A 122,201-nucleotide genomic window follows, 5' to 3' on the forward strand; every position below is an offset into this window, starting at 1 on the left:
CTGAGGAAAGAAAAATGACTAATCTAAGAAAAAGGCTGCTTAAGAGTGAAGCAATACAAAAGCTCATCAACAACAGAATTTAACAACAGAGCCCAGGGCAATTTCCAGGCTATTAGAACTGCCTGTGGAGACTGCCAAGCTGCAGTATCTAGAAAAATATTTTTCAGCTTGATGTGAAATCCTGTATTTTCCTGGCCTCCCTTCTTGCTTTAAGGACATATCATGTAGTTATTAAAAGGCAATAAACAGTACATTTAGCATGGATTTTAAAACTAAATACATATAGTAGCAACACTAACAATCAAATAGTAAATGCTACTAAAGTGAGTTTGTTTCTCAAAGTTCATTTTTAGTAGATATCTAACTTTTAAACTTAAATAGAATTAAGACTGAGCTGAAAAAGGCTAAGATGGAAAAAAATACTTGCATGTTAGGGTCTTATTAGGATTTGAAATTTTTACAGACTGAAACCATATTTAAGAACAAAAGTCCCCAAAAACTGAACATCCCTCCCCCAACTGAGCCACTAACCTGAGATTGCACAATGATGATAAGACAATAGTAAGACACTTCTACTTATAATGAAGAAAGACATTCTAATTCCTTTTATGAAAAGAAGCAAACTGAGATTCATTTTTTTCTCATGCATTCTTAAAAAAAATCAGTTATGTTTATGCATCCTAAACACCCAGAGTTTTTTGAGATTTTTGTTGATTTTTTTACCAGCACTCAAGAAAAGTAATCAGATTTGGAACATACTGTACTAAATAGGATACAGGTACAGAAAGAAAATACAGCCTATGCTTTGCCTTTAGTGAAATAATTCCAAGCTCATTTTAAGAAGACAGTAGAAGCCAGTTTGATATATTATAGAAGGGCATTAATTTGAGATGAAATCCACATTCAGTAATAGTGGCACACAGATTAGCTACATCATAACTGTGTTGAACAACAGACATCCTTTTCCAAGGTACAGAAAGATGCCCTGTGTTGCCAGTGGAATGTTTATCACTTTGAGAAGCATTTTCTAGGGATATACTTGGTTTTGTCTATTTACTCAATATAAAGGACTAACATTTAATGTGGTAATAATACCTGTTGTTTACCAAGTCTGGCAGATTGATGTGTAAAATTACTTCAGTAAACTCAGTGAAAGACATTCTCTGCAAGCATGGAAATTGAAGCTATACTCTGTTCAAATGTAGAAAAGAGAATTATGCATGTAGTTTCATATGTATGTCTCTGTCCAGAGATTACACAAAAGATTAGTCAAGGAGTTCTGGAGATGGTAAGTTTGAGGAGAATGATCCTGTCTTGCTGAAATTTTGTGTTTCTGAGAATCAAACCTCTGTGTGGTGTGAACCATCCCATTTACAATTTCTGTCTGACAGTGAGAGCACCTCTGGTCTGCACAGCATACCCTGACTATATTGATATCTCCCTGTTTGGAGCCCTGCTAGATCAGCCTGTTTTAATTGGCCTGATGGATCACTGAGTACCAGTGAACTGCAGTGAATTCTCACTCCTGTGCATGCTGGGTCTGGTCAAACCTTGAGAGAGCTTTTGTGAGGATACATGTTAGCAGCATCTGAACCCTCTAATGATCCCCGAACCTTTGAAATGTTTCTAAAGGTTGCTTAAAACTCAAGGGTAAAAATATATGCTATGTTTAAAGATTGGCAAGGTGAGACTGGATTTCATGGTGCTAAACTCTGTTGAAGGTCTGTAGTGGAAATGTGTAGCATTCATGTTACTGCTCAATTTGTAAATATAAAAAGCTTCAGGATTGTTGCAGCTTGTGTAGCAGGGTAACACTGATGGGAAAACTGTGTTTTATCTCTGTTGAATGGAATTATCAGCCTAGAGTATCCACAATCAGCAGAATTTAAAGGCAGCATTGCCTATCTAAATGAGGGCAAAAATGAAATACAGAATGCTCAACTGTATTTGTCTTACTGATTGATAGAGTTGTCATTTTTTCCATAAGCATGAATTACAGTGAGACCTTGCACAGAGGAGTCTCTATGAGACAGCAGTAGAGATCTCAGTGGGGAGGGTTTTCATTCTTGTTAGTTCTTAGATAGTTCTCAGAAAAAAACTGAAACAATTGAAATGCAAACTGTACTAACTGTATGTGCCAGTAAAACTCCTGGCTGTAAAACACAGCTGATAATTTGTTTATGACACTGTCTCATGTAGATGATCTGAACTGAAATGTTGCAGTGTGTGCACAGTGACAGCTCTCTGCTCATTTGTGCTCTGTAATTTTGCCTGAATGTCCCAAAAAATGCAGAACTCTACATGTTCTTCTGGCTTCTGCTTTGATTTTTCTTATCAGCTGAGTTCTGCTTTCAATTTCGTGAAAAACTGAGTTTTAAAATACCCTGCACCCTCAGAAACCTTCCATCTACAAGAAGGAAGAAGGTAGTCCTCTGTCACTGAGCAGAGTGACAATTTTATGTAGGTTTGGCATGTAGAGACTTAGGACAGCCTTACAACTTGCAGTTTTAACACATCTATCTTAGGATGCCTTCAAAAACCTGTTTGAGGGAGTAGCTACCAGCACTTGAATTGGTTCCCTTCAGGTTATCTCAGGTCAGTTGAAAACTCTGTCTGCACTTGCTACTTCTGTCTCCTTTGTCCCTATGTCCTCCCTGAAGCTTTTAGCATAGAAGAATGTTACTAATACCTTTTTTGTATTCATAATCTCCTGTCATGTTTCAGTACTCTTAATACACTAATAACAAAATAATGCAAGATCTTTTCCCTTGCAAAACCTTTCTTACATTATTTTGTGTCCTTTCATTAGTGCTGTTTTGGGAATATTGAAGTGTGACAAAACATACAAGAAAAAGAGTGAAAATGCTTTAATAGGTATTGTCAGAAGGGGACCGACACTTGAATACACTCTTCAAAAGAGGACCTGTGTTCTCTGGAGTGATGACTGAATGGGAGAAATGATCTTTGGATTTTCTAAATTCTTGCATTGCTGGGTGCTCTCTACCGTGTGCTACAGCAGAGAATTTCCAGCCACTTCAGTCTGCCATTCTAACCCGGCCTATTTCTGGATCTTTGTGGAAGGCTGCAGGACTCTGGGTGAACAGGCAGCAGTGCTGGACACCAACCTTTGTAATCACACTCTGCACGCATGGAGAGGCTTGACTACATCAGAAAAAATGGTTTAACCAGAGCCCTTTGTGCAAAAAGCAGACAATAATTGACAGTTTGCCATGCTGAATGTGCTTACTGTATAGGATACTTGGTTCCACTGTTCTCAGCTTCTGATAAGCCTTTACAAAAGAATTGAAGATTAAGGCTAAAAATCAAAAGGATGCACTTAGGGCATTTCTGTAGGTCAAACAAAAAGGACAATTCAAACCAATAAAAATATCTTGCAGGAATAGTACATTGACTTACTTAAACAGTTTAAACAACCCCAAACTGATATCTATGATAGCAACTGCAATTAACAGAAAAAGAAAAACAAGAGCTATTTTGACTAGAATAAAGATGATTTCAAACTGCTGCAAAAAAATCTCAGTGTGAGATGGAAGGCTCACATCCAATTCATGTGTATTATTAGCAGAAATGGTTCATTAGGCTGCCAGTGGGAATTGTATCAGAGAAAGTCGCTGGACTCTGTAAAATCTGTGGATAATGGGAAAGAACAGAATCAGATGGTAGAGTTTAAAAAAAATTATAGGAGAAGCAAACAATTTTATTACAGCTTTTACAATATGAACATTTATAAAGCACCTTCTTAAGTAATGTGTTTGAAAGGAAAATAAATTTCTTCAAGTTTGAAAGTCTTCCTGTTGCTTTCATAAGTAAGGAAAAATAAAGAAAAGCATTAGAGTCAGGATAGCAAGGATTTGATCATTTCACAGCAAAATCTACTACTCCACTTAGCTCTGTGTCTTGTACACAAATAACAGCAACATCAGTGAAAGCAGATTAGAGAAGCTGTTACAGACTGAGGTTACACAGAGTGATGGCTTCACTGAGACACCCTGTTAGAGGCTTTTAGACATTTTATGAAGATTAACTGAGTAAGAGCTTTTATAGGTGGTAATTTTTGTATTGTAATAGCAAACCTGATGTAAAAGGCTATAATTCATCTCATCTGCTTCAGGTATCCATAATGTAGATGTCTGCAGTTGCCAGTCCTGTTGCTACATCTCTTCCTTCCTTTCCTTTCGTTTCACGTGCCCCCTATGCATTTGTCAGGTTATATAGAATCATGGAGTAGTTTAGGGTTGGAAGGGACATTTAAAGCTCATCCAATCCACCTCTTCTGGAATGAGTAGGGACATCTTCAACTAGATCAGGTTGCTCAGAGCTGTACCCAACATGACCTTGAAAGGTTCATGGGATAGGGCATCTCCCACCTCTCTGGGCAACCTACGCCAGTATTTTACAACCCTCATCATAAAAAACCCCTTCCTTACATTTACTCTGAATTTACTCTCCTTTAGTTTGATACCATTGCCCCTTGTCCTGTTGCTACAGGCAGTGTTAAAATGTCTGTCTCCATCTTTCCTATAGGCCCCCTTCAAGTCCTGCAAGACTACAATAAAGTCTCCCTGGAGCCTTCTCTTCTCCAGGCCCCAATTTTCTCAACTCTTGCCTATAAGAGAGGTGTTCCATCCCTCTGAACTGTTTTTTTACCCTTCTGGACCAGTTCCAACAGGCCCATGACTTCCTTGTGCTGAGGAGCCAGGAGCTGGATGCAGTGCTCCAGGTGGTTTACAGGAGCTGCAATACAAAATACTTTGTAGAACAAGATGTGGTCGTTTTTGTGCTAATGTCAGCCAATATTAAGCATACTTTAGCACAATAACCACATAAAAGTGCCTTTGTGCTAGCTATTTCACAGGAACTTTTTTCAAATGTACCTATTCAAACTCAGAGTCCTTGCCTTTGCTAAATGCTGCTGTATGGTAAGTACTCCTTCCATTTTGTAGCACTTATTGACTGACTAACAAATTATAATAAATTATATGTGCTTACTTAGAATGATGAGTAGGTCTGCATACAGCACTGCATTGATATTCCATTTCCCCCCTTCTCTTCCTTGACAAAACAAAATGTCAATAGAAAGAAATGCAAAAGCCAAATTTTGTTCCACAGACAAGTAGTTATAGATCCATTTCCCCCTCTGCCTCCTCCTTTTCTATTTTTCTGAATTGAACTGGCAGGGCAGATTTTTTTTAGATTAAAAACTGATTTGTCATCTTGAAATGAACCTTCAAGCTAAAAGAAAATTGCTAAGGGATGATGTAAGAGACATCTGAAAAGATGAGAACAAACTAAACAAGATGGGTAGGAATTAGATGGTCAGTGATAATTGGGATGCCCAAAACCTTTGTGAGCCAAAGATGATGGGTTCTTTATAGCATAGGCAGTAAATCTCTGGAATTTACTGTCTGTGCTCGATGTTGTTCCAAAGGCAGACTGGACAAGTTCAAGAGGAAGAAATCTATACATTTCATAGGTTACTAAATACACAGAAACTAAAATTAGTTAAGGAATTGCTTAATATGGCCTTCAAACAGCTAAGCTCACTACCATAACCTGTGTCATTGATGGAATGCTAAAATATTTTTGATCTCATAAAGACTTGTGAGGAGGTTTTTTTTTGCCATGGGAGGTGCTTCTGCCTGTTTATTGAAACTGTAGGAATATCAGGTTCCAGGATTGTGTTGTGGCTCAACAGGAATCAGGTCAAGCTAGTGTACAAGCTCAAAGAAATGAGTTGTCAGTGAAGACAGATAGCTTAAGCTTTTGTTTAAACTGTTCTGGAATGATCAGTGGGCAGAACACACAGAGGTGATACAACTGGTAAATATTAGCTCTCATTAGAGTCCTTATTTTACCTTAGTGATCCAAGACAATTAGTTAGCTTGCCAAAAAAAAAAAGAACCAAAAAAACCAAACAAACCCCCCCACACACAAAAAAGGAAATGTTCTTTTTATTTAATGATTTATATTTCAAAACAGTTGGGCACTTGGACATTTGTACATCAGTTAATTTTTTTTTAGGGACAGTTCTTTTACTTTCTGAAAGACACTTGCACTTAGCAAAAAACAAAGGCCATGAAAAGTACTCAAAATCAAAAGAAACAAATGTGAAGCCATGCAGATTGGTCTTTTCTTGAGATGAGACTGACAGAACTAATGAGCTCAGTTCATTTCAACAGGTAATAAACATGAAGTTAAAATCAGTTTTTAATGTTAATATTACCTTTTTACTGATCTTCATAGTGAATTTGTCACACAAATCGCTCTCCCCTTGAAAACTCAAATGCTTTGTATTTACCTGTTACTCCCTCTCTTCTACGTGCACGCAATCTTCAGATGTATTGTTTGCTTTCTGTTCTATTTCTAAAGGGAAAGTGGTGTCTCTCTGATACTTACTTGCATACATTTTTTTGAAGAATTATTACTATTTTATGAAAATACATATGCATATTTTATACCACGGCATTCATAAGTGAAAGGAAAAGACCCCTATTTACCTCCTCTAGTCAAAGCATTGCCAACAGTATTGTTTTTACTTATTTTTCTTTTTTATTTAAGAGCAGCTTTTATGCCTTGTTCCAAAACAAGCTTTCCAACATGTGCATTAACTGCTGGTAGGGGATCATCCAACAAATAAATATCTCTATCTCTTTTGGCATAAACAACAAGCAGAAAGATGATTCCTTGTTGCTGATCACCAGACCTCTTTCATCTATCCAGGGGGAAGACTGAATGACACAAATTAGAAGACAGATACCTAGAAAAAACACTGTTACACCATAATTACAGCTGATCCATGATTATAAGGCTGTGTTCATAATCAGTCAAGGATTTACTAACGTGATATTGTTTTAGCATTCCACGGACCATAACCATTAAATCCCACACAAATTTTGTGAAGCTTTATTCTGTGCCTTTGTTTCTGTTTTTTGGGGTTTTTTTTTTGCCATTAGTGTTGAAGTTGCTGATTTTCATGTTTCACATCTTCATAAAAGAGCATTGGCACCTGACTCCTGATCTTTGCTGATTTTGCTAATATTGTAAGAAATTATTCCCTCACAGAGCTCGGCATAACCTCAAAGACATAATCCCAAAACTTAAGGAAATTTGCAGCAAATTTAGACTTCAATTTTATATCATTTGCTACTTCAGCTGTTCTATCTTCAGTCCAAGAGTCTCTAAAATTACAATTTTTAACAGAAAAAGACATATCAGTGCAGGGAATTCTGAAAAAAAAAAAGGGGGGGTGGAATGGGGCTGTTTAAAGCTGCTAAAGGGAAGGAAAAAGAAAAGGTAGCATTCAATCTTGTGGGCATTAGTAACTTGCATTCAAAATTACTTCAAAGCATTCAACAAAATGGCTATTGCTCAGGCAAAGTGCTGCATATTTACTAAAATTCTGCATATTGTTCTTTATCTGACTCAGATGAATCGCATGAGATTTCTTTTAGTTTTCAAAATGGTTAAGCCAATCAGTACTTTTCAGAGATGATCAGCAGGTAGTAAAAGGGGCAGATGGAAAATGGGTAGAAAAATCCTTTATGATTTCAGCTGCCCCCCAGATTTAACAATTTTTTTGGGCTACAGCACAGCATTTGATCCCAAATCTTTCTGAAGGCTGTAATCCCATCTTTCCCAAAAGCTGAAATAAAAGTTGCAGTTATCAGCTGTTTAGCAAGAATGTACACTTGGAGAAATCAATACATGAGCTTCAGTGTGAGTTGAGAGGGATATAAATATAGAAAACTTCTGTTTAAATGTATCCTTCTGACAGCTACTTCTCCAGCCAAGGAAAAGACCTTTCTCAGCACAGGTCAGGTCAGGGAATCACTGATCTATTATAAACTGGCATAGAGAGGTCTCCTCATGTGCAGTTTGGAAGTGGGTCATTCTCATGCCAAGATTTTTGCAAGAGAAGGATGAAATCTTAAGGGGAACAAAGTAGCTGTGTATCAGGCTGCTCTGATTGTATCACTTTTGTGACTGATCACATTAGCATTTGCTCTGATTATTAGGAGCAGCTATATAATTTGAAATGCATGCCTCTGGAGTAGCTGGATTAGTTTAATCAGTCATAGCATAATTTTTCATTTGCATTTTGAATCCCTTAATGCAGATCAGGGATTAGTCACTTAAAAAAAATATGCCTAATTTCAAAATATTTCAGAATGTTTGTTCTTAAATGCATGATCAGAGAAAAAACAGGGAAAATTCTGCACTTAATTCAGCATTTGGAAACTGACTGTAACATTCAGTAACAGATGCTTAGCAGCTATAATATAATAGAGCTTCATTCACTTCAGTCTACCCCAGCTGAGACACTGGCCCTTGTTAATGGACTATAAATGACTCTCAGGCAGTCACCATACTGAAATGGCAGAAGGGAACACAATCATTCTCCTGAGCCTGTTAATGAGAGTTTCTTTATGAAGATGCTCAGTGAACCTCTCTCTATTTCATTGCTTTACCAGCTTGATTGCTAAATCTGACAGGATGTGATGTAACTTTGTTAGCAGTAGAAGAAAAATATTAAAAGATGGTAAAACACAGAGCTATGTATAAGTAGTAGTACTTCTAAAAGGAGTACATACTGCACAGTTTATTTGAGGTTATTAGAGGCAAATCCACCAGTATAAGGAAAATATATCCCAAAGATGATTGTGCTTAGGAGAGCATGTGGATGCAACCAAGGGCAAGCTGGATTCTTAGGCCTCCAACCATGGCTGGAATCTGACAGGCTACAAACTCACATCTGAAACAGACTTGACTGCAACTAAACATGTGCTGCTCTGCAAAATTTTTGAGAAACATAAGTGTGTGAAAGAAATCCTGAGGCACAAAGTAGGTGGCTATATTTGAAGGCTTTTCTTCTTAGGGTTAATTTTATTAATAAATTTGCTACAATAAGATTGCTCCTACAACAGAGTTTTGGTTCTCTTCACTTAAAAAATTATAGGCAATTTCAAATCTAGTACTTCTCTTTTATTTTTTCACCCTTTTTCTTAAATAGTAGTATAATAGGATGCTTTTTAGTATGAATTGTAATATTTCAGTTGCAGCTCCATGAGGAACAATTTCCAGACCTAACTCCAGGTTGCATATAGCCCACATAATGGTATCTGAAAGACCAACTTCAGAATTTTTTTTTTTTCTCATCTGAATGAAATTTAGTGCATTTTTAATTGTAGTATGTGTGCTCTGAACCATACAGCTCCATGACTAAGATTCAGTCCTTCATCTTGCTGTTATGTGTTCTTTGTAAAATTGCAGCTGTTTCCTACTGTGAGACCTGTGGTATTCTCTTTAGTTCTAAAATTACAGATTGTATGAGAAGAGATAAATTGTTACACTTTCTAGCTTACATTTTGGACAAGCAGCATTCTTTGAAATTTTGAGCACTTAAAAACCAACAAGTTATTGACTTGACATAAGCTTTTACTTAGTATATACAATGTACGGGATTTTTTTTTTCCTGTAATAGGCCAGTTTGCCCTAACAGTGGGGTTACAGATTTATCAGGTGGATTATTTGCCTTTTTCATCCCATTTTCACAGACACTGTTACCCTTGATAGTTATCTTAAGCCAACATGGGCAAGGTTGCCAGTTCTATATGTCCCATAAGACTGTGTTTCTCCTTATCTATCTTTCTACCAGCATTTCAAGAATGATGCTTATTAGGGAAATTGGAATGAGTTTTAAAAGCTGCATGAAAAGTTACTTGGAGAATAAGGGAATAATTTATGAGAAAAGATTCAGTTAAATACATGTGACTTCAAGAAACATCTGAGTTTTTCATAAAGGTCTACATATCTTTAATAGCAAAGAGATTGTGAGTAGAATCATTAAGGCACTATCAGTCACTTGACTAGAATAAGGAAAAGAAGCAGGTTTGGGGTTTTTGTAAGTATCTGAAAATCAGAGAGAGAATAATGGTACAAATAATAAAGTCTTTACAGGCTTTAAGGGTCAGCACGTGTGACCTTTAGCATGCTCCAAGATCAGTTACAAAATTCAAAGTCTCTGAAGAACCATGTGATTTTGAGACTATTTATCATTTAATTGTCTGTCATGGCTGTTAAGACAGAGTCTGGATTTTTAAATGGTTGGAATTATGAATATAATGAGTTTAGGTGCTTGGAACATTTGAACTGGATGTGAATCAGGTACCAGATAACAGGGAAAGCTTGCGCTGAGAAAGCATTAGCAAATCTGAGATCGGTGTTTTGGCTTGGTTTTCTTTTTAGGTTTTGTGTGGTTTCATTTTGTTACAAAACTGTAACAGACTTTAAAAAGCCCCCAGTGATTTAGGAAAACTAAATTCAGAGGAATAGGCCTGTGAAAAGAAATCTAAATCTCCAGATCTGTTACAGAAGCCTTCTGTTCCACTGGGATGGAGCAAAAAAATACTGCTCTCTTGAGATTGTTTCTGATGTTTTGTTCTCTTTGTCTTTTATTAGGAGAGACATCTCAGAAGAGGAATATGTAAAGATCCTTCTTTATAAAGTGTTTCAGAAACTACATTAATTCATCTTGTTTCTGTGAACTGATATTGGAAAAACCCCACAATTACAGTTGTGTTCACTGTTTGAATCACAGTTTTTTTGTGCCGTAGGTGGTTGTTTCAAAAGCTGTTTCCCAATAGTACATCGTAATCAATTTAATGCATGTTAAAATCTCATTCTTTATTTGGGTACACTTAGCAGTTAATGAAATTGCCGCTCATTGAAATTCAGTTGTGAATTTAGCCATCTTCATCTGCAATCAAGCTGTTGAAATATTTGCTTTATACTAAAATACATGAGAAAAAAATTAACATAAAAAAGACTATTGGACATGAGTGTTACAAAATAGAAATGTTACAAACCTCATGACACACTTTTAAAAGTGATATTTGTGATATCTCCTTTTACTTGTATTTTTCCAAGCATATATGCTCATAATTTAACCACTGAATATTTGTTTGTTCCTGCGACTTCTATTACATTATATTTTTTCTTTCAGTACACTGTTGCTCACTAATAAATAGTCAAGTTTTCCTTTTTATTATCATTGCTGTATGCAAGTGAAGGAACATGGGGAAAAAACTTTAAGAATTAAAAAGTCTTGTTTAATGAAAGAGCTGCATGTTAACAACTGCTTGTATTTTTATATATTTATGAAATATATTACACATTCCTAAGATCTATAGAAGCAGAACTACTGAAGTATGAAGGGATTCTTTGCACAAAAAGTTCTGCTGTATGTTCTAGAATTTCCTTGGGATTTTATCCTACATCTTATGAGTTGTTAGAGACAGCAGTAATCCAGGCACTGGATGGTGTCTCCAGGACTCTCAGGTACATGGATGGCTGATTTCAGGTGCTCTGTGCCCTGCCTGGGGCAGAGCCAGGACAACAGCCATGGCCAGGCTGTGCCGTTGGGCTCCATGGCCAGGCTGTGCCGTTGGGTTCCACGGCCAGTGACATCACGGAGGCCAAGCCATGGAACGTTCCCCGGGAGCTCCAGGAGCAGCGGCCAGTAGCGCTGAGTGTCAGTGCGGCTCCAGGCAGCAGAGAGTGTGGCAGGCGGGAGGAAGGCTCTGCTGGACAAGGTTTGGGCCAGCAGGACTGGCTGCCATGGCGGCCTTTGGGGCTGGGGCGAGGGTGCGGGGGCCACCTTGGGCAGAGCGGGTGCCACCTGCAGTGGGGTTGCAGGGATGTGGCCTGAGCTTTCCCTTGAGCTACCTCTCCCATCCGTTCCCAGGGCCCTGCACGTCCTGCCCCACTACCCCAGGAGCCATCTCCCTCCCAGCCCTGCTGAGCCCCTTCTGTCCCTCTTCTCCAGACCATGGGTGGCACCTTCACCCAAATCGCGGTGATGCTGGGCGTCCTCCAGTATATGCTGCAGGTGAATGACCAGACCGTGAAGGTCACCGAGGAGCTCCTGCGCCGGCACGAGGAGCAGCGCCAGGAGATGGCCCTGCTGCTGGGGATGGAGCAGAGCGACCAGGAGGAGCCCGAAATCGCCCAGGGGAGCCTGTTGCTCTCGGTCTGCCAGCACTGGTGGTTCTGGGTCTCTGCAGAGATGTTCCTTGTGCTCTTTGGCTTCTACTGGCTGCCCAGGCAGGGCGGCTCTGGCTACGGCTGCGGAGAAACTCCAGCCGTGCCCAGAAGGAAGAGGAGGAGGAGGAGGAAGAAGAGGATGCATGCCACAGCAGACTACAGTGACAAGCTGGATGAAGTCAGGTCTCCAGATCTGCGTCTTGACTGGAAGGACATGCAGAATTCAGAGAAGGAGGGGATGAAAGAGATGATCAATGCATCTGCCAAGCCCTTCCGCAAGAAACTTTGCGACAGAACCGCATCCAGGGAATACACTGGTATTCATTCCCAGGCTGTGTGTTTTCACCTTACCAAAACCAGATTGTATTTTAGATTCTCAAGAATTTTTCGTTTTATGTCTAGAGAATAAGAATATTAGTAAAATTGTTGATAAATAAGAAGTAGTTCTATTAAAGCAGCAAATGAAATGCTAACTAAATATGCATAGGATTGAATCTAGGGAATAGAGTAGTATTCATTGTTAGTCTGTATATTTTTCCTTTCTAAATCCAGATTGTATTTTAGATGTTTAAGAAGTTTTCCTTTAAGTATAGAATATAAGACTATTGTAAAGAATATTGTTAAGAATATCTTAATAAAATAAGAATATTAGTTGTTCATAGATAACTATAAGAATAAAGTTGTTCATAGATAGGATGTAGAACTTAGAACTATTAAAGTAGAAAATGTAATGCTATCTAAATGTGCTATGATAGCCACTAAAAGTCTTGTTCTTTGTAATATCCATAGTACTTTACTCAATTAAAGCTTTGTTTTGATTCAATGTTTGCCGACTGTACTTTTTTTAAGATGCTAGAATCTGTAAATAAATAAATTTCCCTTGTTTCAAAAGTGACACACTTGATGGAATTTTTCCAATACCCAAATGGTATAAGACATTTTTGTAGGAAACAAATTCAGAAATAAAATTTATTTCTTGCACTGTCATCTGGTTTATTGGAAGATGTCTTCAGAAGTAACATACAGAGCACATTTTCACAGAGCCGGCGCTCAGGAAATGAAGTTTAATGCTCTTTAAGGCCCCATGCTGGGCCCTCCCACCTTTCCCTGGTGCCGGCAGAGCTGCGGCAGCTTGAGGCACACGCTTCTCTTGGCTTCTCCCTGGCAGGGGCTTGCTTTGGCCACGTTTTAGATGGAGCAGCAGCCACCCGAGAAGCCAAGGAGTTTCAGGGTGAATTTCACGAGGCCTGTGGGCAGTACGGGGCCCGAGCTGTTGGGCACTTCAGGAGCCGGGGCAGAGCGGTTCTCCCGCCGCAGCCCAACGGCTCCGGAACGGCCGCAGCGGCAGCGCTGGAGCCCGCGCGTGGCTGCCGAGGGCCGCGAGCGGCAGCACCGACCCCGCGCAGACACCGCCACGGCTCCGGGGGGCGCGGGGAGCCTCGCACCGAGGAGCCGCAGCTCCAGGCACTGCCGGAGATTCCCACATTCTGCTGCCAGAGCTGCTCCACAAGCTCCTGCCTTCCCGGTTTTGTGTTCTGGGAAAGGTTGAGCCCAGTGGGACTTGTCTGCCATCTTCCCTCGGCCTCCCCACACGCGGGCGCCATCTTGGGAGGGGCTTTGCCGCCGGGTTTGTTCGGCAGCTTTCAGCAGCTTTGGAGCTACTCATGATCAGTTGTGTTTCGCCTCTTGCGCTTTCGTTTTCTTTTATTTTCTTGTGAGTTAACTGTTATTTTTCTCTTATATCTACTCACATTCACCTCTTTATTGGTGAAAAAAAGAGTGGATAAAACTAAAATGGGAGCTAACCTATTTTGGAGTGTCCGGCTCATAAATTAAACCAAGACAGTAAATGAAATAATTTGGGTTTTTTTCCCCAAGTCCTGGAGTGAAGTCACAGAGTGCTAATATTGAAATGAATGTCTGTTTTTAGCATGAGAAACAGCTTTGGACTTGATACTATAAAATTCTGAGCATCTGACCTCACAGTGCAGTGAACATGAATTTAAGGTTATAAATAAATATTACAGTATTCCCAGGTACTCATGCCAATCATAACCAGGACTTTTGGATCAGATTCAGGTTGCACAGAAAACATTTGCAGCTTCTGCTGGATTTTGGTTAGGACCATATGCTGATTTGGCTGGCAGGACATGTAAATTTATGAATCTGGATAGGAATTTTTCATAGCTTTTTTTCATTATGGGTAGAAACTAGATCATCTTGTATAATGTTTGGGGAGGATTGAAGCAAACCTTTTTTACTTCTATGTCTTTTTCTCTTGTTTTTTCTGTACAATATAATGCACAACTTCTACTTATCCTTTATATTTTAAATGCATTATGTGCTTCCCAACTATTTTTTGATTTTTGGAGAATAAGTTAAACAATGGGGACAGCACAAAACTCTTGCAGCTAACAGCTATGACTATATCCTTTCATCATTAGGGGTGAAAGCCAATAATATGTAGCAGATGAGATTAATCCATTGGATTAACAGTCAGCTCAAGGGAAAACAGAAGATATTAAGTATTCACTGAGTTCCTTTTATGGTTGTCAGACTGACCTTAGAATTGTTAACTGCCAAAATGAATGTGTTCTGAAGCATATAAAGACCTTTTGACACTTCCAGACAGGGATCAGCACGCATTTTTTAGGAGCCTGAAAAACAGCTTGAAGACACCAGTGATGGTAAATGAAGGTCACATTCAGGGGCTATGAATGAAGCCCTTCCTTCCAGTGGATGCTTCCTCCCAGTGGCTGCTACTTCTAAGCCAGCAGAAACTCCCCTTTCTGAAGAAAACTGGCATTTGTTAGATAACCCGTGTCCTCCTCATCCTGCTACAGGGCATGCACGGAGCATTAGGACATCTACTCCTGGTACCTTTCAACAAGGCAGAAATGTCATATTCTCTGAGTTTAACTCAGCTCAGGTTGGGGCTAAACATTATCTTGGCAACACACTGACCCACTTAAAAAAAAGCAAGCTAAGACACTTCCATAATATTGTAGCTAATGACATTTCATCTGTTTGTTTCTGCATTTAATTTTTCCGTTACAGATGCAACTTAGTTTGCTGTGGTGGGGGTAGGAGTCATCATTTTTAAACTAGGTTCATATTTCTGAAGCACAGAGCTCTTGTCCATCTGCCTTACGTGGTGCTGAATTAGTCATTCTGTTAACATTCCATTTCCAGAGTTTCTTGTCTTGTTCAGATTATTCTTTGGAGCAAAAATTATAAGTAGCTTTTAAATTTTTTTAAGTGCCTATTTAAACCTGGTGACAAACTCCCTGGGATTTTTTTCCAGTCATGACAAAATGTTATCTTTGGAGATAAATACAGAAAATGTTCCAACAGAATATATACACGTGTGTGTACATACATAGCATCTTTGCATGTATCAGGGTATTAGAGGCCATGGTGAAGAGAATGTTTACAGAGTGCCAGTAAACAAGGCCAATTTCAAAGCAACAATTTATTGCATTCATATCCAGTAACAATACAACATGAGCAGTGGTTAGTTCTTAATTGCTGTCAGTCATTATCAACACATGTCCAGTGTCTGACTCCTTACCTTTCCCATAAAATACCAGTGGAAGAAAGCCCATGGCTCAGTCCCGTATGGTCAGCACTGACAATCCTTGATGGTCTCACTTGCAGAAATCAGGGGTGAAAGCTCTTCAGCAAGAAAAGCTGGAACTGAAGGAGGATATTTTTTTGCCCCCTGCACTTGTTCGTCTGCCCTTAATGCTTTCTTTTTCCCACAATGCCTTGTCATACTCGTTTATACTTTGTTGTCTTGGAATTCTGGTTTTGCCAGGCATATTTCTTCCTTACTCCGCAGGATCACTTTGGTTTGATGAGACACTTTTTCTGCAGGATAAATTTGGTTTCCCTGGACATCTTCCTGCCTGCTCTACATGCTTTGTCTTCTGTGCAGATTTTACTGCTTGTAGATGTTTTCCTCTACGCTATTTGTGCAGCTGTACCATAAATCTCTGTATGCCCATTTTGCAGTACATATGTACATACATACATACATACATAGATATATTTCAGCTGTAAATGGTTGCTTGTTTGGTATTGTTATTCCTATTGTTACTGTGTTACAAGATCCTTATTCACTCCCCGTGGTTAGGTTGTTTTAGTTTTCCAAGGTCTAGAAGAAAAACTAGATGAAGAAAAACTAATATTTATATTTTAGTTTGGTTTTGCTCTAGGGACTTGCTCTTCAGGTCTCTGCCTGAAGTCTGAAACTTCTGAAAAGTCTACTTACTGGACAAAAAAAAATTTACAACCTTTTTTGTCTTGCTGCTCAGTTAGGATGTCCTTATTTCCTGTCCCTCTTGCCTTTCAGTGTTTTGCTCCGTCCTCACTATGCCTAAAAACATCCCTTCAGTGTCTGGATTGTGTAGATTCTAGCTGGAATCAGTGAGATTTTTTTCCCCAGTTGTGCTTTGGAATTTAGCCCCCAGCCTTTTTATTTTACTTACATTACCTCATTTGTTTAGGCAGAATTCTCTGCTCAGGAGTCTTTAAACTGTAATTAAGGTCAACTTGTTCCGAAGCTGTGTTTTAACAATTAAATTGTGCATGCATACAGGTGTGTAGGTGTGTGTACAGGTATACAAACAGGGAGTTCATAGTGATCTAGACATACACACACCTATATTTACAAACACTGCAGAAATCCCACTGTTCCATAACTGGCTCCTCGTGCATCCCTGTCACCATAATTCAGTTCATCAAGTGCCGTATCCTTTTCCTCCACAGAGTTTTAGATCATGTGCATATTTGATCGAAGCACAATACAGTTCTTTCCAGTTCTCATAAATATTAATTATGTTAATTAAATATTAAATCAAATAGTAAATCATAATTAAAATGAAAATATTAAATATTTATTGAAGGAGATCTAGTGTTGGTGACTCTGAGAGCACATATCCAGACATTTCCTTCTAGTTAATGTTGTGCCATTTATAATTGTTATGGTAATGGTCCAGCAGCCAATTATGTGTTTCAGACTGCTAAATTCATGTTCAAGTCACATCATTCTTTCTCCTTGAAAGAGATTTGTTGGGCTATAAACCACTGAAAAGCCATAACAGTGAAATAACAGTGAAACCACTGATGACATTTCTGCAGCAAATTTCTGGTTTGGAGAACAATGATTATAGCACAAGACTGAGATTTATCCTGCTCAAAGCTGAGCTTACTCTGCAGTTCAGAGGCTGCTGGCCCTGGAACTTGGTCTTTGAGTGGTTTAGAACATAGAGAAGGAGTGTTATACTTTAACCTAATCATCACTGGGAAGGGAAAAACCCCCACCTGATTATACTTTCTACTCTTGGAATTTCATCCCACCTATGGCACTGGAGTTGGTATTTTTATTGCCAAACTGACATTAATTTACATTAGAACGTGTAAATTATAATAGGATGGGGAAAAGTCAGGTTATTAATGCTGTACTGTTTACTTTTTCTCTATTTATGCTGTTTATTTTGAAGTGTTACGATTTTCACATATTTAACTGATTTTCAAATATTCAACAAACCTGTCAGATTGTTTTCACTAAATCACCATTCTGAAGAAAAGTATAAAGAACTTACATAGTTCCAGCATTAGAATCATAGTGTTTGACAAGAAATCCTGCCTCTTGTCTTTTTTCTTCCAGGTTTTAAATGATAAAGTGCTCCTGAAACCTAGAAATCCAGCATGTCTGAAAGCATTTCTTTGTCATGGAGTAGACCAGACAATGAATATTTGAACAAAGCCCTTGATGCAACAGGTAGAATACTGACTATGCAATAAATAAATGTGAGGTTTTCTTTGGTGAAGCAGGTCTGAGACTTTCTGATACCAAAAGATATTTGAATATTCCACCCTCAATTTCCCAAATAAAATATTTCCTAGATGAAATAGGAAAAGACTGCTATCTTTCTTTCTTTTTTTTTTTTTTTTTTTTTTTTTTTTTTTTTTTTTTTTTTTTTTTCCTATTAGTGTTCATAGGACATGATTTTATTAGTTTTTTGTTTGTGGCCTCATTTTTTTTCCCATGGAAGATTCTATTCCACTTGAAATTGTGGAGGCTGAGATTATAATCATCAGCCTGGTGCAGCTACCTATTTGAAATAGCTGATCAAACCAAAAATGAGGCAAGAAAGAATCAAAACATGTCAGTTTGGTTAATTTTTAACTTACGCATTTGTAATGTATCTGCTGTCACCAGGTTTTGCCAGATAATTTTGTATAGCCTAATATTTCCTGAAAGGCTTGCTTGCTGTTTCTTGTGTTCTTCCTACATGTAGCAATTTAGAATTAAAAATAATTATCCCCTTAAATTATGTCAAGTATTTGCTTTGCACCAATTGTGCTGTAAATGTTTTAAAACCCATTGTGGGATTAAATGAGAAAGAAAGATGGTGAACTACTCACACTGCACATAATACATGTGCCACCTACTGTTGGACATTTTGATTCATATTATAATTATTTTATTAATCGAGTATAGGTATTATTTATAAATATTTATGTTGAAACAGATGAGGCTGAAGAGAATACTCCCTGCATTTGCAATAACACAGTCAGGCTTTTCATCTGTTTCTATGTGGAAACTGCTTTTTAAAAATTCAAATATAAATTCCAAACATTTTGTAAAAAAACTCCCAACCAATAAACAAGAGGTTGGTAGCAAAGAGAGATATTAATCTGTGTCTAACTTTTAAAAAGCTAGCCAGAAGTCCATTATTAGACATTTTTATTTAGCAACAGAGTCTTTGGTTATCAGTGGCAGCAGCAGAGCAGGCAGTGCTGGGTGAGAGTTCTCAGTGCTGTGCCTCTTGCACTCCTCTGGAATGTGCACGGCACAGCCATTCCATCTGCTCTGGACTGCACAGATGAGAACAAAGCCACTGCTGCCATTAATATTTGCATGCCACAATCGGACCTGCTGGGCTTTCTCCAGTGCAATTGACAGAAAATGTGCTCCTCCCTTCCTAAACAGCTTATAAATGAACACAAAAAGCCCAGCATTGCTATCTCTCCTCTTCTGCATTTCCATAATTCAGGGGGAAATTCCTTATGTGTAAAGGAACCTGCTTGACATGTTTTCACTCTATTAATATTAATGCTTTCCAGAGGTGACTAGATAAATCAACAGAGATTGTTTGTCTCTCTGGCAAAAAAGGCCATAAAAGCAAATGACTGTGAGGAGAACGAAGTGGAGTAAAATGTCAAGATCTATGCAGAGGTGTGGGGAAATCAAGGTTGTTTTTTCATCTCTTAATTTGTAGTCCATTTTGAAATGCATTCAGGATTGTGTTTTCTTCTTCCTATCCTGAAGAAATAATCCCAAAATAAAGAATTGAATTAGAGACAGAAGTCATTTTGGTAACATGTCTTGCTGTCTTGGATGGTACCAGAGGAACTGCTAATTAAATGGAAGACTCTTTACTGAGGTCAGTTCTGAAGTGTGCTTCATGCTTTGTCATGAAGCTACAATATCTGTCCAGCTTGAGCAAATTATGCACATCACAGTGACTTAGTAAATCTCATATTTGTAAATCACAAAACATTCTCAGCTATTTATCATAGACTTTATAAAGTCTATAAATTCTGAGATTGTCTAAGATTCTAAGTCTTTCTTTTATCTGTATTTTTATTTACAGCAGTTTTTGGCAAGACTCCCAGGATTCTTGGAACTGGTAAGGATTTTTAGTTTTTATAATATGTACTGAAAATAAGTTTGCACACATGAAAGTTTTACGAAGAGGCGATAGGTAAAAACAAATGTACCTTTATCTGCCATGTTTTGTATTTTCTCTATCATAATATTCTACAAGAGGGCCAACAGGGGAAAAATGTAGAACTGTAGATGCTGTTGTGCTTAGCTAACACAATAATTTCTATGAAAAATATGATTGGTTTAACTTGATTTATGTACATTAGAGAAATCAGCACAAAGCAGCAGTGTTGTTGCCATGTACACATTACATGTTTGTGCTGTGGAGATTTCAGAATTTCAGACAATGAGGTCAGTGGCTACCTGACCTGAATTTCCACAACTATATTAGAGAGGAAATTGTTTCTAGTATATAATTTCCTGGAACATCCTCAGGGAGTACACAGTTTTGATTACTCAGTGGCTTTAAATCAATGCAGTGGCTGGAACAATATTTATAATATTTGGCAACTTAAAAATATTTTTGAAGATGAAATGATGGATAGCATTTTGGCTAATGACTCCCTTCAGTTTACATTGTGGTCAAACTGGCACTGAAGGGTTGGGTGACTGTGTAACACAGCCCCTGCTGAATGCAGACTGCAGGTACAACAGCAAAGAATGAGAAGGATTATTTTGCTAATTCAGAGATAGGTAATTGCTTCTATTAACTTTAGTTTTTAAGGGTTTTGCCTCTGAACAATTGAATAACATTGATAAAATTTGAATAACTGAAAGCAGAGTAGGTCATGATTCAGGTAGAGAATCATTATCCTGCAGATTTGAAAGGGATCAGGTAGGAAAACATTCTTGAATTGATTGACCTACAGTGTGCAGTTAATATCCTCTCAAACTGCTGGAAACTCAGCAGAGTAACTAAATTCAGACCAGGCAGTCTATCCAGTTGCTAAGGAGAAAAAGCAAAACTCCTGTTCATTCCCAAACTTTACAGTGCTTATGTCTATGGAATAATTCTGGGCTCCATCCCACAATCTGTGTGGACTTTCTGTAAGTTCAGACCCTAAAATTACTTCAGAACATTTGCACGCATTTTTTAGGTCACTCAGCAAATTTCATTTGAACAATGGGAAAGAAAATGGTCCCTTGGGTAAGAGGGACATGAAAATGTGATGCTGCAGCTCTTTCAAACTGTTGATTCACTAAAATATTGACTACAAATATGATTGAGTTTGACTTGGAAGAGTATTTATTTCAATAAGCTGTGGCAATAACTCCACTATTTTCCATACTTCTCTTCTTTGGTGGCAAAATTTTTTCCACTTTATGAGGTTGAAAAAAAGGAGGGTTAGGCTTACAAAACCTTACCAAATATATCTGAGCCTCAAATGTAGCCTTTTCAGCTCTTTCATTCATTTGCATTATACTAAGGGAACATATTTTTATCTCTTACTAGCAGTTCTCTAAAAAGGCTGATTTGGCAGTATGCAGATTAAAGAGAAAAAATAAATATATTCCAGGTAGTATGGTATTGTGTGCAGCAAAACTAGGTGTGAGTGAAATTCCTTTTCAATTCCTTCAGCTGTATCCTCATCAGCACAGCTCTCAGCTCTACTGATGGCATTCCTTTAATTTCCCATGGATGTTTTCTATCCTATAGAAGTTCCTCTGAATCCTTATTTTTTTTGTGGTATGAATATATCTGGTGTGAAAATCTGGTTAGGCAAGCAGGCGAGAACTCTCTCTGCCCCATGCTATTCTAACTCAAATTTCAAATTTTAACAGTAATTTTGAATTCCTCTTCCAGTGTACCTCCCACTGTCCCTTTCTCGGAGTTCACTCATACTTTTGAATAAAAGTTTAAGCCTTTAAGTTCAGCTGCTCTGGTGAGGTCTGTTAGCACTTGCTCCTAAAACGCATTTTACAGTTGCCATAAAGAATCCTACGCAGAGCTTCAGCAATGTCTGAAAGGTCTCTCACTCTGTTAGTCAGTAAAGTGCTGCCAGCAACTCCTGCGTGTGCTCCATGTGCCGTTCTTACATAACCAACTGGAGCTTTTTAATCAATCAGGATCTGAAAAAAACCAAATTCTTTTGTGCAAAGGAGGAGTGATTGAGGATGCAAATAATAACAAAGACTACATTTAAAAAACAGATTAAAAAACTTCCACTTCAGTCTTACACTGAGTAAAAAAGTTGGACATTAAAATAAATGCACTCAAAATGCAGTTCAGTTATATTATTACATCCTTTCAATAGCTTTACATAAACCTCCTTCCTAATTATGTTATTTTAAAGATTTTTGATGTATTTGTGATGCACGCCAAGATGGGAGGAAGCATCTGGGTTGGAGGAAATATTATTGAGGAAAATAATCTAATGAACAGAGAAGTTATGAAGTCCATCTGTGCACAGACCATGCAACCATATAATCTCTCACCTCAGAAGATACAAAATGCCAGTTTTATCATAACATGCATTTCAAAATCCTGACAGTTAATTCTTCATATTGCACCACGCTTGTATAGTCCTTATTGAATATCTCATATTAACTGATGTATAGAAACAGACCTTGAGCCAATTCAAAGCATATTTTCACAGCATCTTTAAGAAAAATGGTTTTGTTTGATTTAGAGCTAGATTATGTAATTGTTAAGAGAGGCTCTTAAGTTTTCACACAGGAGAGAGAGAATTTGAAAAGAAAATGGGAAAACTTTTTTCTTTTTGATTTATAGACATAGCAGTTGAGACTGGAGAGAAATAGTTCCTAAAAAACATCACTGCATCAAACAATCTGTGAGTACAAAATAGAAGCAGTATGAGAAAGGGAAAGTCTGATGACAGACTGAGAATCTTGTTTTATAAAATAGCTGCAGAGGGCTTGAGAGCTTTGAAGAGTGCCAGTGAGGGGGCAGAAGAGAAGTGTGTGCACATCTCAGAAGAAAACTACTGAGCTTTAATCTCAAACATATTAACCTCAAGTCTTCACTGTGAGGTAGCTTGGTCTTGGTTTTTGGAAATACTGAGCTCTCTCTTCTGTTTGTGTAAACAGAGGAAATAATGCAGAGGTGGGGGGAGAGGAAAATGTATATGAGTTTTACAGGCATAAAATATAGATATCTGTGAATTGCAATCCTTTTTAAAGAAATAGGTCTTGAGAAGATCATTATTGCAAAACCCTTAGTATGGTCTCCCGAGGAGCTCAGGAAGAGCATGGCTCTCCTGTCAGTCTCTGAAGCACATTAAATGAGTAAGCACTGTTTACATGCTTAACTGGGACCTAAAACAGTGCCCAGCTGTTCTATCAATGAAAATTCTGTGGGGTCCAGCTGTTGTGTCAGTCCAGCTTCAGAGAGGGGAAGCAGGGGACCCTGCAGGACACAGATTTATGAACTGGGGAGCACAGGTGCACTAGACCATCTGGTAGAGTGGTTCCTGTCTTCACCCCATTGCACTGACACCCATCTCCTTCAGCCAGGCTTGAGCTGCACCAGACCAAAGCAGGACTACCTGAGCTGTGTGAAGTGGGGCTGTAGCCAAACAACCTTCACACAGGATTTCACAGGCAGGGAACATTGAATGGAAACACTAAGTATTATATGACATTTATATAACATTTGCAAGATGATTACTGCAGTTATAGGCTACCCACATTTTAAGAAGGATGAGACTTTATTTAAAAAATGAGAAAGAGAAGCTCAAAGTTAAGCCATGACTCAATCACGGAGCGCTGGTTGTGGTCACTGAGGAATGATTTTTATTATAGTAGGAAACTCTTCAGTCTGTTGGGTACAACAGAAGCCAGTCTCTGGAACCAAGGGTACAAGTAAAATTTGCAAGGTGCAAATGTTACCCAGGTAATCAACTACTGAACAGCACACCCATAGAGGTGGTAGGTGTTCTCTTGCAGTCCCTCATAACCAAGGCTGAATGCCTTTGAAATACAGTGTAAGTCAAAAACTATGGACTTGATGCAGAAGTTGCTGGTGAGAGTTAGAGGAGGTCAGACCATGTGACAACTGTCCCTTTTAATCTTATATTCCCCAAGTTGGAGGCATATCTTAATGCTTACTGCTACACTGCTTCTCCAGGTGTCAAGAAATGTTCAGCTAGTCTAGAAAAGCATTCTGAAAGGTTGTTGCTCAAATGTGATCTGTTTGTATTTAAGCAAAATACAATTTGGGGGATCCAGTACCATCTCGACATCATAATCAGGATGTGACCCTGTAGTATTGCTTAGCACACACAGTAAAACACAGCCCTGGATATTAAGAGTTGTTCAGGAAAAATGGAAAGTACTTTAAAATGAATTATAATAATTGAGATTTTTTGATACAGCTCCAGAATTAATTAAGAAACTATTGTTAATGATGACAGATACCAGTCATCTCTGAAGGAAGTAGAAAGCGGTAGTCTGCAGAATGAACATGATGCCATTTGTAGATTCTTTTTAATCAAAATACTCAGACTGAGAAAATTACTCAATAAACATGATGAGCAAATATTTAACCTTTAGGTTTAGCTTGTGTTCACATTCCAAACAAATATAGTTAGAGATGCTTAAACATTTGTAAGTGTTGAACATATGTTTACAGAGTAATTATATTTAACATTGGGAAATTCACAAAACACTTTCCACATGTGTTATGTGCCCTTTTATATTAATGTTTTCTAAATGTCATGTTGAATAGTATATTAAATTCCAGCTTCTTTCTAAGGTACCTGAGGTGGTAGCTTTAGAAGATATTTTTCTCAGCTGTAATAACTTCTTGCATTTAAATAGATTGTTGGTATTTCCATATAACCTATTACCTTGCATTTTCCAGTAAACCATCAGATGAAGGTTTTAATAAACCCCATGATTAAGTGAGGTTTTAACTGCAGCTATCCTTTTGCATTTCAAATTGTCAGTTTGCTGCTACTGTGATTTCCCCTCTGTACAGGATTACCTTTGTTCAGCAGGAATCATGCAAGGCAGTGATTAACAAGAGATTGGCTAACGTAGCTCACTGCATTATGCAATTTTGATATTGCACCTCATTTACCAACGGGGGAAAAAATAAAAAGGAAAGTTTCTACACATTTTTGTCTGAACTCTCCACAGGGCCTCAGTGCTTGGAGCCCTTTCACCTGGGCTGTTTTGGCTCACTGTCCCAGTGAGCTGTGGCCTGGCTGGTGCCTCCAGGGCTGCTGAATTCCCGGGTGTGAGCGCAGGCAGCCAGGCTGGGAATGGGCTGGGAACGGAGAGCACCAGATGGGCTTTGCTCCTCGCTGCCCTTGGGGCCCCCGCAGGGAGATGTCAGGTCCTGCGCCTCCTCCCTCCGCTTCGAGGCTCCCCGGAGCACAGGGAAGGACACCCGCGCTCACCTGCGCTTCCTCAGCAGGAGGAACAACTGCTTCCCATGGAGGGCAGAGCCCTGGGACAGCTGCCCAGGGAGCGCGTGGGGTGTCCCCCTCTGGAGACATTTCAAACCCACCTGGGCGCGTTCCTGTGGCACCTGCGCCAGGTGACCCTGCCTTGGCAGGGGGTGGGACTGGGTGATCTCCAGAGCTCCTTCCAGCCCGAACGATTCTGTGGCTCTGAACCAGGATGCTGAGCCCTTCGACCCGGAGCACGGATGCAGGAGAGCAGAATTGTGTAAAAACCGACAAAAAGGGGGATTTCACCACGTAACCGTCCCACTCAACAGACGATTTGTCACACGCTCTCTCTCCAGTGCGGGAGTCCTTCGCACTGCTTCAGAGCGCTCAGCCCGCACCCATTGCCAGTGCCAGCCTGACACCTGCCGGCGGCTGAGCGGCCTCGGGGGGCTGAAGGGGAACGGGCTCGGCTCGGTGTTTGCAAGGAGACCGGACCCGAGAGGCCCCGGGAGCGGCAGTAAGAGCGGCGGGAGCGCCTCGGGAGCGGCGGGACAGATTCGGGGCCGGCGGGACAGATTCGGGGCCGGCGGGGCCGATTCGGGAGCGATGGGACCGATTCGGGAGCGATGGGACCGATTCGGGAGCGATGGGGCCGATTCGGGGCCGGGCCCGGGCCGGGGGCAGCGCGGCCGCCGCCGGCAGGGGGCGCAGGGCGGGGCGCGCGCGGCCGGTCCCTGCCGGCGCCCGTAGGAGGCGGGGCCGCGGCGCGTGAGGGGCCGGGCTGCCATGGCGGCGGGGCCGGCGTGAGGGGCGCGGGCAGGGCGAGGGTCGCGAGCAGCCATGGCGGCGGGCAGCGCTATCCAGATCCCCACCCGGCTGCCGCTGCTGCTCACGCACGAGAGCGTGCTGCTGCCCGGCTCCACCATGCGCACCAGCGTGGACTCGCCGCGCAACATGCAGCTGGTGCGCAGCCGGCTGCTGAAGGGCACCTCGCTGCGGAGCACCATCATCGGCGTCATCCCCAACACCAGCGACCCCACCTCCGACTGCGACGACCTGCCCAACCTGCACAGGTGCGGCTCGGCCCGGCTCTCCTGTCGCCCTCGCGGCCTGCGGGCACCCCGGAGCCCGGCACGGCCTCCCCGGCCGGGGCTCGCCGTGGGGTCACCCCGCGGGGCCGCCCGGCTCCGCCGGCCCCGGGAAGCGCCTCTGCCCTCGCAGGAGCCTGGTCGCACAACCGACCCAGCGGGCGAGGTGCCGGGGACGGGCTGGCCGGAGGGGAAGTTTGAAAAGAGGCTGAGGTGGCCGAGCAAAATAAGACGAAAGAACGCAGCTCTAGGGCTGTCGCAGCTGTTAACCATAGGATTTTTCACCTAATAGGTAACACGGATATTGACTTAGTTCCCATAAAATAAAAACAAATTGTATTTCTGTCTGGTGAAACTAGCATGATGTAACCCTTACTCTCCGAACTTTATTTATCAGTGGACTTAGTCAGATGTTGCAAGAAAATAACTTCTGTTGTAAATCTGCTTCAAGAGGTCTGGTGATCTAAAATATTGATTCGGTTCAAGGCTGGGAAGAACTGTCGCTTACAGACACTCCCATTTGCCGGTGCATATTGCTTAAGCAGAAATGTCAGTGTGCCTGTCCACAGCCAGATCCATTATGAAAAAATTACTTATCTTTCTAATTTGCATGACTACTATTACAGTACCTTACTTCATTTTTCAGTCAACTTATTTGTATTCAGGTTTTAGGGTTCGGTTTTGTAATCTGTGTTATAAAGGGAATTGGATAATTTGATTTCATTTCACAATAGGAACTATGAGCCATCAGGGTCTTGCAGCCTACAGCTTGATTGCCTCTGACAGGGAGCACACAAAATGTTCTGTGGAAGGTGACAGATAATACAAGATTTGATCTGTTTTCAGGATTGGCACTGCTGCCTTGGCAGTTCAGGTGGTTGGTAGCAATTGGCCCAAGCCGCATTACACGTTGCTGGTGACAGGCCTCTGCCGGTTCCAGATCCTGCAGCTGCTGAAGGAGAAGCCCTATCCCATTGCTGAAGTGCAGCAGTTAGATCGACTTGAGCAGTTCACTAATGGCCATAAATCTGAGGAGGAGCTTGGAGAGCTGTCAGAGCAATTCTACAAGTATGCAGTACAGGTAATTTGTTTAACCTTGTGTGTCACATAACCTGTGGGTATACTTAGGTATGCTTGTTTTCTATCTGCCCTTCTGTTTTTCCAGTTCCTACATTTTTCAACGACTAGTAGAGTTTCAGTATTTGTGCTATAAAATAAATGTTACTGTTACAGCTTGAGGTTTCTGTGCCAAGTTGCAGGGTGTCCACACAGCTCATTGCAGCTGAATCTTGTGCAATTGCTTGTGTTGGTGCTATGATAAGTTGGTGTTTCATACATAGCAATACTATAGATACGTTCTAGTAAAAGATTTGATCCATTTTTACAGAGATATAAGAAAATATATATGAAAGAAGTATAGTGAATGAGAATTTAAAAGGCGTATTGAAAAAGTGTCATGGGGAAGTTTTTTATCAGGGTGCGTGGGGGAAATAGGAGATGTATGTATTGAAAAAAATGCTGCAAACAATGATGATACTTTTGAACTTCTGAAACAAGCAGAAAGCTCAAAGTCTTGGTGCTCTATGCTGGGTTAGTGTCTCATCTGTGAACTTTTGGTGAACTTGTTTCAGTAGCTTTTTGGCAAACTACCTGGACATGCTTCACACTGAAAGACACGGTTGCGTTTAGGTCTGAGAGGCACTGAGATCATTCCAGAAGGAGCCCAGCAGCCATTAGCGGTGTTCCTTGTGTCTTGTAGCTGGTTGAGATGCTGGATATGTCCGTGCCTGCAGTCGCAAAGCTCCGGCGCCTCCTGGACAATCTGCCCAGAGAAGCTCTGCCAGATATCCTGACCTCCATCATCCGAACTACCAACCAAGAGAAGCTGCAGGTATTGTCTTCTTCAGCACTTTTACTGCTAGTTAGGTGTTGCTATATTTTAGAGTCAGTCACTTTTAGGTAATTTTGGAATTGCTTACACTTGTGACTGTACAGTGATAACATCATGCCAGCAGGGATTTGTGTTGCAGCTGAGCGTGAATGCTTGCGAAATGGTTTGATGGTGTTGTTTAAAGTGTTTACGTATGCATGTGGCCTAAGGTAAATAGATCTAGTTGGGAAATCTTGGAAATGGTTCACTTTGTTAAACTTAAATAAGTAGAGCACGGACTTCTCATAGTAAAGATGATAAATCTTTCTTCAGGTTGTGTTAAAACTTTGCATATTTATCCCAGCTGACTGATCATTGTACATATCTTAATACTAATAACTTCAGAATTAAAATACTTCTGGTATTAGATTTAAATATTTTTTAAAAACATCTTGAAGTCTGCGTTTCTTTAAAGACTGAGACAGTGGTTAAATTTCTGTCATATGTCAAAGTAAATCTGGGCAAAAATGATCTATATGGCTTGGTGCTTATTCATCTGATTTCTGTGTTTGCTTGCTGTGTTTTGGAAGTTGTTCCTTTTCTTCTCTAACTGCTTGTACTGCACCTGGAATTGAAAGTGTGTTAGGTTCTTTCAAAGCACCACAAGTAGAAATTAATGCAGTAGGATTTGAAGGGAAGGTGTGTTCTATAGCTGAATATCCTGCTGGAGGAAGGTACATTAGGTATCAGGGTGTCACTTTTTCATTATTAGAAGTTCTAAAGAAAAGAACAGCTGGTGGAAGCTGTGGAAATACAGAGGAGCAGAATTCTACCCATTTCCACACATTAACTTCATTTAATATGGAAATGAACTTGTGTACAAAATATTAAAAGGACAAAATAAACAAAAAATCTCTGAACGAAAACCTTAAGGCACTAGGTGATTTTATTTTCCCCTGGGTTACCCAAGGAGATGATGCTGTAATGTTTTTAACAGGGCCATCTCTTTTCTGAGGCCCAGTAATTGAAAAATAGAACATTGGTAGATGTTTGCCATAGAAAATGCAACTGAAATATTAAGATGTTTTAAAACTAGACAGGGTTAGAGAATTTTCTCTAGTTTGAAGTTCTTTGTAGTTCAGGCATCTGTACCCTTGAGGGTATACTGTATTCTCCTTGCTTTTCTTGCTACCTGTTTTCCTAAATCCATCTATTCTGTACCTCTGGTCAAAAGCCAGTAGCAGTACCTCCATGTTCCCTTCCCCCAGAGTGAGGATTCATCAGTGTAACTTGTTGGCTGCTTACAACTCTCTGCTCTTAGATTTTAGATGCTGTTAGGCTGGAAGAACGGTTCAAGATGACCATACCATTACTTGTTAGACAGATTGAAGGCCTGAAGCTGCTTCAGAAAACAAGGAAGTCCAAACAGGATGATGATAAAAGGGTATGGAGCTTTAAATTTGGAATACTTAAACATTCTAAATAAATACTAAGATGCACTTTTTAAATAGGCTAATGAATGCATGATTTTAATCTGTGCATTTTTAATGTGTAGCCATAGCTGGCAACTTTGGCTGTGTAAATACACAAAAGACAAAAGATTTGTTTAAAACTGCCTAGGTTTTATTTTAATGTTTTTTAAATTTAATTTTTATCTTAGTCTGAGCACTTTGTGACATAAAATGAATGCTCACGTTCCTCTGAAGAGTCAGTTCACATGCTTGGTATGCACACAGTGAGTTCTGGCCTGTGCAGTGAAAGGTGTATTGTTTACTGATGGCATTGCAGATGAGTGGCAGCTTTTGAACTACAGATAAAGAATAGGTGTTGTAAAATGGAGCTTGTTCACTTTGCTGCATCTAACTGCACTTAAATAGTTTAGTAACTGGAAAGTTATTGAGAAATGAAAAAATACAAAGATGTACTCATTTTTCTGCTTAATATGGTGGGCTGCAGTGCTTGAAATATCACAAATAGCTCCTTTCAGTTTTGTTCCTGTTTTGTGCTGTTTGCAAGTTTAGAATATATGATAAACTTACTTAGGAAATGTATAAAGAACTGTAACTTTTTAAAGTAGCACCAATTAACGCTTTTTGAAGTTAATTTCTGGAGTTAAAACTTTCTGGAGTTCTGAATTTTTCTGTGCATCTTACCTGGTTTTTTTGCCATGATTTTCATTCAAAGCCAAAGTACACAGCTTATTTAAAACCCAAGATCTGGTGCAATTCTGTGGCTCTGTTTCCATTGCACAGGTTGTAGCTATTCGTCCTAATAGAAGAATCAGTCATGGAAGCATTACAGAAGATGAGGAGGAGGAGGAAGATCATGATGATGTTGTCATGCTAGAAAAAAAGATTAGAACATCCAGTATGTCAGAACAAGCTCTTAAAGTTTGTCTTAAAGAAATAAAAAGGTAGGAGGCTTTTGAATGGTGGTTTCTTTTAAAATTTAAAACAAATCTTGCAGACCTTTTCCTGTTTGATATATGTTCGTGTTGGTTGTGTTTTTGAAATTATTTCAAACCTCAGGCAGCAATTGCTGCCTTGTGGTGCAGTAGAGGCTTCTTTTGCATTTAATTTTTGGTTGGCCTTTTGAATTCTGTACTTACATTTCCAGATTAAAGAAGATGCCTCAGTCAATGCCAGAATATGCTTTGACAAGAAATTACTTGGAACTGATGGTGGAATTGCCGTGGAACAAGAGTACAAAAGGTAAACCCTTGTCTTAGAGGTGATGGTCGTGCACAGACATTTTAGGACAAATAACTATCCTGTAAACACTGTGAATTAGTTCTGTCTTTTAAAAACATTGTTCATAAGTTACTGTAAGCCAGGTAAACCATTAGACTTCAGTGAGAGCTGTACACTGAATAGCCTGTGTAGCTCAGTTGTATATCTAAGAATGTGAATTTAAAAAGTATTAAGAATAGTTTCGTTAAAAAATGAAGGTGTTACTAATGACAGTTTTTGCCAGTATGTATCAAAGAAATGAGCATCTAATTATATTTTGTCTGTCAGACAAAAAACCCTTTTGGAAATTTCTATAACATTGGTCTTTCTGAAGAAGATTCTGGTTTATCTTAAGCAAGTGTGGTAAGAAACAAAAGGATAAAAAACCACAATTGTAGTTAATTTTAATAATTGCAGCTTAAGGAGCAGTAGAAAAACTGAGTCGGTGTCTGCTTTGTATCATAGTTTTTGGAGCTGGGAGTAGAGGGTTTTACTGTTAATACAGAATACAGTGTGCAAAAATGGAGAGTGAGGAAAGAATAAGAAACCAAACATGACCAACAGACATCTCCTACTGACCAGCACAAGTAGGTTAAGTGGGCAGAATTACTTTGCACAAGGTGAACTTAGCACACCTGCATGTCCATCTCTACCCTTCTGGTGCTGTTTGTAGGGAAGAATTGTTACTGGTTTGAAATAGAGCCCTGGCTGTTTACAAATCTTGTAAATATTTTTTTATTCATTAAATTGTAAAAAGATCTGCCTACATGTACTTTGCAGTATTATTCAAAGAATCCCCAAATGAGTAAAATGTTTGTTGACAGTCATATCCTAGCAGAATGTTTTCTGGGTGGAAGTTGCTCTTTGATCTTTTAAAATTATGCTGTGTCATGTGAAGTTTGGTGTTTTTACTTTAAGCAAAGTTTGTGAGCGTGACCCATGTGATTGCTACTTTGAACTCTGTAACTACAGTGAAAAAAACACACATGAATACAGAAATAGAAAATCATGACAATTATTTTAGCCTTGGATGTCATTATCAGTATTGTGTCATTTTCAGTACTATAATCTGTCTAGCTGAGGTCTAATTTCTTTATTAAAGAAGGAAATTAAAGAAGAGCTTTAATACCCTTGTTTTAGAAAAGCATTGTGTGGGATATGTGTGAGCTGGGGGATTGCCCTGATGAAGGGATGTGTTCCTGCTGTAGGATCAGGTGTTTCCATTTCTGAGGTACGCGTGCTGATCTCTGTGCTGTTGTCAATGCCAGATCGCCTGGAGATCCGCGCAGCTCGCATTGTTTTGGACAATGACCATTATGCCATGGAGAAGTTGAAGAAGAGAGTTTTGGAGTACTTGGCTGTGCGACAGCTTAAAAACAACCTCAAGGGACCCATTCTTTGTTTTGTGGGGCCCCCAGGAGTTGGTAAAACCAGTGTTGGAAGATCAATTGCAAAGACTTTGGGTCGAGAATTCCACAGAATTGCTTTAGGAGGAGTCTGTGATCAGTCTGATATTCGAGGCCACAGGTAATTACTTCTTTTCCCAATTGCCCATTCCAAAGTTTTTTCTTTGCAGAATGTATTGATGTTTTCACTGTTCAGCCAATACAGAGAAATTTTGCTTCTATGAAACAATGGTAGGTTTTTATTGATTTTCCTTGGTATTAAGTGGTATTACTTGGGAGAGAATTTTGATGGGAATGGATGTTTAGTGCTGTTGTACAGCATTTATTCTTTCCTCCTGCTGCTCTTTTATTTTCATAGGGAATGGATTTCATCTTCAGTTATTTTAGCACTTTGAAGTAAAATTCTGTAGAAAGTTTAAAGCAAACTCTTGATTTTTCTGCTTTTTAAGAGAGATGTAAAGATTTAATTATCCAGTATAGCCTGCAGTAGCAATACATTCCTTCATAACCATGTTTGCTGCTAAAAGACGAGAGGAAACTTGGAGTGATACATGAAAGTTGCTAGAGGATAGCAATGGACTTGTTTGTGCACTGTTTTCCTGTTTCAGAAGGAGATTTTTGCAAGAGCACCTAAGCTGACAGGTTTCAAAGGAGATTTTTTGGATGACATTCCTTTGGACTGTTTTTGGTGTTGGGCTCTTTATGTATCTACTGTTTAGTCTTTTAAATTTGTATTACTCCATTCCTCAGTCCTTGCACCTGGAGGCATAATGAATGGGCAGTAGTGATAGATAACTGCCGAGCACCAGTGCAGCATTTTTGTTTCCATTACACATATTTTATGCTTATTGCATGTGGTGAAGGAAATCTGAAATAATGAATTTTAGTCAGGTTTTCTTTTTGAAGTCATGTTATTGAATAAAATTTCTCCTTACAGCAGTAGGTGAATACTGTGAATTAAAGCTATCAGTTATTTTTTTGATGCCATCTAAAAGTTAATTTTGCCCAGTGGCTATGCAGCTACTCTCAGTAGGATACACCTAAAATAGAATGTCCTAAAAACAACTTAAAAAGTGACTCAACAACATGTGTTATTCGAAATGAAGCCACTAGAGGCTGTGGAATACTCAGCATCATGGAAAGTAACTTTTCCAGACAGAGCAGAGCAGGACTCAGTCCTTTGTAACAGGGAAGCCACATCTTGAGCTTGACATTATAAACAAAAGTCAAACTTCCTATCTGGTGCTTAGACCTCATAAAGAGTAAAGACAGGGAGAGTCATATGAGAGAGCCTCTAAAAAACTTTTTCATTCAGGTGTTTGTGGCTGTCACACATTTTTGAGAGCATTATTAAGTTACTAATTTATGTTAGAGACTAACTGTTATAAATGTCATATTAAAAAGTGTATGAAATTAGCCAATGGGAAATATTTGCTGAGAGATTTTATTTTTCACCAGTAAAGGAAAATGTAATCTAGAATTAGCAAGAACATTGTGTGGTTACTGTTCAACAAGCAAGTGTTTAGTTTAAAAATGAACTTTAGAGCAGTTGATACCAGGAGTCCTTTGTAGCTAACTGCTTTTTCCAGTTTCTTTGTAGCTAAAATCAAACCCACCTGTTGCATACTGGATTTTAAATTCTGCTTTGGTTCATTTTCCTCCTTCTCAGAATAAGATTTAATCACATTAGAGCTACAGTTTTTCTGTAGAGCTCTGTAATGTCCTTTTGTGTGAATAAATCCTTCAAGTTACTCCCAGTCAGGTGAATCCACGTTGGCAGTCTGGTGGCAGTCAGAAGGAGGTGGTCTGGAAGTGCAGGGGAGACAGACTGTTGCTTTCTGAGTTTCACTGTCGAGCAGGCTGATTTTCTAATATTACACCTCAGAAGACATTGTATTTCTCCTAAAAGCTCCTTATTAGGCTTTGGGGCTTAAGAATTCCATTAACATTGCAGGAGAAAAGTACTGTATGTGCCTACTGATGTACTGAACATGTAGAAAAATGTACCGAATGTACCAGAACATTCAAAAGGAACTGTTTCAGCTTGACTTGCGAGCAAACAGTGCCTGAAATAGCTTTCACTTGGCCCCTTTGGTGCAAGGTGCAGACTGAGAGATTCGGCAGACAAAGCTCTTGGAGAGCAGCAGGCTGGGCTGTGGTGTCTCAGTAACTGTGCTGTCCCACCTGATGTGTAAACGTGGCAATTGGAACTGCCCAGATTGGCCATTCCACTGGGGATCATGAACCTGCCCCTGGAGCTTGGGAATCCTTCACTGATTGAGTGAAGACCCCAAAATGAAATCATCCTCTTGGTATAAAACCAGAACTCCTTGAGCAGACATCCTTCAGCTGTTGTCTGCATTTACCACTCATCTATACCATGTGTTAAAGTATGTTGGTTTACACTTGTCGTTTACTTGTATTAAAAGAAAAAAGAAAAAAAAAACCCACAAACCACTCTGAAGAATGACTTAGTACTTTTCCCCAAGAAGTACAGTGCTTTTAAAATCTCCTGGATATTGATATTTTGTATCACACAGGAAATGTATGATCTTCTCTGTTGTGTGTTTTTTCTATTTCTGAAAAGGAAAGATGTAATTGTGCCATTTATTTATAGTGGTACTGGTGAGATAAGTGTGAAGCTCTGGTTTCTCACCTTCATGTGAAACACTCCTTCTTGTATCACCACTGCTTTGCAGTTTCAAGAGCTCGGACAGTTCACTTCTGCCTTAGGCCTTTGCTGAAGGCTTGCTCAGGTGCTTCTGTTTGAGGAGAGGGGGGATTCCTCACCAGGACAGCTGTGCTGGCACAACTCCCTGCACAGGCCTTGTTGCACCAGAGAAAAACAAACTTCAAACAGCTTCACCCATGAGAGGAATGAGCTTTGTTAGACAAGTACAAAACAGAGGTAGATTTGTAAAGCCCTTGAGTGCATGCAATCTCTGGCCTTGCACAAAAAAAAAAAAAAAAAACCACAAAAAGGCTGTTACCTTGTGCAAGGACTTAAAGAAACAGTGCTGTTACCTTTGTTATCCTTTTCTAGCCCTGTAGTTAAAAATTATTTAAAACTTTTTGTCTTGAGATCACTGTGAAGAAAGTTTCTTTCTTTCAATGATAATACCACTGCTTTAAGGGTTCTATTTCGTAGGCTTCCCCAGTTTAGTTTGGGAGAACCAAGAAGGCTGATTCCCAGCTGATTTTTTTACATTTTCTAGGATACATAGTGCCTGATGACATACTCTAACACTCTAGTGTTTAGTTTAAAGTTACTTTTTCACTCTATATAAAAAGATTACTAAGTTGCAGACTCTGCCTGGAGCTCTCAAGGGATTGGGTTTTTTAAGTGTTGCTGCACAAGCGAGGTAAGTAGGAAACCTGCTCTATTATTTGAGTGGGGAAAGCTGACTGTCCTCTGGGTTTAATGCAGGGAAAGAAACTGCATCAAAAAATGAGCAAAGCAATGTGGGATATTGTTTAACTTCCTTTCAACCCTAGCAAAAATAATGAAATCAACATCACATTCAGTGAGAGTGTTCCTAAACTTTAGCATTTAGTTTTGCATCTTAAAAGGCAAAGGTTAACAGCCAGACAAATAAATGGCCATATCTGCTTGTAATTTTAATATATTCTGGCTGGTTTTATGTGTAAATACTTGCAGAGCCTGCCTTACCAAGGATTCTTTTGTTGAGATGTGTTCCCCTAATAACTTTGGAGATCTCAAGCATTTGATTATTAGTATAAAAAAATAGGTATTGGTCCATCTTTAGTAAATGAAGAGTACTACAGGTTTAGACAATTGCATGTTTGCCTTCATTTAGTTTATAAACCAGCCTCTTTCTTAAAACTCAATGGAACATGGATAGCTCAAATCTTTATGGGATTCAAAAGGACCAAGTAGAACTGTGTATGTAAAACCACAAACATGCATTGAAAAAGTGTAATGTTTTAAAGCATGCACTTGAGAATAATGTAGCAAGCAAGAACAAAGAATGTTTGATGTTTACCTAATTATGTTACCCTATTACTACCGTAAGCAAAATACTGAAACAGTTGTGCTGCATTGTCTCTGAAGCATATAAAATTATTTTCTAGTGAGCACCTTGTGGAAAAAAAACAACCCAGAGACAAACAAAACTACCACCACCAAACAAAACCCAAAACCACAAAAAGAAAAGAACCCAAACCTATAACTAAAAAAACCCAAATCCCCCCAAAACCAAAGAAATACCCAAACTGCTACACTGACACATTTATTTACACTGGTAAGTGATTCACTCCTGTGAACTCCAGCTCTGATTGAGTCTCCTCATTTTCTGAATGCACTCCATGGAATGCTTTCCCTGTCTTGGCAAGGCTGTGGGTGAGCAGATGGAGGAGGAGGAGGCAGGCTGGCAGTGTAATAGCTCCCCATGCCGAGTCCTGATCTGTAATGAACGTTCCACAGCGCAGCCCTCCCGAGAGCAATCCGCTCCCTTGCTGCAGATTAAGACTGCACAAAGGCACTGAAGTGAGGAACTGTTGCCTGCTGGCTGCTTCAGTCTTTAGCAGCTGCCTCAGGAAGGTGGTAACAGGCAAACTGAATTTCTCTTGCATTGCTGGCTGTTTAGAAGATCTTGAAACCTTTTATTTTTTTCTCAGATCTAGAATTAAATTAAAATTAAATTTTATTTACTGCAATTTGTTTCCTTAGTGGTTAAATGTTACATGGAACTGACACCATTGCTGTGTGGTTTGGGTTCTGGTTTTTGGGGTTTTTTTGGGGTTTTTTTATGTATTTAAAGTAATCTCTAGTATTTTTTGAAATTAGTCCCGTGGTATTTTTCATTTCATGTTTGTAAATGTCATCCTGTTTATTTTAGACAGTAGTGAACCAGATCGTATGGCAAAGCAGGCCTGTTCTGCTTGTCTGCTTTGCGAGGGTCATGAGCTAGATACTGTAATTCAGCACTTAATGTATCTCTTTCTTCTTAGAATTTCATGCTCTTAATTATAGTATTTTAAGTAGTTATGGCACAAGCAGAAATGAATGTGATACATGCAGCAAACAAGTGTTACATGCATCTGTAAAATATAGTTGTGCTCTGTGTGTGTTATGGAAAAAAGGTTTTACTGATTTGCTAAATAAATTCAAACTTGTCATTTTTTTGTTTCATTGCAGTGTTCAGCTTTTCATTTTATATTGAAATGACAGTAAATACTGTTCTTTTTGGTGGGTGTTTATTAAACCGTGCTGTCAAGGGGACATTGACAGTTCAGCATAATTGGAATTTTGCTCTCTTTTGTAACATGCTGTGTGAACTCTGTTGTGATGACAAAATCCCAGCATTGTAATTATGAAAATGTTTTCATTAATGAGGTTTCCAAATCTGCTTCTGTTTGTTCTTACAGTACACGGATGCTGGTACTGGAACATGTTAAGATGTCCACAAGCTATGAAGTTTGGATACACTTTCACGCAAATTATTATCTTTGCAGACCAGCTAGTTCATCTGCTGTTACAATTGCTTGTATTAGCTCCGTTGTATGTTCCATATTTTTATCAAGTATTCCACAATTTTTTGCAAAAAAAGCAAGAATTGTTGAAGTGCTCCTTGTTTTTCTATTTTGCCTGGAGTTATACTTGTGATATTTTTTATGTTGCTGCTCCTGTTCCCAGTGTCACCACCCTGTTTCTCCGTCCCCTTTCCTTTCCAGGCGCACCTATGTGGGCAGCATGCCTGGCAGGATCATCAATGGGCTGAAGACTGTGGGGGTGAACAATCCTGTTTTCCTCTTGGATGAGGTGGATAAGCTGGCAAAGAGCTTGCAGGGGGATCCTGCAGCAGCCTTGCTTGAGGTAAGAGGTGTTAAACTGCAAGCATTTCATTTGGATTTTAAAAGAATTAAACTGGACTCCGAAGATTCACTGGACAAAAGAAGGCCTGAGAGTGCCAGCCAGCTCTGTTACTCAGGTATCAGCTGCTGAGTTCTGACATGGGTGGGTTTCTCTCAGTTCCTTGGGCACAGTGCAGGTGCTGTTACAGTGGCCAAGTAACAGAAATCTCAGTGAGCTGTACTTGAAGGCAAGGATAGATTTTGGGGTGTTTTCTGTATTTAAATAGTGTTCAAGCCCTGAACATCACTTACTTGGGGGACTTCAAGACATTGATTTTTAATGATTAATGTTGTTAGCTAAGAAAGAACTGTAGAGGATCTAGACAGTAACTAAACTTCTTCAAGTTTTCAATTTCTTTCTTGGAACAACTTTAATATATTTTTGAAGCTCTTGATGGTACCAGCTTGTATTGGAGCTAAGCAGTTTACCCAGTGCATAATATGGACTAGACGCATGTTCTTTTAGGAGCATTTCTTTAATTAGTGTCGTAATTAACTTTCTGAACTTAGATTTTTCATGTAAGTCACAGATTCCCACTCCTTGACTGATTATGGTGTGATGAGTGCTTGGCTGATTATGGTGTGATGAGTGTTAGCTTTCCATGAGAGTCAGGTTTTCCATGAGTGTATTTTTTCTGAACTTCTGGCAGTCAGATATGAATTAATCTAATTTTGAAGCATGTATTACATTTATTTTACCATAAAGGTTTTAGAGTTGTTGAAGTTGATTTGCTTAAAGACACAACATTCCGGAGATTTGATTGATGACTTTGTTGAATGAGATACTGTTGGAATATTTTGTAAATCTCATCAAGGGTTGAGATGTTATTAATTAGGTTTGTTGAGCTTTCAGGAGGCCAAAACTGGAGTGATCATGAGGAAGATAAATTGAGACCTGTGCCTTGCAGGCTTCATGTGTCATGTAGCAGACAGCAGTAAGGAGTTTCAGAACCTTCATCCCAATTTCCATTTTCTAGAGTGTGACGTGATACCCCGTTACAATTCCTTTTCCCACTGATTTGTGCATGTTCAGTGCTTTTATTCTAGCACTTTGCTGGAGAGAGGAAGGAGCGTGTCCTCAGGTGTGGGGAACAGACAAAGCACTGCCCTTCCCTGGGCAGAAAGAAGGCTGTGTGCTTCTTCCTGTGCCAGCACGGCTGGCAAAGGAGAGAATGAGGGAGGTGCTGGCACAGTGAGGCTGGGCCAGGCTGAATTGTTGAGGCTGCCAGGGCAGATGCAGCACTAATGCACGTGGTGGTTTTAGTATTGTGCATGCTTAGAGATTCCTTGCACTGCTCTAGTTTACACACTGCCTTCTCTTTTGTGTTCTCTCTGGCCCTAGGGGCTGCCATGTTCCCGCTGTTGCAGCTGCAGTGCTTCTGGCATGGTTCTGTACCTGTTTCAGTCAAAAGGAGAGGCATTAGTGAAAAATGCCCACATTTTTTGAGCTAGCCTGGCTCACTTTCACAGAAGTGACTTAGGGCATAATCCTAGAAGCATCTCAGTTGTCAGAGCTGAGGTGTGGTAGCTTTAGTAGGTGGGGATGAAAGTGGTTCTGATAGTATTTTCCTACAGAGTCATTCTAATGACTCTCTTGACTGACAGTGCTTAATGCAGTGATTTAAATATGAAAAATGCTACTTAAATTAAGGTGTCATGAGCTCATCTGGATGCTGTATGACATTCTGCAAATGAAGTGTCAATTGACTTCCTACAAACGTCATTATTTTCTTCCTGCTAGATAGTGGAAAATTACTGTTTTGACAAGGCCAACGAGTTCTTTGAAAATCAGTGTATGAACAGGCTGTGGTTTGAGAGCTCTGTTTTGATCTTTGCATGTTAACATGAACTAGTAGTAATTTAAATGTGCTAGAAAATAGCATGGCTTCACTTCTTGAGCTTTTAAAAATGACAGTTATGGTCCTTTACCTGTGCATTTTACACCTTTTTAGGATGCATGAAGGGCCTCAAAGTGCAGAGAAAACAAGCAGAGAAGTGTAATAAATACATTATTCCTTGTGCTATTCCTCGGAGAGATTTATTTACACTTTGCTGAAAGTGTAATGCTCTCTGTTTCTGAGTTTGCTAATACCTCTCCTGTAATTTGTCTTTTAGTACTTGAAATAAGTTGTTCTAATTCTAATCAATGAATGGATAAAAATACCTGAAAATCAGTTTTTTCTATTGAGCTGGCTATTGTTTGCTGTGCAGACACAATGATTTGGGATTTCTTGGGAAGAGTGTTCCAATCATGAATCTAGATCTGTATATTAATATTGGTAATTTTATTCAACCTTTGCTGGGTTTTATAATTTTTTTTTCATTCCCTGCTCTTCGGTAGAGAACAATTGTGGTTTTCTATTGTGTCATTTGTGAAGGCAAACAAATTTAATTAATACTTGTTTAATTGGTGGTGTTGGAATTCTGGTACTTCGTTGCTGCTTTGAGATGTTTCTGTTTTCCATCTTTTAAACCACATTCTCAGGGATATTCAGCTCTGCTCCTGTCATGGATTTTTCCAGCTGAACCTCATAAAGTTCACTTCCCACTGCCTGCCTGGGCTGCAGGGTTTATGTAAGCCTTGCTAATTACCCATCAGTTGCATCTGGAGAAGTAATTGCTCTATTAACCATGGCTGGGCTGCTCCTCTGTGAGATCTTTATGTCTCTCTACTGCTGGCTAAACATCCTGAAGCAGGTGCTTTACCTCTTCTAATGGACAGATGTCTGATGGCTGGACATAATAGCCTCATTTTCATCTGCTTCTCGTGGTTTATGTGGTTAGAAGGTCCATCTGGAGTGAGCAGAGGTGGGTGTTATGCTGGAGAGCAAACAATAGTCAGTGGTCACCTAACTGCTGCATTTGCTGTTCACACTGCTGCTTGTCTGGTAAGTGCCATCATTAAGTATGAAAGGCACATCCTTTATTCCTTAATGTGTAGGTGTGTTAAATTCTTGCTGTCCACAACAGGGCATATTCAGGAAGAAAATTGCTATCCCTGTGAGCTTGGAGCAAAGCTTGGTGCTTTCTAATTGCTGGATATGTGTTTAGTTCTAATGCTTCTGCAGAGCTGGTGCTTCAGTAAGACAGAATGTCTTCCTATTTCCAGTTACTGTTCATTAACAAAGGAATATTTTAGTCTAAATTTAGATGACCTCTGTTAAAAACAGAAGAAAACAGAAATGGATCCAAGTGCCTGATAGTGACTATTTGTATGCAAGGAAATTAGACCAGAAGCATAGCCAGGCAATTAAATGTTCATGGAATTTATTCTGGATTTTGTGGTAATAAAAAAGCAGTTACAGAGGAGCCTTTGTATGCATGTGAGCTATCTGTCATAAATTAGCCAAGATATTTTGTGCACTGAATGTTCTTTTTGTACTTCGTATTTCTGTATTGGTTGAGTATCTTGGAAAACTTTTGAACTTGAGCTTCAGGACAGATACCTAACTGAAGAACAGTTCTATTTGCTTTGGAAAGTCTGTTTGAAATACATAGGCAGGACATTGTATCTTATTCTAAAAAACAGTTACCATGACAAAGAATTATGACTCCAGAGGATCTCCAGCCCTTGTAAAACAATCTCAGATAATTCACATTTTTAGATATAATCTGAGTTGGTTTGGATTACAGTTTCCTTTATCTTTATTGGATAGTATTTTTTGCACATGAGTACAATATCAATATTTTGTATATCTTCATAAATAGCATTCTACTCACCAGCTTGGCACTTAGCAGGGTTCATAAGGATTTTTAGTTGCAGACTAGAAGGAGAAAGAAACATGCATGTAAATAAATGTGTCAAAACACCAGTTTGGTCTGTCAGAATACATTGTTTTTCAGCAACTTTGGAATTACTTGCAAACACTTCAGCTGATAGACTAGAATTCTGTGGAAATATCAATATTAAAAAAAAGGAGTAAGTTGAATTAGGATTAGCTATTTAAAACAGTTTAGAAAATTTTGCAAGAGTAGCCTTTGAGTGGGAAGCTAATATTTGGAATAGACCTGGCTGTTTTGAAGCCAGTTTGTAGCTGCCGTGCTTGCATGCCCTGCCTGTTGCTGTGTCTCACTGTGGTTTGGGGCTGCACTGGGGGGCTGGCTCAGGTAAGGCACATCTCTGAATTATGCATCAGTGGACTTGGCTTGTCAGGATACTTCAAGGCCTTTGCCTTTGTTTGTAAAGAAGGAAGTAAATGACAGCAGCTTCTTGCTGAAGAGGGTAAGAAAAGCTTTTGAATAGCTTAGAGCCAGTGCACACTGGCATTCACTGAGTTCCAGCCCTAGGTTCAGAACTGAAGCATATGCTTCAGTATGTTTTAAGATTTCACTCTTAAGGGCAATGTGTAACTGCTCTTAAATCTGTGCAGCACTTCAAAAAAAATCCCAATATATTCTGGTTTTTTAGGAAGGTCAGCTGTGATTCTGGCATTCTGTAATATAAGAATTTTTAAAGTTTGTTCCAATCATTAATTTTTTCAAAATATTTTTTCACTTTTCAAAGCTTGAGGAGAATTTAAGAGCAATGAAAATTCAGAATGGTTTCTTTTATAACTATCAAAGAAGTCCTCAAGTTCAGTTGCTGTTTTTTAATTATCAGTACAGTTCTTGGCTATAATTCAGGTTGTGTGCATTCATTTGGGTGTAGGCAGATAAGTTATTTTGACAGTGGAGTGCTGTTTCTCAGGAGATGCATGGGTCTCATTATTTGTGACATGAGAATTATTTGTGTGGGTGTAGCATTGATCATTCATCATTTGGGAACGAAGAGTGTGGCTGTACTTCAAGGGGATGTGAAACAAAGGTGGCTCACAGGTGATATAAAAGCCAGGAGTATATTGCTGTGTACAATGAACCTCCCATTTGTGGCACTGTTAAAAAAATCTACAAGACAGCATCTCTGTACCCTTGTGTTCCACATATGTATTGAATATTTATCACCTAATCTTAAATCTAGGCAAGTGTTGCATTAGCACGTGTAAGTTGTACTAAAAACAATAGGAAGACAACACAGTTACTGAAGCCCTAGTTCTACTTGTTCAGTAGATTTTTGTGGTTGGTCAGACTGTGTGTTTTTGTTCTGCAGTGCTTGTTCAGTTTTGTCTCTGTTGTTTTTTGTCTCTGTTGTTTTGGAAGAAAAAGAAAAATGATTGTGTTGGGAAGGCCAGGGCTCGCCAAGGGTCAGAGCTTGCCTGGGATGTCGTGGGCAATAAGAGTTTGTACTCCTCCTTTAGTAATAAAGGCTGGACAAAGCAGAAAGAGTGGGGCAGGTGATTTTGTGCCAGCTGGTAAGGCTGGGATTGTGTTCTTCCCCTTGTTCTTACAAGGGAGATCTCATGGGCTGCTGTGAGAGTAAGAAGAGCTGCCAGCAGCAGGTGAGGGTTGCAGTCAGGGATTACTTGGAAGAATTCTCCTTGTTCCGTGGGACCACATGTGCTGCTTTTCCAAGGTTGCTGTGAGTCCTTGAAGGGCCACTCAGCCACGTGTGAAAGGTCATGGAGATGCAGCTTAGGGGAGGTGCTTGATGGCTGGAGAAATGCTGCAGCACCTGTAGGAAAGGGCAGGAACAACTCATGGGGAAGTGGCTTTTTGAACTGTACCTGTGATGTGATATGACATGTAGTCACAGAGTAATGCAGGCAAGGCCAGGATTTAGTGATATCCATAACATATTTCATTGCTGTAAAGTCAGATGTGACAGATCCAAAAGGAATATAATAAAAATGTGCATATTTTATTTACTTCTGATTGAACAATTGTGTGACTTTTGTGTTCACTCTTGTTAAGGTCTTGGATCCAGAACAAAATCACAGTTTCACGGATCACTACTTAAATGTAGCCTTTGACCTGTCCCAAGTGCTTTTCATAGCCACAGCCAACACTACAGCTACAATCCCACCTGCCCTGCTGGACAGAATGGAGGTTATCCAGGTGCCAGGTAACACTGCAGTGCCTTCATTACATGGCTGTTGCAAGTCCTTAAACAAGTTTGGGGTGTTCTTGCTGAAATGAAAGGCAGCTTCTTAAGGAAAACCTGCCAGGAATCTGGAGTGCATGGCTGGGGTGATTAAAAGGGACAAGGCAGGATGCCTCTGCTGTGGCCTCTGTCACAAGAATAGTATTTAGCATCGTATTGGCACTCAAAAAAATTATTTAAAAGTATTTAGCACTCAGGAAAACTCAGTTCCAGGTCTGTGGTGATACATGGATACATTCTGTAATGATATTTTCCTTCACTGATTAGTTTGTATTCTAATGGTCAGTTAGCTGATGCATCTTTTTAAGATTCCAATGGAGAAAAGGGTCTTTGAAACACTAAAATTCTCTTCTTGTTTGCATGAAGTTATGAATAGTCACAAAGAATCATACCAACAGCCTTGTAAAGTATAGCTGGGGGAGGCTTCTTAAATTCAGTCAGGTGGAATTGTAAAAGATAAGATATTTGATTATATTGTAGTGTCTAAGCAAAAAGGTCATTAATAAATACATGGGGGTTTTTTGTTGTTTTTTTCTGAAGGATACACACAAGAAGAAAAAATTGAAATTGCACATAGACACTTGATTCCTAAACAGCTTGAACTACATGGTCTGACTCCACAGCAAATACAGATTCCCCAAGTAACCACTTTGGGCATAATTACCAGGTAAATCTGTTCATTGCTTTCAATTTAAATACCTTCTTTTATAAATCAGTTTATAAAGTGGTAATACATTTGTATCTTAAGATGTATTGTCCTTAATAGCTTCAGCAGTTCAGCAGTTGGTAGCTTATGGAATTGTTCTTTCCCTAGCTCTTGCCTTCTCTAGAGAGCATCCTTTCTGTAGAGAATTCCTTGCTCTTGCTCTCCAGGTGTGGCTCAGTCACTTGTGCTGACACAATTGCCAAGGCCCTGTGAATAAACAGGGACACCTGAGGCTGCTGTGGCTGCACTGTGTGAAGCCATAGCCTCGGCAGCACACAACATGTAGTCTAAAGAACCATGTTATATTTCTGTCATTTTCATACAAGAAAAGGAAATTAGGCTTCCTTTTTTCCCATGTGACTTGATGGGTACATTTGTTTAGATTTTGAATTAGGTTTAAAAAGTTAAAATACAGGGGTTTTAAATAGCTTCTATTCATTAGAACTGGGGTTTTTGTTAGACATGACAGCAAATGCATTGATCAAAACATCTTTGGAACTTGAAACCAGCTCATTTCCAATGGAAAAAGTGTACTGATTCAATTAATTGAAGTATTTTATGACCAGTATTTTGGCTGTTTTTGTAGTGTTACTGCCTAGTGCTTCTTTTTAGTTTATAGACTAAAACAAAATATTCTTTTATGGCCAGTTCCTCAACTTCCAGTGAGCTATATATTTTAAGTTTTAAAATAATTCTTCCTTTTAATTTTTATGCATGCAAGAAGAGCTCAGTGCTATTGGACATTGCTTAGCATTTCATGAAGGTTTGGCACCGGCTGTTAGTCATGTCTTCCCACTCAGTAATTTGTCTCCAATTTTATCAGCAACCACAATTATTTTGATAAAAACAAATTCTTTTTTTCCTATGTACCAGAGTATTCCAAGGTTTTGGTACATTTCCCATGCCATTTGCTGTGGCTGTGTGTTCAGTAAGGAGTGTGTTTCCATGGAAAAGAGCCCAGCTGTTGTCTCTCACAGGTACACGAGGGAGGCAGGAGTTCGGGCCCTGGATCGGAAGCTGGGAGCCATTTGCAGAGCGGTGGCTGTGAAAGTGGCAGAAGGGCAGCACAAAGAAGCAAAGCCAGATCGTGCTGAGGTGGGGGAAGGAGAAGGTGTGTATCTTTGGCATGTTTTGTTAAAAAGGGAACTTCTAATGTAGTCACTAGCAAGCTAATGTAGCAACTTTTTCTCCTGTTTTATTCTTCTTTAAGGATTCTTGTTTTCAAAAGCCTGGCAGATAGTGTGACAATATTATTATGTACAGTTTTAGTGCTGAATTATGACTTAGGACATAAGTAGTTTCAGCCTGCTGAGTTGGTAATTGACAAGTTCAGTGCATCTGTTTTATGTCTTAGGGATGCAGTTATGATTTGTGTATGTCTCCTAGGTTTTTTCATGCAAATCTTTCACTTCTTCTCTAACCATGGCTGTAGTTCCTAGTAGCTGAGAACTCAATCTGGTTATTTTGTTGTACACTAAAAAAATTGCCGGCTTGAAGGGCTCTGAAATTAGAATTGTTTTATGTGCCTTTTAAGACGGTGCTTATTCAAAGTCTCTTGAAGCTTTGGTAACTTCTCAGCCTCAGTTAGTCTGCTCTTGTTTCCCATGTGTACACTAGACAGTGTTTTATCATTTCATGTCATCAAACAGACTGAAAGAAAACTAAACACAAAACTCTCAAACAGCAGAAATACGCAGGTAACTGCTTCACCAGTAAAGGCAGGTCTCTTTCTAGTTTGGAAATAGGAGAGGGAAGGATAAAGTGCGTTGAGTGTTCTAGGATCACTGCAGTGTCTGTGAAAACTGTAATATAAGAACATTGAATTTGGCAGTGTTTGCTTAAGCAGGTTCAGCTTGGTTTTCTCTGAATGTTTGGCTTAAAGGCAGTGAGCTCTCACAGTAGCAGTGACTGAATCCATGAGTGATCCCACAGTTCAAATCATCCCATCTACATTAAAAGGCAGATGTTTTAAGACATTTACCAATGCTTTCCTTTTTATATTGTGTGTGTGTGTTCTGTACCTTCTGTGCTCTGATGGACTTTGTGAAGTCAGACACTGACTTGTTGATGCTTCTGGGATTGCTGAGCCTTTGGCTGTGCTGGCCCAGCTCACCAGTGCCAGGCAGTCCTGGCTACTGCACCTTCTGGATGGTAATTTTGACAAGTCATATTTGCAAAGTAGGTAGCTGTGTCTAAAATGTGTTTCAGAGGTCTAATGCAGCTGCTAAATAAAAAGAGATGTTCTGCTCTTTAAGCGTTCTGGTAAAATAGACAAGAGGTAGGTTCAGAGCACAACTCATGGTACTGTAAGAAGAAACACTTTATTATTAAGGCAAGTAACAAAAAGGAACTGTATTAGACATCTCAATCCAGTGAGAGAGTTATTTACCATGTTAAAATTAGCACTGTGCTTGCAACTGAGGTATTTACACTGTTAAAATTATACACTGTTAAAATTAGTTCTGGACTTGCAACTTACCAAAGCCAAGTGAAAATAGCAGCCCAAGTGCTTCAGAAGGGAGCAAAATGCTGGCATTTTTGGTTGGCCCAGTTTGGAATTAATAAAGAAATGAGCTGTGAAGAGTTGCCTTTGTACTTCTGAAGTGAAAACTGTCCATAAGAAAAAGCTGTATTAATAAAAGGGAGTCTGAGGGACAGGTGTCTCTACAGTGAAACTTTGCTGCTTTAAAGACTTGCACAGAATGGTGCAATCTGCAAAGTGGGTTTTATTTTGTACTGATACTGTGCTTACACCCTGGTGTGTTTTTACAGTGTGTCATTTGCTGGGAGCGTATGAGAGTAGGAGCCTTTTAAAAATATTTTTATTTTCATTCTGTTTGTTGGAAACCACTAAGTGTTCAAAACAAAGCTTGTAAGTATCTCCAAATACTTGCAAGTTGATGCAAATAGTGGGACTTGTAGTCTAAATTGATTTCTTTGGCATTTTTTCTCCTGTTGGTTAGCGGACATTTGTGCAGTTGTGCATCATGATGATGAATTTTTATTTCATATAATGAACGACTCTGGAAGATTAGTTAATCAAGTTCTCATCCCTTAGTAGTTTTGTTCAGAATTATTTCTTGATTTTTTTTTCTTTATTGCTATAAAAATACCTGGAAGTCATTTTTGCTTCCTGCATTTGTGTGTTGCTGATGTGAGACTGAGACTCTGCAGTTAGTGCATTGGTATGCCTTGAGCTGTGACTAGAGAGGGCAGACTGCAGGCTTGCCTTGCTTGCTAAAACATAATTTATACCTGATCCAGAGCATAGCCAAATCCTGCCATGGTGCCTCTTGTGTTTATTCAGCTGAGTGCCTCTGCCTGGTGGCTTGTAGTAAGAGTTAAGGACACTAGGTGGTAGAATGATGGGCTTTCCACCATTGCACTGATTAATCAGATTATTGGCTCCAGGGAGAGCACCTGGTTTCAAGGCTTTGTGAAGATGGGGCTTTTGCCACTGTTTGACAGTGGGCTCTGGGAAGGGAGGGCTCTGCCCTGTCAGAGCTGGAGACTCTCTCAGGCTGGGTTCAGCACCTCCCAGAAATGCACCACTGAAATGCACAGGCAGCTCATAGTGCCTTCCTTGCTCCTGTGATTGCTGAGCTTTCTGTAGAAGTTGGTGAGTGCAGGAAGGTTGGTTTGTGTCAGTTGTTGAGTTTGCACAGGGAACTTCAGCATTTTTCAGAGCTCTCTGGGGAGTTGTCCCTGTGTACAGCAATGCTGGCTGATATTTCACTGAAACAGTAGCTCAGATTTATGAGACACTTCTCGAGTCTTTTGACACTACAAGAAATTCTAGGAGTCACAAAAATATGTGAAACTCTCCTTCCTATTTTAGTGCAGCTGCCTTGAGAATACAATGCAGCAGCTGTGCACTAAGGCATCATATCATGATACAGAAGTTGAAACCCAGAGTAAAAAACTTTTTTTCTAAATCAGACCCAAAGGGAGATTTAGGACAGGTAATATTTCATAACTAAAAGTGGTGAAATGAGGATTGTATTTATGCTGAAACCAAGGCTTTAAACATACTTAAATATTTCCATAACCCAGCAATACAGAGCAGTGGATGAAACGCGTGGTTTTGAATTAAATGTAAGTTTGACCAAAGTGGTCAATGTGAACTGACACATGAAATCTGCTGAGCATCAGTCCCAGGGTGGCTTGACTGCAGGTACTCAGGTCTGAGCTCTGCTGACCTTGGAGAGCTTCCAGCTCTGCAGGCTGCAGTGTGGGCCTTTTTCTGAAATTTCTGAAAATTGCTTGAAATTACTTCTCTGTAGGAGGTCAAAAAGGCATAAGTGTTCTGAGAAGTTTGGCTTTAATACAAATTAATTTTTAAGGTGTTATTTTTTCCATGTTAATTTATCCAAATATTCCTGCATGAGTACCTCACCTTCAAGTGCTTCAAGTACACATTGTTATTGTAGGTCACAAATGATGGAATGTAATTATTTTGTGGAAAGAGAACTTTTCTGATGCTGTGTGGAGAAATGCACATAGCATTAAATTTAAGCTACGCACATAATTTGGCATTAAATTTAAGCTTGAATTAAAATATAAGTAAGTGTAAACAGGATTAGGGTCCCAGGAAATTGTTCCCTTCCTAAAGAAACACTTCCTAAAAGTTTTGTGCATAAGATTTAAGTTTGACAGTGGAATGTTGCTTTTAGGGTGCAGTTTCATGTTATGGCTGGCTTTGAATGTGAGCTGTTGCCAGCAGAAGCAGTCCCATCCTTCTCTACCTAAATGCAGTTTTGGGGGGCTTTTAGTTTGGAGAGGCTAAAAGAATTGAGTCTGTCTGTTGTGTGCTAAAGCATCTGCTGCTGAGTCAGATGAGAAAGAATGTTATTATCCCTTTAATTGCCCACAGACTTGAAACCTTGTCCATCATGCTGATGCTCTTTTTATATCTCTTTGTAGCAATTCAGCAAATCAATGTGTGTTTTGTTAAAAACTACTTTAAAATGTTAGGCTTCTATTTTTCTGTCTTGGTCAGTAAGTGTGGCTAGAAATCTTTGGGTTTAAGACTTGTGTTGCTGGTGCTTAATTTGAATCTGATCTATGAGGAGATGAGAAATTGCTACACGTTGAGGAGGTTTCAGACTTTTGTATTCTCTCATTTTCATTCCATCTGTAGAAGGTAGCAGTCTAATTTTTTTAAATCTTTGTGCCATGAAATGTCTATTAAGATTAAATCTTTAATTACATTTAAGAGTTTGTTGTCAGTATGTTTTCTTAGGAGTCCATTTTCTTACAAATCCATTATTTACACGTGAGACTGTTTTATTTTGGGAACTTGCAAAGACAGATTCCTGAAGAACATTGTGATCTTTGAGGAGCTGCAGATTCTGCTTGGAAAATTTTACAAACAACCTTTTTCTGGTTACTTGTTTTTTGAACTTATTTTTGGCTGCTTGGGGAGGGCTATGTGTTGTTTATTTTTAGTATTACAATTTTAAATGTTAAAACAACTCAATACCACGCTGCTTTTGTGTAAGCAGACATGTAATAGCAGAGCAGCAGGTGGTTCCTCTAGTGCAGTTTGGAGCTCTGCTGAGGGCACTTTTTGACCTTTGAGTTTATTTTGCCAACTTGTCTCAAACTGTAAGATGATTAAGCTGCTGTCCTAATGAGAAGTTCTGTTTCTGGAAACCTGAATTCAGGTGTCTTGTTTTAGATAAATATGCCATTTAGCTTGAATTGTGGTTTATGGCTGTTAGTCTGGGGAAGGTAAGGAACACAATTTGTCATTGTTAGTGGAAATCTTAATTACTTGTGTCTGCAGAGATTCCTCATAGTCAGTACCTGTTAAAAGATGATAAAGATGGCTTTTTCCTTCAAAGAAAAAGTTAGAGTTTGTAATTACATTTTGGGACATCACTGTATTCTTTTACAGAAAATTAGATAATGCCAGAATTTAGTTTAATATTTTTAGAAAAAGTCTGGAGTTTGTTATTGTTACAGATCATAAAACAGGATCTACTTACTAGATCAGATAAACTCAAAGAAAAGAGTTTCTGATTCTTTTAATGGGGCAGGTGGCCTCAGCTTCCCTGATTTGTTTATGAGGAGTTTGTCTCTTCTGCTGTGTACAGAGCTAGGTGAAATAAATATATTTGTGTTTGTTAGGCAGTAAAATCTTGGTATAGAACAAAAGCAGCTGGTTTGAAACTCAATTTTGTTTTGAAATATGGATTACATCTCAGATGATCAAATAGTGTTAAAATTGCAGTCTGGATTGCAAGAATAGCATGCAGGGTCAAGCTTCCTAGACTTGCCAGTATTTATGTCTTTGAATTTATTATGTACAAAAATAGTAGTCTAACAAAAGCAGGGAGACATGTTGGACCAACAGGAGGCATCTGACCAAGGCAGTGTTTGCAGTAAAGGAGTGGGGTTTAGCCATGGAGCAGTGAGTTGTGCAATGGAAAGAAGTGGCTGTTGGATAAGAACTGTTAGATTGGAGTCCTGAGTGAAGTTGAGTTGCTGCTGTCATGTTGATAGTGATGTGGAATGTTATCCTTGATGCTTTGTTAAGGCATTAGTGAGAATTACACAGTCACAAAATTATATGTAAAAAGGTCTTTATGTATCAGGATTAATAACAGGAAAGTTTGTGTCTTGTGAATGGAGCCATCCTCATTCATCCCCTCTGAGAATTGCTTTTGCACCACTGACTCCCTCTTCATGTTATGGTAAATAGATTAGATCAGTGATTTGTGGTTTTCTGTACTTGTTTGAACTCTTGGGTCTTGAGTTACTGTGCATGCATTGATGTGCAGAAAAAGAACCAGAAAGCTCCTTTTCAAACTAAAATTAGAAAGAATTCAAAGAAAGTAAACAACCCATATTTGGATCCAAAATATGGTGCAGGAGTCCTGAAGCTCAGTGTACATTGCTGTGTAATACTGACTTCAGATGTGTGTTAGGCTGGGGTTTGGGGTGGGAGCAGAAGTCTTCACTCTGTGTGTGCAGGACAGCCCCAGGGCAGGGAGGCACTGCCCTGAGAGTGCCACAGAGCCTTAGGAGCAGCTGAGGTGTCCAAGCATTCTTCATTTCTCTGATAGATGTTTCACTAAAACACTGCTTAGGGCTCTTGAGAAATGCTGATCAGCCTCTTGCACCTGGATCAGATTCTGTGGGGAAATGATTCCCTGCTTGCATTGTCCCTCTGCTCCCAGGCCCTGGGTAGCCGTGCAGTGTCAGTCCCTGCCAGGGACTGCCAGTTCTAGAGCTCAGTCATGCAAACAGCTCCTCTGCGGGCTGGGTGTGAGACTTTGGCATTGATGTGGTTCCCATTACAGTTCACTTCTGTATGAAAAGAGAAGATAGAAATTTGAAGGCAATTCTGCTAAGGAAGCCACTGCGCGGGTAAGAAATCCACTCACGCTGTGACTGAAGGAAGGAAGAGCCCCCTTCTGAACCCATAACTATTGCTTTAATTGTGTGGTCCCTCCTAGGTGGCACTTGAGTATATTGCATTCAGAAGTGTCAGGCTGCTGGGGGTTTATTGCCCTTCCTGAAGAGTATATCATGCCTGTAGGTGTTTCTGAAAATGTCTGGTAATTGGACCTTGGAGGAATTTTTTGCTGCTACTGTTATTGAGCATGGCACCTTAGCAATATCTCCTTCAACAAAGAAAAGAACAGAGCCCTGTGTGTAGTATTTCAAGACAAAAGCCACAGGCTGTTACACCTAAATTGAGATTTTTCCACTGAACAAAGCCTGTAGGTGTTGTGTTCTGAGCTTTCTGTTGAACAGACAGGAGATGTCAGTTTTGTGAGTTAAGCAACCTGAGTAGGTGGAAGGTGTCCCTGTGTGTGGTGGGGAGTTGGGCTGATGATCTTTAAGGGTCCCTTCCAACCCAAACCCTTCTGTGATTGAGCAAAGCCATAGAAGTCATAGGAGACAAAAATCTAGATGAGCAGTGTCACATCAGGGCCTGTGCTGCAAGGGCTGCCCTGGAGGTGCTCTGTGCTGGGGCACAGTTGTAAACACTCAGGAAAAGAACAGGAGTTCCTGCACTGTCAGAACTGCCCTGTTCAGCTGCACATTCCCTGTTACACCACACTGCACGTGATTCCTCCTGCAGGAATCAACTCTTCCCTGTCAGGGTGGGGAGGCCCTGGCACAGGCTCCCAGAGAAGCTGTGGCTGCTCCTTCCCTTGAAAGTGTCCAAGCCCAGGCTGGACAGGGCTCTGAGCAACCTGGCATGGTGGAAGGTGTCCCTGCAAGACCTTAAAGAAAGATCTGCTTTAAGGTCCTTTACAGTCCAAACTGTTCTGATTCCGTGAAATATTGGTTTTCTGCACAAATCTGGTAAAAAATGTAAACTCTTAAATGAGCCTGATGTGTTTTGCTATTTGAATTAGTTTAAAATGCACTTAAGCTGATGAGTTGCATCTCTGTCAGTGCTTTAGATTTAATTTTATCTTTGATGAACAGTTAGAACTGTTATTTAAGCTTAATAATTACATTTCATGCCATATTATCTTTAATTTGACATGATTTTTGTGAGAGATGGTTTGAGCACATTTTCCTGAACTTACTGAGCATTTCATTGCTTATTTTTCTCTGTCAAAATTTAAAAAAAATTCTTTCTAGGAAACACCATTGCAAATCCTAAATTATATTTTCTTCCCTTAGATTGCAAAGAACACGTCACAGAAGATGCCAAACCAGAATCCATCACTGACACAGCTGACCTGGCTCTGCCACCTGAAATGCCAATTTTAATTGATTTCCATGCTCTGAAAGATATCCTGGGGCCCCCCATGTATGACATGGAGGTAACATCCTCATTTGTTTCTGTTTGATGCTGTTTCTGGCTGATATCATTATTGCTATTGACTGAGTCTATAAAATGTTAATAACTTCAGACTATGTCAATAACAGCACCGTGTTTCTTTATGTTCCACAAAGTGAGTTTTCACCTAAAGTTTTTCATTTCTTTCAATTCAGGGTACCTAAATGACGTAATGCCCTGTCTTTTCTGTTAGCAAAGGTTCCTGCAGCAGTGCTGAAGAATGTGGTGGTGTTTTTTCAGTTTGAAACAATTTTGCTTTTGTTTGGGGGATGTTTGGTGGTCTTGGGAAAGAAGCCAAAAGTGGAACCCAGGAATCCTGTCTCTGCAGCAGCTGTGCTAAGGCCTGTTCCTCATACCTCCTTTAAGCCAGGCAGCATTTTTGGGTATTAAAACCACTTCATTTTGCACCAGAACTTCTCAGACATTCTTTAGGTTAATGTGACTCTTAGCTATTAAAATGTTTTATGATCAGTCAGGCACCTCCAGCTTGCTCCTCAGTAGGCATATTTCAGATTTTTTTGCTTTCCCCCATCTGTATTTTGCTCCATTCTATGGAAATGCCATCAATTAAAGTAGTTTATTAGTTTGGGATTCTCATTTCACCAGTGACAGTGACACTGACAGTTGTTCTCTGTTTCTGAGAACTTTCCTCTTACAGTTCTTTTCTCCTAAATCAGAGGACCAGACTTCCAGTGGGATTTCAAGAACAAAAAGGGGGCAAGATGATTGGGACAGCAGGAGAAAATGAATGATTGTTAAGGAATGAATCAGTTTTTAGACCTGAGCTGAGGCTTTTGGATATGAAGATTTTATCATGGTTCTTAAGGAAGAGGCAGAAATGAGGAAACAAACTGGAAGGAGCCAGTGCCATTGATTGTGATGGGAACAGTGGGACAATGGGAGGCAGGGAAGATAAATTACCAAGAGGCCAGCGCCTGGTCACTCTGGGCTCAGGGCATTCCCATGGGTTCTTTGGTGATTTATTTGTTTTACTTTCAGAAATTAGAAGAATTTACTCTTTAGGCAAATGACTGCATTGTCAGCAACTTATATTTGTCCTTTCCAACTCTGAGAAGCCTCTGTACCCAGCAGGAAGATGACACAAATGTAAGAGTTGAGTGCTAATATGGGACTCTTTTAGATGTTCCACCTGGTGTCAGCTTTGTTTCTGGAGTTAATTTAAATTTGGTAGTGTGGCTGTGTTGGAAAAAAATTTCTGCTATTTTGTCTTTTTCCTGTAGGATTACATAATTAAAGTGTGGTTCTTAATTTCAAGTGTACAAATATAGGAGTGCTAGCTGGGGGTTATCTTTTGTGAGTTTTTTGTTTATTTGTTTTGGGGTCCATGATAGATGCCATAAATTTGCAGATAAGCATTTCATGGATCTGCTGGCCTCTAAACTGAAATAAGACTGACTGAAGCTTGTGACTTCTGTTTCAAAAGGGTTTTTTTAACATTTCCATATTTAGAAGGCAAATTTAGTGCATAAATAGAAGTCGAGATGAATCCACACAGATCAGTTCCCCAAGCAGCCGAGGATTTCTTTCCATGTACTATTTGCTGTATTGATTTATAAATTTCAGTATACACTTTGGTTTTTTCCATGTGAATTGCTCGGGTAACAACATAACTCCTATTTTAAGGAACTTTCCCAAATAATGTGTTATTCCTTAGAATTTTCTCAAGTCCCCCCAGGATTCTTTGGAGGAGCAGAGCTCTGCTCTGAGCTTGGCTGCCGTGGGTTCTCTGTAGTCACAGGCTGGCTCTCCTCTCTGGGTCTGGCCTCAGAGCTTCACCCTGGGCCTGCATTTTGCCATTTATCAGCAGCTGGAACAAAAACATGATGGAGGCAGCCACCGTGTCAGTACCTGCATGAGGCTGAGCAAATGGAACTGAAAACATGACGTGACTTAATTGATCTGTTGTCCTTCAGGGAATTCCTGACCCAGGGATTCATCTTTCACCTTTCCAGGGCAGTGCTTGGCTATTGTCTGCACAGCTCTCCCAGCAGGGAGACATGACAGAACATTCAGCTCCTACTTGCTGATTTAATTCATTTCTCACAAACAAATAATCTTACGTGTCTCCCTACAGAACAAATGTTGGAATTAATCATATAGCGAGGCTTTGAAAGAATAATCTCAACAGTTTAAAGTGCAGAAGATTTCATGAAATGTTTCAGCACAGCACACTTTTGGGGGAAAGGATTTCTAAGATATCCAGTGGGTTTATAATTAACTATTTGTATTTTTGGCTTGGATTTTAGTTGATGTATTAGGGGATTTTGTAGCTTTTTTTTCTTTCAACCCTTAATTCTGCTCGAGTAACAAAGATTGTTGGCACCACAGGAAGGCCCATCAGGATTGGTTTATAATCTCATAACGTGAGTGTAGTTGAAGGGACAGAAGCTGCAGGTCAGGGAAATGGCCTGTTCTGGGAAATGAAAGTGCAAATGCCATAAAAGAATGGCTCTGTTTCCTGGGACATGCACAATTCTAATCAGGGAAAACATCAGGGTGTCTTTCAGAAGCAAAACCTGTCCAAAGTACAGGTTTAGACTGGCATTTTTATCTAAGAACTGTCAGTCTTGTGATATTTCTGGGAAATCCTCCTCCCTCAGAGGGAAGCCACTGTTAATGTGCTTTGCCAGCAGTGATTTGCCAGGGAATGAATCAGAAGAGAAGCAAAAAAGTTGATGCAGTCAGGCTGGGAGAACCTGTGGAAGGAAAACAAACATGCTAAAGGCCAGAAGTGACTGAACTGGTTCTCATCTTCCCATCACGAATCAGGGACGTACCAGCTTCTTGTCCATTGCACTGTTGGTGTAGCTCCAGAACTGCAGATGATAACCTGAAATACTCTAAAATCAGTGACTGTGCTGAATGTTAAGACTTAAATCTTGCAGTATCCAGGCAGCTAAAATGCATCTGACAGTGTGTTCATGTACTCAGGGTACAGCTAAATCACAGCTGGTTTGGTCTCATCTACAAAAATTTTCAAACTCCAAGACTCCATTGGTCAGTGGCATCTTCATCATCTGGCAGACATCACCAGCCACCAGCTGATTCAAATGGTCATTCTTAATTGAGGTTGTTTAGGAAGTGTAGGAAAGGATTTATTCTTATTCAAATTCATCTGACTTTTGGTGAGAAGGCATTATTCAGAGGTGCCAGGAGTGATTCAGTCTTGTGGGGCTCCCTGTAACACCTTGTGAGTGTCTCATGCAGTGCAGTGTGCTTTCCTCTGAGCTCTGGCTCTGGTTGGGGGTTTCCAGGGGGCTTTTCTGCAGCCAGATCTCAAAGCTGCCGGGGCGTTTGCCACGTGTGCCTGTCAGCAGGCTCAGTCAAGGCTCAGCTGAGGAGGTTGCAGCAGGGGTGGTCCAGGCTCTCTGCAGACAGCAGGAGAGGTTGCTTGGCAAGGAACAATGGTCCAAAGGTGATCAGCACCTACTACACAGGCAGTTTCTCTTATCAGATCTCAGCTGACTTGTGCAAGTAGGAGGAGGGACCTGCCTAGTCTGAGGAGAGAGGAGGGAGCCTGTGCTAAGTGATGAGTCTGTCAGAACCATTTGGGGTTTGATTTGTTGTCCCATTTGCTGTGTTCTGCCCCAGAGCTCTCAAACAGTCTCTAAACTGTTTCTAGTTGATCCAGAATACAGTGGAAAAGAACTGAAACAAAACCCGCAAATCAATGAACCTTGTCGATGGCTGCTGTGGGCTGGGAGAGGGTGTGGACAGTTAATTGTGTTCATCTCACCTTTAATGGTTTGCCAAAATAGCATTGTCTCCAGTGCAAAGGGGAATGTTCCAGCGTTGTTGGACCTCAGTGTGACCAGGGAACTGACTTTGTTAACCTGAGCTACTAAGCAGCTACTAAAATAATCTGAGTAAATCACTGTAACTAATTGCACACAGGGAATGGATATAGAAACTGATGTTAGCAAGGATGAAAATGCTTGGTGGGGTATTTTGATACCATAAAAGTGAAACACACAGTTCTGTACAATTTTCTTAAATGCTGGGAAAAGAAAGAGCCTTCTTAGCCAAATCATGCTAATGAAAGCAAATGGCAGGATGCTGACGCCAGTGCACAGGTAAGGGAGAGAACCAGGAGGAGGGGCTGTGTGCCTTGCTTGGCTTTGGCTGCCAGCACAGCTGCTGGCTGCTTGGCTGCTTGGAACTCCTAAAGGGGCTCTGTCAGGTGTCCCCTCTGCCTGGCCTGGGAGCACATTCTCGTTTCTGCTGTTCCGAAGTGTTTGTAAATGTCTGCAGGGAGCAACATCGGGGGCTTGGCTGGCCACAGCTCAGGCAGTGCCACCACCTTTGAAAAGGCTTGTAGGGGACACTGGGGAGCAAATAGGCTGTGTCACAGGAGGAACAGTCAGGGCAAACACACTCCAGCAGATGGGTTAAGTCACACAAACATTCAGTTAGGATTGACTGAATCCTTGAAGTCCTTTGAGGAGAAAGATTCTTACGGTGTTTTGGGGGTAGGGAAGGTTTCAAGAATGACACGCCTAGATGTTTGCCGTGGCCTTAAGCTAAGCTGCCACATGCAGCTCCTGTGTGTAATTAGTGTTTACACATATCCAGAACTACTGCTCCATTAAATAATAAATTAAAATGTAAGAGATCAGACGCTTGGCTTAACTTTACTGTTTTGATGGCTACAGTTGTTTCAAAGCCAACTACTGAATTGTTTTTGCAACTTTTTTATGGCCGTTTCCTAAACTGCTTCCTGTGTTTCCCTTCAGGTGTCCGAGCGCCTCAACCAGCCCGGGGTGGCCATAGGCCTGGCCTGGACACCCCTGGGAGGGGAGATCATGTTTGTGGAAGCCAGCAGGATGGACGGGGAGGGCCAGCTGACGCTGACCGGGCAGCTGGGGGACGTCATGAAGGAGTCGGCTCACCTGGCCATCAGCTGGCTGCGCAGCAACGCCAAGAGATACCAGCTCACCAACGGTGGGCAGCGGGGACACTGCTGCTGGCAGCTGAGTAACCCTGGAGTTACTCGCTGTGCAGTGAAACAGGGAAAGGGTTTCAGCCATCAGTGCTACCCTAAAGATGAGATCAGCTCCTGAATGCCTTTGTGTAGTTCTTTCCCAGCTGCTGCTGAGCCAAGGTGGCTGTGGCCTGGCAGAACATGAGTTGTGTCTCCCTGCCCTAGCCTGGAAGCTTGTGGACAGCCTCAGTGCCAAGGTGCTTCTCCTTGGTTGTGGCAGACATTGCCTCTTTACACTCGAGCTTTCCAGCAGTATTTTCATGATGGAGACAGATAGGGAAGTCTGTAGCTTTTTTCCAATAGGTTCTGTGTTTTAGTGTTAAGTTTTAGATTTTGAGAATGTTGGGTTTGTATGGCAGCTGTGGAACTGCAGTGCAGTAGGGCTCTGGACAAGAACATTTTAACCATTTTTTTTTGTCTGAACCTCCCAGGAAATGTGCTCATAGAAATGTGCTTTCTAGATTGATCACCGGCTGATCAGGCAAATAATTGACCAGTATCTTCCACTATTTGTGTAAGTTTAGATAGGTTAAAAACCAAAACGTAATTAATGTATGAAATGCTGCAGGCATTACCTGTGTGCATGTTTGCCTCTCTGGTTTACACTCCATGTACTCCATTGCAGGTGGAAGGACATCAATAAGAGTTCCACTGGGTTATAATTGTGAGTTTCTGTGGAGTGTTCTCTGAACATTGACATTGATGGTTTGGGACATAAAAATTCTATGTTGAAATTCCTTGGTTTCCACATTAATCCCTACTCTCAATTTCCCAATGCATGCAAATGCCAAGCTTATTGGTTATCATGTTACATTTTTTTCTAGGAATCTGGATGTAGGAAAGCTCATTGGGATTTCTTTGTTGTTTTTTTCTTAGGGCCTCTGCAATATTGTGGTTTTTTTCAGCCTGTTAGTAAATAGTGCCAAGGCTTTTAGTTCTTGGTGGGCTTTTAGAATAAAGACCAGGAACAAAATGGGTTTAGATTTTTAACATTCAAACCATTCTTTTTTTCCTTAAGCTTCTGGAAGTTTTGATCTCCTTGACAACACTGACATCCATCTGCACTTCCCAGCTGGAGCTGTCACAAAAGATGGACCATCTGCTGGTGTTACCATAGTAACCTGCCTTGCTTCACTCTTCAGTGGGCGGCTGGTGTGCTCAGATGTAGCCATGACAGGAGAAATTACACTAAGAGGCCTCGTTCTTCCAGTAAGCATCACTGCAGAAAAGAGCTAAGTTGTGTTAATTCTTCCTATTTTGGATATAAAGTCTGTTTATAGCCACTTAGAAAAGAGTGGATCCAGCGCCTTGCTGGATCATTCCTTAGCAGCAACGCGGTCTCTGCTGGTGCACTTGGAAGAGGCCAGGCTGCTGCAGGACTGCCCCACTCCTCCGCTTTGCCTTTCAACCTAAAGCCAGCCTTGATGTGGCTTTTTGGGAAAATACATTAAAATGTCTGCTTAGAAAGGAAACCTCAAAGTCTTAAAATGTGAGCCTGCACTGCAGTTTCTAAATAGGCTTCCTCAGACTGTTGGTACAGAACGACTTGTGGTGTCTTTGCAGAGTTGTGACTTACAGCTCTCGCTGCATACAGGTTGCTCCTGAATCCGTGGTACTTTCAAGTTCCTCTTAAATGTTGATCCTTGGCTGTAGCTCAGCCAAATGGGGTTTCCATAAAGCTTTGCCAAAGCGTGAAGGCAGAGGCGTTCAAACAGAGTTGAGTTCAGTGTCAGTGGAGCCTGGCACGGGTGCTGAAGCCAATGTGGGAGTTACCATCCCATACCAAATGAAGGACAGGAGGAGGATGAAGCTGGAAATCAGGGACAGGATTTTGTTTCCTGCAGAGGAGACAGAGCCAGAGGTGCCAGGGTAGGCAGCGGCCTGGGAGGCTCTGGGGGCAGAGGCTGACAGGACAGGCCATTGTCCAGGGTTCTGGAGCACCCTGCAGTGCCTCTGGTGGGAGCCAGCTTAGCCCTGCAGCCAGCCTGTCCTGACTGCCCGCTAAAGCTGCGTGCAGAGATAAGGTACCTGTAAGTATTAAACCATATTCTCCTCCTTCCCCAAGGCAGTGAATTGCAGGGCTGTGCCAGGGGCTGCCCTTGCTGCCGAGCGTGCAGCACGGCCGGACCCGCGGGTCACGTGAGGATCACGGCGCACTCCTGCCCGTCACAGCAGCCAGGGTTTGCCCTTTGTGCTGTAATACAGCCCTTCCTCTCCTCTAAAGCATTGTACAATTACAAGTTTCTGCTCTAAGATGGTCTTTAGGAATAGAAAGGAGTTTGGGGGAAGAAGCTGCAGCTGTAAGATAAACTAGTTTAGCCCCCGTTTACATCTCATCAGCAACTCAACCAGGAGGCTCAGTGGCGCAGTGCCTCTCCACTCCTGAACACAGGTTTGCTTTGCTGTGCGTATTTTGTTGTACTCAAGTTATTTTTCACGGGACATTGCTGCCTGAGGACTCTTTCCCCCTTAAATCTAACACTGCCTTTATCTGAAAAATCTACTGTTCTGCTGCGGGTGCAGGATTTCAGCGCGTGATATAAAAAAACCAAAGTTCACTTTTTGTTAAAGAAATTCTTGAAAAGCAGTCTTGAAAAGACTTTTCCACTATTGATTCTCTTGTACCTGCACTCCTAAATTTTTCTCTTGGTATTAGCTGTTACAGAAAGAATACTGTAGCATATTAACATATTTCCCTCATTAAGCACATGATGAGCTACAACTCTGCATTTTTAATTGCTTTCCTAAATGACTGAGGGAGGCAGAACCTTTCCTCAAAATTTAACTCCTGATGTGATATTACAGTAATTATTTTATTAGATTAGTTCATCGTTTTTATACATGCATCTCTTCTCCTCCTTAGGTTGGGGGAATTAAAGACAAAGTGCTGGCAGCACACCGAGCCGGCCTGAAGAGAATTATCATTCCTCAAAGGAACGAGAAGGATCTGGAGGAGATCGCGGCGCACGTGCGGCAGGAGCTGACCTTCGTGCTGGCCGGCTGCCTGGACGAGGTGCTGAACGCCGCCTTCGACGGCGGCTTTGCAGTCAAGGCCAGGCTGGAGCACTTGAACAGCAAACTTTAGGGACACGGCCTGGGATTGCTTCTCTCTCCAATTCCATAGTTCTTGATCTCTTTCAGCTACATGTAGGTATCAGGTGCAACTATGAGCTAAATGGGTGTGAATGGGGTGTCGGTGCCATCAGAAGGAAGATGCTGCTGCAGTTACCAAGCTGGAACTGCTCCTTAGGGGCATTTGCTGCTTTTTATCAGCAAAGAACCTCGAATCTCATTTCCTGATGGATTTGAGCATGAGAGAATTCCTTAGCCTGTCTGTGTACATGGCAGCAGCTGGTCACATCCTTAAAGAGGGAGTAACGTGCAGGTCGTAGGTGGGGTTGTTACAAAAAGCCAACTGCAGGTTTACTTATTTACAAAATATCTGTAATAATAATGAATAATAATGTGCTAAGGAGCAGCAGGATCTGGGGGAAATAAGGTTTTTGAAATCTAAACAAATACGCTTAAGGCATCTGAAGAGAAGCACTATGGCCTAATAAATGAAGTTAGGAAGTTCTTCTAGCACTTGGTTCTAGTTTGTTCTATTTTTCAAATGCAGGAAGCAATGTCAGAACTGCAATGTAGGAATTGTGTAGGAAAGAACACATCAATTCCCATCTGTACAGCTGTCCCTGCAGCAGCAGGGGGGATGGAGTGTGCATGAGCCTTAATGAAAAAACCCAGGAATGTTTTGGAGGGGCAGAGTGCGTGTCCTCTGTTCCTACCCACTACAGACCCACGAGGTTCTGGGATGCCGATGCTTGGAGGTTCACCTATGGAAGTTAAATCCATTTGAACAATGCCAAGAAAATTCTGAATCTTTATTCAGTGTGAATAATGTAAGGTTCAACAAGTCTGACAGCCTTCCCGTCCTTTGATAGCTTTGTGTCTTATCTCCCCTTGAACCTCAGTGAGAACTGCGCTTCAGCGTGTAATCGGGGCCCTTGGCATTCCTTATTGCAGGGGCAGCCCCACGAGCAAATCCTGGGTGCTGTTACATCCTGCTCTTGCTCACTGGTTCTGAAACAAAGCCCAAAGTGCTTATGGAACACAAACTGTACCAGTCACAACGGCCTGTTCTAGAAGCTGCCTAAAAATCAAAAGTAAAGAGTTTGCTTTGCTTTCATTTTTGTAGATAACAAAGCTGATTTACCTGGAATATAACAGCACTGATTGTAATCAATTCAGTGGGAATTTCAACACCTATTTTACAAAAGATTTTACAACTTTGACAAAAGACTTAATCTAATAAAATGATATAAATAAAACCTGCTTCTGTGTCAGTATTTTAAGAGCTGTACTCTTCTACTCACAAGTATGTTCTGAGACTACAGATGACAGCCCCAGTCTCAGAACATGTTCTGCCTTGTGAGAAATGTGCAGGGAAGAAGTGCAAAGAAACTCCCCCTGGGTAAAACCCCAGCCTGGTAACTCTGTGCTGCTGCTTTGCTTTTGATCAAACCACGAGGGAAAAATCCTTTACCAAACAGATGGAGAAACAATCCTGCACTGCTCTGCACTGTGAGAGCACTGACATGCTTGGAATTCCAGCACAGTCTGTTTACACATGGACAAAACAAATCTGCATTTTTTTAGAAGAGCATAAGGACTGCTAGAAAAGTTTCCAGCATGGCAAACCAGGGAGCTGCTCCCCAGAAAGTTAAAGGATGACTTTCTGGCTGACACATCACTCCACTTCCTAAGTCTTATCCCCGTGGACTCCACCTGAAGGTGAGGGGTTTAATGGCACTCTGAAGATAATGCCAGGCATTTCGTGCCAGCTCTTCCTGTCCCGGCTGCCAGAGCTGAGGAGGTTGTAACTGAGTAGAGATTTTTTTTTAACAAACATAAGAACTACCCGTTACAGCAGCCACTACAGCCACACTGTGGTGCCTTTTGTTTTGCTTCCACTGAGCACAATAATCCTGTGCAGCAGTGAGCCAGAGCAGTGGATGGAGCAGAGATTTAACTTGTGTCCCTCAGAAAAATATCCCAAAATAGCTGAAGCTCATCAAAAGTAAAAGCAGTGGCAGCTCATTTCCTCTGGCCACACTGTAAACTGCTACAGATAGTAACTGTCCCACTAGAAGAATTCCTGCTATAATCACAGCAGCCTGGAAAAGATTCAGGGTAAAACAACAGGACAGGCAGCAATACAAAACCATTCACCTGCTTTAATTTTAAACCACTACCGCAAACAAGAACTAGCAGGAACTGTCACAACAGAATCAAAATATTTACATCCACATTTGTCAAACATTTTAAGGCCTTTTTTTTTTAAAGGGCAATGAAAACCAGGGAGGTAGTGCTAGCAGACAAATGCAAGATCTACTGTTTCATCTTTCAGAGATGAATTTGAATACTCCTCCCAACACAGCAAAGTAAAACAGCACTTTCTAAAATAAATAGCTAATGTTAACACAATGCCAGGCTTTGATACACCATTTATTTTAGATAAGGTAGTAAACTGTACAGACTTCTGGTATGGTTTCTTTTTTCATATATAACAGTGTAGTTGACTTACCAGATCCTCACACTCTTTAGGCTTTTAATACTGCTGCGGATCTGGGCCTAAGGGTGATTTCATAATTCCATCTGATGACGGATATTAAAGGTTTTATACAATTATTTAACACCAAATGGAGCAATACTAATTTACATTACAGTCAGTCAGCATACAGTAGTTATGCTATAGCTCTTGTCCTCTGTGAAACATGAAGAAACCTGTCTGAGCACAGCAGGCAGCTTCTGAAGCTCACTGCAAAGGCCATTCCTGAGGGCCCCTTCCAGAGCGCAGCCCTGACCTTCAGCCCACTGTACCTCCATCAAATCACTGCAGCCCAGCACGAGGGCTCAGGGTGACAGTGCTCCTGGGGACACAGCAGCAGTGACCAACCCTGCACAGCCCTGCCTCGCAGGGGCCATGCGTTCTCCAGCACGGTCCCTCAGCGCAGCCAGAGCTGGAATGGCTCCGCTCAGCGCAAGGGAGGCAAGGCAGATGTGGGCTCCTCCAAAAAGAGTATTTAGACAACTTTCTGTTCAAGACAAACTGGAGGTAAATATAGACAAGCTTAATTAGCTGAGAACAATTACTGAATTTAGAAATCTGCAAACAGTTGGCTGTATATTCAAAAAGAAAAAAATGCTAGATTGCAGGAGTTTTGGAAGCATTTATCTACTACTGTCACAAGGTACCAGTACATCTTTTAAATTACATCTGTGCACAGTTCAAACAGTCTTAAGCATCAAATTTTCAGAGTGAAACTTTACTACATGAAGCCAACTATTTCTGTAGTATTTTATTAATCCAACCCAATGGATTTTATGTTCCTTACCTGTAGAACTACTTACCTCATCATGCATCAAAAACAGTAAGAACAAGAGTTGTCCTAACAGATCAACTTCTGATAAGAAAGACAGTGCACAGCAAATAAACTGTATTTTAATGTGTTACAAAAGTAGTCAACAGCCAGACCAGCTCCCCGACACGGCCACTAGCACTCGCTTTGACAAACATTTCCTTCCTGCTCGAGGTGGAACAGCTTTTCCCTGCTCTTGCCTGGGTCTGTTTTGTAACACAAATCCCGTTTACATTCGTGGTTCAGGTCTGCACACACAGGCAGTCTGCACAAAGCCCAGTATCCTTCCAGAGCCTTTAGGGCTGGTCAGTCACACCTGGAAGAGATTCATCTGCATTGTCATGTGGATCATGTCACCAAAATGAGATACAAAAGTCAGTTCCAGACAGTTGCTTTAGTAACAACCAAAAGACATGAAGACAAGAAACTGAGCAAGAGCATCAATGTGTCAAACTTTGAGCTAAAGCAAAAAGCAGAAGCTGGCTGTGTTTTTTTTCATTTGCCAGGTAATCTTTTAATGACAAATATAAAAAGACTGAAAACATCTCACTCTGACTGCCTTTTTTTTTTTTTAGACAAATGGTCTGCTTTTATAATTACAAATATTGTGTAATACAATACTTCCTTTGTACTGCAAACCGACAAATACAAGGATGCAATCAATTTTCTAAGCATCTTGAAATTTGAAATGTGAATTGCTTTTTTTTTTTTTAGATTCGGAAAGTTCTTAATAATTGTTTCATTTTTGTTAGAAGATAACTCAAAGTACAACAACATCTAGATCTGTTTTTAAAGGAGCTGTCTTTCCTGACACATCTTTGAACATAAGCACTCCTTTCGAGTTCAGTACATTCACATATAGCTCAATTAAGAACAGTATCACCAATGAATTGACTACTGGAAAGAGACAAAATTTACCAAACATACAGAAATATAAGTTTTACCATAGCAATTATGCATATCAAAAGATGACACCTGTAATTAACCTTAAAAAGATACAAAAAAGAGAAAAACCTGAATTACAGAAAAGAAAGTCATATTTATTTAATGAAAAACTAGAAGTTAATAAAAATTAGCAAATACACAAAAAATATACACAAACAGCAGCAATACTATGTAGTGACTTACAAAGGGGGGGTGGGGAGGGGAAGCAGCGGCCAGAGACCAGACCGCTCAACATGGCTTGTCAGTCAAAGGGGGAGGAAAAAAACACAAACAAAAACACGAAACAGTATCCTTTTCAACAGTACAATCAATCTACAAACAAGTTTTAGAATTATTTTACAACATTTCCTGTAGAATCAATTCTTAATACAAAAGATGCCCATTTTGGGTGTATATATATTTTCAGTGGTTTACTGTTGACTTATTTTAAATATATTAGTTACTACATGCAACTGCTTCCTGTAATTTAACAGCCTTTCCTTTTATTTACCTTCATTTATGTCTACCCTCCGTCTACCAAATAATTTGTCTGACAGTCAAAGATGGTTACCCTATTTCTGCTAAATTAAATGCAACGGTTTTAAACACTGGCCTGAAGAGGTTTGATTGCCATTTCAACACATGGATATAGTTACGTTGATGCCTAAATTGCCATTTTCTGCAAAGAGCTGTGCAATGCTGGTGTCAAAGACTAGACAGTCACTATTCATAATGGCTGTTGCAATTCCCTCATGAATGGATCGAGGAGTTGCTTCCCAAGTCAATCGCCGCCTATGCCCGTTTAGCTCGAGTCGATAAGCAAAGTTTTCTGCTTGCTTGCGTGTTCCTATCAGCTGTACAATTGCAAAGAACTGCTGGTGACCATCGTACTTTTCCTGTTTCTCCAACACTAGCATGAAATGAAAGCCAAAACAAGACTGCATCATAACCCAGTCAACAGCACCAGGAAGATTAATGTCCGTGGCCAGGAACACTATATCTTCTCCCTGCAGCGTTGTAATTGACTTATGCTGATGCATCAGGTGCGGCATCACGGCATCCAGAGAGCCTTGCCATTTACACGAAGCACCGGGACAGGGACAGGAGTAAGGCCTAAACTCACACAGCTCCTCGTGGTCTGCTTTTTCCGTGTGCGGCAAAGTTATCTCGCAGCCGGAAGAGGCGTATTTACACGGGAAGAGTACGGAATTGGCAACTTTCTCCATGGCCAGGTTACGGATGGAGCCCAGCGGGCCTCGGCAAGTGGGGCAGCACGTGAGTTTGGGGCGACAGTTGCTACAGACCAGATGGCCGCTCTGACACTGCAGGATCGGTGGCAGCACATAGTCAAAGCACACGGGACACTCAAAGAGACTGGCCAAGTCATTGTTGGAAGCTGTGGTGCCCGTCAGCGCGGGCACCCTCTGCGATGGCGTGCACTTGGAGGTACCTGTGGGTAGTGCTGTAGCGGTCTGACGGCTCATTTCTGCAACAACAGAGAACAGACAACTCAGATCCAACCACACTTCGCTGTCATGCATACAGCATTTCTTGACTCACAAAGAAGCTTCAAGAGACAGTAAGACACAAATGAAAGCACAAACCCCCTTTATGTACTACAAACTGCATATATGGTTTGTGTAGACCAGCTGTACACATACGGCACAGACACTCGCATGACACGGAAACTGAGCAAGTGAAGAAGTTCTGCTCGCTGCTCTAAAGTGGCATTTACCTACTGGAAGCTGCAAGGGAGGGGAGTAAAAACATGCTAAAAATAAGACATTTGTTATTGTTGGTTTTTTAATATTGCATTTATGAAATGCTTCACCCAGATCACCTGTGTGTATCAACTCTGTATGGAACAATTTTAAGCTGCTGTGTATGAGAAACAAGGCATTTTTAATGAAAAAGCTATCTTCTGGATGTGACCTTCTCAGTAACCATGCCTACAGTATAATTTCTTTTTAAAAAGTTGAAAAACACAGCTCAGACAATTACTACCCTGCTTCTTTCTCAGGACAGGACAGTGACTCTTCATTTTCATTGCTCTGCTACTGAGGCCCATGGCTTGTAAAGCACAGCCACTGTTTCAGCTTGCTTAACTAAACCATTTGTGAGGATACCAGAAAAAAATCCCAAAGCAATTACTTTATTTAATTTCCCAAGTAAGACTAAAAATTCAAACTTCACTTGTCAAATTTGAGAATTCATTGTACCATGTAAATACTCAGACATTTTCAGTCCCTCTTGATGAAGTTCTATGATCAGTGGAGCTCCCACTGAAGTTCTGTCCTCTCCAACATCCCCAGACAAAGGTGACAGCTGTCTGACCAAAGAGCTTGCTCGAGCATTCCACAGATGTGGAACAAGTACCAACCATATTTCTTAACATGTTATACGTTTTCCTGCACTCCTAACTCTCCTCCTTTTTGTCGAAATTACTAGCAGTATCTGAAAAAATAAAAACAGTTTTGAAAAAATAAACCATACCTTTGTAGGTAAAAGGCAGTTAAATAAAATGCTATCCAAAATTGGCTTCTGTTACAGAGTACAATTCTCAGCCACCCTAAGTGCCTCTCTGCGAGTACAACCAGCTCTGGATCTGTCACGTACGTATAAAGCTCTCAAAATAAACCTCATCTTTAATCTCCTTGCTATTTGACATGGGAATATTAGGCAATAGGCAAGCTTCCCATATTTAGCATCATTTCACCCACAAACTTACTCATACTTGGACCAGACAGCTCAGAGCAGCATACTGTGCATGCTTTTGCAAGACATGCAGTGTTCAGGGCACAAAGCAGAGGAACTAAGAGATTCCTACTTGCAAAATGGCTTAGTCCCTGACATTTACACGAAGAGACAGACAAGTTCAAATTCCTCTACAGAAGTACCTCTCCCCAGAGCTAGAAAAGTACAAGTGTCTAAGATACAATTCTCAGACACCAATTTTATGAGTCTCACAAGTCCCACTGACAGCATCTTCCTAACCCACCAAACTGTTCCTCCATCTCAGTCTTGGTGGTCTAGAAATACCTTGGGGAAAACACCCATGCAGCAGTTTTCAGTGCTGGGCCATAAGCAATCCTGTAGAGATATGAAAAGAATGTTTGTATCTTCCCACCATGAGGCATTCCAGCTTAGATGAGCAGTCTAGGATGTCTGTGACAAATCAAGCATGTGTCCTGGGGCAGTGATGCTGCACCAGCGAGGGGACTGGAGCAGAAAGGCCTCTGCCAGCTGCCCTGCTCTGTGTGCCAGCAGCTGCAGGTGGGGGCAGCCTGCAGTTCTGTGCTCCAGAACAAACCATCAGACACGGGAGAACCAATGCTGATCACACTGCTCACTCGGGAACAGCTTAGAAATATTGAGCAAATTCATATGTAAAATTCTGGAAGTGTTTCCCTTCAAATATTGCAAACACACACACTTCATAATGTCTGTGTGTGCCTCCTCTTGCCTGACCCTGAACATCCTGATCCAGGGATCCTCCATAACCTGCAGATAACGCTGGTGAAAACCACTGCGTCAGACCAGTTCCCTGGGCAGCCTGACAAGCTGGGTGAGCTCTGCTGCCTTTAATTACACCTTGCTGAGCCCATGCAACAGTTAAATGAAGCAACCTACAAACTCTTCGTGAAAGACCTTGTGCACAGATGCACTTCCCACTTGAGCTTTCTGAGGTACAGAAGCACTAGAGAACAGAACCGTGTTACCAGCGCTCCTGTGTGAGCAGCCTTCACAACACCTTCCACAACTCACTGGAAACGAGGAGGAATCTCTGAACCAGACCGCTGAGATTAGCATGCAGCAAAGACACTGCATAAGGCTATAAACTGTAATTTACCAAGCCTAAACCTGCCCAAAGCCTACATTTTCATCACTCCTGTTAACACAAAGATGAATAATACATCTTTTATGGCTATCTCAAAAGTTACAAGTTAATCACAAGCAAAAGTTTTAACAGTGGCATACATTTAACCCACCATACTATGAAAACCATACAATTAGAAACCAAGGAAAAACAACTACAGAACCGGAGAAAAAGTTTAAAGATATTTTTAGTTACAAACCCCATACTACACGTGACAACACTTATATGCAATATTTGCTATTTCATTATCTTTATTTGCACACATTAGGACCAAGTTTCTAAGCAACAGCGACAAACTAAGGAACACTAAGGTGTCATTTTCAAGAGTATTTGGTCCTTTAACTCCAATTATCAAAAAGACTGTACGTATTCAAAAAGATTTACCCAACAGTAAGAGTGAAAAGGGGAAAATGCATCTTAAGATTTCCTAGCTCTAAATGAAGAAAAGCTGCTCCCGGTAACATCTAGAACGCACCGACCTGTTGCTAAAAGCATTCTCGACACTGTTCTGGGAAAGGTGATATGCACAGGCTACCGAGACCTCCCGCGGGACACAACTGCTCCTACAAGCCCAGCTTTAAATACTGCGCACGAGGCAATTTAAACGGCGCTACCTTTCCCCTTGCAGGTTTTACTCCCCGGCAAGCACGCAGACCAGACGCCCTTCCAGGAATACGGCCCGCTGGAGGCAGATCTGCCCGTCATGGGGCGCGGAGGAGCTCATGGCGCGTCCGCGCAGCACAGGCGGGCTCGGGCCGCGGGCCGGGCGGCGGCCGCGCCGAAAGCCCCCGCGACACCCGGGGGGCCCCGCGCGGCGCCCGATGTCACCGCCCCGGGCGGGGCGCACCGCCCCATGCGCGGCCAAGCTCCCGCGCCCCAAAATGGTTCCCCGAGCTGCGCCCGGCGCTGCCGCCGCGGGACGGCCCCGCCGCGCCTCCGGGGAAGGACGCGGCTCGGCCCCGCCCGCGGAACCGGGAGCCGGCCCCGCCCCACCATGGCACCGGGAGCCGGCCCCACCATGGCACCGGGAGCCGGCCCCACCATGGCACCGGGATCCGGCCCCACCATGGCACCGGGAGCCGGCCCGCCCGCCCCAGGGCCGCCCGCCCGCTCCGCACACGCGGCTCCCCCGCATGCCCGCGGCCCGGCCGCGCCTCGCACGGGCGCACGGAGAAAGCCCTCCACTTTCCCCGAAATAACTGCGTGGAAAAAGCTATAGCTGCCATTCAAAACTCTTCTAAGACATGAAAATCACTTCCTCCTAGTTCAAGGGTATTCCTCAGATGAGCATTTTTCACTGTGGATCTGTAAAGTCCTACTCAACAGGAATTTTCTCCATTTATATAACTATTATTCAATTAAGCAAAAGCATAATCTCAAGGAAAAGAAATGACCAACAGAACAAAACAATGTGGCATATTTGATTATCTACTTGGAGTATTAAAAAATTAGAACGGGTAAAAGGATAGAGCAATTGGAAGCCAAATCAACACGCTTGCATGATGCACACACTTAGCTCAGAGAAGCTTAGACATTATGGAACACTGATGTAATCATGGCAAGACCACGGAAGTAACAAGTTTCAGTGGAGCAAAAGAACAAACACACAGAAATAAACTGTTATGGTCACATAAAAAGTAAGGCTACAAAATCTGAGTACAGATAATTATCTTTAAAAATGCTTTCCTAGTATTTGAAATCCAAGTCCTTTTCAAGAAGACTTGTATCAGCACTGCAATACCTGCAAATAATGCCCAACTGCTACAAAGAAAACCTGCCCACTTGATACAAGGCTTCCTTCAGTCTCACCCAAAAGCGAGCAATATACAGCATCCCACCAGGTGAGAGTCAAGAAAGCTGACAAGCAGAACAGAACAGAACAGCTGAAGAAAAACTGCATAGAAACAGCTTTTGAGGAACTGAGAGCATGTTGTGAGGCGTGTGAAACATACCCTAGGCCACCCCTCGTGTGGCAGTGTCCCCAGAGCACACCGGCCCCTGGCCAGGCCACAGCTCTGCTGCTCGCAGGCTTGGCTGGCTGCACAGGGCCTCGGGGACAAAGCCTTGGGGACCTGGACACAGAACCAAAATCCTGTGGGAACGGAAGGCACAACCAAACCGCTGGTTAAAAAGCTCTGCCGAGGCACAGGTGCACAGAAAGTAGTCTGAAGAAGTTGAAAAAGATCGTGTGCCTCATGTGCCAGGGAATTATCAATTGGACTAGACTGATACTCTTCCAGCTTCTCACCTTACCAAGGTGTTAGCTCCAGACACATCCTAAAAATCACATCTGTGCTTCACTGGAATGCAGGGCACCTTTGTCAAATTCAACATCATCCACTTCTCTCATATCAAATAGCACATCTCTCATATCCTCACCCATAACACATAGACTAGACCTGAGTTTAGCATTTTAGCTAGCTTTTGAAAGGGTAACTGAATATTACTTTGAGGAAAAAAACCACACAAAATTTCTGTATAGTCATCTTAATGGATGGAAGGGAAAAAGTCTCATATAAGAGTAATAAAAGGACAGAAAAAAATGATTTATCACAATTGCCTGTATGTGATACAACAACATATCTTTTTCTATAACATTTCAAAACTAACAGAGTTCAGGAACTTCCATTCAAAATGGACTCTTAATGCGTAACAGCCACCAACAAACTAATAGAAAATCTTTCATCTTTTTCAGCAGTACAATCATATTTGAGAATAACTTTTTTACACACAGCTCTGTTAAGAGAGCACTGGAATTTACAATAGGATGAAGTTGTGAAAAACACTGACAAGTTACTTTTCTCCAGTTGCGACACAAGCCAAAGAATATCAAAAACCAAAAGCTAAATGAAAGGTTTAAAATACTCATTAAACATAAAACATATCAGAGAAAAGCTTGCCAATATTTTTTAAGAAACTAGCATTTTTAATTTTATTTCATTTCAAAGACATTTATGGGCCCAAGGCTTTGCCTTCTGCAGTGTATCAGTTTCCTTTTCCCAGCTCTCGGGAGATGTTGGATCCCAAGGGCCTGGCGTGGTTAGGATCAAATGCAGGCCTGGACAGACATGAGTGCCCCTGCTCAGACACAGCCTCTGGACCTGCTCGCCTACTTCAGAATTTTTGGAAGACAGTTCATGACATAAATTATTAATCAACTATATAATACAATTTAGTCTCTATACACTCTGCTTTTGACTAATGAATTAGGATTTTTTTCAACCCTTCCAGACACTCTTTTCTTTAGTGCCCTTAACTATGCTATTTGTTATTTCAGACACCTCAGGGCTTCTCTTTTCCTGCATAATAAGCAAAAGCAAGATCAATCCAACGTAACAGAATATTTTAAAATGAGACCAAAATAAATATACAGAATTGAGTCAAGACTCTTGATGACTTCCTTTGCCAAAATGTCATCTGTCCAGTTCATCTCTTTTTCATACACAGTTAGACCACTTCCCGCTACCTTGCAGTGACCCAGTCTGCCTGAAACTGCAGGCAGCTTTTTTTCTTGCACCTCAAGACATTTCCTACCAACCCCATTTTCCAACCACCAGGAAGGGAAATCCCAACAGATTTATATAACCATGGAATTGTCTTTGTGGCCAGCACTGCAGTGAGTCCCCAGCCCCTGATGCCCCATGTTTCTGGTATGTCCCACACGTGTTCCCTCACAATCCCCAGTGGGGCCATGGCAGCGCCTGTCCCGACCTTCTGAGTTCAGCACACCCCACATGGCAGATGCAGACACAAACACAGCCATGGAAACACCAACAGCATTGTTACACCCACCAAATCAGAGTGACCTATTTCTAACGCAATGCAAAAACCTGACTTCGGTCAGCGCTGTTCGACTTCTGCCTCATCGCTGTTGTTGACTATTTCTTCTGTGAAGATATGCTGGAATACTCAACATCAGCCCCAGGAGAGGTTTTTCCCTAGCTGTTAAACATTTTCTTCCAACAACTTTATGAGGTAAAATTAGGAAGGAACAGTATCCTGTAGAAGATGTACAATGACCACATCAAAATCACATCAGTAACCAACCACTATGACTGAAGTGTTCAATTTTAAATGCAACAAAGAACTTCATCAATTCCAACAAGTGAATAACCTGTTCTCCAATGAAACAGAGCTTCAACATCTACCTTTGCACAGAATACTGGAGCCCATGCTGCTATGGTACTCCGTCCTTGTGAAGGAAGACAGCTGAGGAACAACGGTCTTCGAAAAAAAACCTGATAAACCCCCAAATTTCATTCCGAAATTCACTAGCTAGCAAACTAGCTAGTGAAACTATATACAGCTAAACAAAAATACAGAGAAAAACCACTCCTTAAATGCAAATCAAAACCAAACACTTGCATTAAAAAGATCATGGACCTCTTCCCCATTGGACTTGACCATATTTTTCCTTCTTAAAAACAAGCAAATAACTTGTCTTGCTGTGACACTGCCAAATCCCACCAAGCAGAGAGGTATAAGATGCTGATAGAGAAACACTGCTCCAGGCAGTATGCTGCACGCTCCTGCACTGCACTTGGTGGTGCTGTCTGACAAGAGCCTTCTCTTCCCTCCTTCCCCAGCTCTGTATCCCCAGTGCCAGGATCAGCAGGCAGCCAACGGCCAGAGCTCTCCTTGCCACAGGACACACAGAGCTGCCCCCACAGAGACCCTACAGCAGCATAAACCATGGGATGGACTCAAGCTGGCAGCTGTGCCCCAGGAGCCCTCTGAGAAACCCAACAGAGCCTGCCTGTCTGCAGCCTGCTGTGCTCTGCGCACCGGTCTCAAAATTAAGATGGCAGAAACCAGAGAATCTAAGAAAATGAAGAAAACTTCATATGAAAATAGAGATAACTGTATGTAAACTAGGTAACAGGGAAAAGATTTTAATTTTATTTTTAGTAGTATCTAGTTTCTGTTCACTGTGCACAGAACACACTGAATTGAGCTGTATTAGGATCATCCTTCAACAGTCCAGCCCAGTAATATCTATAAACACAGGGAGACAGCTACCTTTTAAGAACCTCTGGACATACAATGCTGCAATAAAAAGTAAGGTGGGCACACAGAAGGATCAGCTACAGAGTGAACTAGTAAGAGCAACAGAAAAGAGGAAAGCAAGGTATTTTTTATGCTCTAACACATTCAGAAGTGTCTTAACAGGAAGCACTCAATTGTTCTACAAGGCACCACAGATGGGCTCTGTATACAATTACACTCTATTAGAATTTTTTTTTAAGAAAAAAAAGCAACCCCCTCTATAAAGATTAACAGCAAATCCTACCACGTGCGACAATTTGGGGGCTGTGTTTCTTTCCTCAGTCTGATTTTGCAACCCTATACTCTTCAGTGCATGCTGTAATTGCCATGCAATATTGCATCACCACTCCTGTGTCTGTGGCAGACACAAGGAGGAGGGTGTGGCATGGAAGCACTTACCTGAATTCAGTACGGCTCAGCTAAAAGAAGTACCTGTACTTTGATGTGTCTTCACTTACCAAGTTTTTCTGTGATAACTATTTCAATTCAAGTGCAAGACCTATTTTATGCTCAATATTTTTCCTGCATAACTTAACAGCAGTAGGGAGCAGACCATCAAAATAACCAGACCTAATCAAAGAGACCTACAAATAAAGACTGCCCTACAGGAGACTGACCCATGACACACAAAGCCCCTCTGTAGGAAGTCAGGACAGGATGACGTACACTGACTACTTTTATAAAGATGCCCCCATCTCGTTCATTCCTTAGGTTTGTACATACTTCCAACTTTAAATAATCACTTCTTCTTGGGATCCTTCACTTGTTCTGTATTCCTGTAGGCAGTCCTGGTGACAGTGGAGCCTGTGTAAAGTACGGCAATATAAACTCAGGAGGGCAAATATGTAGGGGAGGGCTTGGAGAATCAAAATGCTTATTGCAGAGTACAGACCTTGGTGCCACAAGGTATGTCAGGTATGGATCCTACACAAATACATCCACCATCACAGAACACACTCTAGTGGCACTGGAAGCCTAACTTTTAACACCTCAGAAATTATTAATTTTTCAGAACCTCTAGTAGTAAACTACAGAATACCTAGTCTGAGTGACAGTTTTTACAAATCTGTTTGTTTTTTTTTTTAATTAATCTTCAAAAGCAAGAACTTCTAGAAGAATGTCTGATAAAGATAATGCATTTATTTTATCACAGACACACACCACAAGAGAATAAACACACAACATTTAAAAGTAAAGGATCAAGTCTGTTTTTTTTTAAAACGGACACTTCCAAATTTTGGAACTAAAAATTTTCCTACTATGCCTACTAATTCAAAAGGAAAGCTGTGGGTGTGGGGCCACAGGTTTTTGTACTTTGTACAAAAATGTAAGGTGGGCCACAGGTTTTTGTACTTTGTTGATATACCGCAGATAGAAAACAGAAAGCACTGAACTTGGACTACGTAAGACCTTAGTAAAAGCAGTACAAAACTACAGTGGGACTTTTGCATTTCTGATGGTTCCACTCTTTCCAGTACTTCATTTCTTTAAACTCCCATTTTCTGCATGCCTTGTGTTTCTGGAACCTATTCTTTGAAGCCCATGTGCCTCCATTAGAACCCATTCTGCTGTTTTATTGCAGTGACTTCGCTTTTCCCCATTCATCAATCAACTGTTTCTTGTAATATTGCTGCATGAAAATTCAATTGCCACAATAATTAATCTTTTTAAAATCATTATTAAAATGTTAATCGAATTCTCAAACTTGGCTACTGACAACTCTGCAGCCAAGCCTGGTTGCACTGCTGCGGAGAGCAACAGCTCTACAGCTTCTCATCAAAGCCTCAGGTTTAAAATGCAGCTTTAACTCAAATAAGAGCAGTCTCCCACAAAGTGTCCAACCTGAGTACAGACCAGAGATGGGTGGAGCTGCTGACGTGACAGCACACCATGTTGATGAAAAGACTGAACATTCCTTGAAACCTTTAAAAAAGCCAACTCGACCCACGATTAGTGGTGCAGAGCACAAGTCTGTGGCAAGGGAGACCCGGGGCTAGTTCCTGTTTTGTCACGAGTTTCTGAGTCACCACAGGCAAGTACTTCCCTGCCTTTTACAGGTTTTAAACTACCACAAGTAGCTGTGACTCTGATCCATTATTGCAAAAAGGAATGAAATCACTTGATAAGGATACCGAGTTAACCCTGTTAGACCCTATTCAAATTTACTTCGGGTTAGTAATAACTGAGTATCATTACACACTAAAAGACACTGTTAAATTATTTAACATCTCAGTTTTTGTAGTGCACCATCATAAGACTTCAATCACTGTTTACTTTCGAACTCCTGCTCACATATGGATAACTGCTCTCTACTCATTCCAGTATTTTGTACATCAAAGGCACAAATTATGGAAACACTGGTAACACCCCTCTCACCACCTCCATGGTATCTAATCTGAAGGCCCTCCTGATTTTATGAAAAGTAACCTTTCTTAAGAGGGATCCTTGAATTATCAAAAAAAATTCCCTCAGCCTCTTTTGTGAAGCTCCAAGTACCCAGATTGTCAAGCAAGTTATTTAAATTCAGAAGAAAAAAAAAGCTCTTGGGCAAAAGAATTACATGTTCTTTTACTGCCATTAAATTCTGATCAGGTACATCGCAAATGCCAAGTAAAACGTACACACTATTTCACTTATTTGTATTGCTTGTGAATTGCTTCATGGCATACAAAATTAAAATTCTGTCATAATCACTCTGAAGTCAGGCCTGAGTCTGCACCAGAAGTTGAAACACAAGACATTATAAATGGTTTGGAAATGACAGGAGTAGACATATTTTTCTGCTACTTCATGTTCTCTTTATCTGCACTTTCTAATTCAAGACTTATCACTGTCTTTCTCTGCAAAAAATTGTCCTCTCTTCTGTTATGTATTCAAAATCAAAACTTGAGTCTGTTGCAGTGCTGAATCTCCAACATCAACTCTTAGCCATGAACCACTGTCTAAAGCAGTTGTAAAATTCAGTACTTTTTAGCCTTTTTCTTTTATACAAATATTACAAAACCAGAATAGGCTGGAGGTTCAAGCATTCAAAAAATGGGAAATAAAATTTTAAAGTTTCATAGGCAACCTTACATCTACTTCCCCATATGCACATTATAGAACAGCTTTCAATGAAATCCTCTTTTTCCCTCCACTCAACTCCGTAAGTAGATGAGCACCTTTACATTCACGGAAGAATTATGACCATACAAGGAACAACGACTTTTGTTTAAGCAGAACACATTATTTTTAAACAAAACTGTTTAGGTCAGCAGCTGTTTTTAATATGCGCAAAAGTGCTCTTAAAATTACTGCTTTACAGGTGCTGTTTTGGAAGAATGTCCATCTTGTATTATGGAATGCATACTTTTTATCTGTAGACTTTCCTTTCTAAATAATTAGACTTGACCCAGCACAAAGCCACACTAGAATTTCACAGTACACCATCAACATCTGCCAGCCAAATGATTCCCTAGTCACACCTGTGCAACCAGTCTCCAAATGACTTCCTTAGGGCACTTGTGCAATCACACAGATATCGACCGTGGAGAGATGAACCCTAAACAAATTAACTCCCAACTGTGTTGATGCCTTCATGCACTAAAAGGGGGAAAATTCCTGTGAATGAAAGCAGTTTTATGACTCTAAAGACTTTTATGTAAATACATGTGCATGTATATTTCAAAATACACAGTCATTCAGAAACCAAAGTATTATTTGAGCAGAGCATTTTTACAACTTTTACAAGAAGACATTGCACATGCATCTTGTGAGACAAAAAGGAGCAAGACTTAAGGCTCAAATATAGGCAAAAGTGATCAGCTTTAAACATGAGAAGTTTCTCTTTCACACCTTAAAGTGGGGTCATACAGGTATCAACACAAAAATGCAGATCAAAGCATGTTTAACACATGATTTCCAAAACAACATTAGGTCATTTAAGAAGATTAAAATATAAAACTGTAGCAGACCCTTGTTGGTAAAAAAAAAAAAAAAAAAAAAAAAAAAAGAAGAAAAAGAAAAAGACAGAAGGTAATGAAGTTTCAAAAAAAAAAAAAAAAAAATCAAGAGTCCATTTTTACAGAGAGGAGTAAGTCACTACCTTTCAAATTAGAAACATGCCATATTTTAAAGGTTCTTAAATATTTTAATAGCACTTTTAAGAAAACTGCTCAGTTACAATATTTCTTAAGAGCTTTCACACAGTACTACAAGAAAATGGTTTATCTATAGCACGAAGAATGACCCACCAGATAGAGGCTCCATGACACCAGGCACTCACACAGAGGATGCTGGAGTGTAATTCCACCATTTCCACAACAAACAAAAGCAGGCTGCCACCAAACGGAGCGGTTGTGCTGCCTGCTTTTCACCCACTGGTTTTCCATCTCTTTAAGGTAATGTATTTAACAAGACCAGTCTTGCACAAGCACCTGAGCACTTCCCCTGGCACCCCAGGAAGCAGCAAACCCAAGTGGCAATGGAGGGCCCAGCCATCCTCTCTTAGCTCTAAGCCCGCCCTGACAGGGACCCGAGCACAGCCGCAGTGACAGAGGGTGGCACCTCCTGCGGCAGGGCTGAACTCACGGTCCCATGGCGCCAGCTGCCCTGGGAAGGGCACCTGGGAACAGTCACCTTTCTCCTCACAGGTTCAATTTTCAACTGAACTTGGGACTGAAACTGCTCCGTTCCACACTCCCATCGGGAGCAGCAAGACTGCAGGTTAACGGGGGCAGCCCAGCAGGAACTGTACCCTGGATGTGCCACAGCCTGTGCAGTGCTACATCCTTTATTATTTCTCCTGCCTAACACTGATGTGTTAACAACAACTAACCACATTTTTTAGGAATAACACTGCCTTTGAAAAAAATCATAGAAAAAAAAAACTTTTAAACCCCATTTCACACTAATACCTACACCACAGTTCAGCATAAAGCAACTTGTACCAAGATTTACAAAACAGATGCCTTGTATTGCAGTTGTCATCCCCTTGTAAAATACACAAGACATATAACTTTCCCTCATGAAAGATCTGTAACACAGAGCAAACAGAAACAACAAAGATAAGCCTTTTAACACATGCACATTTCTAAGCTAGACACCAATTCTAGAAATTTTTATGCAATTTATTTTCAAGCTTTCCTTCCTGCAGTTTAACACCAAATTGCTTTAAAATACTTCTACTCCAGTTAAAACCTTCGCACAATCCATACATAAGCAAATTTTTAAGAATAATTTTCCTTCAACATACTTCATCTGAATGTGTATTTGAAAGTAACTCTTTAAAGTGTGGCATTCTAATGCTCCTCCTTGACAGCATTAAAAAAAAAATCTTGAAAAGTGACTGTCATCTTTTTTCAAAGACTAAATTACTCTTTGCTCTGTTCAATACTATGTGCAAGAATTCTAGAAAAGAACCTTAGAATATGTAAAGATTTCATGCCACTGAGCTGCTTTTGCTTTGGTTAGAGTTCATTTTCTTTGCAGTGGCTGGGATAGGGCTGTGTTTTGGGTTTGTGCTGGAAGCAGTGCTGATAAATACAGATGGTTTTGCTGTTGCTGAGCAGCACTTGCACATGGTCAAGGCCTTTCCTGCTTCTCACACCAGCCCAGCAGTGGGGAGGCTGGGGGTAGGTACAACACCTTGGGAGGGGACACAGCCAGGACAGGTGACCCCAGCTGACCAGAGGGATGTTCCAGACCATCTGGCACCACGCTCAGCAGATAAAGCTGGGGGGAAGAAGAGGAAGGGGGGGGTGTCTGGAGTGATGGCATTTGTCTCCCCAGGTAACCACCAAGCACGATGGAGCCCTGCTCTACTGGCGATGGCTGAACACCTGCCTTGCTCATGGGAAGTGCTGAAAGAATTCCTTGATTTGCTTTGTTTGTGTGTGCAGCTCTTCCTTTACCTATTACACTGTCTTTATCTCAATCCAAGAGGTTTTTTTGCTTTTACTCTTGCAATTCTCTCCTTGATCCCGCAGGTGGGGAAGTGAGAGAGAGAGAGGCTATGTGGTACTGAGCTGCCAGCTGGGGTTAAACCACCCCAGCCACACAAACCACACTTCAAAGAACTTCTCTTTCACTTTTAAGGAGTGGAGAAGTAATTTTTTAAGCAGCCAAGTTATCGCTACACTCTCCTTGTTTTTCTTCATGTCCAGCAAGGTCATCAACTGCTACGAGAAGAGATAAAATTTGTTTCTGGATGAGGCAGACCAAAAAAGGGAAAAGGTCATCAGCTGTCTATAGAACAATTTATTGCTCTTTTTATATCAAGTGCCGTGGAATATATCCATGGTAATTTTATAATTAATTTTTCCAGTTGCAAGAGGACAAATACAGATTTTACCATTTAAGTAACATTTTACTTCCTGCCTGAAAACACAGACAACCTCACTTTTCATATTCAGCTTCTATAAAGAAAAACAAGTTAAAATCAGAAGCGGACCATTTGGTTAGCTGTAATTATCTAGCAGTTTATCTGATTAAAGTATTGTGGAATTAGTAACCAAATCTCTCATTATTCCTATGATAACACAAAGAATCATCATTTTATACAGTCGCTCAAACAGGTATATATGTGTAACAGTTGTCTTGGCCATTAGAGAAACACGGTATGCAGTTTGGATCAGAATTAGTATCCCTCTCTCTCTCTAGTGGTACAAAACTTAAAGACAATTAAATGGGGCATTAATGCTGGCTTTTGTGCTCCTTTCCTCCACTGTAAAGTCAACAGCTGAACCTACCCCAGGTCACTGACTTAGGAAGATTTCTGCTTACATGCATTTAAGGGCTAACAGCAAAATCTCAGGTAAACCTGAAGTAACAGCTCATGGTAACAACAGAGTACTTCTGCATATCTCCTCATTTCTAGCCCACAATGTGATGCTGTACACAGAAAACACACATCAAAATGACATTTTTATCATGCCATTGAACATTTAGGAAAGGAACAGTATGTACACTTTTCAAAAAGAGTAACCAGCTTACAACAAATTTTTCTTACTAATGAAACATTCTTATTAATGAAAACATTTTATTAAGGCAACAATTTGTCTCTGTTGTGTATTCTGTCAAAGTAAAAAAAAAAAAAAAAACACCAAACCAAAAAAAACCCACAAGAAACCCCAAACACCTCTTACTATTTTTTTAATTACAACTAGTTTTCCCTTTTTAAAATGCTGATTTCCATTCAAAAACCAAAGCAACAGAAAAGCAAAAAAATCCAGTAACAACATCTGCATCTACAATGTTCATGACATTTAGAACTGTAAACTCTGGAGCTGAGATCCTGAGCTTCAGGCACCACGTGATGGCTGAGATGAACTACAGCCTGCCAACATCCTCACTTCAGTGCGGCTGCTTTCTGCAGCAGGTAGCACCAAGAGCACTGAGCAGGAATTCAGGTAACCACAGTCAGCAGCTGCAAACACAGAGCACACTCTGGCCTTCTGCAGACTGGCTACATGCACTACAACTGCATTACTGAGCTCTTTATGTGTCAAGAATTTCAAATCTCATTCATTTACCTTGACTATTCTGCTTCAGTTTTGCTCCTGAAAAGACAATCATTAAAGCAAAAAAAGACCCTAATAATCCATTTGGCAAAACTCAGTTCAGCTTTTAGAGCTGACAGTTACAAGACTAAATGCACTACTACAGAAGAAAAATAAAGCAAAGTGATTCTAACTTAAAATTAAGAACATCCTATTTCTAATAGCAGTTGCATGCGTAGTCCTCCAGAATGTTTCATCTGCAGAACTTAGTTCATAAAACTATCCTGTTTGATTTCTTTGAATTTTCTGACCAAAGAGTTGCTTCTCACATGAATATGGGCACATGCTCCCCTTTTCCACATTAGAGGCAGGTGTCTGACATTCGAGCAGGATTTCTTTCTCAATTCACACTAAGCAAGGACCAGCAACTCTACTCAAACCTAACTATGAAAAGTACTCTTGTTATTTAAAGTATTCACTTTCCTAAGTTCACACCTACTTAGCTGGAGCCTCTGAATTTCTGAGCTAACTCTACTACAGTCTGATTGGACTATGGCATTAAAACCTTATCAACAGAAATGACACGGTAACAGTTAAGCTACTTCATCTGGACATGCACTTTCAAGTCAAAAACACCCATCACTTCATCAGGTTCAGAATTCTTAGGTGACAACAGATTTCTAAAATTGTATCACTGATGGATAGGTCTTATTCTTGTGCTTTCCTCTATGATTTTTCACTGCTGTGAAAAGGGCAAAAGGCTATTTAAGAACATTGGTTTCCATTGAAAAGAACTTAATTTCTAACACTCGATTTTTACTTCAGGTATACTCCTCAAAGTAATTTTCTGCAACGAATTAATAGTCCAGAGATCCAAGCTTTACCCTAAAAACCTCTGTATTAGTGCACCTGTACTCCAATAACTCAAATCTTCGTGCAGACCAGCTTGATTAAATCAAGGTTGAGAAGAGTCCCTTCCATTTTCCCTCCCCCTCTGGAATGCACCGTGCTAGTCTCAGTTTAGAAGGGAGATAAACAGACAACTGAAACTATGTCCCGAGCGTGGAATATCCCATGTCCTTCATGACCTAGTCCAATTAGCTATGAGCTTCCTAACAGACACACATGTGCCACCTTAAACAAATTAAATCATTTTATCTATTTATTTAGACTACGAATAGACTGCTCATTACAGAGACAAGGTAATATTCACCCAGACTGGTTGAAAAGGAGGGCGCAAAGAGAATACTGGAGAAATACTGTATTAATGGAAGCATAAAATCAAAGTACCACCAGCTCACCACCGGAAAAGAATCTTGGTTCTTCTCCTGTAGAAATACTCGAGATGCTTTGCCTTTCACGACAAACGCTGTTGTTTCCCGTCCTTTTAAAACCATGGAGAAGGGGAAGGCACGAAGCTCCCCAGCGTTTTCATCTTTAAGGGGAAGCCGTAGGATAGGCAAAAATCTCCCTCCCTCTCTGCTCTCACCGGATTAGGTAAGAGCGAGCAGCCCTCTCGGTAATGTCAGCGAGGGGCACCCAGCGGCACATGTACCCCGGCAGCCCGTTCCTGCGGCGGCCGGGCCCGCCGGGAGCTCGCAGGGGCCAGGCCGCCTCCCCGGGCCGCGCCGAGCCCGCGGCGCTCCCCGAGCACAAAGCACGGCGGGGCCGGGGCCGAGGCCGAGCCCACAAAGGGGCAGCCCCGGGCCGGGCGGCGCAGGCCCGGCCCGGGCCGCCGCCTCCGCCCGCACACAATGGCCCGGCGGAAGGGCTCGGGGCCGCCGCTCCCCGCAGGCCCCGCCGCGCCCCGCTCCCCCGAGCCGCGGCCGCCACACGACACCGCCCGCCCGGGCCGCGCTTAGGCCGCGCGGGGGCCTCGTCCCGAGGCGGCCCCGCGGCCGTGCCTGGGCCCCCCGCGGGCGGCGGCGGGGCCCGGGCTGGGGCCGAGGGCCGCGCGGGGCCGGCCGCTCCCGCTGCCCCTCGCTCTCCCCACGGCGCTCACCTGTGGGCGCCGGGCAGGGCGGGACCCGCTGAGGCGGCCTTGGCTCCCCCGATGGCGGCTCCGTGCGGGCCGACTGCGCTGCGCCGCTCCGGCCGAGACGCTCCGTGCGCGGCCCGAGCCCACCGCGCGCTCCCTGCCTCCCTCGCTCGCTCGCTCCCTGCGCCGCGGGCACGCGCCGGCTGCGCCCGAGCGATCCTGCCGCCGCCTCCGCGCGCGCGCGCTCCACGGGCGCGCTCCCGCCAGCGCTCCCCCCCTCCCGCGCACGCGCACGCGCGGGCCGCGCTGTGCCCCGCGCCCGGCCGGGAACAAAGGCCGCGCTGCCCTCCGCGCCCCCGGCACCGCGGCCGGGCCCCGGCCCGGCACAGGCGCCTCTCACCTGCGCCGCCGCGGCCCCGCACGGGCCCCTCTCGGCCCGCGAGGGCCCCGGGCGCTGCCGCGACCCCGCGGTCGTGGCGGCCCCGCCGTGCCCGGGCGGCGAGAGCGCCCCTGCGCTGGCAGCTCGGGTCGGGCGCCGCGGCAGCCGCAAGTTCCGCGCCGCCGGGACCACGCGGGGACTGTCACAAGGGCTCGAGATTGTGTTTTAAAAAATGAAAAAGCCCGCAAAGGGGCTTCTCTGCGAGAGGCCGGGAACGTCCGGCACGGGGGCATTCTGGTGGTTTTAAGGGACTGCTAAAAACAAACCCCTCCTCCAGTCTCCGTTCAAAGACTTTGCGTAATTCAGGTTAGGTCCCCATCCAGCAATGCCCTAAATACAAATGTAACTTTCAGCACGTAAGCTGGATGAAATAAATGTAATTATCATTGTGCTTGCATATGCTTTGTTGGATTAGGACCATGCTCATTTACTGAAGCTATTCAGAGGTTTGCCAGAGGAGAGGCACTGTTTATTTTATTTTCAGTAAAATATTTAAAAATATGTATTTACTATCTTATTTCCATTTTCTGAATGACTGAAGCATTTTCTTGGCCAGTTTAATTGATTATCCAGATGGTTCTCAGTATCGTCCTCGTTCCTTTTGATGACCAGTAAAGCACTTCTTTTTGTATAACATTCCCATGTTGAATCTGCCAAGTCTGCTCCTTTTCAGAGAATTTTGTGATTAATTTTAAGGCAGATTCTCAGAAACACATCAATGTAGCTTTGCAGTGCAATATGTACCAAATGCACTCTTTATGAATCCTCCCAAGTATGGATAATATCAATTATTTATTGTCAAAGGATGGCCAACTACAAGAGTTTAACTTCTTTGCACATAATTTCTCCCTGCACACCTTGCAGCTATGCACTGGTTATTAAGCCTTTTGCTTTAAGTATTCATGAGGGATGATACACATGGCAATGACTGCCAACTCATAGTTGGGCTGACTTATTGAATACTTAAAGAGATATGATTAAGTAAAATATTATTTTTGTCCTGGATAGAAAGGATACAATCATGAAGCAACATATTTTCAATATTAAAGTTTTTTTCCCCACCTTCAATTTCGGTACAGAGTAGGGTTAATCATTTGATGTATTATTAAACATATGGAGGTCTATTCACCAGTGGAAGCTTCTAAAAAAGGTACCATCCTATAGAGAACAAGGGAAAAAAAACCTGCTATAATAGCAGCAGTTCGTATTTTTAGAGATGAGAACCACAATGCTTATCAGTTCCGGTAATCTGTGTGGTTTGTACAAAGTATCTCTGTGGTTAACACTTTGATCCTGGAAACACACATATTTGCTTAAAAAAAGTCCTGTCTCAGATCGATGCATTGCAGGTTAGTCACCATGAAACCACAGCATACAAACAAACGCTTGCTTTTCCCTGAGTGAAACAAGTTTCTTGAGCAGTGAAATTAATTAAACCCTGTTTCTAGTGGGATTTTCCTCTCTTTTCTTGTCACAGGAACCTCCCAATTCATTCCCTTGTTCCTGCTCCCCCCTGCAGTGCCACCAGCTTGCCCACCTGCCCTGACCCTGGTGGCACCAGAGCTCAGGGTGCCTGTGGCTGCAGGTGCTCCAGAGGGAACACCGAGGCAGCTGCTGTGCTCACAGCACTGCTCCCTCACCCAGCCCACAGCTTCCAGCCCTTCCAACACCCCTGAGCCATCAGCTGCACCACCACTTAGCTCAGTTTTTCCTCCACGTTTTGCAAGGAAGCTACAGGAACTTCAGAGCCTTTGAGACTCATTCCTCCCTGGAACTGGGCCATCATTACCCACAGGGTCAGAGTTAGTAGTGAGGGAAGGCTGGAACAGACCCCATGGCAAGGTGGCACAGCCTTCATCACTGTAGGAAATGAAGGCTAAAAGGGCTCAAAGATGCATCATCTACTCCATGCTGCTGCTGCAAGGTAGGACCAGCCATGCCTTTGTTGTTCCTACCAGGTGTTTGTTTAAGCAGCTCATAAAAGCCCTCCCACAGCAGAAATGTGTAAACCTCCTCTGATGTTTGCCTGTCTTTACCATTACTTGGTTCCCCCTGTCATATATAATCTAAATCTCCCATTATAATTTCAGCTCATTCTTGAAGCACTTCTCTGAACACTGAAACTTTTTTTTTTCCACTTTCCTGTTTTTGAATACTCTCCTCTTCAGTACATTACATCAATTCCTTTCCATCTATAGATGACCACAGCAAGGCCTCTGATCATTCTTGGTTTTGTGCTCTGCATACTCTGTAACTGCTTCTTTCATTATTTTTGACCATGGTTCTGGCAACTGGGCACAGCACTCCATCTGAGGCTCTTCTAAATGCTGAGTAATAAAGGCTGACTCTATGGGGAAGCCATTAAATTAGCAGTATCTGTTAATATAATGATTTCAAACTGAAGTCAGTAATTTTAACATCAAGTTTTACTAATTTGTTGATATTACTTTTGTGTGCATTGTTTACTAGAAATGTACCTACTGTCAGTGTGGAAGTGTATAATACCACTGTCCTTGAAGTTATAGGGATATGTTGTCCCATGGTTGAATGGCCTTACTGTGTTTTCTTATTTGACAATAATGTCTGTAAGTCTTCATTTCATTTTATGTAATAAAATACTATTTCTCTCCTTTAAACTTTAGACAGTGTCCTCATTCTTAAAAGCCCTATTATTTCACATCCATTTAGTAAAAGGGATAAACTGGTTGACACTAATTATATGAGTTACAATAGCATTTTACTAAGTTCATACATTATTATAGGATACATGAATTTTTGTGTGAACAGTCATTGGTGATTATGTTTCTTTAAAACCCATTTTTGCTTCATAAATGAAGAAAGTAAGAGCAACACATAGCAGCTTTCTCTTGAGATGAAACATGATTATCAGAGGATAAGTTGGCTACACAAATGTTTGTCTGGATTTGACTTCTTAGGCAGAAACACTGTTTCTGATCAGTCAGAGTAACCCTCAGTCCTGGAGCTAAATGCCTGCACCCTAAGGAAAGTACCCAAACACAAACTCATTTCTAAGCTTGTCTGTAACAACACTGAAGCAAGGGAAAATACACATGCTTAAGTGATTTTCTACTTACAGTTTTTCAAAGTCTCTAAAAGTAATGAATTCATTTTTACCCAGTGTCCTATCCTAACTACTTTTTATTATATATCAAAATAAGAACACTGGAGCTATTAAGAAAACTGAGTACAGAGTGTCCAACAAAACACACTTATTTTTGAGGCTTGCCTAATTGAAGTACCCAAAGGTAACAGTACACTAATTAAAATTAGTGATTACACATATTACAAAAGGACATCTAAGATCTCTGCTGATCTCTTCATTCTGCAGTGGGATGAGTTTGGGAGTGTTAATTTATATTCTTCACTGCCCTGCCTGCTAAACATCAGTATTCCCAGTTTATTTAGGGACCTTCTGGCAGCAAGAAAGTGATAGAATAGCATGACTACTTAAAGCAGCTAATTAAAAAAGAAATTTATTTTTACAGAGAAGCATCAATAGCCGTTTCATATATGTGCTTGAACTGCACATTTTGCATAGCAATAAAATTCTGAGCTAAGAAGAACTCCACAAAAAAGCAGTTTTGGATACATTGAACACTGTCTGGTATAAACTGTTGAAGTAAACCTAGTTTGAAAGAAGGTAGTGGACATCTCTGAAATATCTGTGATATCCCACTCTTGACCTGCACAGCCTTGGGCATGCACAGGATTGTTGTCACCATTAATTTTATTGATAAATACTCATGTGACAGAAGTCTTGGGGATTTTTTCCTGCAAGGCTGCCTCTAACATCTGCAGTATTCTAGCAATTCCCTCAAATTTGGTTTCCGCTAAAGTAAGGGAACAAACAAAACTTTGAGAAGACCTAAAGTTTCAGAAGGTAAATAGAATCCCACTCTTAGTATCTTAAATAATAAATGTTTCATTGGGAAGTTCACTTCACTTATGTTAGACTTGTTGGATTTGATGGTCCTGATGTACCAGCTGAGGTCATCGAGCTCCACAGAAATACTTGTGATCATCTCATTTCTAGGCAATTATTACCTTCCAGTTTGAGGAGGGAAGCAAGTGACTGCATGTCAGTATGGGTAACATAATTAATCTAAATCATGTTTTAAAACAAGCTCTGATTTTCAAGGCAGCAGGAGTACACTCTTAGCCACACAAAGAGCTAGCCCTCCTGAGGATCAGTATGAATCCAAGGAGAGGCTGAGGACCATCAAGTTATGTTGCAAAAATCTATAACTAGTCATTAGAAAAAATAAAATTCCAACCAGTCCTGACCTATTTTAGATTACAGATAACTAAATTTAAAAGTCTTTAAAACCAATTAAAATCTCCTGAATCATCCAGGTCTTACTATGTAAATATGCAGGTTTCATTTAGCTTCTTCTGAGTGAAAAATGAGATGTGTAATTATATAGCACTAAATAGCATTGGAGAAATTCTGTGGGTACATGATATAATGTAGAAATTATAACTACATGTCAATTCATTAAGCCAATTATAGGATAAAAAATTATTTTAAAATAGTGAAAAACATATATCATAACTTTTCCACTTTTGAAATTTCCGTGTCTGTAAGACTGAACAAGGTTTTTTGGAGGATTTTCTTTTGGTAAGCTTCTTAGGGAGGTTATGGCTGGATGGAAGAAATTAGTCTTGCACCATGACATGAACAACAACAATACTGGCAAGTCATATGTAATTAGAAACAATAGAAAGTAATAAGTCATCCACTAAACAGGTTGGTTTTTTGGTGGATATTTTTTGTTGTTTTGTTTTAAATCTGGGACTATTACTAGATGTGAATTACTTTGACAGATGATCTCTATATGCAAATAATCAGGTGCCAGCTAAAGCTAAACATTATATTAAAAAAAGTCCTCTACCAGACTCAACACCTCTTTAGTTTAATACAGAAACAAACAGCAAACAGTGTATGGAAACACCTGTAGCTGGTGCAAATAAGTTAATTTGCTGAGGTATAGTCCCATGCCAAGCACATTAAAAGTAGTTTTTCTCTAAATTTGTAAAGGTTGTTTCAGTATACTGTTGCTCATTGTTCAGGCAAAGAGCCAACATTTTGAGCCTTCCTAAAATGAGAGACCTGTATGGGATTTAGGTATGTCTTTGTCATAAGCCTATTTATGAAATATGCAATGAACATATTAGAGAGAAAAAGAAAGTGGCATCACTTTCCTTGCTTGCAAATCCCATTTTTGCTTTTGTGAAATGCCTCTGACAGAGGCCCATGGCTTCTCTTCAAGTTTTCTGATGAGAAATCAGGCACTAATCCCCATTTCTGTACTTGCAACCAGTCTCCCAAGGCACATGATTAACACCTTGCTCAGATCCTGCCACGTCTACCAGTTCCTACTGGTTCCAGCTCCCTCAGTACACATAAATGTTTCATTGTTCTCCTGTTCAGCCTTTACTTATTGACTGTACTCAGGCCCGTGACTGAGCACAGGCACAAACATTTGCCAGAAAAGGAGCATTTTGAGAACACCTCCAAAGAAAATGGTCATGCTTCCACTCTTTTTCCCTCTTTTCTTCCTCTATCCATACAAACAGGGACAAAAAGTCTCCTGGTTTTCATTTTCTGCATGAATCAGTAAGAATGGGAGCACTACCATGGGGAAGCCTGGACAAAGAAGAAAGGTTTGCTTTCAGCTTTCACTGATGGGTGACTGGAGAGTTCTGAATTTTCCTCTTGTTAGTAATTTTTCAGCAGAGTTCTCATGGTCACCAAGGTGCAAATGCAGCAAGATCCTACAGTACAGTAAGGGTCAACTTTATTCCCATTCCTAATTCTGTTTAAAATAGGTTTTAAAAACATTATCAATGTCAATGAAGACTTATCACCAGAAATATATCAGCAAATCATGTATTGTATAAATAGAACCTTGCATTCGGTGTTTTGGGAACAGTGCAAAGTAAGGATATTTATTGCCAGGTATCCTTTGTCATTCAACATTCCTGTTAATTTTACTGGGAGATAGTCCAAGCAGACACCACAGAGTGTAATGAGGATTATAAAATCAGAGTGGGTGAAGCACTGAAGAAGCTGTCAGCCTCAAAGAAATCTGATTACATGCATTATCCCTGACACTTGTGATTTACCAGAGAAGGGGGAAAATTACAAGAGATAACATTCTGTTTTTCACACCTGAGTACAGAGGAAGCTCGAGGCATTATAATGTTCTTTGATATAAATGCCTAATTCATACTGCACACATCTTTTTTCCTTCCTACTGTCATATCATTTACCATTGTGGCACCTCTGTTTCCAGCCTCCCCATGGATTGCTGGTGCTGCACATGAAAGATTTTGAGGCACAGGCTTCTTTTTATTCAACAGGGCTGTTTTAACAATGTTGTAAGAAAAAGGGAAAAAATAATTAAAACAGTCTGGTTTGCAACAGAACGATTAAAGAAATGTCATATGACAAGAAAAGGTTCACCATCCTAATTAGAATGGTGACACTAACCATCAATAATGTCACTATATTCTTCCCTACTGAAAATGTTCAGTAATTCCTGTTACTGCTTGTTGGTTTGGGTTTTGGGGGGGGTGGGCTTTTTTCTCTCAGTTGTACAGAGAGGACAGTCCCCTGGCTAAAGTGAAAGGCGTTTGTAAAATTATTAGAATCAATTCATTAAAAATTAGGCATTTACACCAAAGTAAGCCCAAAATTGAATGTAAAATCTCTTAGGTGGTTATAAATAAATCCATACTTCTTTTGATTATTTTGCACATTTGCTTAAAAATGAAAAGCTCTTGGGAAGATCACACATTTGCAGAGCTGCCTGAGAGAAAATTTATAGCTTGTCAGCTGCAGAAAGATATCATCTTCCAAAGTATTTTTGGGTGACATGGTAACAACATTCAATAAGATATTAAACAGAAATCCTTTGCAAGCTGTGCCTGTGTTCACTGTGATACTGCTAAAAAGTTTATTTCTCTCTAAATGGAAGAAAGCAAGTACATCATTTGAACATCTGCACAGCGAAACACACATCCTTTTTCATAATTATGGAGCCAACTCTGTTCTGGCTGGCCCAGCGGGGATAAGGAGAAGCACTGCACAGTGCATTTGTTACCACAGGGATCCTGCAGACAGGATTGCATTCCAGCAGGCCCACCCCAGGGAGGCACTTGAAGACATGATAAAATACTACAGCCCTGTCTGCCTGCTTAGCTTATATACAGTACCTGGGAAACCTGCAGCAACACCACCTTCTTATTTTGAATAATATGCCACTGGAGCTGTACCATCTCAAGCAGAGATCTGCACAGTCTCAGTCTTCCTGTTTCTTAATTTATTATTGTCACATATGCTTCCTTAACAATTCTGAAAAGAGTGCTAATGCAAAAATCCCTGGTTTGTTTAGAAGAGCTTAAGCTGCAGGACATGGGAATTTCTTGTTGCAGAGCTGTTCTTGCTGTTAGCCATCCTACACATTCAGAAAGTTTGGATGGGTGGTAGGAAAATCTACTGCCATAAAATAAATGGCAATAAAATAAATTCTCTCTATATGTATTCTAAACTACATTATTCAGGGACAAATCTCAAAGTGACTCCAATAGTTTCAACAAACATGTCCCTTCAGTCATCACATTACAGACAATAATTTTCACAATCAATAAATTTCATCCATGGGCTTCCAATAAATGGTCCTTAGAAGAGTATTACAATGGGAAGGTCTGGAATGTGACCTATCCTGGTAACTAACCACAGCAGAATCTTCTCCAGCTGCACATCAAAGCAGCTGTAAAACTGCTTTTAGCGAGGAATTAGAGTTCATTCAGAAAATCCAGCCATTTTACCCTATCAAATTTCTCATCACTCTTGACTGCAGAGTTCCTACAGGGCTGCATTCAAAGTTTTGGGGTTTTGTTGTGGAGGTTTTTTTGAGGCAGAGATAAAATTCAGCATATTCCTGGAAAACAGGAATGAACTTCTTGATTCCAACTACTTAATCTGCTACCTCTCCTCCTTTCTGATTTCATTTTGACAATTTAGTATCTTTTACAATGGCTGCTCTCTCTGCAATTGTTTTAGTTCACTATCCAGGTTCAAATTTTTGAATTGGGCGTTGTGTTTTTCACCATTTCAAATTTTCCTTTTTCATTTTAGTTGTGAAAGTCATGTCCACTTCAACTTTTTCCTCCTTTTTAAATGGTGTTTACCATAATCTCAGTTTTATTGTCACCTTCCTGATTGCTGTCTACCAATTAGACACTGAAAAGCAAAAGGGAATCTGGAGTTTCCATCAAGGAGAAGGTACCCCCTGGGAATGAAAAACAACCCCTGGCTGCTGCATCTGCTGAATTCTAATGGAAATGAATTTAATCTAGTTAGAGGATAGACACTGGGGTTTATTAGTGCCAGAGGCCTTCTGAACTGTGTACATGCTTACATAAATCCTCACAAATTATTTTAAATTTCATTTATCTTTGTAGCTTTCTAGTTCCGTAACTTTGTTATAACAGGGTGCTTAACGAAACCATAACAAAACCCTTCTTACTATGCAAAACCTTTTCCAGCATGATTTTATACAATATAAATGAAAACTTTTATGAAAATAAAACTAAAGGGTCCCAGCAGCCTAAGCTTGTGTGTGTCAAGCCCATAACCATATTTGAAATGCTGTCCCCAAAAGCCACTTACCCCAAAGAGGACAGTGGCAGGACTGCATCCTAGGAAAGAGATAAATCTCTGCACATTATCAATACAAATTAAGCACAGAGGTTATCAATTGCATCTCTTGTGCTGATGGAGGAAAAAGCAACCAATTCTTGGTCTGAGACCCTTTTCTAAGCCATTCCCATTTTTTCATGTTTTTGCCTTGAGTTTTGAACTGCCATTGCAGTGACATCAAGATGTAAAACTGTGATCTGTCTTAACACAGTTAAAACACTAAACAACTAACTAATTTCAGCCAGTAGGCAAAGAAATGCTGTTTCTCTGCCTTTTAAATTAGTTCCTGTGTGATGGGGTTTTTTTGGTTCACCAGCAGAGACTAGCTTAGGCCAAGTGCTGTAATACACATTATTACTCATACAGACAAGTTACAAGGCTAATCTAAAAAAAAATATTATTTGCTGTTTTGGAGATCTGACAGATGTTATTTCCTACATCAAAAGGATTATGTTATCTACAACATAAACTATGAGTAATGTATGCATTACACTGTTTTAGCAGTCTGAAAAACCAAGTTTCATCTAGACAAGCATAACTTGTGAATGGTCTGATACATCTCCTTTTGCACATATTTAATAAAACATTACCAATCTTCCATATTCTAGGATAGCCCAAATTCTGACAATTAACAAGAAAAGCAAAATAGGACATGAAATCCTGTGTCTCTGTTTCCATCAGCAGATTCTGTGTTGGCCTGGGGGCTGTTGGAACAGCCACTGCAGTTCCCAATTTTAATTTTTGTCTTCATGCGTGCATTAAAAAAAGACTGGTATGTTTGATTTGCACTCCTTGAAGTACCTGCAAAAGGACTATGAAAAATCCAAGTCCTCATGACCATAATTCATGGAGTAACCCTTTTGAACAACCAGGACATTAGAATGCTGATGGACACTTACCCTCCTGATGTCACAGAAGTTACTTACAAGCAAACCCCCTGACTAAGACGTACATGCTAAGCCCACACCACCTTCAGTTTTTGTGATGGAACACTGAATTTAATTCTTTCTACTATACAGACTGCAACTGGACACTTCTTCAAATTACAAGACACGAAAATGTATTAGGTAAAAATATGCAATCAGATTTTCAGATGTCTTTAATTATACATCTCTTTACATAGCCTTAACAGTATCAATTCCAGTTTTGCACCAACCTAAATTATATAGTTTTTTTATTTGTTTATTTATTTTGGGGTTTTTTGTTGGTTTTTTTTTTTTTTTTTTACATGCACCATGGCTATGAATCCTAATCACAAGCCAGGGCTTCAGTGTGCCAGTTGTTCAATAAATACAATAAATATAAAGCTAGGAGGACACTCCTGTCCCACACATACTTTTGTATAAAATGGGAGAGTGAAAAGAGAATACAGACAAAAGAAAGTGGCAGGACCACAAAAGCAAGCAATATAGGAAGAAGCACAGTATGTGACATCCTGATATTTATCTTTTGTTTGTAGGTATGAAAAAAAATAAATAAAAAGGACAAAATGTTTGCTGGTATTTGAATGAAAACAACAGATTTTCAGGTTTGCAAAAACTCTCGTTTGAAGCATGAGGAGAGGCATAAGAAAAACATGAACATTTGAATTAGGTAATGAAAAAGGCATTGATCCTACTGTGTTGAGGTTATTGGAAAAAGGATTTAACTATTCAGGACCATTGAGAGTTGACAGACATTGACAGAGGGGCAGTGAATAGATCTGAGAAGGAGCATGGTTTGTTTGCTTGGTGCAATGTGCAGAACAGAAGGAGATGATCTCAGAAAGGGATCATGTTCTCCAAGTAGGGAGAAAATCCCAATTTTAGCAAGGCAGGCATCAGCAGAGGGAAGTATCAGAATGTTTATACATATGAACATTTACTCTGTGCATACATGTTCATTTACTATCAAGCACACATATAGAATCTTAGAAATACAGCTCTTTTTTTTTTTCTTCTTCTTTTTCTTCCTTTGTGTATTTGTTGAGAAGTCAGTACTAATTACAGTACTAAGAATCAATCCTCAGTGTGGTTTTGGAAAACATTTCACATTTGACAGCTACAAGTTCAAACAGAAGAATCCCCTGGCATCACCACTGGCTTACACACAGATTCACTTACACACATTCCATTTTTCATGAGGTGCCCACATCAGCCATATAACATCTCTTACAGAGGAACCCTACTGGATCTTCTTCACTGTTTTTTACTAAGATAAGGCTTCTGTTTCCTCTGGGTTCTACCATTTCCTCTTTGTTACTTTCTATCCAGCGGCACAGAAGAATATCTGCTGCCTTTGTTGTATTCCTCTGCTGAAAAGGAGTCATTTTCACGCTTGGTGTCTGAAAGACCTTCCTTAAGAAAGGCCTGTTTTATCAGGAAGGTCTCTGTCTGGTTTGGGAAAAGATTAGGATATTTCTGCTGGTGTATCTCTGGCCTCATGGAGAAATTGTGAGGCCTTGTCCATTCCCTGAGTGTCTTAGGCTGAGTTCCATCTTCCAGAGAAGCAGAGCTTCATATGCCTCATGCTTCTCTATAAACAGAGTTAAATGCATGAAGAATGTATATAACTTATAAAAAGATATATAAGTATACTTATAAAAGTATAAAACTTATAACAGGCCCCAAATCCCCATGCTATCAGAATTATGTGAATGGCAGGAAAGATTTGTACCCTGTTTGTGCTGTGGGAGCACAGCCCTTTACTGTCTACACACCAGATGAGCAGAAAGATTTGGGGACTGAGCATGAAGAGCTGAGCTATAGCTAGCTTAATGTCCCAGGCTAATTCATACAATGCATTTAAAATTAATAGTTTTGTTCCTCTCATGGTAGTGCATTTGTAGAGAAAAAGCTGCATGGATATTCTGCATCCTATTTATAATTTCATTGAGGGAGTGGAAACTACTGCCATAATTATTTTGTACATATCTGCCAGCATTCTGAGCTATAATTCATGAAAAATCTCCCATAGGTTGCAATAGTTGCTAGAGGAGGGCTGAAAGTGTGAAGCTATTTTACAATTTTCCTCATTATTTTTAGGCACTGACCCTATTTGTCCTCCATCAACACAGGTGCAATTTGCCAGGCCTCAGATCTTCAAGCAACTCCCCAGGTACTTGTTGACAGTTCTCAGGAAAAACTGAATTGTATTATATTCCTTCAGAAACATGGGCGAGGTGACTGCTTCAAACCTTTTCCATTTGCAGGAGCATTTCTAACAAAGCCTGTGTTAGTGTCCCCCTAGCTTTAGTGATTTGAGCCTAACAGGCAGACTAATTGCTCAAGCCTACGGATTTCTCAGCTGGAAAGAGATTGCTACCTGTAATTTAATTGATTAACTGTGCACATACTCTTAATTCTCTACAGGAATGAAGTAAAGGATAAGAAAGGGAATAATATAATTTAAAGCTGTGCATTTAAGTGGCTATGAATTAACTCGCTCGGTTACTGCATAATCCATCATATTTTTCTTCTCTTTCCCTCAGCATTTTACTGAAGAGCCTGGCTAAATAAAAGGGAAACAAAGAGAACTCGTGAAGAAATAGAAAGGCCCATTAAGACAAATATCTGGATATCACAGCAGGAATTGAAATTCATCATCAACATCCAGGTATTCACTTTACCTGACTAACCTTAATATGACAAGTTCCAGTTTGGAGAATCGTGTACGAGAGTCTATACAATCAGAAGAGATTTCCTAAACTGAAGCAAGACATGATACAGAACAGAGTAGAGAGAGTGCCTGGTCTAAGATCACTGCTCAAGGTGATGCAAATCTGCATTAGGTTCATCTCTTGAGGAACAGAGAGCAGTGAAATCATCTGCACCTCTTGCCTAGAGGATAACTTAAACGGAAAAGTAATACCCTTAAAAACACAATTGAAGAACTTGCAAATGATTAAATAATAAGGTTTTGGACTTCATATGACCAGAATTGGTCTCCTTTCCAGTGACCACAATCTAATTTCATCGACAGTAAGATCTGAAATAATTTCATTATTAGAGACATAAAATATACTGCACATGTGCAAATTAATCATGGGGGATGGAGGGAATGTTTTTCTATAGCTCACACAGGAAGATGAGATTATGGTAAATGTAATAACTTCCCACTCTAGTGAATAGATTCTCCATTTTAACAGATCAAGAGCTTTCTGATTCCATTGTGGAACAATGGAACTGCTCACAATACAAATGAGTAACTTCTTGGGTAGCAGCTCAGTGATGTTTCAAAGAACATGTCTGTCACACCAACAAATTCATCCCCCACACGATGACCATAACATAAATCTTTAAACAGAAGTCAGAGTTTTTCCTGTACAAGAACAAAAGGCATCCTCTCTTAAGCCTTCAGGCGAACACGGGGGCAGCATCTATCCTGACAAAGACTTTGTGAGCATTATATTCCTTGCTGTCCTCTTTATTTATCTGTCTGTATTGGTTTGTTATAAACAACATCCTTCTCTCTCTCTCTCAGTAGTCGAGCGATATGTGAACATCTCATGTCCTGTAATTAACATACTGCTCCATAGTAGAAATGTATAAGATTGCCAATGCCTGTATTACAATCCAGAGTACAAAAAAGGCCTACAAGTGAATTTGCTCTGCCCATCTCTCATCAAAATCTCTGGATCACTTCTCATAGTTCTGATTTTCCCCCAAAATACAACTTGTACATCTCCTGTATTTTTCCAGCATTCTTTTCTGATGGGGCAGGGGGTGTCAAGGGTTCAAACTGTAAGCCAGGATAGGTTCAAGTCTGCCATGCAGGAACACCTAATCTCACAGCATCGTACAGAGCAGAAATACTCAGCTGTGTTATGATACAGATAACCTTTCCCATTGTTTCCCACAGAAAGTACAAGGGCTTGCTTAACCCAAATATAACAATATCAAAAGCATATTTCTACACTTTACATGTCAGAATGAAGAATATTGAAATAATAACAATTAAAATGTTCAAGATAAAAGGTAATTTAATTTTAAAATGTATTTCATGTACTTTGACATGATCTGGGAAACTAACCATAATAAAATAACTAAACAGGTTTATTTACACAGTGATATGCTGCCAAAAACCGTTGGATATGAAGGCCAGAAGTCAAGTTCCAATCTTCTGAGTCAAATCCACAATGGAAAACAATGTCACCACTTCACATTTTCTGGAAACATTGTCTGTCATTTTTGCAACCCATTTATCAGCACTCCATCAAGCTCCTGCCACACCATAATGAACTGCTAGCTACCTCAGATTATTCACTATTATTTAAGATCTTACACTTTTTGGCTAGGTATTTTTGAAGCCTCATTAGCAAAGATTACATCATTAGAGAAGATTTAGCCCTGGCAAGGCTAAGTCCATCAAGAAAGAAAGGCTGATCTGTAACACCACACAGTAATTTGCAACTTATATTAGCTATACTTCTACACTTAGTACAGTAAGACTGGCTATTTCAGTGGTATGACAAGAAAACATGATTACCAACAAACATGCACTTTATGTGCAGTGAAACCAATCAAGTCCAGCCTCTGGACTGGATTGGAATTTAGGTGCATGTGCCATCTGATCACCTATGTCACAAATACAATAAGAAAACATCCTACCCTCACCACCTTGCTAGAAACTGGACAGTGGTGAGAAAGCTGACAATTTGAGCAGAAGGTGAAAGAGGGCAGAATCTCATCAAACACCTTTAACTGTAAAGAGAAGCAGAATAAATATCAGGCCCTAATGTAAGTTATTATGCCATCAAGATATTGTGTCGTGAATCAGGATTTAAGAAGAGCAATATTTATCAATCTGGATATTAAATGCTTTCTAGCAAGTATAAAGACAATATAAGCTAAAAGTTAGGGATGAGATTGAACATTTTAACATAAAATGCTTCATAAATAAATGTATTCAATATATTCTGCTCGTATCACCAACTGCAGACAGCTGTATAATGTGATACACACAGGATAAAAATGAGAATGATGAGAATGCCTGCTATCTTTAACACACGGTGCTTCTACAGGCCACTGCAGAGGAAGCTTAAAGCCTAGAGCTTACTTAGATTTATTTCGCAGAGATTTTAGGACTTCAACGTGTTGCCAGATCACCTTTAATTTCTCTTGAAAAATATATGCCGACTGTGCTTCAATTTTCCACCATTCTTCCCCTGCTGGCCTTGCACTCCCCTCAGAGAACCTGAGCTTAGCCTGCTGCAGCCATTAAACTGATCTTGACCCATGCCAGGGGCCAGAAAAACTGAATATATAGCTGAGTTTAATTTCTTTATACCCAGCTTGTGCAAAGGTCAGTATGCAGAGTGTGGGTGGGTCAAAGCCCACCGACACAGACAGAAATGTTGTGCAGGTGCACGGGGATGGAAGTGTGCACAGGAAGTTGCAATTTCAGTTGATGTATCAGGGAAAGGTCACACACAGCAGAAGTCCCTCCCATTGGTTTGGTTGACCCTAAGGAGTGGACTGGTTTAAAGATGGTGGAACCACAGCTGCTTTCTTCCTCCACTTTGCTTTCAAGAGCAACACAGTGTAGGAACAGAGAGACCCTGGGCATTGGGATCACTTGTGCGTCAGCATGGCAACATCCCCAAGCTGCCCCCTGCTTTAAATTAAATTGTCCCATATCACAGCAATAGCTCTGTCCATCCCACTTACTATCTTGTCTGAGTACATCCTGCTCTGTAAATTTTACCTTCAGAACTTTAAAATTGCCTATTTCAGCCACATTCATTCTCCTCAGCATTTTTCCAGGGAATATCACTACAGTTTGCTTCAAAAAAGGGGTATTTATAGGATGCCTAATAAATGGCCTATAACATTAGGGTTCTTCCCAATACCTTCCTTCTCAGGAACTGATAGATCTGCCTTTATTTCTCATTTTGCAGAACTGCAGAATATGTCCTCCCCTCTCAGTATACACATTTATTAATATTTCCTTTTGAACTCATACTCAGGAGGGAGTTTCCCAAAGGAAGGCCTTCCAAATAGTGTTCCACATCAACTTATGACCCTGAAGCAAACTAGTTGACATGCCAATATCTTCCAAGGGTGACATATCTGTTCCCCTGATATATGAGCACCTTGAACTCAATGTCATGTAGTCCAAATTGCAGAGGTAACTAGATCATGATGCAATTCTGCTGATTTACTGGGTTTGCATGGAGGGGTATTTGGTTTATGGAATTCAGTGATGTGTCCATCTCTATTTTGAAATTGTACAGAAGAAAGACAAACCCTCCAAGACTGCCTGATTAGTTCCCTGTCTTTTTTTCCCCACTGCCAGTACTCAGAGATGTTAGTTTTAAAACCAAAAACCTGCAGCATGCCATGTAGATGCTACCCCTTCAAAGGGATATGTTTCTTGTACTCTCATTTTTAATGCTACTGCCATCTTCTAAATACCTGCTTTACTCAGAAATTATGACCCTTTCCTCCTCCTTCTGCTTATACCCCATACTGACTTCCTAAGTTACATAGATAAGGACAGGGAATAATTACAGTACAGATGTTAGAATATAGCCTTTTATATATTCAGCACTTATGGATAACACCAATATTCAGCCATATCTTCTCCTGAGGAACTCAGTAGCACACCGGCAGTCCCACCAAGGTCACTGAACATGTAGGAAAACAGTATTTGTCCCATAGCAGAAATGTCCCCACTATGAATAATCAATCAGTTTTCTTCAAATAAACCTTAGTAGGATTTGCTGATTGTCCAGAAGTCTTACAGATACTGTACAAAATTTTGCCTCCTGCCAAGTGGTAGAAAAAGTGAAGAAAATTCTTATACCAGAGAAGAATTAAAAGGAGTGCTTTAAAGGAAGGAAGTAGGAGCCATTAATCTTTCATTTCAGAAAGCAAAAGCTATAATGGTTTAGACTCTTGAAAAATTTTTTTCCCTCTAGCATGAGTTGAAAACATAATGCAGTCAGTGGGGAAGGACCATCAGTATCCCAGCTTTGCTGCTCACAGCAGTAGAAGAAATAACTGATTTTGACTGGTGAGTGGATAAAACTAGGAGCACAGGGATCAGAATGTTGAATTTAATTTCCTTTGTATTTACTTTCATTTTTTGAATTAAGTCTCTGCTGCAGCAACAATTTAAAACATTGTTGAGATTAAATGTAGCAAAATAAGTGTGTATGTGCATATTTAGATTTCTGAGCAATTTTTACGGGGTAATATAAAACAGCTGAAAGGAGGAATTTCTGTGTGAGGCACACATTCCTATCATTGGTGGTTAAAAAGTCAAATCTCATTGGAGCTTTCCTCTGCTGAATTCAAAACACTGTCACTCATGACCCCACTGTTCCTCAGCATGGACCAAAAGTCACACACAAATAGGGTTTTAACACGCTCTGCTGGCCAGGTCAAACCCTTTGCAAAGGCATTATGGTATTAGCCTGTTGATTGTTCCTGTATTATTTGTCCAATTTCTGTTAATGCTGCATGAGTACAGAGAAGGGAAAGGACAAGAAAGTGTGACCAGAGCTGGGGCATCTGGAGCTCCCCATTTTCACAGCAACTCTAAAAATATTTAAGCTTTTATATGAAAGACATGCTGCTTTATTCTTGTGACAAGACCAGCACCAAATGCTTTGCTCAGTCATAGAAAAAAAACAACTTGGGTCCAATTCCCTTTCCAAAGCAGGTGCAATTAGATCTGGTGGAACTGGGTTTTATCCTGTCCAGCTCTCCAAGGACAAAGATCCCATGACTTCTCTGGTCATCTGTTCCAGTGTTTGAGCACCCTCACAATGAAAACACTTCCTGTGTAACTGAAATTTACTGTGATCCAGTTTACATGCTTTGTCTCTCATGCTGCAGCTCTGCACCCCTGGGAAGAGTCACCCTCTGCCCTTTCCTGTTAAACAGATGAAGAGAACAAAGGTTTCCCCTTCACTTTCTCTCCTTCAGGCTCAAATAACCAAACTTTCTCAGCCTCTCTTTGTGTTCCATGTACTTCAATCCCCTGGTTATCTTAGTGGTCTTTTGCTGAATTAACTGCAGTATGACAATATCTTTCTGGTGCTAGAGAGCCATTCAGAAGTGCTCACGTACCAGACAGTTGCATCTCAGTTAAACGATTGTGAAGGTTTGAAACTCTTACAAAAGTACCCATAAAATATTTTACAAGTGGATCATAAACTGTCATACTTTTGCATTTCATCTGCTCCATATTTCACAAAGCTTTTACACACTACAATATACATGATTTAATATATAGCAATACCAGAAGCTGAAGAAAACTTCTGTTTTCTAAAGTTTTTCTGCTGGAATTAGGAACTGGAAACTAGGACACTTCCTGCATAAGCTTTACCTTCACTCACAGCACAAAGAAATATTAACAAGGACATTGGGACTTTGAAAAGTGTCACAGCTTTGCTGTCCTAGATTTGAAAAGGAAATAGCAATGAAGTGTCTGCTACATCGAGACTGGCTCCTGGGAGCCAGAGGGAAAGCAGATGAAAAGCAACTTTTTTTTTTTTTTTTTAATGACAGCACAGGTTTCTAAATTTAAACTCCAAACAGAGAGATCTTGCAAAGATATTAAAGTGATACCTTAACCCACTTTTAGAAACAATGATTCTTTCAAAGTGCTACTCATTTATAGAAAAATAACAGCATAGGCATTACATCACCTCAAAAATACATAAGAGGATAGAGGATAATTGAGGATTCTGTGCTTGAAAAAGAAAGTTGGTGCAAAGATCAGCCTTCTCTGGGTTAATATTGACAAAAGACAAATGAACCAAACTTTCTCCTGCTCCCAGTGAAGAAGACCTGGAAAAACACAGTTCCAAAGAGGCACGTGCCAACAGAGGGGAGAGGCTGTACCAGCCACATGTGAGCAAGTGGCTGGAGCAAACACTGCTCCATCCCAGGAAAACACTGCACAGATCCCTGTGTAATCCTGCACCTGCATCTGTCTGAGACAAGCAGAATGCCTGACATTTTCTGCAGCTGATTTCCTACAGCACTCAGAGTATCTCCATAGCTCCAGCAGCCAGCCAGGTCAAACACAATAAATAAATCAGGAGCCTGCTAAAATGTGCACTCAGCCAGAAATAGAGCTTTCAAACAGTTTTGTGGCTTTGTTTTGTTTGGTTGTTTTTTTTTTTTAACCAGTGGACACCTGGAGGTAAAATGGGGACTGAAGATGTCTCCTAAATCCCTTATCAAATTGATGACTAGATTACTGAGATATATTAGTCTGAATTGTACAAAAGCCATGAAGACTTTGACCTCGTTTAAGCTACTGAAAAAACAGAGACACAAAAATGGCAGTGAAAAACATATTTAAAATTAGACACTGAGCTATTCAGACATCGTGTGCTAAATACTGTTTTATTCACTGTCAGGGAGGGAGTGCTGCAATCAGGAAGTTCCATAAGACCTGAAAGTGACAGTGGCTTGTGTAGTGAGAAGGAAGTGAGAACTAATCCAGTGAGCTCCTCAGTCTGTCTGCAGACAACAAAATGCTTTATATTTGATTTTTGCAAGGTTCTGCACGGAGTTGAAGCTCACACATTAGATTCCCAGCCCCTGGCAGAGCACCGGGGCTACAAGTTTACAGTGACAAGACTCACAGAACTCCTGCAAACTCCTTGTATGAAAAGGTACAGCTTGGTGGAAGCAACTGACCTTTGTTGAAAGTCAAAGCAGTGTAAACAGAAGTGTTGCCTTTCCATAACAAGTACTTGCATGACTCGGGCAATCCCCTGAACTGAGGAATTCAAGTACCTTTACAAAATACAGGGAAGCAAGACTATAGCTGGAAATGACTTGACTTGCAAAGAATCTCTGACCGTTTGTTCTTTTTCCATTTGTACTTAAGAAACATCAGAGGTTGTCATTTCCACCATTTTGTGCAGTGGTTCAAGAACAACCAGCACTCCTGATTTTCTTTGTCACCAGTAATGTTGTAGAGTTTTCTGCCATGGTATTGCCACGCAACTGTCACATTCAAATCTCACTATTACAGCAGTTGGTATCATTTCCTTTAGCTTAGATTTAGTGCTTGTTTGCATTTTTATTTTCTATTCTTAACTTTTGGGGAATAAAATGTTAGTGGCACATGTAATACTCCAGACTTTTGCTATGGATGCTGATCAACATGATTGGTGGAGCTTCTATACCATATAATTGGAAAATCAGTGAAAAAAATGGTTATACTACTTTGGAAATGTAGCATTATACCTCTGAATAACCTGAAAAAGGCTTAGAAATAAAAACACTGAAATGAATTCACAGGAGGAAATGGGCAGGGAAGAATCTGTTCCTTTTCAATACAACATTTAGGAAGAGACAAAATAAATACAGCACAATCTCAGTCACTTAGATGCCAAGAAAAAGGACCAACTATGTTTAAAATAGGTGATTTATGATGGTTTATATAGTCCATGTATGCACCCACATCCCCCCCAAGGATCTGGATACCACAGTTTCATGGACCTTCACCTACTGAAAACTGGGAAGGAGGCCAAGAACAACCTTTCCACTTGCTTTGATGGCTGTGTTTTCTATCAAGCCATGGAAAATTGCAGAGGGACAGTCAAAAAGTGAGTGTAGTTCTATGCTTCAAAAATCTGGACTGATCATTTTTGTAAACAGAATCTCAAGGAAAACCCCTCATAAGATCTCTGGCAAGGGATATTCAGACAGTTGATCCACATGGCATGAATATTGTGTCCATGTTCTGCACATCCCTATTGCTATACCATAAAATTTTAAAATATATTGTAAATACTCCAATATCGAGCCCTTTGCATTAATATTTACTGTTTGATTTCTGAGCATTTTTATATTTTCTCTTTCTTGCCAGTTAGCAAATATTCTACAATTCCCCCTCATGTTGGAATTTTGAAGTGAAAGTCAGAGAGCACATCTGAGCCAATATGTCAGAGGTTGGCCTGATCCACCAGCTGGCCTGAAGGATCCCCCTGGCCTCTGAGATAGGGTCTTAGGACCACACCTATAGCATTTAGTGTTTAGAAAGATTGTGAAACATGCTGCTTCAAATTATTTTAAAAGTTTATTTCCATCTAACAGAGAACATCTGTGAGAATATCTGTGCCTTATGAATGGGAAGCCAGAGCAGAAGTGAAATATCTTGAATCATCACAATGATAGTGGACATTTATGTTTTGACAACTGATTAATGCCGAAAATGCAGTTCCAAAACCCAGGGGAAGTAGGTGGGAGCGTGCAGGATTTGTGACCCAAGCCAAAGCAGCTGCACAGTAGGAACTGCACACCTTACAGCGTGTGGATGTAACAGTGCTTAATCAAACCTGAGGTAACACCTTCCACAAGTGGAAAATTTACTGAGTTAATCTTTATAACCTGTAAGATATTGGCATGTGGTAATTTTACAAATTGAAATGCAATTATTTGATTTCCTTAACACCAAGTACTGCAAAATTGCAAGGAATCCAGGATAGAAAATTTATGCTGAAAGCCAGAGAAGGTGAATGCAGGCTGGAGTGCATGTGCTCAGTTCAAGCTCTCCCCATCCAGCTCCTTGCTCCTCCAAAGGCTTTTATTGCATATGGGAACAGCCTCCCAGGTTGTTATAAATTGCAAAATAAATGTGACTTGACCATGAAACTTAAATTCAATCAAGAAGACCCATCACTTTGAAGTTACAGCTATATCTCAGGAATTAAATTTGTTCACTAACTAATCAACAATATTGATGTCTTTAATGGTTACTGGTGCTCATAGCCAAAACCATAAATATTATGGTTATCAAGGGATGTTTTTCTTCATGGATTCATGACAGTGTTGATGTTTGATGTGGTATTTGGTACCTCAAAAGGAGATGCTTGGTACTTCCTTGGCTTGGTCATAAAGGTTCAAATTCATTTACTCTTGAAGAAAATAAATCAGACATTTGTGAAAGGGTAGCAAAGCAGCTTAACATATTTCAATTACGATATCAAATGGCAAAACCCAAAAATCAATTCAGAGTGAAAACTTTCACTAGTGTGAATTAGAAATTATTTTACTGCCATATCTGTGCAAAGTGATTCCTGAAAAGGTTTTGTACACCCCTCTTGCAAATTCTATGATTATTATACTGCAGCAGCATTCTGCACGTGAACTTGAATTTAATTTTCCATTTTTTCTTATGATTCTTAGTATTAAAGGGCACTTACTGGGTCTCAATTAGTTGGATTGATGGTAATTTTTATCTCATAAGAGTAATGCAAACGAAGTATTCAAACCTCCAGACACCTATTGCAGTGCATTGGAGAGAGGCCAGCTTTCACTCACAATGTCCTTTGACTAAATTGAATCCATATGTTTACATGGAATAAAATATTACAAATGTCTCCCAGGGGCAGCCAATCATTATTGAGTGCTTTAATAACCTAAACCAAAAAATTTTTAAGGTGACAACTAACCTTTAGCCAGAAAGATATTTTTGGTTATTTTACTTTTTTTTTTTTTTTTTTTTAATAATGCAGGGTGTATTATCCAAATTTAATTCCAAATTGTCATCAACAGAATACTTACTTACTTACTTACTGGGATAATTCTGAAAATGCTGTACAACAAACCATTTGTGAAAGCAGTAATAACTTAGTTCTGAACATATGGTTCCAATTTTGTTTTTCCTCCCCCTCCCCATAAATGTAACTTAGTTGTTGTAGTTTTATTTTTGCAACACATACATCTGATATCTTTGAGAGAGAGATCTGGACATAAAAGAAAAGCTACCTTTACATTTTAAAGCTGCTTCAGTTGCCCACCATTTTGTCCCCATCACAATATAGCCCTATTCAACAGGGTACCAGCTCTTGAAGTTTAAATGCATAGAGAGGCTACTATTCAACAGGAAATTCCTGGAAAGACATTTCATCTTTACATTTCTTGGGAAAATTACTTGACGCTGTGTAAACAGAGTTTACTTGTGTCTGCAGCTTGTACACATCCAAATCTAAATTCTAGATTTTATAGAAACCAGTGTGAAGTTGACCTGTGAGAACTCAACAGCAGGTCAAGAAACTCTATTAATTTTCAACAAATTCAAGCATACAGCAAGGTAGTGTGAGATTCCCACCTGGGTTTCAACCTTCTTGATTTACTTTATTAGGAACTTGCAACATGCAGAAAGTAAACTTCTTGTCCATTTTAGTACTAGAAAGTATTTTGGTGATTAAAAATGTATATTAAATATTTATTTGTTTTTATTTCCATTTCTTAAATGCACTTACCAACTTGTATCTGCCCTGGTCCAAATACAGGCCTGGTTCCTGTTCTTGAAGGCTGAGAATGCCCATTCCTCTCCTAGGTAGAAGTCTTATCCTGAAGTGCCACTGGGTGTTTAGTGAGGAAAACTACTTCATTACTAAGATTCCATGTACAAATTTCTTTCTCCCTCAAAACTTCTCTCTGACAAAACTCATCTTCCTTCTCTGTCTCAGTTGTTGCAACCATTTTGCATGCAATGAATCTCCTGCCTCCTGATTTACCAGGCATATTTACCAAATAAAAGTGGTAAAATGTGGCTTTATCATTGAATAGAAGCATGTCCTGAGACTTCAAGGGAAGTTTGTAACCAGGAAACCTGGTTTTGTACAGTTTTGTAACCAGGAAAACTGTTTATGTTACATATCTGTTAAAATGCAATATATAGATAGAAAAGCTGAAATTCTATGTAAGGCACAGATGGTTCTGGAGCATTTTTGTCTGTCCATAAATGCTGCAAGGAGTTACTATGAAGTTCAAAGGATGCTCAGCAACATCACATAGACTGGAGAGTTTTACCATCCTGTTTTAGACTTCCCTAAAACAAGAGATGGAAATATCTGGGACTTGTTAAAGGCTTTCAGTGCATTTGCCATGCAAAGAGACAATGGAACATGCAAAAATGCATCAGCTAAGGCTCTTAAGTAAAATCCACAGAGAAATACTTGTGGGACTAACCCACCAGACATGCAAAGACCAAGCCAACACAAACACAGATGGTGAAGCCCTTTTCAGACCCTATCTGGTGTCAAAGGCAGCAGAAGGTATCAAATTAATTTTGCAACCTAAAAGTACGTGAGGAATCCAAATTCCTCGATCTCCTTTGCAACAGCACTTGAGCACACTAAAACAGGCAATGATGAAAGAGGGAGAGTTTCTAGTCTTGCTTTTGGGTTTGCTACCAGGGACTTCCCTCAGAACTCCCCAGGGTAAGAGGCTGACAAACCTGCTGGCCCATAGACACACACATAGCTGCTCCCTTCCCTTCTACTTGAATTTCATATCAGTTACTGAAATGAGATACTGAGCATGTCAGTACAAAAATGTCCAGAGTCGTACTAACACATGGAAGAGATGTCACAGAGAGGATTCTTCCCTGCCCTCCACTGACGGGTGGTGTCATTCAAAATATTCCACCTTTATTCCATTTGGAGAACAAGATTTAGGCCCAGGTTTTATTTTGAAGGCAGACTTGTGCCACTCACTGCTGACAGAAAAGCAGTGGCTTCCAGGAAGGCAGTGTGACACTACAGAGAGAACTGCAGTAACAAATCTATAAAAACTGGATTACAGTTCACTCCCTCCAGGCCCCTCTCCTCCCTTGAGGACCCTAGCCCATTAGTTTAAGGCGGTTATGCACTCAGGTTCCCAATGTATTTCCACAGAAGCTTCTAGTTACTTTAGATCTGTTGCAAAACTGCAGTAATAGATAATACCACTCCTTTTAAATTGCAGCTATTGCTTGCTTCCAAATTATCAAATCTGGTTTCAAATGCCATATCGTTTAAATAAAGTAACAGGATCTGTCCTATCATTTTTTCCCCAATAGCTTCATATTGTAAAGCAATCAAAGAAAGGATGCTTACAGCACAAGAAAGCCATGCCAAACCTTGGTGTTTCAATAACTTTCATTCATATTTAGTTCCAGAGAATAATTTATAGCATCTTTGAAATGTTTCACTTTGGAACTTAGATAATGGACTGAGAATTGCAGAGAAGCAAGGTACTGACTATACTTAAGGTCTGCAAGTGGTACAGAATAAAAGTAACAGGATTGTAGCACAGACATTCCCACAATTTCACACATGAAAAGTTTTTACAGCTACTCACAACTGAACTGAAAATATGCAATAAATAGTGAATAAGGGCAAAGCAGACAATTTCTGACTTTGCTAGTAATGACACTCGTCTATATGACAGACAAAAAGTAGTTAGAATTAAAGTATTCACCTACGATCTGACATCTGTGCTTTTGCTGAGTCACATCATATAACATTTATATCATCTCTTGAGTCTGGATTTGTCTGTATTTATGCAGGTGCTTTAGTAGGAAAAAGAGCTTAATCTTTTTAGACCAAAATATCTTATCCTGACCATTAATTCTTGGTACCTTTAATGCTGAGGGAGACAAGAGAAGAGAGCTTATTTCAGCTTTTCAGTCTAGATAAGTACTTGCAGCCTGTAAACAAAACAAGAACAGTAAATGACCCAGTAATTTTAAATTAATCTTTAAGGAACAGACATTAAACAAAAATCCTGACCACTTCAGAGGTTCTTGATCTGTCCAAGTAGGAAAAAAAGGAATTCCCAGCCATCTCTTCACTCTGGGCTCAGGCCACAACAATTAACCAGCAAGGATGACCAAGGGCCAGCCTCTGAATCTGTGGCCTGGTCTGCCTTAGTTTGCTTGGACAGACCAAAAACCAGTCTATTTTCTTTCCCCCTGTAGCCTATATTTTCTTTTACATATTTTAGGACATTTTCAGTCCACTCAGACATCCTCCTTCTGCCATGGAAATTTACTTCACAAAAAAAAAGGAACAGTTGGTAGCCTCCTACTTAGATTGCACTTGAAAACATGCTTGTAGCTGTAAACTTCTACATTCCTTTTAGCTGGAGCTCTTTTGGGTTATTGTTATGCCTAGTACTTCTTGAAGAGCATATTTTCCAGCTGTCACTAAGGAAAAATATCTGGAGGTTAGACCATCTAGCAGTGTTTTCATTACCACACAGAAACTAGGGGGGGAAAGCAAAGAATTTATGTGAAAAAAAAAAAAAAAAAAAGATGGCAGATTCGGGAACACATTTGCAGGCAAATTAAATACAAAAATGCTGATACCACCAGAAAATCAGCTTTACCACCAGGACCCTTAGGCTTAGATAAAAATTAAAAATATCAGATTGATTTGGCTGTAAAACCCAAAGTTCTGATTTCCTGAATGGTTTGCAATCTTTGCTGGGTCAGATCCTGAAAGAACCGACCAGCTGTGATTATCCTAGGACCTCTGAGCATATGTGCTCTGTTTTCACCTACCATGGCAATATCTGAATATTTTCTGTGTCAGAATTAATAAAGTCCAAAGCATATTCTATAAAAATCTTTGTCATCTGTCCCTCTTGAGAAACTAAATGTTTGAGACACCTTTACTTTAAAAATATAATTTTTTTTCCCTCAAAATAGTTATTTGGTGTTGTCTGGGTTTCCTTGGGCCGAAGCCGGTATCCAGATGTAATTCCAACAGTAAGAAGAGTTTTTCCATAAAGATAATTTGCAGAAGTTCCCAAAGATGTTCAGTGTCTGGGTTTAATCAGCCCTGGAAGCATGTTTCTAAGCCAGAACCACTTAAATGAAAAAAACTTTATCCAGGACTTTGTGATCTACATTGTCCCATGGGAGCACAGCTGTTGTCTTAGCATTTCAGAGATTGAAATTCCATCCTCAGTGTAGCTGTGGTTTGATCCATTAACTACTGTGCCCTGTCACCAAATGAATGAAAAAACCTTGGAAGACAAGATGTTATGTAAATTTAATCCATGTAACAGCAACACTATTTAGCCAAGCATTACCAATAGAGAAAGCTGTATTTCACTAAGCATGGCTCCCACAAAATATGGAGTTCTGAACTTGGCTCAGACACAATCTGAAAAGCCCCATCAGTTACATAAGACACGATAAAGAACAATTCAAGCACAGAACTGATGACAGAAAACACATCTAGAGAACATGTTTAGTGTGCACAGTCCTCTTGAGAAGGAAATCATGCTGGTGAATAACAACCACACAAGAGGCAAACTTCCTGTTGGTAAAGAGCAGAGCTGCCACCAGGGAGGAATCAATGTCACAGCCAGTTTGAACTTAAAATAACAAAGTGTGTTAAAAAGAGGAGGAAACAAGCTCAGATGCAATTACCCCGACACAGTGAGTGCTGAACAAAGAGCATTGCTTTAGGGCCCCTCCCAGTCCCTAATCAAAGCACTGGAAGGCATCTGCAGAGCTCTCCCAGATGGTCCTTCCTGGCCTGGCAGGCAGTGGCTGCTCAGTGACAGCACTGATAAGGCTCAGTTGCTGTGTTTAGATAACCGGGCAGCTAAGGGAGCATGTCACCCGTTGGGAATCCCCTGGAGGGTTTCCCTGAGCCAGTTCCATGTCAGATATGATCAGTGTGCAAAAAGGACCAGCACACCCTCCTGCAGATATGCTGGGATAGGCACAGAGCCTTCCTGGGAGACACAGGAAATGGAACTCCTCCTGGTGCCCCAAACAAAGGAGAAGCAGGTAGGTACAGAAAAAGCACTACTTTCAAAACGTGCATCCTTATGTGTGGTCCTTTTTATAAAGCCTTATGAACAAAAACAGAGACTCAATCAGTGTGAGAATAGCTCAAGTAAAACATACACTCTACATCCTCTCCTTTCAGAGAGGAAACAAAAAATCCCCCTAATTTCTGAGTATCATTTTTTAGTGAGGAAAGACCTCAGATTTTCCTCAGAACCTCCTCTTCTGCCTGTTACCGCTTCTCACAGCGTTAATTTTGTGTTAGGCTCCTTGAAGGCATGGTCTGTCCCTATCACACACTATTTAGCTCCCAGTAGGCTGCTGTGGATCAATGCTGGCACACTCCTGAAACACCCCAAAAATCTTATCCCCATAGTGATCACATGAGGATTTCCTACTCATGAACAGACTGTTCATAAATATAAACTTTATCCAACCATCTGGTAAGAATTTGAGAGTCAAATTCAAATGAATATTGGCTTTTACAGAATTTCATAGAGAAAGAATTATGCAATTTTAAAGTTTCATTCAAATGAGGTAGTGATTACTCAAATGAGGCAATTGTGTAAATGCATATTGAGGGAAAACTAATACCTAACATCAAGACTCTGTGGTAGAAGGAAAAACTCCAGAACTTCCATCTAACAAAATGTTCAGCAATAGCATAATTATCATCTTGTGTTTGCTACTACCACATCAATTAATATGTTGTATTTTGAATTTCAAAACTTGAAGCTGAACTGAAGCTACTTCATCATTAAAACCAAAACTGAATTTGCCCAAGTGAAAGTTTTAGAATTTAACCCATGAAGAATAACTTGTTTGATAGCATAAGGAGAAAAAATTTCCAGTAAATTTAATACATCTGGCAAAAAGATTCTTTCAAAGGCTTCGTAACTGAACTTGCTTCAGCTTACAAGTATTTTTTTTAATGGCATGCAAACATTTGAAAACCAATAGGAACAAGGTGTCTCTGTACATTTTACTTTTCACAATTAACAACAATACCTATTGAAAAGACAGGGGTTTTGTGATTTAGAAGAAGGGCTTTTTTAAATAGTACTCTTACAAAAGCTAAACCAAAACACAACTTGATTTCTTGTTCAACCACTTTCAGAAAGCCTGCAGAGCCAACATAGAAAAGGTTCTAAGTCTTAAGAGAAGGTGGTTTTAATCCTTTTAATGAGGCAGCAGTAATTGCCTTCGGGGCTCTCTTCAAATCAGCAATATGCTACCACGCTTGCTGCTCTGCTGGGAAGCTGTGAAGTGCATCCCTCCTTCTCCCAGGGCCTTCATTATTGCTTCCTCCGGTGGCCACAGCCCCTTCTGATCTTCATTAGAGAGCCTTGCAGGGCGGGGTTCTCTTCCACACAGAGCCACCTGCGGCTGGAGTGCCTGGCTGTGTTGGGAGAGGTCTTCGGAGCCTTCCCTGGGCGCTTGAAACTGTGCAAGATAGTGACTGCTGCTGCCCACAAAAGCTTCAACCATCACCTGCAAATTCAGCAACATTTTTACACACCCAAAGCTAAACAATGACTAACTATTCAGAAAAGACAAACATATTCAGAGCCTGTAAATCCATGCTAAAAGTCTGAATTCCCTGATGTTTTCTCTGCCCTGGCTCCACAAGCATAGAATTAGAAAGACAGGAGGTCAGTTTTGAGTGAGTCAACACTTGCTGCAGATTTTTCTCACTCAAAACTAGGCCATCTACTTGCTCTGGATGAGAATTTTTAAAATAAGCCCATTCCTGTGCAACTCACTCTAGACACTTGTGTTGAGTCCTAAACATTTCTAAACAGTAAGAACTGCATCCTAAATCCTGTTTCAAAATAAAGCAGATCAGTTTGAACCCCCGTACTGACAATGCTGTGCACAGTGTCAACTAGATCTGAACTTTTCTAGAACACAGAGATCTTTGAAACCACTTTTGGCATTTGTCTCAGAAATGAGAATATTTGCATGAACAATTGTTTTGGAGTTGCCTCTGCAATATATTAACTGGAGAAACTACTCTTACAATATTCGAGACTGCAACCCTTCACAGTGACCTTTCCAGCAAAGAAATAATACAGAAAGTATAAAACCAGACTGAGCCAAGAGTTGCACAGAAGTGTATTCAGAAACTCACAACTTTTGTCATCTCTGACAACCAAGTACTGTGCAAGTTAGCTGAGCAGATTCAAAACCTGACGTACTTGTGCAGTCCAGCCCTCTCAGGGAGTTTTCTCCTTCCTCGGGCTAGGAATGTGACTTTAAACAAAACTACATAGCTGAGTTATGCTCCCCCATCACCATTTAAAAATAAACTTATAACTGACTTTTGGAAAACTGATTTTCAAAACTTTCAGTTGATTGGTATGTATTAATCTCTCAGATAAGTACTATTCTGAGATTATAACCATTTACATAATTATTCATAATTAGCAGGGCTATCTGTGTACTACTTGTTATCTAGGACTTTCTGTTGATTACATGTATGCTACAAAGCAGATCTCAAAAATAGAAGCTTCCATTTAATCTCTTCTGCATTACACAGAAATATTTGGCACTTGTTCATAATACATTAGCTTCTAAGTAACATAATAATAGAGCTAGCTGTCTGACTCAGGGCTATTTCTGAAGCTGCTAATTTGATTTTTTTCCAATAAACAGAAAACTTTCCCCATTATGTTGCTTTTCTGCTTGCAATGAATTATCCCAGATTGCTACATAACTAGATAACCTGATAAGACAAATTTTGTTTGTTTCATATAACCTTTATTCAAAGCATCCACTACATACCATGACAAATGTAAAGTGATTTTTTAATAAACATAGTTTATGCTTTTGACTGATTTATACAGCAGTAATACATCTTAGGTAGCAAAGGAGGAGGTGTGTATGCTCAGGGGGCTGCACTAACACAAATCTACAGACAGGGCACGCTGACAGCTGGGCAGCTGAACACTCAGGGACATGATGTGAACTCATTGTAAGGCTGTAGCTGTTCTAGATTAATATTACTTTCACAGATATATTTCCTGAGTCTACAGAAAGGGTTTTATCCCATAGCTGAGGAAAAAAAAATCCTGTTTTGCAGTCATTAATATTGATGTCCATAAAAAATGCTAGTATAGAGTATAAATGTTGTAATATCAATAACATGTTTCCAGTTTAATTCACAGCTGTAATTCTAGAGCTGCACACATTCTCTTCCCCTCTGGCCTTGCTCCTGAGCTCAAAGGAACAGTTTCAAGGAGAGATGAGTGGAAATTTTTTCATTTTGTGCCTAAAGAGCCAGACAAGCAGAGCTGAAGGCTTTTAAAGACGTAAAACAGAAAGTTCTCTTGTTCAGTAAGTCTTGTCCATGGAAACTTATTTGATATTTCACAGTTTCAGATATAGGTTTTAGTGTCATGATTAGCTTTTCCAGATTCTTTCAGAACATGAAAGGCTGAATTTAAAATCGAATTCATATAACTTTGCTAGTCCAGTTCTTACAGTAAAAGCAAGTAATCATACACAATTTAGTGAATGTGTTGCTATACAACAGTCTAGACCCCACATTTCTCTCAGTTAAAAACTCTGAAATTAATGTGGATTTTTCCAGTGAGAATGCAACTTTACCTCCCATCCCCACCCCTAAACTGTCAAAGATCAAATAACTCCAGAGTAAGTAGCTCATTAAATAACATAGATTGCATAAACAGAATGTTTGATTGGTTCCAGTTTCTCACAGATGAAACTCTAGGGCTGCTTAGTGGAGAGCAGCCAGGTCGTGTGCAGGGACTCATATTTTGCCTTTTAGGTAGCCCCAAATTATAAACGTGCAATTCCTCATAAAAGATTTAACTGCCATGAATAACCTCTAAACATACTTCCTGATTTATATGCAGCTGATAGTACAAATGCATTTCAATAATAAAATCCAAAATAATCTCAGAATTTACTTCAATTTGCCCATGCCACATCTCAGAGGTTTTCTTTTGCTACAAGTAAACTGACTTTTCAAAATATGAGTCTGAACAATTCCTGCTGGAGGTTTAGTGTTATTTTTGTCAGCCCCTTAGGGAGTTGAAAGAAGTGGACACTGAAGGATAGTGTTCCTGCCATTCACATCCAAACTCACCATGCTTAGTGAATCCAAGAGATGTAAATGAAAATATCCTGGTACTGTGATTGATGCAATAATTATCTCCTTGGGTGTCAGAGAATCCACTAGGCAAAACCAGCAGCCACTCTGATTATCACCTTATTGGGGACAATCCAGATATTGGGAAAGGAAATTCATTTGTGTGATGAAACAGAAGAATAATGGTGATAATGGTAGTGGCAGCAGAGGAACAATGGAGAGTTGAGAAACAATTTTCCTGTAGAGAATGCTTTCCAGTAAAAACCTTTTCCTGCTAATATTGCTGGCAAAGTCCAATTCCTGAGGACAGTGGGTTAAAAATGCATAAATGTATGACAACTCATATTTGTGCAACAGTTATAAAGCTTCCAGTTCTGCTGTCCATACTGCTCCTCTGGTGAATAAGGACTTCAGCAACCAGATTTAGAATTCTCAGTAATTTCATCCAAAAACTTAAACTAGTAAAGAAACACCTTTCTTAGTTTCATCTTTCATATCTGCTTTCATGGAAGGAAAGCACGTAATGACTGCTACAGACATCTTAATAACAGATTTTATGTGATGTCATGTAAGTCTGTGCTGATTGCTGTTGTCTGTATTGATAGCAGTACAACATCTTCATCCCCAAAGTTATTTTCAGAACGACCAGTCATCTGCAATTACAGCTGACAATGATGTGAGATGCATATGTAACTTCAGCTCTTTCCAAATCACCAGTTCATAACTGATGAGTGCCCCGAGAACCTCCATGTTTGTAACAAGCTGAGAACATTTCTCTTGCTGGGCATGAGGATTGAGTGGGGTAGTTCAGTGACAGGAGGGAAAGAATATTAGATTTCCCACTTCCAATTCCCAAAGACTTCATTTACACATTTTTCCCTACATTTCTGCTTTTTGTCCTAGAACCTGCAAGACAAAGTAGCAATATAAATATTTAGGTCATTTTATGCTGCACGGGTCCTCATACTGACATATAAAGCTGCCCAGACAGGCCATGAAGCAGGGAGGACCTAGGCTGTGACACACAACCACCCTTCAGCTGCCCTGGAATTCTCACCAGGCTGACAGGGAGATCCATACATTCCTGTGAGGATAGAGACACGCACACAGCAATCAAGCATCTGGAGATGGGCAGTGTATGTTATGAAGGAAGGAGAAGAATAATAGATGGAAGTTTCTTGTTAGAGGAAGAAGAATGCGTGCCCCTAGGCTGCAATAAAGAACAAGACATCCCAATTCCCATTGTCCTTAAGTAACCACTGCAGCCATCTCCACAGACAGCATCTTTGTGGCATTAATGTCATGCTATGCGGGCCTCCCTCTCCCAGCTACACAGACAGAACCTTCTAGTTGCAGGTTTGGTCACCTATGATTTCAAATGTAGGTCATGTAAGAAAAATGAAGCTCTCAGAAACCAGCCTATTTGTGTTAAGGCGTCCAAGAAGTGCTTAGTTGGCATAATTAAATTTCTTTAGTGTTGTATCAACAAGAATTCTGCTAATAAAATACAAAGTAGCCTTCATGGTATGAAAAAAAAAAGAACTTATAAATGATTCATTATTTTTTAAAAGTGCCTATATACAAAGAGATCAAGTAAAAAAAATCTCTTGTAGAATTTTTTTTTTTTTAAGAGTCAGGGTACCATTATTTCAGTAACTGTGTAGAAATGTGGAAGAAGTTTTTTGTTGTAGAAAATGTCTTATGAAAAAGGTCCTTTCAGGCTGGGAAGGGAGTGCTGGATTATAAGCCATGTTATGCAAGCCTGCTGCTCCAGAAGCCAAAACCCTGCCCCATCAATTGCATAACCAGCTCCAAGGGAGATCTTTACAGAGGAGCCTCGATGGAAAGTCAGCAAGTTACCAGCCTTCCTCAGGCAATAAACAAGGCATTTACTGTCTCTTGGCATTTACTGGAGCCAATTGTGCACAATTTGATTTTTTTCCCCCTTCTCATTTCACAGCGTAAACAAAGAAACAACTTACAAAAAACCTGACACTGGGCAGACTGTCTCCTGTTGACACCATTCTGGTCTGGGAATCATATTGCCCCTTTGAAATGCTGAACAAGCGTGTAGGCCGCTGGTACAATTCTGAAAGGAAGTGGGAGAGGCAAAAGCAAAACAAGATGCACTGCAATGGAATGCATTAAACAAAACCAAATATTTCAACCAATATTTAAATTCCTCAAATGTGGGACAAAACCTACTGATCTCACTCTTAACAACTGAAGCCACTAGATAAAAAATAGGGCTGATCTGTACAGGCATGAAAAAGTGTTGTGCTCCCCTAGAGAAAAAGAGACACCTTACACATTTATTTACCATGTTTCTGCAGTACCGTTGTATTCTCTCTAGATTGTAGCTCAGTCCTCTTACAGGGCATGCCAAACTTTTTCCAGGTCTACACAGAGTAACAGAGCTGAAAAAACAGCTCAACTTCCATTTCCCATGTAAACCTGCTTTGTCTTGAGTATTAATATTCTTCTTTCTCATTTGTCAGTGCTGCATTCCCAGAACCTTCTGCACATGTATTGTTCTCATTTTTACTGGTCTGTGCACTGATTTAACATGCAGGATGCTGCACTGTTGCTTTTCCTTATAGTAAAAGGCAAAAGGAGAAGGAAAGATCCAAAGTCTAAGTCTTGAGAGCCCATTGTGCAAGTCTGGTGAGGGGATTACATTTTCTATAGCCAAAACCATGCAAAGGATACATATGAATATTGTAGTTTCTGAGCACTTCCCCCTCTCCCTTATTTCTTTTTGTTTGTCCTTTCAGTATCATTCAGCTCGGAAAGGATTGGAGGTTTCACTCAGACCTCAGGCTGAGACTATTCTTAAGAAATACAGTTTTGTCAATAATTTTCCTTCAAATCATTCAGCAGAGCTGAATCAACTCAAAAAAGACCTGAGCTACAATTCCTTCATAAAAAGCCTAAAGCAAAAAATCACACCCATATCTGAAGAAAGCAGCTGCAGTAATCCAAAAGAAAAATTTACTCAGCATTCTCAAGCAATCATGTCACATTTGACATGACAAAGTCAGCCACCATCCAAAAGACCCTACCCAGGTACTTCTAAGTCTCTGTAAGTAACTGTAAAAAGCAAAGCAATGTTGCAGTTTGTAATATAGAACCCAGCAATCAAAGACCCATGCACTAACAGGAAAAACTAAAAAAAAAGGCCTTTATATTTTTGGTTTCTAGGATTCCTTAGATGTATAACATTTAAACTGATGAAGTTCACAATCAGCACAAATCCCCTTTTCTCCCTTCAATCAGATTACACAACAACAATGATTGAGCAACCCATCATAGCTATCTTCATTCCTTCAATTATCCTGGTCATAGCTCAATGTGGTTTTTATTATAAACAACTAGATAACCAAATAAAAAGATAAAAATGATGAGATTAATGATGAATTAGAAGAAGCAATATTACATGTTACACACAAGGCACAAGCCAACTGTAGGAACTGTCATTTCTGACTACCTACAATGCAAACCAGCGCTGGGTAAGTAACTTCTTCCCCTTCACAATTAATTTTTCTATTAAATTAATAATCATTAGTTAGAGCATCGTGATCTTACCTTGGGCACACAGAGAATTCCCTTTACTTTGCAATTTTATTAAGTTGACTACTCTCATTTCTTCCCAGTTGCTTAAAATCCAGCTGCTTTGTTTTGAGATGCTAAAATTCCCCCTGAAAGACCATTTTGGCCATACATGTTCCCATAATGTTCTAAAACTCTCTTTAAACACTGACAAAATTAAGTAATGCATTATGGAGCCTAGCAAAGTAAGGCCTTCTCAGCCATCACCTTGGCCCTCACATTGTTTTCCAATTAGTGCCTGTTTGAACCTGTGCCAAACAACACACCCTTTGCTAAGCATCCGTTAAAACAGTAAATTACTCAGGTTGTGCAATCCCTTTTATTAACTCTGTCAAGCCAAATAAATATTGCCTGGACATTATGGAGACACTTCGGGAAGCCAAACTGGAATGCGCTCATAATATATAACCTGAGCTGTTTTCAATTAATAATAAAAACTTCTGGCAGAAGAGTAGTGCTCCAAAAGCACTTGTTTTCCTTTGACATCAATGGGAAGGAGCCAGTTAGGCACTTCTGAAAATTCCATTAGGTATATATCTGAATATTCAATTACCAGAAATATATTTATAGCCAGAATTTTCAATGAGCTAGAGTGGTCTGGATAAATTGCATCTTTACAATCCATTGTGATAGCTAATGCTGTGGATTATACTTTTGAGAAGAGACACACATCTTCTGAAGCAAAGGATACCCAGATGTATTCTGTGCATGCCTTTAAAGAAGTCAATAGGGATTGTCCTAGTGTAACATATAAATTACTCTTGTTTTTGATAAAAAGGATTGTAAAGACATTAGGGCAGGTATATATAGATACAGCCAGGCTACATCAGACATAAGGAACCTGTGGATCTTATTTTTAATCTCTAGTATGACTTTCAACCTAATTATCTCCACAAGCTCAACTACAGAGGCTGAGTTTATTTTCCATCCAGGCACTTTCAGAGAAACAAAAGAAGTTACAGCTGCATCTACTTACAGACAGGATTTTCTTAATTGTTACAGTCCAGGTCAACTCCCCAAGGTTTAGTTATTTATTATTAAACAGAGATTAATAAATTATTGCAGATACAGGTATTTTTTAAGCTTTAGTATGTTTTTAATGAAACAGTGATTAAGGAGCAATTTGTATTAGGTAGATTAATCATAGTTTTAAACTCCTAAGAGCAGATAGCAGGTAGATTTGCGAGAGAACATTGTGTGCTTGTCACCAACTACTGCTTATTTTGTTGCAAGTACTGCTAGTCTTCACACCCTGACAGTGTCAGATTTCCATTCAGTTACAAAGATTAGACCATGACAAATAAGTTTGTGTAATTCATAGGGGACAATACCAGTGGTTAAGACAACTGTATTTTTCCCTGTGTGTAGAAGAGCATTTCATTTATTATACATACAAATATATACAACATATATATATATATATATATATATATATATATATATGTGAGATATATGTATATAACATGTTCTGTTCAGAATTGGAACAATACTGTTAAATACTAATTAAAGGAATAAAAGCAGGCCGACAATAGATTTTAAACATAACTCCCAACACCTGCAGGTTACCAGTGATCCATTCTTGAACCCTGCTGTTTATACTCATGTAGGCAATCTGAAGAGTTGTGCAAAAGCTTTACTGCCAATAACTTCATAGGATAGCAAGTTCCAATAACGATGTTAAATACGTGGTTTGGTGGTCATATTGAATATTTATAACGCTGACTGCATTACAAGATATGTAGGAAGGAAGAAGGAAGGACACAAAAATGTATGGTTAAGACAGAAGCCATCCTGAAAAGCAGTAAGTGATAGGAGGACCTGAGGGTCATTGCAACTAGCACAGCTCAGCTCTCTGTGCAGCCTTGGAATACAAAGGGTCTGCAATACCCACATTAATAATTGGATTACTTCAGCAGGTCTTTACAATGGATTTTTGCATATTTCTACACAAGAATATCAAGCAGAAACAACACTTGACATCTGCAAATGTTTGGAAAGACAGCTTCTCTTCAACTATAAAAATATTTTGGAAAGCTTATGGCAGAACAGCAACACAGCAGAAAGAAGGTTAACAAACCTCAGTTTTGTCAAAGAAAATTTTGATAGGTGAAATTTCTAAGCATAGGTATTTACACATTAGAAAACATGCTTTTCCGTTCGGCTGAAAACCAGAAATGGATACAAGAAAAAGTCAGTATTTCCTACCAGTGTGATTCCACTGGTTTTGATAAACATTTTTATCATGGGATTTTTTTATGGGTAGCAGAAGGATCCCTCACCTTCATCATTAGACAGGTCATCATAGCATTCTCTCTCCTAATTCTCTCTATGCAGCATTTAATCTCCCAGGATGCAAAAAGCTGAACCCTAGGACAACCATCCAGATTATCAGGTGAACTACAATTGCCTGTCATCCACATGTCAGGCTATACAATCTACTGCTTGGCTATAAACTCGATTGAAGTGCAATATAATTCTATTTATTAACAACACAACGGCATG

The 122,201-nt window shown here is 40.4% G+C and overlaps 2 protein-coding genes across 5 annotated transcripts; one reads left to right on the plus strand and one right to left on the minus strand.

Annotated features, from left to right (window-relative positions):
- The first annotated feature begins 25,851 nt into the window (after positions 1–25,851).
- Positions 25,852–61,876, plus strand: LONP2 (lon peptidase 2, peroxisomal). Its single transcript, XM_038147885.1, has 15 exons — positions 25,852–26,171; positions 27,033–27,267; positions 27,946–28,077; positions 29,378–29,500; positions 30,309–30,469; positions 30,673–30,767; positions 32,054–32,312; positions 37,886–38,027; positions 43,853–44,003; positions 44,583–44,709; positions 45,726–45,859; positions 53,398–53,540; positions 58,312–58,519; positions 59,578–59,768; positions 61,423–61,876. The coding sequence occupies exons 1-15, from the start codon at positions 25,939–25,941 to the stop codon at positions 61,642–61,644; spliced, it is 2,556 nt and encodes an 851-aa protein (XP_038003813.1). The 5' UTR covers positions 25,852–25,938; the 3' UTR covers positions 61,645–61,876.
- A 3,165-nt stretch (positions 61,877–65,041) lies between these two features.
- On the minus strand, positions 65,042–84,962 carry SIAH1 (siah E3 ubiquitin protein ligase 1). Of its 4 annotated transcripts, none has more exons than XM_038147890.1 (2): positions 84,682–84,962; positions 65,042–67,388 (listed from the first exon to the last, which is right to left on the minus strand). In XM_038147890.1, exon 2 carries the CDS (start codon positions 67,384–67,386, stop codon positions 66,538–66,540), a length of 849 nt encoding a protein of 282 aa, XP_038003818.1. In that variant the 5' UTR covers positions 67,387–67,388; positions 84,682–84,962; the 3' UTR covers positions 65,042–66,537. The 4 variants fall into 4 exon arrangements, with proteins under 4 accessions (XP_038003818.1, XP_038003815.1, XP_038003814.1 ...); XM_038147887.1 differs by lacking the exon at positions 84,682–84,962 and adding an exon at positions 84,306–84,560; XM_038147886.1 differs by lacking the exon at positions 84,682–84,962 and adding an exon at positions 70,394–78,751.
- Positions 84,963–122,201: the final 37,239 nt, after the last annotated feature.

This window comes from Motacilla alba, chromosome 11 (assembly GCF_015832195.1).
Source record: "Motacilla alba alba isolate MOTALB_02 chromosome 11, Motacilla_alba_V1.0_pri, whole genome shotgun sequence".
Classification (NCBI taxonomy): domain Eukaryota; kingdom Metazoa; phylum Chordata; class Aves; order Passeriformes; family Motacillidae; genus Motacilla; species Motacilla alba.

Bases quoted from the DNA above. Each gene is read 5' to 3' on its own strand.
- SIAH1 (XM_038147886.1), bottom strand. From the start codon at position 70,484: ATGACGGGCAGATCTGCCTCCAGCGGGCCGTATTCCTGGAAGGGCGTC. The intron at 67,389-70,393 runs GTAGCGCCGTTT...CTGTTGTTGCAG, and splicing joins TAAAACCTGCAAGGGGAAAG to AAATGAGCCGTCAGACCGCT.
- LONP2 (XM_038147885.1), top strand. From the start codon at position 25,939: ATGGCGGCGGGCAGCGCTATCCAGATCCCCACCCGGCTGCCGCTGCTG. The intron at 44,004-44,582 runs GTAACACTGCAG...TTTTTTCTGAAG, and splicing joins GGAGGTTATCCAGGTGCCAG to GATACACACAAGAAGAAAAA. The intron at 53,541-58,311 runs GTAACATCCTCA...GTTTCCCTTCAG, and splicing joins CCCCCATGTATGACATGGAG to GTGTCCGAGCGCCTCAACCA.